This window comes from Rosa chinensis, chromosome 7 (assembly GCF_002994745.2).
Source record: "Rosa chinensis cultivar Old Blush chromosome 7, RchiOBHm-V2, whole genome shotgun sequence".
NCBI lineage: Eukaryota > Viridiplantae > Streptophyta > Magnoliopsida > Rosales > Rosaceae > Rosa > Rosa chinensis.
Window position 1 is genome coordinate 247,947 of NC_037094.1, and position 114,783 is coordinate 362,729.

The 114,783-nt window shown below is 39.4% G+C and overlaps 13 protein-coding genes, 1 non-coding gene and 1 pseudogene across 24 annotated transcripts; 7 read left to right on the top strand and 8 right to left on the bottom strand.

The window, feature by feature from the left end:
- Positions 1 to 9,362: 9,362 nt before the first annotated feature.
- On the bottom strand, positions 9,363 to 17,931 carry LOC112180062. 5 transcript variants are annotated; one of them, XM_040512014.1, is made up of 23 exons: positions 17,513 to 17,930; positions 17,207 to 17,417; positions 17,034 to 17,115; positions 16,603 to 16,891; positions 16,209 to 16,311; positions 15,984 to 16,120; positions 15,561 to 15,719; positions 14,681 to 14,880; positions 14,420 to 14,563; positions 14,239 to 14,327; positions 13,811 to 13,958; positions 13,415 to 13,446; positions 12,872 to 12,927; positions 12,612 to 12,775; positions 11,929 to 12,104; positions 11,377 to 11,434; positions 11,219 to 11,312; positions 10,884 to 10,985; positions 10,654 to 10,750; positions 10,447 to 10,551; positions 10,132 to 10,373; positions 9,881 to 10,021; positions 9,363 to 9,732 (listed from the first exon to the last, which is right to left on the bottom strand). In XM_040512014.1, the coding sequence occupies exons 1-23, from the start codon at positions 17,810 to 17,812 to the stop codon at positions 9,553 to 9,555; spliced, it is 3,309 nt and encodes a 1,102-aa protein (XP_040367948.1). In that variant the 5' UTR covers positions 17,813 to 17,930; the 3' UTR covers positions 9,363 to 9,552. The 5 variants fall into 5 exon arrangements, 4 of the variants coding, with proteins under 4 accessions (XP_040367948.1, XP_024174330.1, XP_024174331.1 ...); XM_024318562.2 differs by having other exon boundaries at positions 9,364 to 9,732; positions 11,929 to 12,119; positions 15,984 to 16,124; positions 16,213 to 16,311; positions 17,513 to 17,929; XM_024318563.2 differs by having other exon boundaries at positions 9,364 to 9,732; positions 11,219 to 11,291; positions 11,929 to 12,119; positions 17,513 to 17,929.
- Positions 17,932 to 20,772: 2,841 nt separating this feature from the next.
- Positions 20,773 to 24,144, bottom strand: LOC112175399 (squalene monooxygenase SE2). Its single transcript, XM_024313074.2, has 9 exons — positions 23,852 to 24,144; positions 23,389 to 23,500; positions 23,006 to 23,180; positions 22,558 to 22,729; positions 22,227 to 22,445; positions 22,045 to 22,141; positions 21,591 to 21,778; positions 21,179 to 21,457; positions 20,773 to 21,083 (listed from the first exon to the last, which is right to left on the bottom strand). Exons 1-9 carry the CDS (start codon positions 24,086 to 24,088, stop codon positions 20,949 to 20,951), a joined length of 1,614 nt encoding a protein of 537 aa, XP_024168842.1. The 5' UTR covers positions 24,089 to 24,144; the 3' UTR covers positions 20,773 to 20,948.
- Positions 24,145 to 29,048: 4,904 nt separating this feature from the next.
- LOC112180475 (squalene monooxygenase SE1-like) lies at positions 29,049 to 29,754 on the bottom strand. The gene is made up of 2 exons (XM_040510500.1): positions 29,542 to 29,754; positions 29,049 to 29,437 (listed from the first exon to the last, which is right to left on the bottom strand). The coding sequence occupies exons 1-2, from the start codon at positions 29,737 to 29,739 to the stop codon at positions 29,333 to 29,335; spliced, it is 303 nt and encodes a 100-aa protein (XP_040366434.1). The 5' UTR covers positions 29,740 to 29,754; the 3' UTR covers positions 29,049 to 29,332.
- Positions 29,755 to 31,537: 1,783 nt separating this feature from the next.
- LOC112179021 lies at positions 31,538 to 35,153 on the bottom strand. Of its 2 annotated transcripts, none has more exons than XR_005803092.1 (4): positions 34,948 to 35,153; positions 32,234 to 32,285; positions 31,965 to 32,154; positions 31,538 to 31,746 (listed from the first exon to the last, which is right to left on the bottom strand). XR_005803092.1 is itself a non-coding variant. In XM_024317320.2 (4 exons), exons 1-4 carry the CDS (start codon positions 35,061 to 35,063, stop codon positions 31,722 to 31,724), a joined length of 354 nt encoding a protein of 117 aa, XP_024173088.1. In that variant the 5' UTR covers positions 35,064 to 35,148; the 3' UTR covers positions 31,538 to 31,721. The 2 variants fall into 2 exon arrangements, 1 of the variants encoding a protein (XP_024173088.1); XM_024317320.2 differs by having other exon boundaries at positions 31,965 to 32,125; positions 34,948 to 35,148.
- Positions 35,154 to 43,127: 7,974 nt separating this feature from the next.
- On the top strand, positions 43,128 to 43,466 carry LOC112176170 (protein phosphatase 1 regulatory subunit INH3). Its single transcript, XM_024313991.1, has one exon. The coding sequence runs from the start codon at positions 43,128 to 43,130 to the stop codon at positions 43,464 to 43,466; it is 339 nt and encodes a 112-aa protein (XP_024169759.1).
- Positions 43,467 to 44,152: 686 nt separating this feature from the next.
- Positions 44,153 to 46,632, bottom strand: LOC112179020. Its single transcript, XM_024317319.2, has 3 exons — positions 46,218 to 46,632; positions 45,961 to 46,079; positions 44,153 to 45,484 (listed from the first exon to the last, which is right to left on the bottom strand). Exons 1-3 carry the CDS (start codon positions 46,341 to 46,343, stop codon positions 44,677 to 44,679), a joined length of 1,053 nt encoding a protein of 350 aa, XP_024173087.1. The 5' UTR covers positions 46,344 to 46,632; the 3' UTR covers positions 44,153 to 44,676.
- Positions 46,633 to 47,915: 1,283 nt separating this feature from the next.
- Positions 47,916 to 52,169, bottom strand: LOC112179019 (E3 ubiquitin-protein ligase RING1). Of its 2 annotated transcripts, none has more exons than XM_040510939.1 (2): positions 50,851 to 52,169; positions 47,916 to 48,867 (listed from the first exon to the last, which is right to left on the bottom strand). In XM_040510939.1, the coding sequence occupies exon 1, from the start codon at positions 51,982 to 51,984 to the stop codon at positions 50,860 to 50,862; it is 1,125 nt and encodes a 374-aa protein (XP_040366873.1). In that variant the 5' UTR covers positions 51,985 to 52,169; the 3' UTR covers positions 47,916 to 48,867; positions 50,851 to 50,859. The 2 variants fall into 2 exon arrangements, with proteins under 2 accessions (XP_040366873.1, XP_024173085.1); XM_024317317.2 differs by lacking the exon at positions 47,916 to 48,867 and adding an exon at positions 48,914 to 49,229 and having other exon boundaries at positions 50,851 to 52,168.
- A 3,921-nt stretch (positions 52,170 to 56,090) lies between these two features.
- Positions 56,091 to 57,092, top strand: LOC112179838 (inactive protein RESTRICTED TEV MOVEMENT 2). Its single transcript, XM_024318324.2, has 2 exons — positions 56,091 to 56,328; positions 56,442 to 57,092. Exons 1-2 carry the CDS (start codon positions 56,214 to 56,216, stop codon positions 56,990 to 56,992), a joined length of 666 nt encoding a protein of 221 aa, XP_024174092.1. The 5' UTR covers positions 56,091 to 56,213; the 3' UTR covers positions 56,993 to 57,092.
- Positions 57,093 to 57,300: 208 nt separating this feature from the next.
- Positions 57,301 to 57,373, top strand: TRNAF-GAA. The gene has a single exon. It is a non-coding gene; the product is annotated as a tRNA-Phe (tRNA).
- Positions 57,374 to 57,428: 55 nt separating this feature from the next.
- Positions 57,429 to 57,965, top strand: LOC112175127 (protein BOLA1, chloroplastic). The gene has a single exon (XM_024312791.2). It carries the CDS (start codon positions 57,517 to 57,519, stop codon positions 57,835 to 57,837), a length of 321 nt encoding a protein of 106 aa, XP_024168559.1. The 5' UTR covers positions 57,429 to 57,516; the 3' UTR covers positions 57,838 to 57,965.
- Positions 57,966 to 58,117: 152 nt separating this feature from the next.
- Positions 58,118 to 61,979, top strand: LOC112175126 (probable ADP-ribosylation factor GTPase-activating protein AGD15). Of its 2 annotated transcripts, none has more exons than XM_040511993.1 (9): positions 58,118 to 58,393; positions 58,482 to 58,540; positions 58,949 to 59,039; positions 59,350 to 59,404; positions 59,769 to 59,859; positions 59,963 to 60,158; positions 60,945 to 61,131; positions 61,342 to 61,564; positions 61,677 to 61,979. In XM_040511993.1, the coding sequence occupies exons 1-8, from the start codon at positions 58,346 to 58,348 to the stop codon at positions 61,374 to 61,376; spliced, it is 762 nt and encodes a 253-aa protein (XP_040367927.1). In that variant the 5' UTR covers positions 58,118 to 58,345; the 3' UTR covers positions 61,377 to 61,564; positions 61,677 to 61,979. The 2 variants fall into 2 exon arrangements, with proteins under 2 accessions (XP_040367927.1, XP_024168556.1); XM_024312788.2 differs by having other exon boundaries at positions 61,362 to 61,564.
- A 19,549-nt stretch (positions 61,980 to 81,528) lies between these two features.
- On the top strand, positions 81,529 to 82,569 carry LOC121050498. The gene is made up of 2 exons (XM_040510588.1): positions 81,529 to 82,270; positions 82,373 to 82,569. The coding sequence occupies exons 1-2, from the start codon at positions 81,529 to 81,531 to the stop codon at positions 82,567 to 82,569; spliced, it is 939 nt and encodes a 312-aa protein (XP_040366522.1).
- A 3,971-nt stretch (positions 82,570 to 86,540) lies between these two features.
- Positions 86,541 to 90,043, top strand: LOC112180945 (kinase-interacting family protein). Of its 4 annotated transcripts, none has more exons than XM_024319530.2 (4): positions 86,541 to 86,788; positions 87,440 to 87,482; positions 87,593 to 87,846; positions 88,830 to 90,043. In XM_024319530.2, the coding sequence occupies exons 3-4, from the start codon at positions 87,672 to 87,674 to the stop codon at positions 89,879 to 89,881; spliced, it is 1,227 nt and encodes a 408-aa protein (XP_024175298.1). In that variant the 5' UTR covers positions 86,541 to 86,788; positions 87,440 to 87,482; positions 87,593 to 87,671; the 3' UTR covers positions 89,882 to 90,043. The 4 variants fall into 4 exon arrangements, with proteins under 4 accessions (XP_024175298.1, XP_024175297.1, XP_040365811.1 ...); XM_024319529.2 differs by having other exon boundaries at positions 87,640 to 87,846; XM_040509877.1 differs by having other exon boundaries at positions 86,541 to 86,748; positions 87,640 to 87,846.
- Positions 90,044 to 90,248: 205 nt separating this feature from the next.
- Positions 90,249 to 92,248, bottom strand: LOC112180947 (tetratricopeptide repeat protein 1). The gene is made up of 5 exons (XM_024319533.2): positions 91,645 to 92,248; positions 91,478 to 91,527; positions 91,253 to 91,340; positions 91,006 to 91,122; positions 90,249 to 90,614 (listed from the first exon to the last, which is right to left on the bottom strand). Exons 1-5 carry the CDS (start codon positions 92,095 to 92,097, stop codon positions 90,570 to 90,572), a joined length of 753 nt encoding a protein of 250 aa, XP_024175301.1. The 5' UTR covers positions 92,098 to 92,248; the 3' UTR covers positions 90,249 to 90,569.
- Positions 92,249 to 97,078: 4,830 nt separating this feature from the next.
- LOC112179114 lies at positions 97,079 to 100,085 on the bottom strand (annotated as a pseudogene).
- Positions 100,086 to 114,783: the final 14,698 nt, after the last annotated feature.

The following is a 114,783-nucleotide window of genomic DNA, read 5'->3' on the forward strand; positions in this document are numbered from 1 at the left end:
AGCCATCATAGTCACAAAGTAATATATATGCTCAGAATCAAAATGGAGTCATAATGAAAAAAACTCAAAATTTTATTCATAAGCCAATGGAGTACATCATTGTCTCTTAACCATTAGGAGAATCTAATCCAAATGCTAGCTAATGCAAAACAAAGGTAGTCGTTTGACTTCTTTTGGTAGCTCCAAAATAAATATGACCAGGTGAGCAGAGAGAGATGTTCGTGGAGCAAAGCTTGCTTAAGTACCACTTATCTCAAAACCTTCCTAGACATCATACTTATGCTGGATGAGCCTATGTGAAGAAAAACTAAACCAACGGCATTTACTACAAAGTATATGGCAATTGTCTATTACATCTCTTGGAAAAAATAGAGACTTAAACAAAATTGGCGATATGTTGATCCCTGCCAGATTTGCAGTCTTCAACCCTTCACTCTAGATCATCTTCTTGATCTTCTTGTTCCACATAGTGAGCATCTCTTTCTTCACAATATGCTTCGTAGGCGGTGACAATTTCTACAAGTGTTGGATCATAATTCACATATATATTTGTGCCCTAAAACATGAAAATTACTTGTTCTAAAGTCCAATTTAATGTTGACTAATCCAATTTCATTATTTTCCTAAATCTTATACTTTACTTAATCTTTGTGTTTACTTATATATATTTATTTTTCTTATCATGTTAGGAAATAATGGAGAAGAGAAAGTGAGCTAGACATTTTCCTACTCCGGCTAGGAGAAAGTGAGCTAGACAAGAAAGGAGAGGTAGCCGCCTGACCAAACGAACTCCGAATGAGTTAAAACTCTTCAGTTTCATCCTAGACATCCCAAGGATCATTTATTATGAAGAGTGCCAGAGCTAGTTTTGAGTGGAAAGCCTTCATAAAACCTCCATATCCACCTCCCAAAATCCAAACTCACAATACTCAATCTACTCCATCTCCTCCATCATCACCACCACAACTACCATCTTCCACCACCATAAACTCCATCACTATCACTCAAAGTTAGCCAAAGGAACATCATATCTTCATCACCATTCCATTCATCATCACCATCAAGAAGTTCATCATCCATCCATTCCACCATCAAGGAGGATTCAAGAAGCATTGAAGGAGAAAAATGAAGGAGAAGCTACCCTTTGATTTGTCAAGCTTCAACTAGTTCTTTCTTCCCCTAACTCTTTAATTTACCTTGATTTACTTTATATATTTGATGCCAATTTGTATGCTTATGAGTGAGTAGTTACTTTGTTGGGGCTAGGGTTGAATGCCCTAGCCAAACTTGTATGAATTGTTGTTTTAATTTACATTTGATATTATTTATGATTTTCATCTTCATATGCTAATTCAAGAAGTGAATGCATTCATTCAAACCTAACTAATTTGAATGTGTTGTGTTTGTCATCTCATGAAAAAATGTTTAGGGAGTAGTTAACCTTGAGCATTGATAGCATGATAGCATCCTCTATGTGCATGTGAAGGTTGTGAGTTAAAATCACCTAGATCTAGGATTGGTTTGCTTGCATGATTATCTAAACTCAAAGCTTTATGCATCTAGGAATAATGAATTGAGACTTAACCGATAATAGAAATTGTTCTTAGGTAGTTAATTCTAGACTTATCCGGTTGGAATTAATAACATTAAAGGAGTTTAAGTCTTTGTAGTCTTATCCGGATGCAAAGAAGGTATTTGGAAAATTAGAATAGCATCACTTGTATTTGAACTTTAATACTTACAAGGGAGGTTAGTGGTAGACAATCCAACCCCTAACTTCATCCATTATTTTACTAGTTTAGTTTATATTTGAGCATTTATTTTAATTTGGTTCACCACTCTATCCAACAAACAATTTCACTACCACCACAATCAGGGCCGGCCCTGTGAGTATAGAGGCTCAAGGCGGGAAAAAATTTGAGGCCCCAAAATAAATGCTCAAACATTACAAAAGAAAAAAATATCCCAATTTCAAAGTATCACTGAAATATGACTCGTCTTGCAATTTTAAATGCAAAGGTACTAATCAAATTTACATAATCAAGTTTTCCAACAATATCTTTTTCAATAGATATCATAGCCAAACCACTCAATCTCTCTTGTGACATAGTAGACCGAAGGTAAGATTTGATCAATTTCAACTTTGAAAAACTTCTTTCTACAGAGGCAACTATAACTGGTATAGTTAGCAAAATCCTATAAGCAATCCAAGCATTTGGATAACAGCCATCAACTTCTTTTATATAATTCAACACATCAATAGCTCTTTTTGTTTCATTGGGTAAATCTTCACTCAAGATTCGTAAGTCATGATATAGATCATCTTCATTAAGATCAGAAATCTCGCCATGCTTCAATAAATTTGTAAGGTTAGCACAAAAACTCTTCAAACTATCTCTATCTGCAGACCTTAACTTGTCCAAATCAAACAAAAGCCCAAAATTCTCTTCAAAAGTCTTAAATTGCTCAAACCTGGTTTAGAAAAAAAGAAGAAGATGAAGTTCAATAAACTATATAAACATGTCACACCTAAAACAACGGCTTCTCTGCTTGGATTCTCTTTGCTATAATCTGCTTAGATATCATTAAGTTGGATAAATCAAGTGGTAGGTACAGAGTTGTTCAATTTGAAGAAACTCACAGCTATGATCTTGTAATACAAGAGTGTGCTCACAGTTACTTGGTCAGTGACATGGTCAGTTACGTGACCAGTTACATGACCAGTTACAATGACATGGTCAGTTACATGGTCAGTTACGTGACCAGTTACTTGGTCAGTGACATGACCAGTTACTTGGTCAGTGACATGATCAGTTACATGGTCAGTTATGTGACCAGTTACAGTTACTTGGTCAGTTACATGGTCAGTTACGTGACCAGTTACATGATCATCAGCTTGCTCAAAACATCATGCTCATTAACTGATTTCATAATTACATGTTTCAAACCAAAATTGAAAAGGAATGGAATACAAGAGGCCAAGAGCATCAAAAACACAAATAGAGAACGAAAAACCAAAATTTCTTCAAAATCGAAAATAAAAACCTTCAAAGATCTTACCTTTTTGCGTTTTTGGAAGATAAAATCAACTCTTCAATCTCTTGAATTTACTTTTTCATCTGATCCTCTCAATCACAATTGGATTTTCGATAGCCACCGAGGAAACCTTCTGAGATGTTCAATCACAATTGGATTTTTGTCTTGGATTGAGAAAGAGCTTAAAAAACTTGAACTTAGAAAGAGGAAAATCATCTCCTTTCTGCTGCTTTGCGTCTCAATCTGATGGAACTATGGAAGTATTGAAAACAGAGGGCCATGTTGCGTGTACGAAGACACAAAGTGGTTTAGATTGATTCTTTTTTTTTTTTTATCTGCAGGCCTACATAATAAAATTTTTTGAGGCCCCTAAAATATGAGGCCCTAGGCTTGGGCTTGCTTCGCCTAGCCTTAGGGCCGGCACTGACCACAATGCACATACTCACCATGAGCCTAGATTTTCTTGTGAATTTAGGTTTATGATTGTACATTTGCATATTCTACCTCTCCTTAGGTTAACATCTTAGCTAGTGAAAGGAATCTAATCCGAGTGTTCGACAACCTTTCTTAAATCCCTATACTATTACTTTTACCCCTTATACTTGAGGGTAGCTATTTGGCTAACAACAAGCTCTACAAATGTGTGCCCAATGACCAGATACTCCACATCGAGAACATATATCTCTTTGCTCAGACTCCATTAATTGAGGTACTTTGAAAGCGTCATTTAGATGGCTCTTAGTGTTGGTGGCGCCACCAACATGGCAAGAGGCATTGGCTCCCTCTCTATTTCCACGTTGACCTCTTCGGTTCCGTGTTTGCCTATTTGGCGATTACCTTCCCAAGTAGAGCGATTATATGGACCAGAACGTCCAGAAGTATCCCTGAGATTAGGGTTTCGCTCTTGGCGCCCTCTTTTAGGGGCTCGACTATAATTGGATTCCGGGATATGCTCTGTTTCCACGGATCTCGAATTATAGTTCTTCACAAGGATGTTGTCATGCTTTTCAGCAACATTCATAGCTCTAATGAGCTCATGAAACCTTGTGATCTGTCCTGCAGTAACATCGATTCGATAGTTTTTAGCAACCATCAATGCAGAGACGGGGAAGGTAGAGAGAGTCTTCTCAATCAAAATCGCATCTGTGATCTCTTTACCACAGAATTCCGTTAAGGATTTAATGCGAAGTGCTTCCGAGTTGTAGTCAAGAACTGACTTGAAATCACAGAAGCGGAGGCTATGTCATCTCACTTCTAGGTCAGGAAGCAGGGATTCACGGACATTGCCAAATCTTTCTTCAAGTGATATCCACAGCCTTCTGGGGTCTTCTTCATTCATACTGGAGTGAATCATCCATATGACGAGTCATTAGGATGATGACTTTCGCCTTATTTGCCTCTAAGGCTACTCTATTTGCTTCCAAAGCTTGAGCTTGCTCAACAGTTAACACGTCCTGGCCATGCTCGAGAATCATGTCTTAGGATTCCATCGGCCCTGAGATTCTAGCAGACATCACGAACCCACTTGTGATATTCAGAGCCAGTTGTTCCCAATGGAGCAAAGTCCAATTTGTTCAGGTTACTCATCCTGAAAGAGAACAAGAAAAAGGATTAGTTTGGGAGCGGAAAAAGCTACCACGAAAACATATAAAATTTCTGAGCGTAATCGCTTCCAAGAAAATTCAATTCCAAGAGGGTATTGGATTAGATTGAAACAATGACGTAAGTGGTCGATCATAAATTCTCTACAAACTCTAAGTTTGGAGATCTCAACAAGCTCCAAGCTTGGAGTGAGCACGAACCCCCACAGTTCGGCTTAATTAGGTCTCCCCTATGATGAAGAAAGGGGGGTACAAGAAGGGAGGTTGCAAGTCCCCAAGAAAAAGAAGAGAAAAACACTAAAAACTTCAAAACAGAAACTAAAGGAATCTTTAAAACATACCTTGAAAAGTGTAGAAAATTGCCGGAATTTGGTCAGAAAAAGTTGCCGGAGCTGACGTGGCAGTGGGGTCCGCTGCTGACTTGATAGTGGGTCCCGGTTGCTAACGTGGCGGTGGGTCCTGTGCTGACGTGCGGTGATAAAGTGGCAGTGGGCCTGTGGGCTTCCAAGCTGCCTTCTTTTCCTTTTTTTTTTAATTTTTTTTCTTTCTTCTGTAGGTTTTTCTGCAGGCTGGTTCAGTAAGTTTTAGACCGGTTTTTAGAGATCTGTTTCCGGTTTCTGGATCCTAGGATCGAGACGCTGTTGGTGGCAAAATTTGGTAGTAATCGGAGGTCCGGAAGCTGGTGAACCGATGCAGGGATCCCTTTTTTTCTTCTTGGAGGGCTGATTCGATACTTCCAGTGGCCGGTTCGGTGGTTTTCCGGTCGGTTCTGGTGGTTTCTCCGCCGGTTCTAGAATCTTGGGATTGAGGGTTTTAATATATGCGGCGGTGGTGGCTAGGGTTTGAAGGCTACGAATTTAGGATTTCAAGGTTAGGGCTTCGTGTTGATAACATGTTTAAGGAAAACCAAAATTGGAAGAGAATTGAGTCGTGCTTTCATTGATAATAAAGGCCTCTTTATATAGAGGATTACAAGACATAGAATCAGAGTTGTATAAGGAAAGATAATCGTACAATTAATCGGATATCTATGAATATCTCTAAGAATATCTCTAATTCGTAACCCTATTACAACTAGGTCACGTAACCTAGAGTTTAGGCCAGACACATTTTGGATTTACTTGAACAGTGTTCTATTGAGAGAATTATTTTTCTAGATAATTCGTTGTCTATAAAAGTCATTTTATTGGTCATTTCAATTAAAATATGAGGAAGATCCGGTCAATAAATTAGGAGGTCTCAATAGAAACTTTAATATATAAAAAAATAAAGACCTGTAAATTTACAAGGTTGAGATGTGGATGCATTTTTGTTGAGTTCACAAGGACCTGTAAATTCTTTCCTTAATTTACATATTATACAATCCGAACAATTAGAATGGACCATACTTATATGATGTGTTCATCGATTGATTTCAAATTAACTCGATAAAAAAATCATTGATTTAACCAAGATATATGTGTTGTTGATGAGAGATCGAGTGAAAGGTAATTTTATTCATAACAAACAAAAATTACAAACGAAGACCAGAGATTGATCTACTCATTATAATAGTTGAGAAAACAAGTGATTAAGCACCAAGATGTGAATCCGACCTGAGGTCCAACTTCAGGTTGCAACCATTTCTCAAGCAATTGGTTTCTTCCCAAGGAAGAGGTCGGTAAGAACTGAGTTTGACTCCATTCATTAATGCCTTCAACCATTTCTCTACCTAAAAATTAAAACAATTATGAAGAATTAACATATGATTAGGCAAAAACGTGCACAAGTGAGGTAAAGAGATATAAGATTGAAGATTTACACCTGATCCATTTCAACATGAACCACCTTCTCTTCCAGGTTATTAAAACCTACTGCCATTGATGCACTTCTTAAGTAAATTCAAATTTGAAAAGACAGACAAAGGTTTGACTCTCAGATCGTCCATTATCATGTATGAAGCAACACCTCTCACATACTCGTCGTCCCTGGCCATCAAACTAGGTTCTCCCGGAGGAGCAACATAGCCGACACCGGTCGACATAGTTGTACTGCACATTGGACAAATGGCTTTAGATTCATCTCACCCATGAGCCGTGTTGCTTCAACTTGAAATTCTCACACATAAAACTTCTTCACATTCGACGGCATAAGTGGTTTAAGGTCCAGTTCGTTGCTCAACACAAGCTGAAGTTTGTTAAATACGGCAACATGTTCCTTGGATCTCAGCATAGTGTTCTTGTTGACATTGGGCAGCATGTACTTGTCACCGAGGGCATCAATGCTCCCATAGATATTGCTTAAACTTCCAACCTTACAAACTCTGGTCGCTTTGAAAAGAGGCAAAGACAGAAGACTGAAGAGGAAATCCACGAACTCTTTGCCAGCTTCAGCAAACACAACCTTATGATACTCTTTGTCGATTAGGATCGGAGCTTCAAACTAACCTTCGGGGGTGGAGTTTTTTGGGACATAGTAGGGGGATTTACGTACTAAGCCTTACGATCGAGGATCCATATCATCCTTCCTAGGATTTTGATCATATGTGAGATCGTTAGAAAAAACCCTAGGATCTTAGTCTCGAGTCATATGATTTTAAGCCGGGTCAGACGTGACACAACTGCTTGTCTAATGTATTTTGCTAGCTCTAGTTGATTCCTAATTCCACGTAGAATTGATGGTTCCCACCAAATTATGAGTGATATTACTTGGTTTTCAATTATGACGCGTGTTAGTATGATTTTCTTTTAATAACATAGTTTTATGCCAATGTGATGACGGTTTGAAGAGAGAGATCTCCTTGTTTTTGTCCTCATGACGGGATTATGTTTCCTCTACTAGGATTACTCTCCTATCCTCTCCCAGTCTCCACGGTCACGCCTTTTCCTCCCCCAAATGGTCCTGTTTGCAATTCACGCCTAGCCAAATCTGATTTCACAGCTTTTGCCTTTCCCTTTCTCAAACCGTTTTTTCATTTTCTAGCTTCTCACCCCAATAGTAGTGTTCACCTGGTCAGTTGGACAGTTGCTGACTAAAGAATTTATGCTCAATAACCCTTATATTTACATCCAAAGGTGAAAAACAAAACAACTCAACTTAATAATAATTCTCTCTGTCATTGGATTTACATTCAAGGGTGGTTGAGCATTATTTTCTTAGTCAATAACTGACCAGTTGAACATTTTCGCTCACTCCAAATTTATCATGGTGACTTCTTCTTCCAACCCTAAAACCTCGGCCCATGAAATTATCCAGTTCCGAGTCACTATCTAAGAGCGGTTGGAGGAACTGCTATCAACCTACCACTAAAGAGATCGCTATACTCGAACTATTAGCTACGATCCTATTTGGAACAGCGTGAGCAAATATCGGCAACGACGACTCCCGATACTCATTTTTGATACTGAGAACCACTAACACATATTACATTTTTTTTAAGGACTAAATACTTGTTACTCCTCAAACTTTGCCCTGAAAAACAGTTTAGTCCCTCTCCTTTTAAATTAAACTGGATAGTCCTTATTCTTTGCAAATCTCACACAACATGTCCAAAATGACATTTATACCCCTCACTTCCTTGATTTATATATATTTTTTGTTTTTCTCTCCCTCAACCTCAACATCTCCTCCGCCCACTTCGGTCGTCTGGTTGAGTTTCTCCACATCGGTGTCTTGAACGACGTCGTTTGCCCAGCGTAGGAGCGCGACAGCCATGTGAGCCTAACGTAGCAGCCAGGCAAGCATAGCAACCCCGCGCACAGCAGGCATGCGTGCACGCAGCACAGCCTCGTCACACCACTCTGCCCAACTCAACCAAACCTCAGAGACCAATTCCACCATCTCCACCCAGCTCCGATCCCATTTCACCAAAAAAGAAAAAAGAAGAAGAAAGAAAATAATTGCTTTGGGCACCCAGAGAAAAGCTCTGGGCACCCGGTTTATCATTCTCCTCTGCCACTAGCTTGAGTCGAGCTCCGGAGAGCTGGGTCGAGCGCCGGAGGTCCTGGGTCGAGCACCAGAGGGAATAGACCAACCGTCCCAAATCATCCGGTCACCAAAATCATCTTCCGGCGATGTGGATCCTCTTCCTCTGTTGCCGGTCACCAAAATCGTCTTCGGGTCCGGAATCGAGGCTGGGCCTTGTTGATCAGAATTGGAGGCGTCGGGTTGAGAAGGATTATAGAGAGAGAGAGAGAGAGAGAGAGAGAGAGAGAGAGGTGGCGTTTGGAGAGAGTCAGGTTGCAGAAGAACGTTGATGTCGCCGGCGCGGAGTCTCGATCTCGTTTTGGGTGGGGTGGGGTCCGATGCCGAGGTTGGAGAGGAGTGCGGCGTTGTTTTGGGTGGAGTGGCCCATCGGAGAATTTGGCGGGGCCGCCGCTGTGGAAGAGAAGAGGAAGAAGAGGCGGGTCACCATTGGTGAGAGAGAGAGAGAGAGAGAGAGAGAGAGAGAGAGAGAGAGAGAGAGAGAGAGAGAAATAATTAAGAAAAAAGAAGTGAGGGGTATAAATGTCATTTTAGACATGTTGTGTGAGATTTGCAAAGAATAAAGACTATCCGGTTTAATTTAAAAAGCGAGGGACTAAACTGTTTTTCAGGATAAAGTTTGAGTAACAAGTATTTAGTCTTTTTTTTAAATACATATTACATTTGAAAGCAAGGGGCAATACACAACTGGTTTGGACAAATGCATTCCATTTTGAGAAAATCAAAACACTTTGCTTAAAATGATTTGATATTAATTCTTAAATTACGAAAATATTAAAATTATTAACAAAAACATCCTACTTTTCCATTGTAACATATTTTGCATTTATGTTTCTAAAGGCAACTACTATCAGCAAATTTGTCAATTCAAATGACCAAAAAGCGGCTGTACATCATATATACACCTACTGAAATGAAAAATAAAGCACAGATTATGATCCTAGTCACCATCTCAAGAAGTTAGGCATGCTAGCAACTTTTTGCTGACTTGACGTAATTCAGGTGAAGGATCTGTCAAAGATATACTCAACAGTACAGATCTTGCTTCTACTAATCCCCCAGATATACTTTGTATGATTGCATCATCACTAGCCATAAGAGACCCCATTAGCTTTGCACCTGCAATCCTTTCCTACAGAACGAATATAGGCCATCAGTTCATGAAGCAGGGGGTCTCTCAAGATGAAATGAAAAGAAAAGAAACAGTTCGGTATAACAATGCTAAGACATAAAGAGAGTAACAGATATATTAAAAATTGTCTGGAATTGGATTCGAATACCTTCTCTGATCCCTTTTGAAGAGCTTTTAATGAGACTTTAAGAAGATCCATGGAGTAAGGAAGAATTGTAGATTTCAGATGGTACACAGCTGAAAAGAGAACTTGAGTACATGCAGCTCTGATCTCTGACTTTGTAATCACCTGCAGTATTTGACCCCATGCGAGAATAAAGTGACATGAAGCATGATCTAATGAGACACAACCTCACATATCGTGACGCAATGACAATCTACTACTACTGTGATAAATACCTCAATGGCGCGAATGAGACGTGGAAGAGATCTTCGAGCAAAAGGTTTCTTGCCAGAGTCTGATATCTTTTGGCAAGCACTGATGAGAACATTAGCCATGCACAGGTAAAATGAGAGTGGAACTGGCACCTCACTCATGCATTTGACATCATCCAAGTTGGACTCTGAAACAGGCAGGTCTTTATCTTGTGTAAGTTGGTTGATCACGTGCACGAGGACAGAGTTTCTCAATGCAGCATCACCTGAATTGTTTTATAATAAAGTAAGATATGTGCAACTCAGAAAAAAATTGCAGATCGAGGACAATACACTAACCAAGATTCTTTTTTGTCCCAACGATGTTAGATGATTCTGGATCTTGCAGCTCAGCACATACCATTAGTGCCATGCAATCGATGCATCCATGCTGTGCTCTGGAAACTGAAAGGAAAGAAACCTTACAGAGTTACAGCCATCAAACTTAAATGATACTAAAATTCTGCTTAGTATTTGAGAAACAGTATTTGTGCAGTTGTTTCATACCTTCATCCCCATCCAGAGAAGGCCATAATAGCATTGTCTCTAATGTTTTTCTAATTTTCAGCATACCAGGATGAGAAAGTGATTCCCGGCCTCTAACCTGTCCAACCATGAGAACCCTATCATTAGAAATGTGATGCCTAGAAACCATGGCAGAAAGATAAAGCCAAAGCAATGAAAGTGAAAGGCAAGAGATCATTTCAACGGAGATATTGACTATGAAGGATAATTACCACAAGGGACGTGCAAACTGAAAACAAACAAGCTTTAATCTTTATTATATCCTGAGAACCAGCAGCATATTCTAACTGGGAGCAGATGATTGGAATTAGCACCTACAAAATCAAAAGGCAGGTAGCTATAATCAGCCACCTAAAGTAGCATTTCTCAAGGTCTTTGTGTGTGAGAATCTATCAATTCTTCTATGAATAAAAGCATGCGTTTCATCACATAACCAAGTTGGAATCTTGATTGAAAAATAAAATGCCCTAAAGGCGAATCAGTGTTTTTGGAAGCTAAATGAAAAATATAGTGATGAAAAAGACTTTGGAAAGTAAGTGTTATATACTTGAGGATGAATACGCCCACAGAGCTCAGCAGCTAGTTTCCGAACATCGTTGAATTCAAACTCACAAAATGTCCTGGAAATAAATATTACCAAACTAAAAAAAAATCAGATTCCATTTGGTTTACTGAATCTTTCTTAAGACAAGGTTATGGATTAACCTTTTCAAAAGAAGAGCGGTAACTGTATGCTGATTGATGGCATTGATATCTTGACAGTCTGAAATCAAACAGAAACCAACATTATATTATAAACTTACAAAAAGAAGTGCCCCCAAAAGAACGAAGTAAAAGATGAAGAAGAAAAAACAACCCTGGAGATTAAACTCAAGAGAAAATCCTTCCACGGTTTAGACAAAGAATCCAAAGTAATATTATGCAAAGTTTATGAATTCAAATAGAGTATTGTTCAGTAATGTACAAAAGCAACCCAACTAAATACACAGAAGTGAAGAGTGGGAGCAAAACTACTTTTAGCTGAATCTACTGAAGGCCACACAAAAACATATGAAATTGATATTTAAAAAAATTTCCTCATTTCAGATCATGTAGGTCCTAACATGCGTTACAAGAGAAACACTCACAGAACATCTATGCAGGCAGATACAAGGTTAAAACTTCACAAAAGAAGCTAATAGAAACATTAGGAATTATAACAACTCCATCAGTGCTTTAATATCAACAGGCAGAAGAAGAGGAGAGAGGAATGTATACCATGAACAATGCCTTGATTGGAAAGTTGACCATACATGATAGTTGAATCGAGATTATTAAATACTCTCAGCGGAAGCATCTTAATTACAAGCAATGGGCAAAGGTGTTCAAAAAGGGTCTGTTGCATTTTTTCGGAGTCCTCACTTTTATCAGTCTGACACTCCAATCTAGAGAAGCTGCTGTCATCCATACTGCAAGAAGACAAGGAAAAAATACATTAAACAAGAAAAACATAAGAGAAGAAAGAAGATCAGAATTCTTAGAAAAGCTGCAAAACAAAAAGAAGGTACACAAGCAGATTATTCTATACTCTGTCAACCACATTACTTTAGGGTGAAAGCTCCTCCATGTGCAAAAGCTAAACAGAAAACACTGAACACCAAGAGTAATTTTATGTGGATAAGAATTGTATTGGGAAGCAAGACTACAGTAATTTTATAGGAATCGTAGCAATTTTCCAATCACCGCCATATTTAGAGAAAACCAACACATAAGGCGCATAGTTTTCACAAGCTCAAGTTTTTCATTTTGAATTTTTTTATTTTCCTATCTTTGCAGAACATCAGCACAACAAGTACATGGACCCAAAATGGCCATACAGGCATAGGATGTGCCAACTTCTAGACCTCTATTGACTCATTTAATTTCAGAAACTAGCACGTTATGTAGCATTATGTACTTACTCTTTACGTCGTTTAGCATGCATTAGAACACAAGAGAGCACCACATCAGCAGCTTCTGCCAAGTGCTCACTTATATGACTCAAAAACCTCACAATGTTTGCGTTGGATGGCTCTGCAAACATCTTGTCAATCAACGGTTCAATCAAGAAGTTCCAGCTTTGGACCTGTGATAAATCATTAGGAAACAAAGATCATCAAGCTGTAACATGTTCTTAAAAGTAAAAAGGAATTGCGCAAAATTTGAGTTTCCATCATCTTACACTTTTAGACCACTCTGGGATTAGCCTAAGCACTCGATCGCTCTCCAATTTTGATCCTGCAAGTTTCAAACAGGAGCCCATATTGGAATAGTACTTAACACTATAGAAGCAATAATCAGAGTATTGGAAGCGAAAAAAATAAAAAAAAGGGAACTAACATTTGCCTGGAGACTGATACCTACTATTATATTCTCCCAAACTTCCAATCCATTTAAAGACAAAATAATATAAAAAAGAAAAAAGGTAATCTGTTGATGGAAGAATATACAACACTAGAAACAGACAAAAGACTTTCCATATAAAAATATATATATATATATATAAAAATTAAAAAAAACACACACACGGACAGTGCTTGATGTAGAAACATAGCATATTCTAAAGCTGCAGAATTTAGACACCTCAAGTTACATACAAATTTCAGTACTTAAATGTTCAGTTTGGTTGTTTTCCAAAGAAATGGATAAGAATATTAAAAACAAGTTTAAATATTTCTCCCTTTAAAACACAATGGCAAGTGGTAACATTAAAACAGTTACATACCTGTGTCTCGATTTACATTTTGGCTGAGGTTGCTGCAAGGAAGAACAAATAAAAATGGGTAAGTTGATCACTGTCTAATACATCCTTTTTTATTTTTATATCCAGAAATCCCCCAAGCCCATTTTGCAAACTCATTCTTAAAACTATGGCCTCCCCCTGAAGTCCTGAACCCTACAATCTTTAGAAGACAAGAAACTCATACGGGGGTTTGACCCCAAACCTGAGACCATAGCGGGGCAAACCAAGATCCTCTAATATTAACTTTAGCAGCTATGACTCTACAGACATTTTTATAACATAAACCCAATATAGTCTCAAAAGATTTTCATAAACAAGACGGAGATATTAAGCTTTGAGAAATGCAGAAAACAACTATGAAATGAAATGGCAAAATACCTAAGACAGTCAAGCAGCATACATATAACTTCAGCATTCTTGCTATGATATTTGAGCACCACAACACAGGCATCACTGGCAGTTGATTGCAATCTTTCATCCCCGGAGTAAATCAGATTAACTAAAGCAGGTAAAACTAATGAAGGGTCTGCAAGAAAAGAGGTATGATTAATTATCCACTACAAGTTCTGAAACTAAATGTGTATCTTTACTGATAATGGTAGTGCTAAAAGAAGTTTCAAACAACATCACTTTTACCCCCAAAACAGTACATGGTTCAAGTATAAAAGATATTTATACTATTCTGGTCCTAAGAATTTTTAATTTTTATTTATTTTATTGTGAAACAACCAAATGTACACAGAAAGCAACTACATTTAAAATGTAAAATAACACAGTATGAATCATAGTTTAAATATTAAACTAACCAATTAATGGAAGCAAACTGGATGCTTGTTCCCGAATTGCAATTTCTCCATCTTCAAGTAGCACAAGCAAGTGCTTTGCTATATCGTGCCTGCAATTATCAGAGAGAGAGAAAAGTAAAGAAAGACACAGTGATGAAAAGCATCATGCTATTACAAAACAATAACAGAACATTCATTGTACCATGATAGCTGGGTATGTACGTTTTTTGAATCTGACGACATATGTATGACTTCTGATATAACATCAACTGCATTCCTCCTCTGTTGGACATTTTCAGAAGCAAGGCGCTCAATAACTTCTTTAAGGCACTGACTGTCTCCGCTCCTGGTGGACCATTTATGCCAAATTGCCAATCAATTACAAGGAAATGAAGGAGATATCACAACTTGATTTATAATTCCAAGTACAACAAGTATAGAAAGAATAGAATAAGAAAACTACATCAAGCAGTATTCTGCTATAAGCAGAACCACAGCTCTAGCTGTGCCATCCCGTTCATCTAGAAGGTGAATCAGCAATGGAAGCACAGCATCCACCTCTCCGGTGTCGGTGAGACTGCTTCCAGGTGATTTTTGCTTAAATATTAATGCTTTGAATATGCACACAACCCCGTCTATAACATCAGCAGCAGCAGAATGAAGCTTCAAGATGAAATTAAACGTCAGCAGGAAGACCAGAAAACAATAGCCTTTAAGAGGTAACTCTAATACTAAGTGCTAGAAATAGTTAATTTGAACAGTACGAAAAGATAACTGATCACGTAATGGTAAAGGATGCAAAGATTGGATTCATTCATAGAATCTATGTCAACTATCCATTAAACTATTACGGTACACTATTTTATCACAACAGGTGACCAACCCAATGTAATTAAACGTCCCAACCAGACCAAGGCAACCTCACAGGACCAATTACATAACCTAGATCTCAATTATAAGGCAGACGTTGTTAGTAAGAAAGTAGAATCATGATCAAACTCGGAAATACTAGCTTCATATATTTCCTTGCCCTAATACATCAGTCTTGGGAAACAGAGCTCAAATTACTGTCCACAATCCAATAACTTTTAAAAATTTGATGTGCACCGAGTGATCTATAGTTGACAAGCATACTAACAAGCTCACATGCAATCAAAGTTCCAGGTAAGTTGCTCCCAATCACAAAAATTTGATAAGACTCTGGGAATTCACGTCTAAAAGCATATCAAGGGAGCGTATATAACAACATGCAAACCACCTAGCAGAATGCAGCAAGGCAAAAGAACATGCAAACCAATTAGACTATAAACCATAGAAATTTTCTTCAAAACCTCGATTATTACCTGTGGTACAAGAACCTGAGATATCCTCATCCCGTATTCTGAGACTACACTCTCAAATTTCTTGCTATCAAATCGCCCCAGTAGAAGGCATAAACAATTCAGGAAAAACTTTATGGTCTCAGAACTCCCATCCTTATTCTCAGTGTGACCTGCATAAAACTGCATATATATATATATATATATATATATATATATATAATCAGAAAGCTGGTGATTCCATCAAGTGAAACTAAATCGAAGTCATGCAAATAAACTGTTGATAAACCCAGAAAGTGGAAGAAATCAAGACCAGATGAGAAACTTAGAGATACAACTTAAGAACAGGGAATTCTAAAGACCTTGCAATCTTAACTAACCAAAATACAATCATAAAATCCTAGATTACATAACATAATAAAACTTATAGTATATAGTATATCTAACCTGTATGCCTGCTAAGTATTGATCCAACAATTCTTTGTAATGCTGGGAAAATTTCTGATCTTCCAAATGCATTAGCATGCCATAATGCTTCCAACAAGAAGACAGTAGCAATATTCCAGTTTTGATAACCTTCGAGCCTGTCTTTCATGTTACAAACAAATCATCGTAACCCACACAAATTAGACACCATAAGATATGTAAAATATATAAAGCTGGGTAAAGGACCTGCCTCAGCTTTCACATTACGATAATGTCCTTTAATCTCGTGCAACCACTTAAGCACTTGCTCCAATCCTTTGGCATGTAAGGGTCGGCTTTTTCTGCTCCACTGCAGTGATTTAGAAACATTAACATGCTATAAATTTCAAGTAGGTCACACAAGAAGTACTAAGTTTCTGGTTTGAAGATCTTGCACCAAAGAATTAGTGAAAACAAGATGAACCGTTACTATAGAAGTATTCTTTCCAAAATTTAAAATTATATAGTTAAACATAATAGCATCATCATCAAATCGAAAATTTGAGAGCTGAGATATATGAATGTAACTAAACCAAAACGGCTACTAAACTCAAAATGCAGAAGATAGGTGAAAAAAAAAATGCAAAAGTATAAAACTTACAGCAAGGAGTTTCTGTACTAGACCAAGAACTTCCTCTAAATGATCCCAAAGTATATAGTCCAATTCCATGTTTGAGGCGTCTAAAGATTCAGGAGCTGGTTTTGCTTTTTTATCACCACCATCAAGGGCCACCAAAGTAACCGGCCGCTTTTGTGCCTTTGAATCTGATAACTTTGCCTTGTTACTTGGAACTTTAGCTTTTCTGATCAACGCTTCCGAGAGAGACAGAAAACAATCAGCAGCACACACGGCAAGGCGAGAGGGCAGTTCATATCCATCCTGCAAGGTGCTACAGAAACAAAAGGGCCGAATATAAGACCAACTAAAACCAACACATAAGCACTCAATGCATCAAGTATAGTAAAAAAATACTTGTGTGCCTCATTTTGTTTGCAGGACAATCAAATATCGCAACGAGTGAGAACAATTACCTTCCTTTGTGCAGAACAACTGAGAGATGCGGAATGCACGGAGCGAGTATCTTCAACAAATCAGGATACCTCTCCTTTATCCCTGTCATTTCAAGCAGCTAAAAATCAAACTCCATCACTAAAAACACACTAATATCAACTTGTTTTTGCTTCGAAAACTTAGGTTTCGTTACCGTTCATGGGAAATTGAGTAACAGAGCTCTCATACTCCAATACAGCACGTACAAAAGTACACCACCCAAGCACAACAAACCGATCATCTTTCATTGAAATCACTCTTACCAGAGCCATGGCAATCGCTTCGAAAACAAAACCGTCCTGAAATAGCCAGTTCAAAACCACCATAGCCTGGCCGCCGTGCTTCGAGTCCTTGTTCTTCAATGACTGAGCTTCGAAAACAATAACAACAATCTAAGAAAAACGAATTTATAGCAGTAATCTGGATTGTGAACAATGCGAAGGGAAATGGAATCGCTTACGTTATCGAGAATAGGGATGAGGATTTCATCGAGAGGCTCGTTTCGCCGAGCGGCGTCGTTTAGGTAGTGGAGGAGGAAGCGGAGGGAGTCGTCGAGGGAGCCTGAGACGGAGGCGTGGCCAGTGGAGGTGAGAGGGAGAGGAGAGAGCCGCGAAACGGCGTCGTGGAGCTTTTTGGGGCGGGCGGAGAGGAGAGAGGAGATTGCTCGGCCGAGAGTGACTGACGTCATGGACTCCGGTGATGAGTCTGATAACTCCGACGAGGCGGAGTGGGGGAGTAGGAAGTGGCTTTGTGGTTCCATTGGATTGAGAATTTGAGATTGCGGGAGGAATTGAAGAGTAGAATTTAAAAAAAGCAACTGAACTGAGAGCGGAGCGCAACCGCCTTCGGGAATTGTTAAAGCTTTGGCCTTTTGTTGGTACTGTTTGTTGGTAAAGCTTTTACACTGGAAACGGGTCGGATCGAGTCGGTTCGGTTTTGAAAATATAATCCGATCCATTGTCTTTGGATCTTAGAGAAAATGAGTAAATATTTAAATATTCAGTCTTAGGGTTTAGGGTTTAAGGTTTTGAGTATTTGCATGTGTGTGGGCTCTATGAGATTTGTGAGTCTTAGGCATGGTTCTACTTTAGTTTTCGGGGATCTCCTCCATCGGTAGCTACAAATGTGATTGTTGCTAGGCTTGTGAGTGCTACCCTGAAGAAGATTCTACTTGATAGACCGGATGAGGAAGTTCATTCAAAGGTTTTACTGTAGTAATCATACAGGTAAGTTTGAGCGAGTTTTAGGATTGATTTATTTTAAGGGTCCTTGACCCAACGCCCCAAAATGAGCAAAAATTATTCCACTTACCCCAGCAACAGATTTTTATTCCCACATACCCAATTTGACACCAAATGACCATTATACCCTCAACTCAATTAAAAAATTACAAACATGCCACTCAACATCAATCTCACATCCCGATCTCTCTCCCCCTCCGGCGCTGTTTCTCTCTCCTCCGCGCTTTCTCTCTAGCCTCCGGCGCCGTTTCTCTCTCTCCTCTGGCGCTGTCTCTCTCTCTCTCTCTCCTCCGCATAAAATCCTCCACTCGATCGAGTGCGAGCTGTGATGCAGATCTCAGTTCCGCGGTTCAAATCGCATTTCTAGGCGCATTGAATCTGGAGAAGGGAGAGAGAGAGAAGATGGGATCGAGCGGCAGTAAAGCCACGTCGTCGTCGTTTCCCGGCGATAGTGGTCGAAGGCGACGATCTCCTCGTATGTGGATGAGGAGGCGATTGATGATGGGGTTGAGGCTGGTGGAGCCGGTGGATCGGAGCTGGTCGGGGACGATGTGGGAGAGTCGGATGTGGATGAGGAGGGGGAGGAGGCCGAGGGTGTTGGGGCCGAGGAAGGAGTAGTCTTGGAGGAGGTTGGAGCCTGACCTTGGTTGGTCGGAGCCTGACCCTGAGTGGTCGGAGGCTGGGTCTGCTGGGTGGTCGGAGGCTGGTTCTTGAATATCAGGAGTACCACTCGATCTTTTTTTTTTTTCTCTTTTTTTTTTCAATTTTTTGCCCGGCCTATGTTCGAACCTTTCGTAGAGTGCTTTAGCTTCCTTCTCCCAGTTTGGAATGTATTTTTTGAGGTATTGGGGAGCATCTGTACAATGATTTTGTTTCTGATTGAGTCTTCTTGCAATATAGTCGAGAACCTAGTGGAGGTTTTACTGTTTCCAATATTGTTTTCACAGGTTATCTTCCGTGCTCTTAGGAGTGTGTTAAGGGTCTATTGGAGGGTAATAGACGTCTATTGGGGGCAATAGACGTCTATTGGGGGGCAATAGATGTTTTGAATTGATGTAATATTCTCATTTTTTTCTTTAATTAAAGTTTTATTTGTCAAAATCTAGGAAGATTAGTTCTTATTCTGGCGACTAAAAGTCCTATGGGGGCAATAGACTTCTATTGGGGGGCAATACATGGCTGATAGTCGTCTATTGGGGGGCAATAGACGGCTATTGGGGGGCAATAGACGTTTTGAATTGATGTAATCTCCTTGTTTTTTTTCTGTAATCAAAGTTTTATTTGTCTAAATTTAGGGAGATTAGTTCCCATTCTGGCAACTGAAAGTCCTATTGGGGGGCAATAGGCTTCTATTGGGGGGCAATACACGGTTGATAGTCGTCTATTGGGGGGCAATACATGGCTGATAGTCGTCTATTGGAGGGTAATAGACGTCTATTGGGGGGCAATAGAGGTTTATTGCCCATCTACTAGGGGGCAATAGATGTCTATTGGGGGCAAAAAAACTTTCCGGTGAGATTTTCAGCAAATTCCGGTGGGTGGGCAGTAGGAGACCAAAATCCGGCGACCGGATTCCGGCGAAAGTTGGCCGGAATCCGGCGAACGTTGGCCGGAATCCGGCGACCGGTGACCGGATTCCGACGGCCGGTGACGGGCTCCGGCGAAGTCTCCCATGGTTTCTCTCTCTTCTATTTTTTCTCTCTCTCTCTCTAAGTAACAAGGGGGTGAGGGTAAAATGGTATTAAAAAAAATTAAAAACAAAAAAAAGGGTATTAGGGAAGACTCCCTTAGAGTGTATTGGGTAAGAGAGAATTAAAAAAACTTAATGGGGTAAGTGGGAAAAAAATCCTTAGAAATGGGGTAAATGGACAAAATCCCTTATTTTAATTTGCTTCTGTGCTCAGTTAATTTTTCTTATGAGTGGCCAGACTTGTGTGTAAGCGTAGTGCTATATGTAGAAAACTTATTTTGATGAGTCAATACATAACAGGTTCTTTTGTAAGGTTGCCACATTATCAATTCTCTAGTTCATGTTAGACGATCTGCCAATCAGGTGGCTCATCTACTTGCACATTTAGCTAGAAATATAGATAGTCAGTCTTTATTTTTAGCAGAAGCTCCTCTAGGTGTGGTTGATGCTATTCAATTTGATTGTATTGATGGTTATGTGTCTATGAATTTCATTCATTTCTCTCAAAAAAATAAAAAAAAATAATGCTATTGTTTCTCTTCTCTACTAAAAAAATTGACAGTTAATCTAACTACAACAAGTGTGTAGTAGATACATGTTGCGGATCTACTTCTGACTTCTGAGCCATACGATACGAGGGGTGAACTCTCTCATTTCACTACCTAATTAACAGCTTGTGGAATGGAATGATTGCTCTTTTGTAAGAGGCATCCAACAGTTTTGGATGGAAAAACGTTGTGCCTCAATGCTCCAATCGTTGCAAATGAAGTATAACATTTGTGCAAGCCCTTTAATGTCACAATGTGAGTAATACATTCAATTTCATCTTTTTCAGTACAATGATTTTTTCATACTCTGGCATGGATTAAAACCAGAAATTGTTACATCGAAGAATCTGTATTCATACAAACTAGCTTATCTTAAAATGTTGAAAGCCGCTCCATGCCATAAATTGTTTTTCTTGTTTATCTTAGTACCTTGTTTTCAACGTCATGTAAATTAACAGGAGGAGCTCTGTGATAAGATGGAACCATTACAGGGAAGAACATTTGTCTTACTCCTTCAGCGCTGATTATCGGGAAAATGATCCCCGAAGCACCCTGCAAAATGAAGAAAAATCAAACATGTATAAGGTCTTGTTAATGGAATGTCTAAATACACCCCAAAAAGTCATAGAGAAGGGAGAGATGCACACCAAAATCAATCTAGCTCCAATCCACATGCGTTTGGGTGAAGGGAATGGAAGTAACAGCCGCCCAACAGCGTAGAGAGCCACAGCAAAGACGTGGAGAATCAAGCTCAATGGATGAGGGTTTAGACCAGAGAGAAGAGCCAGAGGTCCATTGGAAAACATGCCACCAAGACTCAAGTAGTCAAAGCATGCTTCCCTCATTTCTTTCCTTGCTGGATCAGGAGATGCACAGAACACCTTGTATAGAGCACCTGCCAATGTGTTTATGGTAGAAGGCACAGGCTGCAGAAAAACAAGCAGTCTCTTAATACTAAGTTTGAGCTGAAATCAATACCATTTGGCCTCATTAACAAGTTTTCAAAACGATATATCACTATAATGTGTGCTAAAATTATTAGATATTTAGGCTGCTTACCTTACGAAGAGTATAGAACGACTCGAGGTATTTGCAAAGAGCTGATGCATCATTGAGATTGTCCAGAGGTCTTAGAAGATCCCTAACAACCACAATGTCCGATAGAGCCACAGTCATGCCTCCTCCAGTTAAAGGATGGCGCATATTGACTGCATCCCCCATTAGAAATGCACCAGGGGTGGTATCCACTTGAGATCAACTTCTGACAACATCTCGGTTACTTGAGAACGTAGGTGTTCTATCAAGTAGATGATGTCTTCAAGATCGTCAAATGTGGCGACATTTTTTTGTTTGTTCTTATCTAGGCAAAATGATGTGATCAGGTCTAAAAACTCAACCGTCAACTGGTAAATCGTTAAAATGAGAAGGGCATGTGTTCGCCACAAATCCTGCGCCTCATCACCAAAAGCATTTGGTTGAAACAACAAACGTTTTTGAAATTGCGTATTGTAACGTGGATGAGGAGCAGCAGGCATGCTTCTGTTCGGCATTGATTTTATGTTTCCATTATCAATGGCAGCCAAGAAAGCGGCATGCAGCTCAAGTGGAACCTGCAATTGTACAACTTATTAGTCCAAAGAGTTAGATAACAGAAGTAGAAATCAAAACAAACCATGTGAAGCAAACTGCACGTACTTGGGGTGCCACTTTTGTTTTCAAGTAGTGAGCCATATCACCACTGGAAATTGAAGGCACTTTCTGGCCTGGTACATCAACCAGGCAGCGAATCTCGGTGCTGCTGATAGGATAAAACAATATCGGTGAAGGATCTGCTAATATCACATGCCCATGATTTGCGTATGGTAGCTGGCAATTCTCAAGAACTAAACCAACAAAACATGAAGGAATATCAACCTGCAGAAATAATTATAATGACCATGAAGATTTTCTATTCAAAACTTCCAAGTATCAAATCGATCAATCATATCTTCATGTTCTTGTTATTTCATTAACATGTTAGCTTCACCTTCGCATCACAGAGAGAGCGTCGCAAGTTTGAATAGCAACCATCACAGACTATTGTGAGGGGAGCGTGTGCGGTGAGCTCCTGATCACTGCCTTTGGATTTGTATTGGACCCCTTTGACAGTACCCTGTTCTTCAAGCAGAGATGTCACTGTGCCTTGTTCCAATCTTACACTGATATCAAACTTTTAGTTAGGCCAGTAATAAGTTTTTCAATAGAACGTGCAAATCCTCCATAATAGACATATTATGATGGAAATCAGTATCTCAAAAAAAAAACACAAAAAAAAAATTTAATAGTAGTTTGTCATATAACTCAAATTCCCTGAACCATTGTTAATACTTGAAAGAAAAGACTGAAGCAGATTTCTACAACTTTCGATTACAAAACAGAAGGCCATCCTAGTGAAAGCAGAATAGTTTGGAAACATTTAAAGCAAAGGAACATACCTGGGAAGAGATGCAGCTTTTTCACGCATCCTTTGAATGAAACGGCCATGGTGAAAGCTTCTGCCAGCCACATCTGGATGGAAGTTTTCCAAAGGATATGGCAGCTTGGAACTTTTCCCATCCTTGTAAAGCGCATAGCCAAAAACTGTCTGAGCATCAATCTCATTCACACAATCTAATTCAGCAAAACAATCATATCAGCAATTAACATATACGTACCCATGTCTAACTAAAAGAGGAAAAAGAGAAGAAAGCTCAACTATTTAAGACCTGCACAAAATTATACAGAATATATAGTGCAAATAATACAACTTGTAAGTACTCATGTTTATTAACTTCATATCAAGTTTAGTATCTTCATATCAACAAGTATCCTTGCTCACCTTCAAGGCCCAACTCAATCAATCTCAGATATCCCCCAGGCTGTAGCAGTTCACCAACAATTCTATCTGGTTCAGTCAAGTCTCTTTCAATCACATGCACTTGGCGGCCATCCTGCAAATGCACATATTGTAAGAACACTGGCAAACTCAAAGGAAATGAATTTAAGGAACCCGGACATTATATATAGATTTCAGAGATCGTAACACTATGATATAGTTGCTACTATGTATAAGCTAATAACCATTTATGCTAAACTGAGTGGCTAAAGAACTAGAAGGGTTTCCAAATTTACCACAATTCAGTAAATCTGGAAAACCCCAAACAGATTCAATACCCTTCAATATTCCTCAATGAAATGTCCATCTTAAACATTATAGAATGAAAGTTGTATATCAGATCAGCATAGAAAGAGGCATAGAATTAGAGCCCTAGCCTCTTAGAGATTGAATTAGAGAGTGTCACCTTCCCAAGAGTATAAGCAAGTGCCGAACCAACAACTCCAGCACCAACAATGACAATGTCAGGACTTGTACCAATCTTTGCCGGCAAACACATTCCATTTCCAGAGCTCTTCAAAAGTTTCCCATTTTGAGTCTTCATTGAAGCCTTGACATTCTTCCTCTTCCCTCTAAAAGTGTATAAGAAAACAACACTCAACAATGAGGCTATTACTGCTCCTGTTGTATACAGGTAATCCATTTTAGTTCTCTGAGGCACTACGGCAAGTGTTTGGGTTTGTGCTCCAACTAAACTTGGCGCCTTTATATAGACTCAGCCAACTTTCAAAAACTGCTTTTTGGGCAATTGGGGAGTTTATGTGATCAAAACACGGATAAGTCAAGCGCCCACCATTTGGAAAGGTTTGTATATACTCTAAGAGTGTGTTTGGATGAATCATTTTCAATGTTAACAGAAATTTATAAATGACATGAATTACAATTCTATTAATTTAAATTCCATTAATTAATAATTCTATCGTTTGGATGTCTATCATATAGAATTTAAGAAGTTACGTGAATTACAAATTCTTCAGTTTGGATTGGTTAGGGAAATGAAATCAAATTCAAACAAATCCAATACAGATCTGCTGCATAAACCTTTTCCAAAGTATAAATTATAAAGAAGTACAATAGGAAGCTAAACAAATGAGTTGCTCGATTAACATACATATGCCTTACATAATCAAATGCATAGCTTAGAAGTTGCTGGGATTTCATAAACAGCCATCCAAATCAACCTCAACTTGTGATCCATCAAGATATTAACAATATCACCTTCATACAGTAATATTTTAAAGGGTTATTATCACAAATGGTACATGAACTATACCTCAATCTTATCGATAGTACCTGAACTTCAATTTTGATCACAACCAGTACCTGAACTTTTCGATTTCATTTTAAATGGTACCTAAGGCCACATTTGATCACTATTCCGGCAAAAAAAAACCAAATCTAAAATAAATAAAATGTTCAAGGCAAGTCTATTACTAAAAAAATCATCACTATAAATGATCACAACCCTTGAAATCATCAAAGATCATCACTATGATTGCCTTACATGCCATTTTTAGACAGAATAGTGACTGGAGGTGGCTCTAGGTACCATTTAAAATGAAATCGAAAAGTTCGGGTACTGGTTGTGATCGAAATTAAAGTTCAGGTACCATCGATAAGATTGAGGTATAGTTCAGGTACCATTTGTGATAATAACCCTATTTTAAACTATATATATGTAGCCTCAGTACATTCATGACAAACTCAGAAACACAAAAAAGCATCAAACTTTAATCAATTTAGTAAAGCCAGCAAGCTATAGATTCAACTCAGCACACCAAATTTGGAGTGACAAGCTTCCCTATTCCCACAATAGACCCAACGATCACACAAACAAGGCCCATCAGTTCCATTACACATTGCTTTACAAGCTTCGGAACACTCCTCAGAAGATTTGAACTTAAAAACTCTGAACCCCACTTCACAATAGCACCCCATCGCTCCAAATTCCCAACCCCTCTGCAACACCTCCCACACTCTCCCCCTTCTCCCCACTCTGTTCCACCAATGCCATTGACTTGAGCTCGGAAAACGAAGACATTGGGTTTAAGCACCACAGAGAGGAGAGCATAGACCAGACCCAAGAGGAGGATGGAGTAGAGTAATGGGTGGCTTCTGGGTCGTTCTGCCTCCGACTCATTTGAGATTTGGTGGGGAAGAAGGAGACCCGTAAAGAGATTTAGGATCTGTGGAGTAATGGCAAAGGAATTTTGGGGTTGGAAGATTTAAGTTTTGACCTTTGACAAAGATTGATCATGGAGTGAAAAAGGTTGGGAATAAGTTTTGCAGCAAGGTTTTGACGCGATGGAATCGAAAAGTTCCTTCCCAGATGGAATTCAAGAATGACATCTATTTTGGGAGGAATTGAAGTCGGTAATCTTGGCCTCCAATTTCCACCTTTTTTTTCCCACGGCAATTGCTGATTCCATGGACGAGGTTACCAAACACCGGAATTTAAAGGAGAAATTACAAAATCCTCATTTTTATTTAAATTCCACCCCTTTTTTACCTCATCCAAACACACCATAAGAGAAAGGTTGGCAATATAGGATTCTCCATTAAAATATTTGTACTAAGAAAAAGTCTAGTGTCAATATATCACCACAACGAGATGGATCTAACGGACACGAGTAGTTAAGGACAATATCAATCAAACGTGGGAGTCTGGCAAACTGAAAAACAGGACACCCCCAAAAATTACAATCGGTCTTCTTCACCTATTACCAGTTAACTCTCTATAACTCCACAGAGAAATTTGTCATCACTCATCAGTATAATGATTTTAACTGCCTAGAGATGATGTTCATGGTAAGTGATTGAGTAGTACTTGAATGGCTGTCTAAGTATGACTGGATTTTGGTCAGAGATGGGGTTGGTGATATGTGGGAAGTAGTAGATAACATATATTTAGTACAGTTATTGACAATCCAGAGATGCAAGGTCAAAAACAAATTTTCTTTAGTTTTTGAAACCATGGGTGCTAAACAGGGGGTGATCACAACTAGTAGTGATAAATTAAAACAATAAAAGGTAAGAGAGAAGAAAAAATCATTTCTCCAATCATATAAACAAATTACAGCAAATTACAGATTATGTCTGCAGTCTTCTACAATAATCCATCACACAGGTGGGGTGGCTGCTGGGTCAAGTCAGGGTGACAATCGTTTTTAAATTTGAATCTAACTAATGCGTGCACCTGCGTATTATTGGTATATTTACTCATATTTATACACTATTTTTCAACTACAGACAACTGGCGGACGGAAATGGCTGAAGTTTTCTCACTGTATTTGTAAAAAAATATTTCCAGTAATCTTTCTCGTGTCTAAGACTACAATGAGTTTTATTGAGCTATGTGAGCATTCATATAATTGCAGTAAATTTTGTTCACTATTTTCTGGGTAAATTGTATTTTGAGAACCAGAGCCCAGACTACTCACTATTTACAGAAGTAAAGGACCTCAGTGAATACAAGTGAGTCGATATGATTATGGGATGTAAAACTCTGGGAAACTTGAAATGTAAGTGATTGGATGTTAGGTGTTGAGCTATAATATATATATATATATATGTATATATATATATATATATACAGATCCTATCCATAGCGAGGCATCGCTTTGAAATTTCAGAGCGAGGTTAGGGTTTAGGGTCACTTTTCGGTCGCATATCCACATCTCAACCGTTCAGTTTTTAGGTACTAATGTATAGATCATCTCTGCAAAATTTCAACGAAATTGATGGTTTTTAAGGTATCTAACTCGCTTAAACCAATGTACGAACTGAATCTGTCCAACTTGAACCGTACTAGCTTTAAGGCAATTTTCAATGCCTTAACGACCATCAATTTGGCTGAAATTTTGCAAAGATGATCTATACATTAGTACTTAGAAACTGAACGGTTGAGATGTGGATATGCGACCAAAAAGTGACCATAAACCCTAACCTCGCTCTGAAATTTCAGAGCGATGCCTCGCTCTGGATAGGATCTGTATATATATATATATATATATATATATATATATTTTGGGTACACTGGAGCTAGCCTAATACCAACCCAATTCCCCATCCTCCCTCAAATACATTTAATAGTTCTTTCTCCTGACAGTTAATAAATAGTGAATGTCACATATCACCATGTACATTGATATGATTCAATTCATAAATGAAACAGCACACCATAGGGAGGAGGCTGGAATGCGCAAGATGTAGGTTACAGCCATTGACAAATGCTTAGTTGGCAGAAGCAGAACCACATGATCAATCAAATTAGGGGCATTTAGTAATTTCCGAAGCGACGGTCGTTAGGGATTAAAGTGGTGGTCGTTAAGGTAAAAAAATGAGGGAGTGATTGGTCTATTGTCACAAAACGACAGATAAGCCAGCAGCCCACCACGTCTCTTCTTCATCTCATCGATCAAATGGAGCCCCCGTGTTCATCAACCCAGCAGGGACTTTTCCTCTGCAGAAAGCACATCCAGAGTGAAGGAAAGTGGTCGATCAAACATATATCGACGAGGTCTTCGTGAAGATCAGTCCGAAGAATGGTGTAGTGGCCTCCAGTCCGCTTGGGATTCTCTCTCTCATCACTCACATGCATGTATCGCCTCCAGTTCTTCCTCTTTCCTTCCAGCACCATCACCATGTTTTCAAATATATGCAAATGGGGCTTAATTATTAGCTGGTGATGTTTAAAATTAAAAGTCCAAATTAATGGAAGCCAATAGCAGCAATAAATTTAAAAATCCCATTTAAAGATTGATTCTCCCCAGCTTTGTAGTTGATCAATTAATAGTTTTAGTTTCTTCAATTGTACTTGGAAGAGTTTGATTTTGCAACAGAAATTAGGGGAACATAGAGAGAGAAATGATGATACCAGTTCGACTAGACCCAAAACGTTGTAAATTTCTGAGAGTGAGTAAGAAAAGAGATGTGAGAGTAGTTTCAGGAGGAACAAAGAACAATAATACAATCGATCGGGTTCACAATGTCGATCGTAAACAGATTGCCGACCCGTACGGGTCCTAATTCCTAAATCCTTTCTAGAGTTTCTTTGAGTTTCCTCCAGTCTGGAATCCTTCTGGAATTCTTGAGTTTCTTTTCTGACTCTGTCATGTGAGAGGGAGCAAGTGTGGTAAACTTTTTTTAACCTTATTACTGTCCTCTGTCTTTAGCGCTTGGAAATGTCCACATTGTCCCTCCGTTATAACGGTCGTTTGGGTTGTAAGTTGCGGCCGTTGTATTCCAGACTTCCTCCACACGATAGTTGATATTCTGCATTATTAGTGACCCTCAGGCAACACATGAATGAGTATACAATCATGTAGAAGAAGAAAATTACAAAAGGACAAAGAAGAATATGAACCAAGTACAATTATTTCAGCCATTTAATTAACATGGTCCCTTCAAATAATGTGCTTTCACGTCAGAAATAGAGATATGTCATGCATTTAAAACAAGAAAAGAGAGGCAATGGAGACAAAAAAACCAAGGTAGGTGGAAATTTAGAGAATGGGAAAGCCAGCAATAGCTGACTTTGTTCATATTCTTCATGTGTGAAAAGCCAAAGAGAAGATGTAGTTGAAACTTGCAAGAGAGTAGGATACTGACCCAAAATTTATATGTTATTATTTACCAACTGCTATAGTTTCATACAATTACATGTTTCATGGGAAACCTAGCTTCTTGTCTCCACTGCAGAAGAACAAATCCTAAAAGAATTAAGAAAATAGTTTTCTTTCTCTCCTAATTTGAGCATTGAACCCCCATCATGAAATTTATTTTGTGGGAGGAACTAATGCTGTTGATTCGATACAGATTGGGTTTACAATAAAAGAAAGACCCGAGTACCAAAGTTTTCTCTGAGAATATGCTTGTTTTGATTTCTTCATTGAACAGGAGGAGCTCTGTAATATGCTGGTACTGTTGCAGGAAAGAACATCTGTCTAACTCCTTCACCCTTTATAATGGGAAATATGATCCCTGATGCACTCTGAAAATTGAAACCAGAAAGATTTGAATAAGCAGCCATATATGTGTAAGGATATTGTATTTTGTCCATGTAGAGAAAGTAGTGGGAATATTCAGTTAACTTACCAAGATCAATCTAACCCCAAGCCATGTGCGTTGAGGAGAAGGGAATGGAAGCATCAAGCGCCCAACACCATAGATAGCAACGGCAAAGAAATGGAGAAATAGGTGAAGTGGACGAGGGTTAAGACCAGAGAGAAGAGATATTGGTCCATATGAACAGATGCCTCCAAGGCTCAAATAACCAAAACATGCTTCACGCATGTCTTGTCAACTTTTTTATCCAAAGAGAGATTGCAAGTCATACCTTAAGATAAATTTGTGAAAGCATTTTTTTATTTTGTGGCAAAGCCTTTGGGAAAATGTCTAAAAGCCCTTATATTCGTCCATTGAGAATAAAATTGGTCCACAGAGCAATTCTTGAAATTTGTTGAATATGTGGCCGAGAAAAAACAAGAAATTGGTACAAAAACACCATATCATGCCAGGAATTGTTTTAAATAAAAAAATGTAGCCCAATAAAATCGTTAACAAGGCCTCACTGCAAGCCCGAGATTTGTTTTAAACCCCAAACGGTAGGCTCAACTCTTTGGAGGAGGCCCAATAAAGGCTCAATTTATCTTGAAGTTGCAAAAAGGAAAGTCCAAATCAATAAAAATGGCAGCACATTAAATGATGAAACGGCCCAATAAAAGGCTCAGTTCATGTAGGCCCAACTCAAGTTGAAGCAGCCCAATAAAAACCCAATTTGGCAGACCATTAAATGCAAGGCCCGACCCGGTGTAGGAGCATTAAATGTTTGATCCGGCAAGTTTGCGGCCATTTAATGCTTTTTGGCATGAGGGCCCAACTAATGTTTGATGCGGCCCAATTCATGTTGAAGAGGCCCAATGAAAGGCCCAATTTAAGTTGACCCGACCAGGTATAGGTGCATTTAATGCTTGACTGACCAGGTGTCGAGGCATTAAATGCTTGAATCGACCAGATGTCGGCGCATTAAATGCTTCACCCGACAAGTTGTCGGTCGATTACTTGTGTCATGACATGAAGGCCCAATCCACGTTGAAGCAGCCTAAAATATGGCCCAATTCATGTTGAAACGACCCAAAACGAGGCCCAATTCACGTTGACCGACGAGTTAGCGGCGCATTAAATGTTTGATCCGACCAGGTGGCGGCACATTAAATGCTTGACTCGACCAGGTGTCGGCGCATTTAATGCTTTATGTCATGAAGGCCCAACTCACGTTTGAAGCGATCCAATGGAAGGCCCAATTTATGTTGAAGTGGCCCAATACGAGGCCCAATTCATGTTAGATGGTGGCGCATTAAATGTTTGAAACGACCAGGTGTCGGCGCATTAAAAGCTTGATCCGATCCAGGTGTCAGCGCATTTAATGCTTCCTGGACATGAAGGCCCAACACACGTTTGAAGCGGCCCAATAGAAGGCCCAATTCATGTTGACGTGGCCCATTAAAAGGCCCAATTTCAGTTGACCCACCAGGTGGCGGTGCATTAAATGCTTTACCCGACCAGGTTGTACCACTTTAAATGCTTTACCCGACCAAGTGGCGGCGCATTAAATGCTTGACCTGTCCAAGTCGCACCGCTTTTGATGTTTCATTCGACAAGCTTGCGGCCCATTTTCCCATAATTCTTTCAATAGGCCGAACTCATATTTGATGCGGCCGAACAGAGGGCCCAATTGATTTTCGAAGCCTTAAAACGACTGACCAGTGCATTTAATGTTTTAATCTGACCACAGCGCCCCACTGTGTGATATAAATTGGCCCAATTGATGTTTTAGCGGCCCAAAACACCAATTTTTAAACCCCCTTATTGATTTTTCCGTTGTACCGTTTTCCTTTTCTTTTCTCACTCTTTTTGGTTACGGGTTGCCGGTTTACAATCACATTCCTAAAAACAGTTGATAAAGTGAATTAAAAAAAAAATCCCTGAAAAATCATTTTCTTTTCTTTTCCCACTCTTTCCTTATTCTTTTCTTTTCTCACCCTTTCTTTTTCCTTTTCTTTTCTCACTCTTTTTGGTTAAGATTTGCTGGTTTACAGTCACATTCCTAAAAACAGTTGATAAAGTGAATAAAAAAAAAAATATCCCTGAAAAACCATTGACCAGTAGTTTGCAGCACTGCATACAAGTTCGGAGGTCCCATTGCTTTGCCATTTTCCTCACCCTCCTGGAGGTCCCCTCTACAGTTTCACCCTTTGTCCTCACTTTGATCATCATCAACATCCAACTAGCCTTGTTGATCTGCAGCATCCACAAATTTAAACTATCAAGTTCAGAACAATTCGTATGAATACTAAGTTCCAATTATCACTAATTATGCGCCATTAGGCCATATAACAGATATATAATCCAAACAGTAACAGAAGAGACATAGAAGAAACAATATCTATAAAGTTCCCAAGAAATAGAAGTATACACACAAGTAAAGATGCAAACCAAACAATAAGGACAGACAATACCTGAAATCTTGCCACTGTCCGAATGCAAACAAAGCGGCGCAGTGTGGCTTGGGTCTCTCGTCAGAACACTTGGTTAAGCAGATGTCCAATATTGATGTGTACCAGTAGACCTCAGGAGACTTCCCAAGTACACAAACCACTGAATCACTGTGGCTGGTTGACTGGGCAACATGTCAAAAATCCAACGGACCTTTTGATCATAAGTAACTGGATGTCATGTTCATATTATACGAGGAATAGTATAGAACTTTAGCTCAACAAGTGCATACTTCAAACGAGAAAGTAGAAACCCCCACAGCTGGACAGCAAAGTAATGGTATCCTAGAAAAAAGATCGATATGTAAAGGGTAGTCAGTCAGTCTCAACAATGTAACACAACACATTCATAATTATAATCATTATCCAGCCATATCCTGAAATGAATAAGCAGAAAAAGAAGAAAACAGAAAACACTACATTCTACAGGAAAAAAAGCAAGTCTTGGATATCAAACCGTGTTGATGGAAAGTTGATGCAGAACACATAACACAAGTCAAATTCAAATGATTGGTCATAAACTAATAAAAATCATGTCAGTTTATTTGTTTATCTATAATGGGTTAGTCAAGAATCCTTTGTCAGTAATATCCTTTTGAACAGTCTAATTTCTACGTATAGGCCTTATCCATACAGGGAATGAAGAACACAAAACAGCTTTGGAATATTAGTTTTAAGACAAACCAAGTGAAGAAAATGCATCAAACAACCCGACTTGATCAACAAAGAAAAACCATGTAACATAACACATTTACAATTAATTACATTACCCAGCCATATCTAGAAACGAATAGGAAGAGGAGAGGAGAAAGCAGAAAACACTACAGTCTATAGGACAAACAGCAAGTCTTGGATATCAAACAGTGTTAACAGAAAGTTGTGCAGAACAGATAAGACAAGTCAGATCCAATTGATTGACCATAAACTAATAGATGTGTCAAGAGAAACTTATTGACAAAGGATTCTTGACTAACCCATTATAGTTAGAGACAAAGTTACACATGGACGTATTGTTTAAGAAATAGGCCTTATCCATAAAAGAACGAAGAGCACAAAAGCTTTAGAATATTAGTTTCAGGACAAACCTAGATAAAGCATCATATAACCAAACTTGATCAACAAAGAAAACCCACGTTACACGACACATTTACAATTAATTACATTCCCCAGCCATATCTAGAAAGGAATAGGGAGAGGAGAGGAGAGAGCAGAAAACACTACAATCTATAAGAAAAAGAGCAAGTCTTGGATATCAAAGAGTGTTAACAGAAAGTTGTGCAGAACAGATAAGACAAGTCAGAGCCACTTGATTGACCATAAACAAATAGACGTTTCAAAAGAAAATTATTGACAAAGGATTCTTGACTAACCCATTATAGTTAGAGACAAAGTTACACATGGACGTATTGTTTAAGAAATAGGCCTTATCCATAAAAGAACGAAGAGCACAAAAGCTTTAGAATATTAGTTTCAGGACAAACCTAGTGAAGATAAAGCATCATACAACCAAACTTGATCAACAAAGAAAACCCACGTTATACGACACATTTACAATTAATTACATTCCCCAGCCATATCTAGAAAGGAATAGGGAGAGGAGAGGAGAGAGCAGAAAACACTACAGTCTATAAGAAAAAGAGCAAGTCTTGGATATCAAAGAGTGCTAACAGAAAGTTGTGCAGAACAGATAAGACAAGTCAGAGCCACTTGATTGACCATAAACTAATAGACGTTTCAAAAGAAAATTATTGACAAAGGATTGTTCACTAAACCATTAAAGTTGGAGACAAAGAGACAAAGTTACACATGGATGTATTGTTTTAAGGAATAGGCCTTATCCATAAAAGGACGAAGAGCTTGGAATAATAGTTTTGGGACCAACCAAGTGAAGATAATGCATTATATAACCAAACTTGATCAACAAAGAAAACCCATTTATTATTTCAAAAAAAAAAAAAAAACCCATTTATCCTACCTGGTTTCTAGTTTCATTCAAAGTGAGTGGTATAGTCAAAAAATTTAATATTGCCGGTGTAATGCTTAATAATATCCTACCAAATGCAGCACTCAACAATAAATATATTTCAGAGATCGCATTACCTACCAAGTTAAACAGGTAGAAAAGTAAATGTAAATTTTCCATGTATGCTGCTTCGCATAATGTTACTACTTACTAGAGACCATTTCACATATTGTGGTTAGGGGCATACGTGGGAGCCCATGTGTCCCCCCTTGTCCCTGCTCGATTTTTCAGGTATTTGAGTAAAAACTGTGGCGTTATTTAACACAGTCGCCTCCAAAATTTACTTACAGTGTCTCCCCTGTTTCTTTGGATGGAGGTTTTTCTCTCAATTTCAGACCACACCCCTCACCTCTCCATCTTCAGTTTCTGACCTCACACCATGTCTTGGGGTGCCCTACTGATATATTTTTCTGGCAATGGGGAAAAATTATCAAGAACAATGACCACCCCTCCTTTTTGCAAAACTGAGGGTGTAGAGTTAATGCCTCAAATCTGGGTTCCCTATCCTATCGTATTTCAAGAGGCACTTCTCACAAAGATAATGATTAATTTTATCATTGAAGAGGTCTTATCAAAACAAAAATAGTATACAAAAAGGCAACATCCAATGCAACATAAACAGTTATCGCCAATTTTTGTAATAACACATTGAAAGATGAGGAAAAAAAAAACACAGGTAGACGTGCATTCAATAAATAACCAGAGTTTAGAACACATCATTAGAGCAATCAGACAAATTTCATTGCTGTTGAAAGCCAATTACGCTTTTAAGATTGAACGAGACAATTAATATACAACACATCCAATGCATCATAAACAGTTATATCAAGTGAGACAGAGCATTAGCGCAATCAGAGTAATTTCTTTGCTGTTGAAAGTAAAATATTGAAGAAGACGAGGAATTTTGCGTAAAGAAATTTTTACCTGCTCCGTCTCAAGAACCCTAGAATATCGGGGTCAAGAAACTCGACGGCGATCGACGAATCGAGCCACCAACTTTTCCGCCGGACCGAACCTCCCTCTACCGAGTCGATCGCCATCGCCACCGATTCGGGCAAATTGAATTGAACGATTTGCCCTAGTCCCTAGTCTCTCATTTCTGAGACAATCACTTTTGTAGGTAGGTTTTCGGCTACCGGGCTGGGCCTTCACTCAAGTTGTGGCCTTTCTGAGTTTCTTCATATCAGTTAGTGGGCCAGTGGCGGTTCCAATACCCTGATAAACAAAGTGAAACCAACTTCAAACCAAACAAATATAAAATAAACAATTGGAAAATGGAAATTGAAATTTAGCAATATAAAAGAAAAGAACCCCTTATTTCAAAAAAAAAAAAAAAGAACAAGATCAGACAAAATATATATATATATATATATAGAAAATAAATGAAAAAAATTTAGAGGGGTGTTATGATCAAATAATTTTAAACAGTATCGCTACAATTAGCCACCTCTTTAATACATTTGAAAATATAAAATGACATTAACTCGGTTTTAGATACATATCACTCGATGAAATAGGCGGTGATGAATGAGAGGTTGCTGAGGAGGATTTGTTTCAGAGCTGAAGATGATGGCTTGGCGGCGGTGGTTTTCGTAGTGTTTGTTCTGCTGTCGACGTGCTCAAAGATTGGTTTCCCGACATGTTTGGTTGGTATTGGAGACCAACAGGAAATCAATTTGAATTGTGGGGTTTATTTATGCATTGAGAAAATAGTCGAGGTATCTCCATGTTTACACTAACACTCAATCACACACACAAGTGACACAACACTATCAGTATGAATGAGATTTGCTCAAACAGGGCTCACAGTCTCACCCATAAATAGTTAGATAGTAAGACTAGTCACAGAGGAGATTTTCGACCCTGATATGGGCCATTTGCTGCCTAACTTTGAGCCTTCAGTACTTTTATTTTAAGTGGAACTGGTGGCCTGCTCTATTACTCACTCTTTTTTCTTTTCTTTTTTTCCTTTTTCTTTTTGAAAAGATTTTAGGTATTCTTGATATTGATTGAGTTTGGTTGGTGGAATAGGTAAGTTAAAAGGAAAATGCTATCATAATTATTTACGGTTTAGTCTATTTGGTTTAGTTTGGTTGATGGAATAGTCTATTCCGTACGTTAAAAAGGAAATGCTATCATAATTATTTACGGTTTAGTCTATTTGGTTTAGTTTGGTTGATGGAATAGTCTATTCCGTACGTTAAAAAGGAAATGCTATCTGTTAACGTTAGTGATCCGTGGGATCTCTAGTTAGCTTTAAAGAGAGAGAGAGAGAGAGTGACACGAGATGTATAGTGGTTCATCTCCCGCCTTAGCGGGAAACTACGTCCACTTGAATGTGTACTAGTGTGTCGAGCCTTGCGGCCTAACAAGATTACAAGAGATGTAATGGGATTGAATTGTGTTTAAGTGGGAGGAGGCATTCCTTTTATAGGTGAAGGAATGCTTATCCTTTACATTGTTTTCGATGTGGGACAAGCAACCACCATTTATAGTCTAGAAAGCCTATTTGTGAGGGCATGTTGGCAAGGCCGGGAAGGTGGCTTCCCGACGACGGATTTGCGACTTCCGGATACCGTAGCGTAGCTTGAACATAGGGCTACAAGATGCATGTCTCGGTTGGGCCTCACCATGGCTTGTGGGTGTCTCAAAGAGGGTGTTACTTATGCTTGGTGATGTAGTAAATACTCCATATTGTTGGAGGTATGTACAAGTCCCCGAAGTCCCCAAGTAAGAAGAGCTTCTTGGTTGGGGAGTTCAAATCATGAAGTCATCAAGCATAAGTAAGCGGGCGGTATGGAGCCCCTACAAGTCCCCGAACTCCGTAAGCAAGAAGGGACTCGTAAACCTGCACACCAAAGACAAAAAACAGGCATATGTAGAATGCTCGTTGCATTGGGCAACAAATGTGAGTTGCATTGATATGCGTTGGCATATATGAGCGTAATAGTGCGCATATGGTCGTGTGAGCAAATGAATTGCATATGATAAATGCGTGACGCGCGCAAGGAGACGAACGAGGTCGAGTTTGACGGGGTTATGCTCGCGAGATGCAAGTTGCATGAGCGCCGCGGAGGTATGCATTTGTAACTCATGAACGATGATCGCGAGTACGGTTGTGTTTGTTTGGTTGTCCCTCGAATTAATGGAACGCGAAAAGAATTTGATTTGTCGCAATCAGTAAACGACAAATGGTAGAAAAAATTCAATGTTCCATTAACGTGTAGTGTGTCGAGTAGACATGAGTGTAAAGCTCGAGGATTGCCGGGAAGGCATGAGCAGTAAGCTCGGGGGTGCCGGGATGGCATGAGCGGAAAGCTCGGGGGTGCCAGGAAGGCATGAGCGGAAGCTCGGGGGTGCCGGGAAGGCATGAGCGGTAAGCTCGGGGGTGCCGGGAAGGCATGAGCGGAAGCGCGGGGTTGCCGGGAAGGCATGAGCTGTAAGCTCGGGGGTGCCGAAAAGGCATGAGCGGTAAGCTCGGGGGTGCCGGGAAGGCATGAGCGGTAAGCTCGGGGGTGCCGGGAAGGCATGAGCGGAAAGCTCGGGGGTGCCGGGAAGGCATGAGCGGAAAGCTCGGGGGTGCCGGGAAGGCATGAGCGGAAAGCTCGGGGGTGCCGGGAAGGCATGAGCGGAAAGCTCGGGGGTGCCGGGAAGGCATGAGCGGTAAGCTCGGGGGTGCCGGGAAGGCATGAGCGGAAAGCTCGGGGGTGCCGGGAAGGCATGAGCGGTAAGCTCGGGGGTGCCGGGAAGGCATGAGCGGAAAGCTCGGGGGTGCCGGGAAGGCATGAGCGGTAAGCTCGGGGGTGCCGGGAAGGCATGAGCGGTAAGCTCGGGGGTGCCGGGAAGGCATGAGCGGAAAGCTCGGGGGTGCCGGGAAGGCATGAGCGGAAAGCTCGGGGGTGCCGGGAAGGCATGAGCGGAAGCTCGGGGGTGCCGGGAAGGCATGAGCGGAAAGCTCGGGGGTGCCGGGAAGGCATGAGCGGTAAGCTCGGGGGTGCCGGGAAGGCATGAGCGGAAGCTCGGGGGTGCCGGGAAGGCATGAGCGGTAAGCTCGGGGGTGCCGGGAAGGCATGAGCGGTAAGCTCGGGGGTGCCGGGAAGGCATGAGCGGTAAGCTCGGGGGTGCCGGGAAGGCATGAGCGGTAAGCTCGGGGGTGCCGGGAAGGCATGAGCGGTAAGCTCGGGGGTGCCGGGAAGGCATGAGCGGTAAGCTCGGGGGTGCCGGGAAGGCATGAGCGGTAAGCTCGGGGGTGCCGGGAAGGCATGAGCGGAAGCTCGGGGGTGCCGGGAAGGCATGAGCGGAAGCTCGGGGGTGCCGGGAAGGCATGAGCGGAAGCTCGGGGGTGCGGGAAGGCATGAGCGGGAAGCTCGTGAGCGGAAGCTCAAGGGCTGCCGGGAAGGCATGAGCGGAAGCTCGGGGTGCCGGGAAGGCATGAGCGGAAGCTCGGGGTGCCGGGAAGGCATGAGCGGAAGCTCGGGGTGCCGGGAAGGCATGAGCGGAAGCTCGGGGTGCCGGGAAGGCATGAGCGGTAGCTCAGGGTGCCGGGAAGGCATTAACGGGTAGCTCGAAGGTGATGCCCTGAGGCATGAGCGTGACCTTTGCTAATTATGTTGGGCTGTATGTACAAGTCCCCGAAGTCCCCAGTCAAGGAGGGTGTTCTTGCGGGTTGATACCAAAGCGTAGCTTTGTGCCGTATATCAAGCATAATTAGTGCGAGTGCGTCGTCCATCTAGAATTGTTAGAGCGAACGCTTTTGCCCTTTCGGGTGGGCCCCTGCTAGGCCCTGCGAGGAGTCCCCCACTCCTGGCTATAGACCTCCGGATGGTCGGAAAATTGTTTGATGAGGGGAGCTGCGCGGAGCAGAGGGTGTTGGGTAGCGAGCCCAATCTTAGATACCCAAGCGTCGGGGTTAACTGCCGGATCAATGGCTGCCGTGGGCTGTGTTAACTAGTCCCTAGCTGTTTTCTCGAATGAGAAACTTGACTGCAATGCCGCGTAGCGGTCATTGTCATTATGAGGCGTTGCCTTACCGCTTGGCGGTTTGGTTGAAAATGATAAACACATAGGGCAAGTAATAATATTTTGTTCGAGTGTCCCATGTTTATTTAATTTTGCAATTAAAATAGAAGCATGGCATATGTGTATAGCATGTACTTGTAATGTGGATGCTAATATCATTTTTGCATTTTTGTAGATATGCTAATGGATCATTGAGATCGGTATGTGAAGCATGACATATCTAGTACGTGAGATCTAGAAAGTGTTGCCAAATCTACGAAATGTTGTTGGCATGCTTAAAAGTTATGGAAGCATGTAAAGATATATCAAGTGTGATATTCTATAAGCATGCTTAGAAGTAGTAAAAGCATGGTATTGGCATGGCGGTAGCTCAAATTGAAAGAGCGTAAAATGTAAGATATAGTGACTTATCTTATGCCGATTTGGAGGTTAGCGGAGTTGGCCGAGCATGACGGTCCATTGCTTGTGGCGGATAAAGTACTCCGATAATGCCCGTCAACTCGTAGTTGCGGTCGAATGCTTGATAGAAATAGTTGAATTTCCTTCGAACAAAATAGGTGATTAGTGCATGAGTATGTAAAATCAACACTAGTACTTTGCATATGTACTTTGATGAGATTTTGAGCAAAGTGTATATATGCAAAATTGTAGTTGGCAACAAAGTTCATGCTATTTTGAAATGTGAGAGTGCCATTCGGGATGTAGAGCCATATATGCAAGATTGAGGTGAGCTAATCACAGTGCAAATATGTGGGCTTTAGGAAAAAATTTGACAAAGTCTATAATTTAATTAAACATTGGTATGCCCTGCATGCACAGTAGTTTGAAATTTTGACCCGTTTGTTTGTGGCCATGCCTTGTTTAATCAAGGTGGAGCATAATTATATATATATATACGTGCATAACTCATGCACCTCTGCCATATGCATGCAAGATTAAGTCAAAGAAGTTCTGACATAACTCATGGGTGTCTGACATATGTTTACCCATTTGATAATTGGCTCAACAGTAAAGGTGTATGTGTCCATAGTTGATGGAGACGTCGCACGCGGCCAAATATAAACATATATATGCATGAGGTGTAGGTGTGGACAGACGGCAAGTGTGTGTGCTCACAACCTATGATAGAGAGCAGAGGCATGTGGTGTGCAGCTGTGCATATCAATAAAGATAGAATAAGGTACAGAGTGAAGGAAGACTCATCTTTTTGACTGTTCTGACCACCACAGATCGCCGAAGCGCGAAGCCATGATTGAAGGGAGGTGCCCAGATGCCCGCTAATTGACTAATTGAAGGAGAACATAGCTTGATGGCAAAATCAATTTCTCAGGTATCAGAGTGAGCTCCAGAAGGCGAGTTATACAAGTTTAAGTGGGCGGAGATGATGAGTAGATATTGATGAGGGGATGACGGTGAAGACGCAGTCGAGTTCAGTTGACCGTGGTGAACCTGTCAGTTTCAGTTCGCGGTGGCAATCCCGACAAGTTGGCGAACCCGTCAAGTTCGAGCCTCGTGGAGAAGTCGATTGGCGGGCACACCTGGTGGAGCTTTGTTTAGAAGAGGTACCAGGCTTGGCGGAGTTGTGTCAGCGGGGCGGAGCCTTTGGGCGGGTCAGCGGATCAGCGGTACTTGTCCGGCGGAGCCTGGGACATCAGCGGTGACCTTGATGCTCCGTTAAGATTTCGTTAGCGGTGGTACCTAGCTGGAGGTTGATTGATGGGTTGTTCAGTTGATGCTTGATCAAAGCTTCACGGGTAATGACTGAGCTTCGCTCTTCTTGACGCTGATCGAAGAAGCAGATGGAAGCTGTCATGGGTGTCCAAATCAATTCTTGGACTGGGTGTCCGTCGATTGCGTCTGCCGCTAGTGGCAGCGCTGCTGGAGCTACCCACTGACGTTGGTGCAACAGCCTGGTAGTGGCGGAGTCGTACCTGGAGGTTGGCGGGTACTTGCTATGGCAGACTTGGAGCTCGGCGGAGTTGGCTAGCGGGTTGTCCGGCGGAGCGGCTGTTGCTGGCGATACTCTGCTAGCGGTCTCTAGTCCGGTGGAGACTTGGATGGCGGAACTTTTGGCCGACGGAGTCCTTGTCCAGCGGAGCGGAGCTCTTGGGTGGCGGAGTTCCTGGCCGGCGGAGCCTTTGTCGCCGGTGGTTGGCGCTTGCAGTGCCGCTGATGGATGGCTAGCGGCGGAGCTAGCAGGAGGATGGCCAGCGAGGTTTGCTGGCACGTTTGGAGCTTGCTAGCGGAGTGCATTGGTCTGCTGGCGGTGGTGACCAGCGACGGTGCCTAGCGGAAGAAGCTCGGCGGAGCGGAGTTTTGGAGTTCAGCGGAGGCGCTGTTGATTGAAGCTTGCTTCCTAGCGGAGCTTTGGCCACTGAAGAAGTGTGGCGGATACTTGCAGCTTGTTAGCGGTGTACAGTGTACAGTGTGGCGGAGGATTTTCCGTCGGAGGTTGGCTAGCAATCCGTTTCCAGCGGAGGATGGCCTACTGGAGGTAGCAGTCGAGCTTGCTGGCGGTGAAGCCTTGACTGGCGGAGCTCCTTTTGGAGAGTAGGAAGCTAGCGGATGTTGCTTCTGCTGGGAGTAGCTGGCGGGAAATGTACCGCTGATGCATGATTCGAAGAATGAACATGGGTGCCCAGAGAAGTTTTCTGGGTGTCCAGAGCAGTGAGCAGCAAATTTTTTTTTTTTTTTTTTTGGTGTAGCGTTGACTACTTGAGCTGGCGTTGACCAAGCATTGACTGGTCCATGGGCGTTGACTGAGCCTGTGGGTGTTGACCGGAGTTGACCAGCCATGTTGGGCATTGACCGGCCCCGATGGCACAAGTTACCGCTAAGAATTTCGATTATATAACTCAAAGAGAGAAATTATTTTGAGCTCGGTTAAGATGACTTAACTCAATGGTAAGTGACGAAGCCTTTGTGTCGGCTTCCCACAGACGGCGCCAATGTTAACGTTAGTGATCCGTGGGATCTCTAGTTAGCTTTAAAGAGAGAGAGAGAGAGAGAGAGAGTGACACGAGATGTATAGTGGTTTATCTCCCGCCTTAGCGGGAAACTACGTCCACTTGAATGTGTACTAGTGTGTCGAGCCTTGCGGCCTAACAAGATTACAAGAGATGTAATGGGATTGAATTGTGTTTAAGTGGGAGGAGGCATTCCTTTTATAGGTGAAGGAATGCTTATCCTTTACATTGTTTTCGATGTGGGACAAGCAACCACCATTTATAGTCTAGAAAGCCTATTTGTGAGGGCATGTTGGCAAGGCCGGGAAGGTGGCTTCCCGACGACGGATTTGCGACTTCCGGATACCGTAGCGTAGCTTGAACATAGGGCTACAAGATGCATGTCTCGGTTGGGCCTCACCATGGCTTGTGGGTGTCTCAAAGAGGGTGTTACTTATGCTTGGTGATGTAGTAAATACTCCATATTGTTGGAGGTATGTACACTATCGTAATTATTTGGTTTAGCTGCTTGAGTGAGTTAATGTCTTGAATTTTTATCCATATAGAGGTTACAAAGACATCATCCCTATATACAATTTACGAGTTAAAAAAGTTCATCCTCTAACCAAACAAACAGCCTTCAGTTACGAATACTAATACAGACAATTTTATAATATTCGATTGATAAACGATAACTAAACATATTTCCTATTTAGCCACGGCCTACATCAATAATCCCTTGTGATTTCGAGTGAAATAGCCACAAGGACTTGCCACTGTGGGACTTAATGTTGGCTAATTATTGTGCAATGTATTTATTTATTATTAAATAAATATGTGGATGATAATATCAAAAGTGTCAATAAGCTAGATAACTCAATTAACTTGCACCAAAGAAAAGAATCACATATGACGAAAAATTGTAACTGAAGAAAAGTTTGAGATTTGCCACAAACACACATAAAAAAAAAAAAAAAAAAAAGGTAGGAAATTTGGTAAGTGGTTAAGAAGGAGGTCAAAGGAAGTTTGGATGAAATGGAAAAAGAAACAGAAAGGGGAATCGAGCAAAAGCCCCGTGAACTGACCCAATAAAAAGAAGAAAAGCCAAGCCGTGAGGGAATTGCCTGGATTGAAGCAAGCATGAGCGGCGGCGGCGGCAGAGCTCCACCGACGGCGAGCGCGAGCGCGAGCGTGACGACCACCATCACCGTTGAGAATCCGGATGCGTTGTCGTCATCTTCGTCGGGATCCACATCTTCGCCGTTGGTTTTGCGACTGAATCGGAAGAAGAAGCAAGTCACCTGGAAGGAGGGAACCGTCGACAACGAGTTTATGCAGAAGAAGAGCTCCAAAAAGTGCTGCATCTTCCACAAGGATAAGCCGTTTGACGAAGACGATACCGATGATGACGACGATCACCACCACCACCACCACGACGATCCTCCCTCATCTTCTCAAAATCACAGCAGCGTCGTCTGATCTCATCTCATCTCATCTCATCAAGCTTTCTAGTCAATTGATAATTTTGGATGTGCTTGATTTTGTGATTGTTTTTAGTGCTATGCTTGATGTAATATTGTTCATGTTTTTCTTTTTATGCTCTGCTCTGGGTTCGGATGTTGTTGATGTTTAATATGGATTGAACATTGTAGTTTCACCCGAAATGGGAATACATTTGGTTAGATTCATCGTTTTCGTAGCAAATTGAGAATATATGATAGCATTGGCCATTCAATGCAGGAAGGAACTAGTGTGAGCTTTGTTATATACTCGGTTGAATCATTTGCCATTCAATTACCAACATGTATTCTTCATAAAACAAAAGCCCTGGATACGGAGACAATTCTTCCCCAGATAACAAGGCTCTCAGCTCAATCAATCAAAATGCAATTGATATGATGCCAGAGAACGTACACTCGATGCATGCCGCTGTGCTCTTTTCTGAAAGCTCACACAGTTCCGTAGCATTACAGACACCCTGCTCCTATTACAAAACCAACACACAACAAGGCAATTTAACCATTTAGCCAGCCAAGCCTGATCTGACATAATAGAATAAGTACTACAAGTCTACAACCAAACAACACATGCACACCATTCAAAAATGCTGAAAACCAGTGCTGTTCCTTTGGTCTTTCATTATCATATGATAAACGCAGAAAGAATTAACTGGAAGACTATTGTATCATAAATAAAAAATCAATCTACATTGCCAATAAGCAAGGAATGATACAATTGTACTGCAATGCACAGCATCACCTTTCTTGATCCAATTATATAACAGATACGATAAGATCACCATCCTAAATTTCAACTCCCTGTCCATGTGGGGATTTCCACTTTCAATACAAAGGAACACATAACCGAGAACAAAAAAATAGTATATAAGATAAATAATCCCGTCACTTATCTGCTCTGTTGCAGCTTTTCTTAAGCTGTTGCAGGTACGGCTTCAGACTTGAATGTTATTAACATACCAATATTTGGAAACAAGAATCTTATTGCCGTATAATTCTGCTTCTATTGTAATCTCTCAGGTATTTTTCTCCTGTTTGAATTGCACTGCAGCTATATATATGAAGTATGACTATGGCCAAACGTGCAGCTGAGAAATTTCAGCCCATTCCATTGAATCTTACTCTTAGTAAAGAAGCAACTTGATTATATGAAAGTGCAAATGAAAATTCCTCTAATCAAGGGCAGTTTTCCAGCGGCCAGTTATTGGTTTCGGCAAGCCATCAAAGATTGGTCTGGTAATAGATGCTGCATTTGAAAGAGCTTGCAAGTCTGTTTTCAAGCTCCACCTTGAAGTTGGCCAAACTGATGCTGTGCTGTTATTTTCCTCCTCTTTTAAACTTGGTGTGCTTGATGATTTGCGAACAACAGTCACTTCATCAGTGGTCACGATAGACTCTCCCAGTCCCACTGGGATAGAGTTCAACCATCCTGAATCTGACTCAGATTGCAGCACTGCTCGGCTTGCTGATTTCGGCCTCATGGCTAAACCCTTTCCTGTTGAGGCTGAGAAACCACTGCTCCCACCACTTTTTTCCCCTTTTAACATCCTCTCTGGTGTGACATTCCCATTTTCAACTTCAGTTTTCTGACGCCTTCGGACTGACTTATCATCAGATTTCTCACCCTCCCCATCCATGGAGTCTGCAAAGTGCATATAATCAGCCATTGCACCATTCTCAGTCAATTGACCAACAGAAAAACGTCTAGTCATGTTATGGTGACTTTGAGAATCAGAAAATGGTGAGGCCTTTGACAACAACCCATCATCAAAGTCTTCTGAACTTCTACTTCTGTAAACAGCCATCTCCATGCCTTCAGTTGAGCCCCTCCGATTTGGAGGTTTTAGACCATAGTATTTCTGTAAAGTGCTCATTGCTGTAGTGACCTTATCCTTGGGAGCTCTTGAACCTACAGATCGGAATGGTGGTAGCAAATTAGGCTGGCCAAGACCTGAGGATGACTTTTCAGTGTTGTTTTCTCTGCAATAAGACATATATAAGCTTCAACATCCAGTGTATATAAATAGCATACAGACAACAATGCACTTCAACATCCAGCTAGCATATCTAATTTTGGAACTGGAGAAAAGGCCTCGTCTTTTGAACTCCTAGTTACAAACAATAGTCTGATATAGAAACCCTAATTTCAAACAAATAGTCGAATACCATTGTGTGATTAGAATGTAAAGATCTAATCACACAATGGTATTAGCAATATAGAGACATAACAGGAGTAGCAAACAAATAGCGGAGGGCATACTGCAATCAAACTAGCTGCTTTGGTTGACAAATATGTATGGTGCCAGATATAGTAACCATGTAAATATGTGTATGATTCAAATCAGCAGCAGCCAAAACTAGTGAGAAGATTCAAATACATAATAAATTTGGTAAGTGCATGTAACCCACATAGGAAGGAAATGGAAGATGGAAACAAAAAGAAATGAGAAGATTACTGTGGAGAAAGAGAAGCAGTAGATGGTGAATGTCTTCCTGGTAAAGGTATTTTCAAGGTCTTCAAAGCAAACATTTGAAGATCTGTAGCAAAGCCATTCATCCTTTTAATGTCAGCGACCTGATTCATAGATCAATTCACACAATAAGCATTAAATCCCAGTCATGTGTGTGTGTTCCCATTACTACAACTTAGAAGAACAAGCACAAGAAGAAATCAAACAAAACTAGCCCAAAAAGCGTAATAGAGCAACATTACCTCAACGCCGTATTTGATAGCAACGCCGGCGAGAGTGTCCATCTTGGAGACTTGGTGCTCTATGTAATTCTTTCCTCCTCCTCCTGCTCCTCCGTTGCCCACCGACCCTGTATTTGAAGGCGACATTTTGCCCTCTAATCCGATCTCAGTTTTCCAGACCTTGAAGCATCGAATCCAATCAAGATTGCTGCCTGGGCCTCAAGACCAATCTCTCCAAAATTTTTACAGAACAAACAGAAAGGAAAACAGATCGATACAGAAATTCAACTATTAAACTAAATCGAGTCCACAACAAAGTCAAATGCTTGGGTAGGAGAAGAGGCACTATGATTTTATTTGTTTTTTAGGAAAACAAGCAAACGAACTGGTAAAGGTTCAACGAGGTGTGCTTAACAAAAAAAAAAAAAAAAGATTATTATATTCCCCTGACGCGGAACGACACAGGGTGGAGAAGAGAAAGAGAACACCGACTACCGACACATCTCAGCCTTCCTCAGCGCTTCATCTATATTTGATTATATTCAACTCAAGCAATCTAACGACTCACCCTGCTCCTGGACCCACTTTCTGTATATTCCATTCTTCTTTTCCTTCCCTTTTATCCCGTTGCTGTTTTTGTATTTTCATTTTGTGGTCAAGTTCATGCGTGATTATGGATTTTCTTTTAAATTCATTTCGAGAATATGACTAGTAAGCTTTGCAACCACAAAAAAAAAACTTGTGAAACTTGTGCTTTATTTCTTAAAATTGTCATTGCATTCATCTTGGATGTATTCAATAGTGTATATCGTTAACTTGTTCGTAGTTGAAAAGTGTGACACCAGAAACTCTAGTTTTATAGTTGTAGCGTCTCTTGAATCCTTATTAAGTTAACGATTAATGCCAATGGTACCTTCACGAGTAGGTCTCTATGGTTGGCAATGGTCAAGTTGGAATTTTCATCAATAGGTCGCTAGGTTCAGCCTCCTCCAGGTAGATTTCCCTACTCATGCACCTGCACGTGGCAAAGATGCCTAAGCGGGTAGATGAAACCCATAGGGCAATTCCCGATCATGCTATATCAAGGATTGTCGAGTGGATCCTTTTGAGGTTACGATTGAGGACCTGGTGAGGTTTTTCCTTTTGGATAGAGCAATAGTTTTAGGCCTCATTTGGTTAACGGAAATGAAATCAATTCCTTTGGAAAGCTCATGGGAAAGGAAAACTAATTTCTCACTAGCTTTCATTTCCGCTGTTTGGAAACATTCGGAAAGCAACGGAAAGAGATATGTTTATTTCAATTTTAGTGTTTGGTTTGTGTAAGAAAAGGAAACTAAATTATAGTAATATTCCATTTATATCCTCATATATTAAAACACAAATCATAAACTTTCCAAATAAAATTGTCAATAACAATTTTCAACAAAGATATAAATGTATTTTTATCATGTAATTCTGTGAAAGTAGGAGGGAAAATAAATCATTCCTTTTCCAAGCCCTCAATTCTGTGAACCAAACAAGGCCTTAGAGTGGCATAGAGGCAGGAAGTTACTCGGGTTTTCATATTATCCTCTCAAAGGCAAAACAAGTCGCACCTTTTATGCATGCCAGTTCTCTAATTAGGGTGAACGCTAGTGGCTCCATGCGCCATTTTCTCGAGTGATGACTAATATTGAACCTGCCCCAAAATGAATGGAAGTTATTCACTCTTCTACAAACTATGCATCGTAGTCGTAAAATTATCTCTAACAAAGAGGAGTCCCGCCTCTTCGTTTCGTTTTCCTGCAACTAGACTATTGTACACAAGGATAGCATACGAGTAAATGATTGTGTATTGCAATGACAAAAATCCTCTTTGGCTCTTTCTTTTCTTTTGAAAGAATGCTAGAGTTCAGACTTTGTCTAGAACCAAGGAAAAAGAGCAATTATTCTCTTCGGAAGGGTAGGGAGAAAATTGAAGAGGAAAGGTTCCACTTCAAGTATTCTTCCCCATGTATATTTGAGTGGGGAATCACAACCCACAACCCCTAAAGTATTCAACTCAGGTGCATTTTCCTTTAAAGCTTTTCACTGAAGCATACACCAGAAACTAGAGAGGCTGCAACTTGCAAGCAAGCAGATAAACAGCATGATACAAAAACTTGTTTAGATATCCAACTGCACATCCGTAGCACTGAGCCAAACCCAACAAGGGTCGATTGTTACTATATTCCACACTTTCAAGAAACTTTTGCTGTGTAATAAGAAACATTGCATCCACAATAACAAATCTCTCACCATCTCTACCTCCTCAAGACCTAGTGAAACCACAGAATGATACTACCCACATCCATATTTAAAAGAAAAGCTGATACCACTCCTAGGTCATTATCATAGCAAGCAAAATAAATCCACTATGTATTCATTACCAGTAGTGTGAACTGGGATCATGGCTATAACCTCCACGCCTGGCCAAATGTTTGACTCCAAGATGGTCAAATCACCATATGAACATTTCATTCCAACGACATCCAAAACCCACTAGTATCACCACAAGGACTATCGCAAGGTCACAACATCCAATGCTTGGCCTACTGTTTTGATTCCATGATGATCAAATCACAACAGGAACATTTCATTCCACAACATCCAAAACCCACTAATATCACCACACGAACTATTGCAATGCCTCCTTTAAAGAATCGCGTGCAAGTAAGAGATGAATAGAAAGAAGAAAATAAATAGAATCAAAAAAACTTTGAATAAGCAATTGAAGCAACAAGACCGTGTAATACAGACATTCCAAAATTAAGGTGTTACCCACATGAAAACTTTTACAGAATAGAACACTGATAATGCACATAAAATTTGACAAAAATCTTGAATCTGTGAGAAATTCGTAACTTGAACAAAATAAAGGTGGACACTTTACCTATTCTTATCACATCCAAATATAGAAAAGAAAAAAAAAAAAAAACAACTGTTACTAACTGTTAATGTGCAAGATCTTTCTTTGTTCAACATTTGGTTGCAGATTTAAACTGCTATTCATACCTGCCGAAAAGAGACAGATAACCTTTCAGTGGAAAATTTAACAACTCATAAACATCAAACAATATAAAGCGGCCAAAAAAAGAAACAAAACAACTTAAAGGAGATGAATCACCCACTGTAGGTAAAACAATTAAGCATGACAAACTAAACAACCAAATGCACATAAACTCTGAACAGTTTGCTTCAAGGAATCTGTCGGTATGTTCCAATAAGAAACAAAACAGAGTTTAAAACTTCTCTAGACAAAAAAAAAAAAAAGGATTGGAACTTCCATAGTCATTCAGTTCCAATTTGACAGTCATGAACAAATCGGGCCAAATAAACCCCCAAGACATTTAGACATATTTGTAGAAAGCATCACAACCGAAGAATACATTTTAACAATGAAAGAGAAAAGAAAAATGGGTAAGGTCCTGGTCTTGCATAGTCCTCTGTGATCATTAACAGAGTTGTATGAAAAAGAAAAAACATTCAGTGGTCCAACTCTTTTGAAAGGAACACCAGACAAAACCTGATCAGCACAGAATTCAGGTATTTTGACAGCAAGAACAGAATTTAGTAGAGAACTTTAAATAATGCACCTATCAAGATTTAGTGATCCTCTTGGAATCCGATGTATCAAAAATTCAAAATACGGAGATAGTCAATGAATCTAACAAAAAGAAATCATAACTGACTGGTACATAAACAGAAATAGCTACTTTCTCACTAGCTTAATAAGAACGGTCAAAAAGCCAGGGAAGAAGATAAATCATGTCCAAAAAACTAACGACAGAGGCTGTGTCCATAGGCATTCTATAGGGGCACTCGGAATACAAAGGAGAAATAGCATTAAAAATTGCAAACCTCATTTACCAATTCTCTAGGAAAAAAAGAATCCTTGTATCCTTACATCTATGAAGTTGCACTCCTACCTACCTATATGGCTATATGGCATCTTTCCATGTTTTGAAAACGATATTACACTGACACCTGGGCTTGATCTTGTCATGGAAATCAGGAAGGATAAGCCACATATTCTCAAACCTGAAGGGACTATAGTTCATATTCATATAGAAGATGCAGATATGACATATACCAAGAACCTTTTTCTTTTTCTTTTTTTGCGTATCAAAAGTGCCATTCATAACTATTGAGACATAGTGATATGATTTGTATCATTGGATCATTGAACATGTATCCTAATTCCTTAAACACTTGTATGTTTCTATAATTCTCCTGAATGAATTATATACTTTGGTTCAATAGTTAGAAGATGTCTAATATGTCTAATGTATGTCCATGTTGTTATCAACCTGTTCCTGATTTCTAAGCAACTTATACACACCTTGTATCTTTTCACCTAAACTTATTATCCAAAAGATTTCTACCACCTAAACAATACATGTCATTCTTCATGCATTGGGAAGACACAAGATTTGAGATTTAAACTTAAAGTTTGGAACTCAAGTATATTTATCATTACTAGTCCATTCAAATAAAACCCAACTATAACAACAATTTTTTGTCTGCATGATTAAGCTATTAAGCTGATTGATGATTGCTGCTCTTGTCAAATCAAACCAAAGAAACACAATCCATAAAGAAAGGGCATGAATTTGAATGGCAAAAGATGCAATACCAATTGTCCTCAATCAAGATCTTCTTGTCTGGGCTCAGATTCCGAGTTATGGCTTCCCCTATTCCCTGAGTTAGGCCCATCATTGTTTCCACTTGCACTCCCAGTATTACTAGTCTCGGGTGCACCACCAAATACCCTAAAAATGCGAGGCAAGGAAATGGTGAACCTCCGCTCAACTGTACGTGGTGCCTGACTCTGAATGTCAACAGCTGGCCCCCTACTCCCACCAACACCACTGGAATTGTTGGCAGCAGCAGAAGATTGAGTTGTATTTGCATTGGCTGCATCGCCGCCACGAATCCTCTGCTCATACTCTGAATCATCGGTTGGCAACTCGTGGCGACAAACAGGGCATGAGTTATGCAATTCCAACCAGGGAAGAATACAATCAGAATGGTATAAGTGCTTGCAGGGCATCTGCTTGGCCTCCTCCCCAAGCTCAAACGAGTCCTTACACACTGCGCACTGAGAAGAATCAGAATCCAAGAGTTCCTTTGAGATTTTCACAACTGGCAAGGCCTCGATGGCAGACTTTGAAGCCGGTGGCGTGCCGTAGCGGTTTGGATCATTCTCGGCAAGCTGCTGGATGAGTTGCTCGAGGCCTGGGCCGAAGAAGTAATCTCCAAAATTAAGATTGGTGGGAACACGGAAGGCTGAAGGATCCCCTACTCCTCCTCCTCCTCCTCCGCCGCTGTTATCAATCACAAACTGAACATTGGCACCATTGGCCCTTAGGGTTTGCAAATAGTTCTGGAGGAACACAAAGGGGTCGAAGGCGTCGGGGTCCTGAAAGGGGGACGAGCGGGAGGAAGGCGCGCCACCACCGAGGAAGGCGGAGAGTTCGTCGCCAAGATTTCCCGGACCACCGGCGGCGGGGCCTGCTGGGGTGCTGAAGAGAAAGGAGGGAAAACCGCTGGAGGAGGCGAAGGGAGGGGCGTCGGAGGGGAAGGAGAAGAAGGGATTGGGGGAAGGGTTAGGGTTAGAGGTTTCCATCTCTTCGAGGAAGCCGTCACTGCAAATAGGGCAATTGAGATCGGAGGTAGGGGAAGGGTTGAGGGAAACGGTGCGATCGCACTGGTGGCAAAAGTACAGCTGAGAGGGGGCGATGCCGGAGTTGCCGCCCGAGGACGACATGTCGTTTGATTGGTTGATTTGAGGGAGGAGAGGAGAGAAGAGAGGTTTGACGGAGAGGAAGGGCGATTAAGATGGAGGACGAAACGATGAAGACCTCAGCAGCCTCTGAAACCTCAAGGAGTTTTTAGAGAGAGAGAGAGTTGAAACGAACGGTATTTAGGCGTTAGTAAATGCACGCCGATATACGAGTATGTATGCGACGACCGATGAGCGTGACGGTGACGCGGAGCGGACTCATTGCCCTAATAAAGACTCGTCATTCCTTTTTCTTTTCCAAATTACATTCCAATTATCCAAAAAGAACTAAACGGGCCTGTTTGGAGAGGGATTATCTGTTAGGAAGTTATTGGACCAAGCCTTAACTTCCTAACATGCCATCTATAGGGCTGGGCTGACCCGTTAATGAACCAAACCGATAAATTGAAGACTAACAAAGCGAACTGAACCAAACCGATAAAAATTAACTGAAATTGAACCAAATTGATGCTTGTAATGTAGTTTTCAATTAGTCCATGATAAATCAATAAATATCGAAACCGACGAAACAATATAAATTTATTAGTTAATGTCTAATCAATAAGAAAATGTCATGAAGAGGATGACCTAAACAAAGAAGTTCCGATAAGAAGAACAAAACTGAAACTTAAACCTAGGTTTCGCAAGCAGTGCGGCGGCACTTTGGCTCCGATCTGCAACAGGGCGCTCCGGCGTTGTAAGAGGTAAGAGGATAAGGCTTCATCTCCTTTGTGCGTAGCGAAGGCTGTTTTGGCCGAAGGAAAGAGGCGAAGTACAGACTTTGTTATGGGTTTGCAAACGAGACTGGCGTTTTGCTTTGGTGGCATCAAGTTTGACGAGGAGGAGTTCGGCATCACAGTTTAGGGATTAGAGGTTTAGGAAAATTTCTGCTATCGGCATTCAGTTTGTCGGCTGAGGCTTATGGTTCGTGCTTGAAGAACTAGCCTAGTGCAACAAGTGCGGTCACCAGCACAGGCTTTGGTGGGCAGCGAGATGGCTGTCGTGGTCTCCTACCTGGGGAGGCCCCTAGACTGATTAGGCGGTGGTGGGCAGCTTCTCGGAAGGGCCAGATTCGGCGGTTGGGTGTGAGGGGCATAGGGTGTGGGCAGTGGGCCTTGGGCCTCTGTCTTCCTAGGCTGCAGAGATGCAATCTAGAGAATTGGGCCTTGGTTAGCCCAATTCCCCTATTTTTCTCACACTTGGGTTGAGTTTGGGCTCTTTGGGGGGTCGTTTGTCCTGCTCTTTTGTCCTCCATCTGCTCCTATAATGTTGCTGTGGGTGTGTTGAATGTTGTGACGTACACCAAAAGGGTCTTAGGAGTCAAGATATTCAGGACATTGGTTCCATTTTAGGGCAGTGTAGGATTAGGGAGTTTTAAATTCTGCATTTTCTTTTTCAGCAGTTCCTTTAGGATTTTAGTTTTGTCGAAGTATGGAATTTAGTTTTTTGGATTTTTTTTTGATTTAGTACTCTTTGTGAGCTTGCATTGTAATATGAGGAGTGTTATGTACCCTTCATGGTTGACCGAGTGAGGTCAGATGATTTATCATCAATGGATTAGTCTTTTGTTGCCCTAAATATATATATATATATATATATATATATATAAATTTATTAGTTAACATTTATATTTATTTAGAAGAGATTTATTCTTGGATCGTCATCACTCTAGCTATATTTTAATTCTTATATATGTATGATTTTTTATTGTCAATTTTAATTTCTTTGAGTTGTAACTTAATTTAATTGTAGTTAATTTTATTTGCTTATATATATATATATATATATATATCTTATAGCTTTAAACTATAGATATATAAGTCATAATATATATTCATATCTATTGTCTTGTCAATCTTTCGATGTGCTTATTCCATTTACATTAAAATTGCCGTTATTGGTGTTATTTGGATAATTACTATATATACAATTACAATTGAGAAAGTATAATTTTTCATAAAATAATAAGGATCAATCAATAGTATCAATGTGGTTGAAATTGACCAAATCAAATTGATATATTAGACAACTGATTCAGTCAATCGACTGAATTGTTGAACAATTTTAGTTGGTATCAAAAAACCGAATAGATACATCGAATCAAACCCACCATCATCAAATGTAGAAAGCCTAAAACAAAAGATTAATCATATACAGTATATCGGATTCATTTTTAATGTGACAACATAGTGGGAAATCTCTGTGGTCTTTGTAATGATGCTTATTCGTTATAGAACGAATGAAGTAGCCAGTAGAGCACTCTTCGCTAGTTAGTGATTGGTAGAATACATTGTTTTATTCTCTTAATTTTACTTAATGAATATACAGGAGGTGGAACTCTTGGAGCTCTGAGATTACAGGGAAGACTTTAGGGTTTGGAAATCATAAAGAAAAGCTTGCTGCCAGTCAGGCTGCGTCCCTGCGTTGACTGTGGGTTTCGGCCTCATCGACGAGTGGTGGGTGTTGTCGGACGGGATCTTTAGGGCTCGGGGCTTTGCATCTGGATTCTGCTTCGTCCTTCCGGGTCATGTACGACGTTTCTTTCTTCTCGGGCGGCAGCGCAGGCGTGCAGGATGGGTGACTGGTATTCGACGCAGGCTTGGAGCTGGTGGCCGGAGGCCATATCGTGGCGGCGGTATGCCATGGATTGTATGGCGCTGGCTATCTCTCTGAGATGGGTCAATAGGCGGATCAAGCTGACTGACAAGGCCGGGCGGTAAGGCAAGGCGAGTTTCGTACCGGATCTCGGTGTGGACTCGTCAGGATCTGGGTTTAATTATGGGTTCAGCCGATAACAGATGAGGTCGGCGTGGCTTGCTGTGTGGACTGCATCTTTCCGGCGTTGCGAGTTTAACGGGGCTGTGTTATGGAGGTGGATTGTCGGCAGGCCACATGAGGAGAAGGAAGACGATTGGTGGGGCTGGTTTATGTTTTTATTTTTGTGTTTGTTTAAAGTTATGGTTTTGGTTAGGTTTTCTTGGTCATTAGTTTGTCCCTACTCCGTTGAGATAGGGGTGGGTCAATTTGAGGTGCCATGGATGTGGTGTCATTCCTGGGGATGAATTGGTTTACTTTCGGTGTTATCTTATGGTCAATGTACTGACGAGCGATCTTTGCACGTGGTCTGGTATCTGTGGGACATGGTGTGGAAGAGGGCGTTGGTTTTTCTGGAGATTGTCCATGAGGTGGTATCAAGATACTCGGGATTCCTTGTAGCCCGAGAGGTTGGGCGTTATAGGTGGTTAGGGGTTGGGCCCTTTCGGCTCATGGAGATCATTCATGATGACGGACCCGTAACTGGTTTAGGTTTTAGGGATGAGAGTGGGGAATTCATGTCCACCACCGGTCATTCCCGTATGATGTAATTTGTTTTATTATCAATAAAGGTTTCTTATTCTCAAAAAAAAAAAAAAAAATTGTTTTAGTTGAGACTCTTGTTATTATCTCATGAAGTTCTCTTAAAGTTTATTATATATAATCAAGAGTTTAGGTACTATGTCCCCCCATGTATTATGCGGTTTCATTAATTCAGAGTTCAGGGCAGTCACACTAGCCCTTATCCAAAAATAAATAAAATAATTAAAACATGATGACCCCTAGAACGGTGCAGGCGTGCAGCTTATTCCCTTACAAGCCCGTGGTCCTAGAACGGACTTGCTCTTGACAAAGCATCCGCAAGACTATAATGATCGAATTTATAATTTTATATTGTACCTATTTTGATCGAATATTCTTATTCTAGGCTAACATTTCTAACACGCATTGCATGCAGATCTTGCCTGAAGGTTAAGTAAAAGGAATGGCGCATGTGAACACGATCAATTAAGGAAGACGCTCGACCATTTCTTCCTTGCTTCACCTGCAAGATATATATATATATATATATATATATATATATGCATGCGGAGATGATGGAAGAAGAAAGCAAAACAGGAGGTACACATATAAAGCAATGGAGAATCAAACCCAAGGGAATTGAAAAAGAATGATTCCGGTACGTACCAAGCTAGCTAGCTTGCATGTTCATATATGCCTTCATTGGGCCATGCCATAAAATTAGTATAAATAGAGACCTGCATGGTTGACATTCCTCAAATCGATCTTTCCTTCCATATATATTATCTCCATTAATTCCTGTTCTATATTAATTCCTGTTCTCCATTAATTCCTTCCATATATATTATCTCCATTCACGTTCTTAGAGTTTCATTTCCATGGATCAAAGCAAGGTAGCCGGAGCTGATCATCAGGCCAAACGTACTTACGAGGACTTTGAACCCTTCTGCAAATGGCATAACCGCGACAATGTTGTTGAGGTCCATATTCAAGGTATGCATGTAATTAAATATGTACGTATCCTAATGATTGCACCGAGTTCATTTTTGTCTAACACTCTAACATATACAATCGATATCATTAATTACTGTGCTCCGATGGATCAGGTTTCAGAAAGGAACACCTAAGTGTCCGTACCACTCAGACGGGGATGCTTACAATCCATGGAGAACGTCCATTGGACCAAACTAAATCTACATGGAGCCGTTTCCACAAAGAAATTAAGCTTCCAAACAACTGCGACACAAATAAAGTTGCGGCAAAGTTTGCTGCAGGAGTTCTTACAATAACAATGCCTCCCAAAATTGCACCACCTCAACCTCAATCTCCAGAACATCAGAAACAACAGCTTAGCAATCATGAAAAGTTACCAGAACCAAGCAACAATGATACTCAAACAAATAATGATAAAGCGATAGCTAAACTCATTAAACAAAATCCGGACAAGCAGCCAACCACCGATGAAAATGCTGCATTGCTTGATGAAGAGGTTAAGCCAGGAAGCTGCTGCGAATTGGGGCAAAAGAGTACTTTAGCTTCCAAGAATTGGAAGGTGAAACTCGTGTTGGTGGTTGCCGTGGTGGTCGCTTTTGGTTTCGGGGCATATATCAGATACAAACACGGCCATTACTCATACAGCTGGGAGCAGACAGACTAGATCTTATTCATCCTATTGTGTCACAATATCCAAGCTTGTATTAAACATTTCCTTTTAATTTGTAACCCGTTAATAATGTAAGATTAGTATTTCAAAAAAATAATGTAAGATTATTGAAATTAAATTTCTTCTAATTTTACACTTTGAAAATTTTACTATGCACGCATGTATACATACAAAGATCTGACGGGCAATGATGATGAGAGAGGGAGACACTTATGACTTGCACATTATTTGCTCTATATGTATAGTTGAATTTTGCTTTATAGTTTAGCGGAATGACACAACGACCAAAACACCAATCAATTGCGGGGATAGCTCAGTTGGGAGAGCGTCAGACTGAAGATCTGAAGGTCGCGTGTTCGATCCACGCTCACCGCACAAATTTTCTTTTTAATCTGGTTTTTTTGTATTTGTTTTATTATTATTATTATTATTGCAGAGTTATATGGTGGAGTGAGAGAGACAGAGCACGCAGCAGCGGCTGAGCAGCTGGAAAAAGAGAAGAGAAGAGAAGAGAAGAGATGGGTTCTAGAGGAGGAGCGACGGTTTTGCAGCAGCTAAGTCGGGCAAGCCGAATGAGAACGAAACTGCAGACGGCGTTGGAAGCCAGCGCTCTGGACATAGAAGACGTGTCACATCAGCACGCCGGACACGCCGCCATGAGGGATAACAACGCCGGCGAGACTCATTTCAACCTGAAGATCGTGTCCCCCAAATTCGAGGGGCAGAGCCTCGTTAAACGACACCGCATGGTGTATGATGCCTTGGCCGACGAGCTCCAGTCCGGTCTTCATGCGCTCTCCATTGTCGCCAAGACTCCCCAAGAAACCGGCCCCAAGTGACAATTTTCCTTCCCTATTATTATGTATGATCATGATTTTGAATTTTTGATCCTGATATATATTTATGTATCAGTGTATTCTTGTTCATCGGATTTGAAAGCTTTTATATTATTTCGTGTTGAAATTTATGCGCTTTGCTTGTAATCTCTAATAAAGATAAACTTGCTGTAAAGTATAACATTGCAATCCATGGAGAGAGAAAGATGAGAGAATTTGAGGTGGTCAAAGCAGCCTCAAATAGTAGTGTTGGATTGGATAATGGAAATTGCTAAGACAGTTTTTTGTGGAATGCCAACCGTTCCTTCCCCTAGGAATTAGTGGAGCCTCTAGTCTCATTCCAGAGGGACACAGAGAGAGAGAGAGAGAGTGGTGGAATTACTCACTCTCTCTGTTGGCCCCAAGGCCTTGTTGTTTCGTCGCCTCTCTGGTGTTGTATGAATTGTTCTTTCAGATAACACATCAACCAAAGCAGGAAGAGAGGGAAGCACACACAATTAAGTAATTGACAATGAGCAAGGCCTCCATTTCCAAGGAGCTCAACGACAAGCACACCAAGGTTTGCTCTCTCCTTCCTTTTTATGCAATTATTTTCCAATGTGTAACATTCAATTGCTAATACAATTGTGCTCTACTTTTATGTCCAGATTTTAGAAGGTCTTCTTAAGCTGCCAGAAAACCGGGAATGTGCTGATTGTCGGAGCAAGTAAACATTTCAGAACCCATGTCTTCTTATGTTTAGCAGATTTCCACTACTCTAGGGTCTAGACTTAATTCGATTAATGTCAGTTCCAAAGGTCTGGTCTTACCTCTAAAGCCAAAATCTGATTATGTGATGGTCATTTCTTTTTCTTGATGCTAAGTTTAATCCAATGGAGAGTTTTTTCTTCCTTCCTCTCTTCCTTGTTGTGTATACAACCATCTCATGTTCATTTTATTTGCTGCTCTTCACCATCTGATGTCTGATTTGGGAAAACATCATCTAATTTGAATCTAGTGTTCAGTCACCCTATCTTGGACCCTTGGTATTTTCATAGGTGGCCCATATTATGAATTTTTTTTTTTTTTAATATTCAGTTAATGTGATTTTCTGCTTTCAATATATTTGTTTCAGAGCCCCACGATGGGCAAGTGTGAATCTGGGAATATTTATTTGCATGCAATGTTCAGGAATTCATCGGAGCCTTGGAGTGCACATTTCAAAGGTTTGTTTGTCCACCTCTCATTTCTTTAAGTCAGTAGACCCTTTTTCTTGTCTCTTTTTTATCAGTAATCATAAAATTTGTCAAGGAATTTTTATTAAATCACTGAAGCAATAATACAGCTATGGGATTATAAGTTATGTCAATGACAATAGTATTACATACATCTGCTATTAATTGCTGATGTTATTTCGGTTTACTAGTCTTCCTAAGATCAGTTATTGGTTGTCAACTTTTTTCAATAACATGTGCTTGCAATACATATCAACATTATGTTCTGATGATTGCATAGCCTGGATGATTTTGGAAATAGGTCCGGTCTACTACTTTGGATACATGGCTGCCAGAGCAGATTGCTTTTATGGAATGTAAGAGCTCGCTTTAGCCTCCCTCCCTCTCTCTCTCGTCTCTTTCTCTATCTACCGTATGTGCGCGCTACTCATACCCATATGTGTTGCTAAATTGTATAGGTACCATCTTATAGCATCTTGTTAACATGCCTCTCAGAATGACTAGCATTCCTGAGGCAACTAGATACAATGCATTGCTATCCTTTCATTGAAGTCATGGTCCTTTTTTTCCTCCTATCCCCCATAAGTTTACTGAAAGTGGTTCATATTAGAAAACATCACTTCACATGTTTTGCTCGGGAGGACTTTATTCAATGTCCAGTGAGTATCATATTCAAATTCATTAGCATGTTAATCGACATTTTTGTGTTTCACTGTGTAGCTTTGGGTAATGAGAAGGCAAACAATTATTGGGAAAAAAAGTTGCCACTAAATGCAGACAGAAGTGCGATCGAGAAGTTTATTCGTGCCAAGTAATTGTCTGATGAAGATAATTTTGATCTTTCATGCGGAACTTGGATAGTTAGTTAATATTTTTTCCTTCCTTCTGTTCTGAACTATTTTAGGAACTTTCAGGTATGAGGGAAAAAAGTGGGTTGCAAAGGATGCAAAACAGCCCGCTCCTGAACCAGTTGAAATGGGCACCAGTTCCAACAAGTTGGTTGAAGGTGGAGCCACCAGTGGCAAGAAACTAAGGAGGCATTCTCTTGAGGAAGCAATACTTCCTACACATCTTTCAGAAGATGCTCCTCCAGTAGCAAGACCCCGCACGGTAATTATTCATATTTAATTGTTGTAAGTAATGAAATTGTTTGTTTGAGTTCCATAAGTCAGGACAGATAGTTCTTGCTCCTTCATCATACTTTGTGTTCTTAATAAAGCTGTCATGTAGATTTCATTAACTCTGGAACTTCTATCACTTTTTCTGTTTTCCAAGTGTGGAATATTTTCTGCGACTTAGAGTGCTTTATGTTTGTTTCTTATTTTTGACAGAGTTCTTAGGGTTCATGGTCATTCTTCAATTGATGTTTATTTCTTGTTTTTGCTAGAGTTCATAGGGTTCGTGGTCATTCTCTGATCGATGAGGGAGCTATTGGAACTTGGTGGTTTCTAAAGTTGATTTCAGTAACTTTGTTGCAAATGATCCTTCTTTTGAGTTCATAAAAATTTTAAGTATCTATTTTGCTCTACCCCTTTATCTCTTCCATAGAGTTGCTGGATCAAAATCTAATAACATTCAAAGGTTCAACAAAAGAGAAAATGCACTGCTCCTTTGAATCTGCATCTGCGATTTGATTTATGCATACCAACTTTTTTACTGCTTGTCTTGCTGCTGCAATTCCAATTAACCTGAGCTTCTAGGAATTCTTGATATTCTCTTGATGAACTCTCACTCCGAACTTTACCAAAGAGCTACTGTACTGTTTCATGCTTCTCTACTTGCTTCATCAAATGTGTTTGCATTGCTCCTTTTTGTTGTAGTTCAATTGTATGGTACATTTGGACAGGTTTGATGGGTTTACATATTTATAATTAATGATTACTGTGGTTCGTGCAGGGTTCTTTAGATTTGAATCACATTTATACTAATTCACCTCTACCAAAGGGGTCAGCACCGATGACAGATTGCGATACGGCAACAAGAAAGAACAACAGTGCAACAGATCTCTTCAATTTGCTTTCTGTCCATGATGCAAAACAGGAATGTCATACTGTACCTCCTGCACGCTGGGCAACTTTTGATTGTAAGAACAATAAGATATTTCTATTTCATTTTTATTTTTAAGCTGGTTTTAGGAACTTTCAAGTTGGAGTTATTCTTCTAAGAAATAAAAAGTCGTTGAAGCCAAAAAGATGTGGTTCTGCCAATAGACAGCTGCTTTTGATTTGATTGCCTGCTAAAAGATGTGGTTAAATCATTAGTAAATGGACCTAAGCCAATTAACTCCTCTCAGATCCAAATTGTTGTTTGCAGGACAGGACTCTTTGACTTAAGCCCCTGGAATTAATGTTTGGCCAGCTGCTGACATTAAAGTCAGAGTGGTAGCTGAAGTGTGGGCAATGTTTGTTCCTAGCAGGAAATGTGGGATTGGACAGCACATATAACTCTTCATCAAGATTTGTTGCTGTTTCAACTTGATATTGGCATATTTTGCAATTCCTTTCAAATTTCGGCAAGTAAACCATAAATTGTTTACTTTTCTTTTCTCAGTCGATTGCAAATTCAACTGTCAAATTAATTTGTTGTCCTCTTGACTCAACGATTCCTTCTTTCCACCTTCCAATGCAGGATCTCAGTCAAGAAATACATTGTCACACATCCTTCATGGTGCTGAGATATGGTAATTTTGTTTCTAGTTTTTAGTCTGGATTCATATATGAAAGAAGAGAGGGTGAAGGGTATGTACACATCACAGAAGGCTATCTATAATAGTAGCAGGAGAAGGGATGTAATTAAGCCTTATTGTTCTTTTTTTGTTTAATTAAAAAGAAAAAAACAAGTGTATCATTTTTACAAGATTTCATAGGTCATACTAAGTAAGAGCAGGTGGCTAAGATTAATGTCATGATGATATCCAACAATATTATCACAGTTTTGATTCTTTGTTGTTTTTAAAAGGTTGAGATCCTATCTTGTTTCCTTGTTAAGCAGCTTTTCTGTAATAAATGGGTTTGCGAATGCAAATTTTTGTAGCTGATTGTAGAAAAAGAGAATGAAGAGACACATTTGTTTGTTTGAAAAATACTAGGAGCATTTTCACCGTTGAATCCAGAACAAGAGCACAAAGAGTGCTAGAAAACTCGGAATGCTAACTGGCAAGAGTACTGGATTTGGAAAGCTAATAACTAAAGGAAGTTGGGGCTCGATTTTCCAGCTCAATCGATAGTTTTAAACTGTGTTGCAGCACCAAGTTGTTCATGTAAAGGAGGCACTTGGTCACTCATTTGGCTAAAGTAGAGCAACAAATATAAAACCGTTGAATGAGTGAGTTGTGTATTTTTCACTACAGGGAAGACTACTGGCTGCAACCCAAGAAAGAGACTAATAATGGATTTGACTATGAGCGTCAGAAATAGGGATGGCATTAAAACCCACAGGCCGCGGGTAATTTTTCCTTTTGGGTATCTGTTAATGGGTAATACCCATAGCTTATGGGTATGGGTAATTATAAAAGGATTAATGCTCATACACCCCAAATCCGAGAAAATACTTCTCATACACCCCAGTGTCTTATTTTTGTTCCCCCTTACACAAACTTTTCTCATTTTCTTTCCTACCTACCCATCTTTTCAAAATCCCTACCATTAGTACCCTTTCTTCCTTCCTCTAGCGATTTTCTTTGCTATCTTTGTTTGTCAGAGTCTGCATATGCATTATAATAATTAGTTGTTGTTTTGCTGTCTATTTCATTGTTTATATAGAGGTTTTAGAAACGTGGTGGGCCCATCAGAGTTTTATTTGAATATATATGCAGAGTTAACAGTCATCCTCTAATCTCAAAGGTAAACAGTACGATTTACTATTCATAATTTCGATTGTAGACAGACTTGAGTTGATTGCTATCTGCAAAATTACTAGCAAAGAATTGCAAAAAGAGAGAGAAAAATTGAGAAAACTGAAAGCCTATAGAGATAGTCTCAACAGAGAATCCCCCAACTATTGGGATATCATTTATAGACTTCAGACTAGAATCTATAAAATAGAACAAGAGATTGATAATCTCTTATATGTTCTGGAAGAGGAACAAAAACCTCTTGATTATTTGAGCATTGGTTAGATCCGCACATCACTAGTATCAGAGCTTGTAAAATAGCTCAAAGGAGAACCCCTCCTTAATGGGGACAATGTCAAAATTGTTATTAGAGAAAATAAATTCTCTACTGAAATCTTCTAATGAGAAAAATCAAAAGCTGTTACTAGAATTATCTAGATGTCAAACTCATCTAGAAAAATTACCTGCTATAATCCACCAATTGGAAAGATTGGAAAACAAAATGGATTATATCAAGGAACTTCCAAAAACGGAAGAAGAAAAGCTGACAGTCGTCAGTAGAAAAATCAATGAACAGCAAAAAACGCTGGAATCTATGAAAAATATACTGAAGGACAAGAAAGTGCCTACAGTAAAAAATAAAACTAATGGGTTCAAACCATTAGAGAAACCAGATTCAAATCTTGTTCCAAACATGATTTTTCTGGAACCATCTACTAGTCAAACTAGTATCCGGTATGAAAACCCGGAGAAAAGAGATATCAAGATGTTAAGCATCTTTGGGAAAAAGAAAGGAGTACAACTCCTAAATGCTGAAGAGTTTGAATTCAACGAAATCGAACAAGAGGTAAAAAACTCCTCAATCCCAAAATTAGATTTTAAACAAATCTACAAGAGGGGAAAGTTTGATTTAATGGATAGCCATTATTTTAAACTACTGGAGATTACAACCCCCGCTACAGCAGGAGGAGAGACTAATCTTCTACTGATCACTCCTTCAGAAGTTGCCAGAGCTCAAGCAAAAAAATATCAATTTATGCATATTGGAGCAGTCCAAGTAGGCATAAATCTGCTTGCTCGCAAAGGCATAAACTGTTCAGTCCAATGTGTTCTACAGGACAACAGGTTAACAGACTTCCAAGCTAGTCTGTTGGGAACACTTGAAGCATCCTTATGTGATCAAGTAGCATATTTCAACTGCTTCCCAAACTTCACCACCAGCTTGAAAGATGCAGCTCACTGTCTACGGCTGAGAGTCAAGACAGATGGCATATCCATGAAAGAAGATATGCAAGAACTTGCAATAGTATATAGAATATACTATAAATTGATGAGTACTACAGTAGCCCCCAAGACAAGGATAACAAATATCCCAGGTCTTACTACTGGATTCCTCACCAATCAGAAGAACCATTCACAACATATCCATAAAGTTACTTGGAATGAAGTGACTTTTCCTCTTGAATGGAAGTTATCCGGTCCAAAACAGCAATCGGAAAGAGCAAAAGCAAAAATCTACGAGAGTAGAAGAACTGGAGAAATCAGCCTCAATTTTGACAATCACAGAAAAAGTGATGTCTGTCCTGAGAACCTCAGGATAAACAAGAATCTTCTCAGAAGAAGCTACAGCAGTAGAGAAGCTAGTGTCAGTGGTACAAAACCCACCATTGAAGAGCCAATATCAGAAGAAGATCTGGAAGCTGATCTAAACAGGCCAGTCAATATGTTCAGAGCTGAGAGGCTCTATGATCTTTATGAAGAAGTTGAGAATTGTGAAAATCCTGAACGATTAGAAAAACTAATCGAAGAAATGAAAGAATTCAAAATCATAAAGACGAGAAAAGTCTTTCCTTATCAAGATACTGAAATGGAAGATGGAGAAAGCTCCAGAACTTTCATAAGCAGAGAAAAAAGGGAAACAAAACTCCCATTTCAGAAAGCCCCCACGGGTAAAAAAGGGGAAAGAAATTCCCAAAGATTTGTCCCAGAGGACAATCTGCCTAGAGTTCCTATCACGAACTATGGCATTTGGTTAAATCTAGACAAGAGTCTAGACAAAAGAAAAACCATTGACCAATGGGTAGATAGCCTGATGATGGCTTCTGCACTTACCCTTGGTACATTTGGTTAAATCTAGACAAGAGTCTAGACAAAAGAAAAACCATTGACCAATGGGTAGATAGCCTGATGATGGCTTCTGCACTTACCCTTGGTAAATTTGAAGCACCAGATTTGCAGGGGTACTATGAAACTACTCTTACCGGAGTAGCAAAAAAGTATTACCTATCTTTCAAAGAAACTGCCAGAGGAAGAGACTGGCTTGAAGAAATCAAAAATTCAAAGTCTCCGTATGATTTTGCAGTACCCTTGTACGATCAGTTCTGTGGAGATCTCTCAAATCTGAGTGAAAAAGCCAAAGAAACGGCAAAATCGAATATCTATGCTCTCAAAATCTGTGACATGAGATATTTCGAAGAATACTTGAATGAGTTTCAAGAATATTACTGTACAATTGGTGAACTAGAGAATACTGATCTAGTTAATCTGTTGCACAGAAAACTCCCTGAACCATGGAGAACAGCTGTGAGAGAAAGCATAGCTGAAAAACCAATTAAAAGATTTTCAGTTGGAAGAATTGCCGACAGAATCCGACAATTACTGAAAGAGCAATGCAAAGCCAATCTTAGAGCTAAGATGGCTAAGAAACAACTCAAAGGAGTTGAAAATTTATGTTATGGAATACTGGATATGCCCACAAACTGGGGATGTCATGAATCCAAATTCCACAGAAAGAAGAAAAAAAATTATTACTCTAAAAAATTCAAAAAGAGTAATCAGAAAAGGGATTGGAAATTCAAGAGAAGTTCCAATTACAAGAAACAACAGGATGAAGATCCTAAAAAGAAATTCTTCAAGAAAAAGAAGAATACTCATCAGCATAAGCAACCTAGCAAGAAAGCTTGCAGATGTTGGTTATGTAAAGCTGAAGGGCACTATGCCAATGAATGCCCGGAAAAGGGTAAAAGATCTACTAAAGCTCTCTTTGAAGAATATGAGCAAATAGTAGAAGTAGCAAACATGAAAGGCTACGAAATAGCCTATTCTGATGATGAAGAAGACGACAGGTCAGTATACTCTGCCTGGTCTGGAGAAGAAGGTTCATCATCTGAGTCTGAGATAGATTCTGAAGTAGAGTACTTCGAATCCAGAAAAATGAATGTGCTAAGAATCAAAAATTGGGAAGAAAGCAAGACAGAATCTTTAATGTCTTCTTATCAGGTGAACCCTGGTACATTCGTTTGTGACTACTGCCTATGTCACGAAAAGAATGGTCTCCCAATGTTTTGTGAAGAGTCTAAGAAGACTTATCACAAAGAATGCTTCATAGTTGAAGCAAGAAGGAAAACCAAAAATGGCCTTGTCAGCCAATTGGTTGAACAAGAATATGAAGAGTATTTCGCTGAGCAAAAAGCGAAAGAAGTTGAAACTCTGTTCCAAGAAATCGTGGAACCATCTTCCTCAGAAATAAAGGAAGAAATCATCGGTGAAGAAAAAATCGATGAAGATATTGAACTGGTTGAAACACCAGAAATTGTTCCAGAAGAATGTAAACCATTCATTCCACAGGAACAAGCTCAAGAAAATGAGCTTCAACAATCGAAAGTCATCTCTACTAGTAGATACAGCAACTACATAAAGATTGGACTAAAATTCCCTGATCACAAAAAATATCATCTACATGCCTTTGTGGATAATGGATCTGGATTTACTGTTGCAAAGGGATTTGCAATTCCAGATGAACTCTGGAAAGAAGATAAGAAAAAAATCTGCTACTGGTGTTACATTTGATGGAAGCCATCTCACCATGAAAAAAGTAGCAAAAAATGTTCATATCACCATTGGTGGAGGAACATTTATCATCCAGAATGTTTGGCAGTCTGAAGGCCAAGGATCTGATTTCTTGTTGGGAAATGATTTTATTCTCCAACAAAGATTCATTCAGGATGAAGAAGCGATAGGCTTCAGAAAAGGCGAACGGGTGTTCTGGGCAGACTGACTCACACAAGCAAAAAGTGTAGTAGGTCCTGGTTTTACTACTCAATATAAGAGATCGCAACAGAATAATGGTGATCTTACCCCCTACAAACCAAAATTTGAACCCATACTCCAAATCAAACAACAAGAAGAATTACTTGTTGAAGAATCTTCTGAAGAAGAAGAAGAAGAAACTAGTGAAGAAGAAGAAGCTAGTTTCATCCATGAGCATAACCTCAAGCACTTTCAGAACAAGCTTGAGTCTCAGAAAATTCCCACTCTTGAAAAAATCAAGAAACTACTCGAACAGAATATCGATGTAGATCCTCAAAAGTTTTGGGAAAAAGACCCAGTGGTCTGTGAATTGAGATTGCATGACATGAATGCCATCTGTCATGTCAAAACCATTCCTCAGTACAAAGAGGAAGATCAAAAAGAATTCAGAAATGATATTGAAGATCTCCTGAACAAGAGATTAATTCAACCTTCCACTAGCCCTCATCATGCTCCAGCATTCTACGTGAGAAATCATGCAGAAAATCTACGAGGAAAAGCTAGAATGGTGATTGACTATAGAGATGTCAATAAGAAGACTGTCAAAGACGGTTATCAAATTGCTCAAGTAAGAGTATTGATTAACCAGCTCAGAGGAGCCAAAGTCTTTTCGAAATTCGATGCAAAGTCGGGTTTCTGGCAAATCAAGATGCATCCTGAGAGCATACCTCTCACTGCATTTGGAACACCACAAGGTCATTACGAATGGCTGGTAATGCCTTTTGGTCTAAAGCAAGCTCCCTCAATCTTCCAGAGAAAGATGGACAACATCTTCAAACATGTTGCGGAGTTCTGCGTCGTCTACATAGATGACATTCTTGTCTTCTCCAAAAACAGAGAAGAACACATGAAACACCTCCATGGTTGTAAAGCTGATAGTCAGCATGGAATCATCCTAGGTGAAAAGAAAATCTTCTTTATCCTCGATGAAGTTGATTTCCTAGGAATAAACATCAAGAATGGGGTGATAAAACTCCAACCTCACATTCTTGAGAAAATCTGGAAGTTCCCAGATAGAATTCCTGATGCTAAGAGTCTAGAAAGATTCCTTGGTGTCATAAATTATGGGAGAGATTTCATCCCTAAAATCTCAGGGTTAACAGCAATGTTATCTCCTAAGACAAGTTCCAAAAGAAAATGGAACTTCACAGAAGATGATGAGAAGATTGTAAAGCAGATAAAAAATCTCTGCAAAAACCTCCCTCCTCTTCAACAACCAGAAGAGAATGATGAAATTATCCTCCAGACAGATGCGAGTGATAATTACTGGTCTGGTGTAGTTCTAGCGAAAGCGCCTGAAACTAACATTGAAAAGATATGCAAATTTTGTAGTGGCAAGTTCAGCCCTGCAGAACTGAATTATCCCACAGGGGAAAAAGAACTTTTGGCTGTCAAGAAAACGATTTTAAATTCTCAAGCTTTTCTTGGAAAACCCTTTACTGTCCGCACCGATTGTGCTAGAGTAAAGAATTTCAAAAATTTCAAACTTGATAAAGCTGCCGATAGAGGAAGATTAGCAAACTGGCAATTATTTCTTAACCAATATGATTATACTGTTGAATTAATTGCAGGAAACAAGAACTATCTTCCAGACGCATTGACCAGAGAAATGGCAATGTTCAGCCAAAGAGAAGACGACGAAGGTCGTAATCCCAGAAGCAGAAGAACTGGGAAAGAACCTGAACCGGAAGAGGATCCCAAAGAAAAAATCCTTAAAAGGTTTCTGCTAAGCTCGAAAGGCTTGGCCTCAACTGATCAATCCCAGGGTAAAGGATTGGCTAACCCGTCTCAAACGGCAGACGGTAAAGGCTCATCAAGACCGTTGATGGGTGCTGCTTTGCCAAAAAGCAGACCAACTCCAACTGGAGTTATAAATGTTCATTAATTATGAATTAAGAACTTTTGATACTCCTGTGTTCAGAACTGGCAGGAGATTAGCATATCATCAGAAGGCAATTCTAGATAATTTTTATTCGCCTTTCAAGAAAGAAGTAGTGGTCTGATGTTCCCAGCTCTCTTTGCATTAGCTGAAGAACTCTATGAGAATGGTAGGCCACAGATTGAAGAACTTCATACACAGCAGAGTGCTGTCAGAAAAGAGAAAATTCACTTCTTTGAAAATCCTGAAAGTGCTAGGGTCCCTATCATGGCACTTAATGAATCAGACTGGCATGAATTCCATAGTCTGATAGGAAGTCATAATTCAGAAGATCGAGTTCCCCCAACTCTCTTTATCATTGCAGGACCTTATGTTGGGAGATACTTAGTCAATGTTCAGAGTGAACATCCTCAAGAACACAAGCTCTGGCTTGTTGAAAATGGTTTTGTCCATAATCTGTGGACTAAAACAAATGATGATCTGAAGGGTTTGCCGCCTATTATTGTCAACACAGTCAAAAACATTAGAAATAATGACTGTATGCTTCGTCTGAAGTTCAGATCCACTCCTCCAGAATGGGTCCAGAAGGCAAACGGTGAAGTTGAATATATTCCTCCATATCATTATGTGAGAATTATTCAAAGGAAATATCTTCAACCAGCCTGTGTTGGGTACAATGGTCAACCAAATTCAAGCATCCCTTGGATGAAGGCCATGGCCCTGGAATACATTAAGAAGATCATCTCTGAAGATGTCAACAATACCCTTCTGGCAGCAGGAGAGAAAACTATTATCACTGCTTACGATCATCCTGACGTAGTCAGCAGTGACCTATTTCTATCTCTCACCAGAAAAGAGATAGACTCGACAATGAAATGCATGCAATGGGTGGAAAGACTTGAAAATGACAACCACTACAAAATGTATGTTGATACAGACGTCGAGGACAATGCAACAACAACTCGCATGGCCCAGGCAGACAACAACTCCTTTGTCTTTGGCCACCATTCTGAAACGGACGAGAACATGTGAAGCTACAGGTGAAGAATCAGCACCCAAATAGCAACTGTAGACTTTTAGACTTTTCTAAAGCTACTTTTGCTTTTTCCTTTTCAAAAAGGAAAAGGACAAGTAAAAAACACTTCACTTCTCACCTAACTTGCTTTTTGCTTTTCCCCATACGACCTCCACCAGCAGGAGCACTCAGAAAAGCAGAGAGTCACAGAGTTGTTCTGTACATTTTTATATTTTGAATTCTAGTTTGAGTTCCGCTCCCTATATAAGGAGTTTTAGCTTCTCTTAGAAGGCATTCGAAGAAGGACTAAGCAGTTCAAAATTTGAAATACAAAAAATCAGTTAGAATTGAGTAGAAGAGTCTTATCTCAAATAGTATAGCAGTGTGCTTCCCTTCCTGTCTAGGTGTGAAGTAGTGTGCTTTCATCACAAGTAAGTACCTGTTCTCATTTTTATGGATAGCTAAACAGCTTTTGCTGTTTACCTGAGAATGAGGCTCTGAATGTTTTACATGTATGTATATTTGAATCAATAAATTCAGATGGTTGCTCACCCACTTCTTTAACCGATATAGTTATTATCAGTTCATTTCTATCATAATAAATGTCATTCATAGTTTACTATTTAAAATGCATGCATCCCATGGAAATCTAAGGTTCTAAAACTTTACTGTTCACCTGAAAGAATCAGTTTTAAAACAGAAAAAATTAGGACAAGCAGCAGTGATTCCTCCTGTTAAAGTAACTATTAGGTGAAAAACTTGGGCATGTTGAAGGCTAGTCTTGTTTTTGTTTTGACGTTTTAAATACTGCTCCTCTTTGTTGAATAGAACTGTAGAAGAATCCAAAGGTCAACATAGGATACAAAAGGCATTTGTTTGAAAAAACCATCCCTGTTAGTCTTTTTCTATCAACAACAGTGTAATACCAAAGTGTTGGGCAGTTGGGAAAAATACCAAGGCTTTTTGGGTATACGGGAAAAGACCCATTATAAAATATCCGTATAAAAATGGGTGGGATATGGGTATATCCGTGGGTACTCAAATTTTACCCAAATACCCATATAAAATTGTAAACCACACCCAAGTTTTTTTTTAATTGAGAACTATTATTTTTCAACCAACATATGGGCTATTTTTATAATTTTCTTATTCTAAAAAAAAAAAATTAAAAAAACCTATACGGGGTATCTCTCTTTCCCACCCAGAATACATCTTCAAGTCTTCAACGAGACGAGCCGCCATGATTGGAGGTGTTGTGCAGCCAAAACTCCGAGACCCAAAATGTAATGATCGAGATTTTTGGTATTAATTCTTGTTTGGCGTAAATTTAATAAAGTCTCAATTGTTACAAAATGTAGTTTCGATATATTGGCGTAAATGAGTTTTGATCCGTGAGGATGACTTGTAGATTTGATATATTGATCGTAGAAGTGTTCCGATGACTTTGTGTGGTCTCGGATGAGGATCTGACCGTTGGATCATCGTATAATTGTGAAAAGATGGTTCAAAAGGCTATCCATGAGGATCCAACCGTTGGATCTTCGTATAATTTTGAGAGGATGATCTTAAGGGCGATCCGTGAGGATTCGACTGTTGGATCATCGTATAATTGTGAAAAGATGGTTCAAAAGGCGATCCATGAGGATCCGACAGTTGGATCTTCATATAATTTTGAGAGGATTCGTAAGGATCTGACCGTTGGATCATAGTATAATTGTGAAAAGATGATTCAAATAGCGATCCGTGAGGATTTGACCGTTGGATCATCGTATAATTGTGAAAAGACCATTCAGAAGGCAATCGTGATGATCCAATCGTTGGATCATCGTATAATTGTGAAAATACGATTCAAAAGGAAATCCATGAGGATCCGACCGTTGGATCATCGAATAATTGTGAAAGGACGATTCAGAAAGCGATCCGTGAGGATCCGACCGTTGGATCATTGTATAATTGTGAAAAGACGATTCAAAATGTAATCTGTGAGGATGGTTCATTTACAAACCGAAATTTATTATTTTACATTTAATCGCCAAGTTGTGAAAACTGTTTTACATAAATAAATATTTGGTTTAAACGTATTGCTTCCTCGTGACTAAACCAACAATTTCTTTCTTAAACACTGACTCAAGTATTTGAAATACTCGATCGACTATTTGAAAATATCTCCAGATGGGGAATGGGGGAGCTTAAATAGTGAGTAATTAAAAAAAAAAAATCTCAGCCTTTAATTAAAGGCCTTAAATTAAATAAATAAAAAATTGCCCATATTGAAAACAGGTAAATTGGTGGGTATGAGTTTACCCGCATAGAAATGAGTTGGGTAAATACTCATACCTGCGAATTATTTAATAGGTATTACCTATTAGGTGTTACTCACAAACTATTATTGAGTGGGTATTACCCAATGGATATGAATGCCAACTCCAGTCAGAAAAGGTTATGACTAGTGTTCGAAATCAGACCAACAGCCGAAAGAAGCTTAGAGTCGAACAACAGACTTGACTCTATTCCATGGGACAAGTCCGATCAATCGGAATCTTTCATACACAGGTAGCTCCTGTATACGTGGCTTGAAAGAAACTTGCATGATTCTAATTCCCACAATTGAAGGAATAGTTCTGAAATACATTAGTATGTGCCAACACGTGTTACTGAATGCTGAAAGCCTCTACTATATTCAACGAACGATGTGGATGTCGAAGGCGTTTACAGAATTTTCCCATCTTTCTTGATCAGAAATGTCCAGAATATATAATTTTGAAAACAAATCAGGTGTGTTTGGCCCCTCGCATTGGCATTGGGGTTTCAATTTTAAACTAGAGAAATAATAAGTGTGTATATGTTATTCATATTCCACTTGTACGTAGTTAGTAGTATTGTTAACAAAAATGTAGTCTAAAGGGAAAGGTTTGACCCATTCCATGCATGGATGACTCTCAAGTCTCGAGTGCCGGCAGCGGAGTAATAATTCCTCACATTATTCAATTTCAAGTGAATCCACCAACAGGCAACAAAGAAATGACATCTCAACTGCATGTACCTACCTTCTTCCGCCTTCCTCCTCCTTCCTTGCTCGATCTATAAGATACATATTGGATCATTTGGTTTTGAATCTCTTGAATTCTTGATACATGCATAGTACAGGTGCGTACGTAGGTTCATTGAAGAACACCACAAATTAATCTTCAAGATCGATAATGGCGTATAACATTCAATTATTATGTGCATGGGATCGAGTTGTACGTCCGTAACGAAAGGTACCGTCAATTGTAGTCTAGGCCAGAAAGGTTAGGGTACATGGACATCCAGCACAGAAGATTAACTATGATAAACCATTTTTATGAGATTAATTAATGGCATATGGGGTCTTCGTCAAACCAACAGAATCATGTACGTGCACATGGCTTGAGTCATTAATCAGACGAAATTAAATTAAATCAAATTATTAAGTTTTATTAACTATTAATATAATTATATACTGATACCTGTCCAGTCTCATGTTTCATTGTGATAGAGATGCTTTTGCATTCCCTTCATTCAAATTAAGTTCCGCTCGAGCTGTCGAGCATGCATATATATATATATATATATATATAATTAGTAACAACCAACCAACCGCGCCATGATATGATATGATATAAGTCCTTCCTTTACTTTATATTGCTCCTTTTGGAACCAATCGTGGGGCCCCTTTATAGATGATCTCCCTAATCGTGGGGCAGCTAATCAGCTATGCAAACAAACATCAACACTTGGCAGTGATGTTTCTTTCTTTCTTTTACCAAAGATTTTATTTTGCAAAAGATATACAAGTAAAAGACTAAAACTCTAAACGGTCGAATATTAAGTTGACTAGGAAGTAAGCGGGAGGGGTTAAGTTGAATATTTAATGATTAATTAAGATAGTTAAAAATAAAAATAGAGACAATACATGTTAATTTGCTACCTGCCGACTAGAAAGATATCCATTCAGATAAACACGTAATTAACTAGCTTGCTGATAGGTACTGTGGATCAAACATTTATCCCACACTGAGGTGAAAATTCATGGTACTAATTTAAGAGGCTATTTTTTGGTTCAGCTTGTCGTTATTTTTAGACATGACTGATGGACTTTTTGGTCTAACAGCGAGCAAGCGATCATCTCCTGGATAAAGAAAGTACGGAAACTATAGCTCCATTACGAACTGTCAAAAATTAATAAATACATCTGTCCGATCCATATATATGTATATACATATTATATATGCATGCTAGTGCCTTAGCAAAAATTTTAACATGGTCCAAGGTGTAGGTGGACCTTAGGCAAAATGGAGGGTAAAATGGAGCATTTGGGTGGTAAAATAGCTGATTTTTTGCCTTTGTGCAAGTGGACCTTGGTCCATAGAAGACTCTTTTGTGTCTTAGTTTTATCTTGTCGAGAATTAACATCCATTTCCTATATGAATGGCCTATTTGGCTACTGGCACCAATGAGATATAATTATTTTCATACCAAATATTAGATTTAGAAAGTAACCATATTCATGATTTGATAGCAAAATATTGCAATAGACTAGGGCAGTATCCAAAAGCAATAATATTGCTTTGCTTAAGCGTAGCTTGGCAGCAAAGATAGATATATGGATGGCTAGGATGAATATATATAGCTAAAATGGAGCTGGAGCTGGTAGCAGGTGCCGCCCAGCAAATTGGTGGCGTTGTCTTCCAGCACAAGCGATATATGAAAGCAAGGGCGCATTAAGCACGCTTGATTTCCACCTGCACTTGCGGCCACTACTAAAATCTATACCATTCTCAGTAGTCTTCTTTCCATTTCTTCATGTCTTGCTCTACTAGTTAGTATATCCCTAGGACTGGGATGGGGACCCCATATATATATATTAAGAACAAAGGGGATTCCATATTCATTTCTTAATGGTTTAGATAGATTGGATGTAGCCATCTCCATATCTATGGATCAAATGTCAAAATAACCTTTCCTTCCAGTATGTCTCAGAAATCATAATAATTGATTGCAAGGCATGGCCAGTTGGCAATTAGTGATGAGGGCCGGGAAAAAGATAAAGGCTAAACTAAAGCGATCCAAAATATATTTAGGGCGCCGCTTGGTGGAGAGTGGAGACCCATCAATCCCTCTCTCTCTCTCTCTCTCTCTCTCGTCATGAAGTCTGTACTCTGTACTCTGTAGTGGATACAAATTAGTAGTCCATCGATCTAGCTAATTGCTACTTAGCTAGCTTGCTTCCTTGCTCTAGTTAATTAATTATCTGAAGAGAAAATGGATCGTGACTTGAGTTTTTAATAATCATCTTAGGTCACTAATAGCCAGGTCCAGGTGATTAATTACATTTTAATTAACTAAGTCGAGAAGCAAGAACAATATATATATATATATATATATATATATGATTAAATTATATTTAGTCCCTGGAATTTGCCTCCACTATCATTTCGGTCCATGACATTTTAATTTAATCTATAAAATCTCTGATCTCACAATTTCCTTTCAATTAGTCCACTCCATCCAATTGTTCCATTAATTAGCTGACGTGGCACTAATTTAAACGCCAACTCAGCGCCACGTAAGCACAGTGGATGGTAAAATGTCAAGAATAGCCCTCCCCTTTTAACTTTTTAATTTTTTTTTATTCTACTCTATTTTATTCTTGTTGCAACATGTTCTTCCTCACACCGAATCCAAGGGAGCTTTCTGAGCTTAGAGAGAGGGAGCAGCGCTGTCGCCATGGTCAAATTTTTGAAGCCAAACAAGGTCGTGATCCTCCTTCAGGGTCCTTACGGCAGTCGCAAGGGTCGTGATCCTCCTTCAAGGTCCCTACGGCGGTCGCAAGGGTCGTGATCCTTTGCCACGCTCTACACTCTCAACGTGGATCTCGAGGTCGTCACCCCGACGTGCTCACCAGCAAGGAAAAGAAAGTCACCGCCTTGAAGGAGACCAAGAAGAGGTTTGAGGAGAGGTTCAATATTGGAAAGAACAGTGGTCTGAATGTGGATTTGACCGGAAGGAGGTTTGAGGTGACCTTGCAGTTGAGGATAGAGATTCCAGTGTTTTGGTTGGGGTCCTCGCGGCCACCGAAGATTTCAATTTTTGAATCAATTTTACATTCAGAGGTCAATTTCTCAATCAATTTCACATTTGGTTCAGCTTTGGTTCCCAATTTCTTCGATTTCTCAAAAATAGGGGGCGTTTCATTGCTCTAATTCGTCCGATTCTGCTCCAAATCTTCATAAAGCTTGGGTATTTTAGCTACTATTCAGCTTCTGTAAGTAAAATTCTTGATAAATTTTGAACCTTCTAGTTGTTTTTTGTATTTCTGTGAGTGAAATAAGCATTCAATTTGTTGTTGTGGTGTGATTTTGGGTCTGTTTGTGTGATTGTTAGTATAGTTTGGTTTTGTTTGTTTGTTTTATTAAGATGATGAAAGTATTGTAAAGAGTGATGGATGATTCATCTGATCATAATTCAAGAACAATCGCTTCTGGGTATTCAATTTTCAGTCTTCAATCGCCTCGAACTCAAGCCGGTGAAGTAGCAAAGCATAGACATCCTCAAGGCTTATGAAGATTTCTAAGTTCGATTTCAGCTTTCGACTTTTCGATTTTGGATTCTTCAAGCTTGGTCAGTTGCTGCCTTGCGCCCTTGGTTCGATTTCTAGGTTCTACTTTCTTCAAGCTTGGTTCGAATTGCATCTGTTTTGCCTTGTATATGAGATGAAAATTATATATGAAATTTGTTTTGCCTTTGTCTTATATCTTTTTTGCAAAGTGTGTTAATTTGCATATGTTTTGCAGAGTGTGTTAATTTGTTCAGTCTTGTCTTGTCATTACTATATGTGTGTTTGTATCAGTTGGCTTCAGTAGTTGCTTTGAAATGATGAAATCATAGTTGCATTCAAGCATCTGTTTTGGTATGCTAGCCTGCAGTTGGGAGTTTGGAGTGAAAAATTGAATCACTTTGGAGTTATTTTTTGGTGAAGAATGGGGAAAAATGCATGGGGGATATATTGGACAATTTACAGGTCAAGTGGCATGCAAACTGCTGAGGTGGTGTGGCTTGGAGTGCCACATCAGCAAGTTAACGGCCCGAATTGACGGAGTGTACCGATCAGACGAAAATTGTAACGTTAGAGACTTTTCAGATTAATTGAGAATGTCAGGGACTGAAACGAAAAAAGGGTCATAGTGCAGGGACTAAACATAATTTATATATATATATATATATATATATATATATATATATACAGATCCTATCCAGAGCGGAGCTCCGCTTTGAAAATTAACGTGTGAAGTTTGAGTTTTAGGTCACTTTTCGGTCGCATATCCACATCTCGACCGTTCAGTTTTTATGTACTAGTGTATAGATCATCTCTGCAAATTTTCAGCCAAATTGATGATCGTTAAGGTATCTAACTCGCTTAAACCAATGGACGGACTGAATCTGTGAACCTGAACCGTACTAGCTTTAAGGAAGTTATCAATGCCTTAACGATCATCAATTTGGCTGAAAATTTGCAGAGATGATCTATACACTAGTAACTAAAAACTGAACGGTCGAGATGTGGATATGCGACAGAAAAGTGATCCAAAACTTGAACTTCACACGTTAATTTCAAAGCGGAGCTCTCTGCAAATTTTCAGCCAAATTGATGATCGTTAAGGCATTGATAACTTCCTTAAAGCTAGTACGGTTCAGGTTCACAGATTCAGTCCGTCCATTGGTTTAAGCGAGTTAGATACCTTAACGATCATCAATTTGGCTGAAAATTTGCAGAGATGATCTATACACTAGTACATAAAAACTGAACGGTCGAGATGTGGATATGCGACCGAAAAGTGACCTAAAACTCAAACTTCACACGTTAATTTCAAAGCGGAGCTCCGCTCTGGATATGATCTGTATATATATATATATATATATATATATATATATATATATATATATATATATATATATATATATATATAGAGGATCAAGAGATGACGTATTTAAATTCTTATAGTGAGAATGTTTTTATTTTTAAGATGTATTTTAATAATCACAACCACTCATTCTTTAGTTACATACACATATATAAATTCTACAAAAAATTAGCTAAATTGAAAAATTTGGTAAATGAAAAAACAGCTAGTGTTGATGATTAAAGACATGAGTAGTACTGATGCTCTTTGGACGTACGTAAAGAGTAAGCTACGTAAAATTGGTCAATCTCTTTATTATAAATACATTGCTGATCACTCTCCATCTTTAAATTGCTAGCTAGCTAGGTAGCATATATATATAGTTCGTTCGATTAATGTAGCTAGCTAGTACGTTAATGGAACTTAATTGTTTAACTAATCATGCTGATGATCGATCGGCTGATCGATAGAGACAAGATTCAGTGAAAGTGAAAGTGGAGCTATCTTGATTTTCTATGCCGAAACCATTTTTAATGAACGGCACCACATTACATAGCTAGCTAGCTAGTCAGCAAGAGGATGATGATAATGAATCAATGATAAGTGGTAATTACTACGAATTTATAAATTTAAACTATGCTTTCGAAAGATTTTCACCTATCAAGCATTCAAGCTCAGATACACTGCCTATTAATAATCCTTACATACATGTACCTGAATTTATTGTTTATAATATGGAAAAGGCATGGTATAGATAATGTTTATGAATTGTTTATATGTAAACCCTTTGACTATATATCCTTGCAAACTCGCTCTTTGAACTGTTCCATATTTGCATACTATGTCTCCGGTTAGTTTAATATCATGATCGAGCTTAATACAAATAAGCAGATTCTTTAATCATCCACGCTGCCTATATATATATATGTTTTCATTACTCTAAAAATCGAAGAATGCGGAATTGATGACCAGATATGTATCATATGCATGACCGTACATGACGTATAATATGTTAAGCTAGCTGCCTAGCTCCCAGTACCTATAGTATGAGACCGGGGAGTACCGGCATGGCCGGCCGGCCAGGATATGGGAGCCAACCAACTAGCAGCTATAGCAATCCATGTTGAGCTAGGTAGTTAGGTCCCCGCTCCAGGCTTCTAGTTAACTAGAGTATTCGAACAGATATTTCGTCATATGCTGCATATATAGTTTCAACGTCGACAAATTAATCCACCAATGGCTAGCTTACTGAACTTTCGCTATTTCTCTTTTGCAAGTTTGGCCGGGAAGAAACCAATAGTAATACCACTGTTGTTGCGAGTATAAATCCAATGCATGTGTAACTGTAGTGGCGATCAATCAATGCGCTGTAGCTCATATCCTAGTGACGTTATTCGGATAGTTAAGTTTTGGTCTTACGCACCAGGGCACTTGCTTGTTCGCTCTCTCCTCCTGAATTTACTAGGTAGCTAATACTAATCTGATCGATATAGGATCCGTTGAACCCCAAATTACTTGTGTCCCACAATTCACACATGATCTGCATCCACGAATCAGTCCTCACTCCTCACTGACCACTCGTGGGATAGCTAGCTAGTTCTGCGGCATTTTGATTGGCATACACGGCCGGCCTATGCCACTTTTGATCGATAATGAGGACAACCTAGCTAGCTCAATGATTAACTTACTCCCATCCATTCACTACTGCATGCCAAACTAAATTCCAACACCAAGGATTAATCTAACCAGAAAGCACAGAGTTTACTGATCGATCAATCGAGTTCGCGGGAAAATTCTACGACATTCAAGACACTGTGACCATTAATTATAGAAGAGATCAAGAACAAACTACTGGTCTATGTTTCTCATCGACGTGTGTATATTTGAAGTTCAAAATTAGAATATATCATTCCTCGCTCAATAAAGATAAAAGAAAATAAGTAAAAGACAGAGAATAAGAGAGCTAGGTTGATTAAAAATTTGTTGGAACTTGGCAAGCAGGCTGTGTTTTGAAACGTAGTGAGTAGCCAGTGAGCCATCAGCTTCAAGAATTAGGAATAAGAACAAGAAGGTAGCGAGCCAACCAAGGGTGTGTGGGTGGGTGAGTGAGGTGGCTGGCTAGCGCACACCAGTATTGCATGTCATGGTTCCCGGGGGTCAGACAACTCACACAAGTAAGAGACCCCATCTCTAGCTAGCTTGCTTATCGATCGGAGGAGGAGTTGGCCACTTCTTTCCATCACTACAAACTACAAAACGACCCCACATTACATAGAGATATTTGTAAAATCAGTACCACCTAATATTCATTATCCAAGCTAGCTAAGATGTTTAGTCAAGTAAATTGAGTTGTTGTATAGGGGTTAAGAGAATCTAAATGATACCATGCATGTAGAGTTATATTAAAGACTAGCGGTTATAATGATTGATGATTTGATGTTGGTATACATAACAGCAAAGGAAGGCCAGATGTTCGGTAAGCGCTTTCTGTATAAATTAATATAGGTGTTGTTTAAAGGGTAATGATCGGCGGCTCCACTCCAGTCTCCACTAGTATGATAAAATACAAATAGGGCCGGACTAATCGACAGGACCGCGGATGAAAGCGGCGTTTTAATGGAAGGTCAGGTTTGGTTAAATTGCATAAATAATTAAATATGCCATTTTTTTAACATGCTTTTGATGGGACATCAGCCATGAGTCCATGACCATAATTGACAAAAACAAGAGAAAAGGGTAAAATTAATATCTTAAACGTCGAACAGTTCAGCAGAAAATTTGAACATTGGACGGCAGAGATCTCATCGAGGTTGAAGTAGAGTTGTGTGGAGGTTAAGCGAGTCTCGCCCACATAAAGGACAGCCCTCCGCCTCTACCCCATGGCATGTATATATTGCTACATAGTGTCTGCTTTGCTTTATATGCTTCAATTCCTTCATTAATTAACCAAGCAAAGCTCGCTTTTTTCCCATCTCTTTCTTCTCTTCTCCCAGGCCTCCCCTGGTATTGGTTTCCTTGCCGTACGGACCAATATCGATCAATCAGAGATCGAGATGCAAGTTAGTCGACCTTGTGCAAACTACTACTGCATCTTTGCTTTACTACTTCCTGGCCATTCGTACCTCTTTATGAACGTCGGAGTCAGTCAGTCATTCTCTCTTTGAATGTTCCTTCTCTTGTTCCTCTTATGTGATCTCCTAGCATAGCTACTGGCTGGCTAGCTTCACTTTCAACTTCATGTTTTTGTAGTAATTAATTATGCATTCGTGGGAATTAATGATCCAACTTTTTATGTGATCGATCCTTAATTAGTTGTTAATTACACCTTCATCACTCCACCGATCTGCTCGCGGCGGGATTTTCATCAACTGGCCGGAGAGTAGCTAGTGATTTGTTTGAGGTACTGATTACGTATAATTAACAGCTAATTTGTTCTATTTGCTGATGATGATGGATTTAATTACTTTCAAGGTCCCTGATTGAAATGGCAGTTTTAGATGCTATTTTGGGTCGTCTCCTTTCATTTATATATCTTTCCTCATTTTAAGAGATCCAGTTTGCCTTTCATTTCATGTAGAAGATTGATCGTTTTTGACACATCTTCTTACTTAATTTTTAGCTAATCCAGCCAGCTAGCTTCTTCAGTTCATACGTTAACATCCAGTATTCCAGCTAGCTAAAGCTTGAACCTTTTTTTTTTTTTGGTTTTGTTTTTTTTCGAAAAACCAAGTTGATCCAAAATGATGGGGGATGTTTTGAAAAGAGCAAGATTGGAAACAGCAGTCTGGGCTGGAAAGCTGATACTGCTCTGTGTAGGAATAGTGTCCACAATGGTATTTTTCAAAGTGGTAATCATTCCTTACCTCCTTAATCTCACTCTTTCCACTCTTCCCCACCTCTGGACCTCAATCAGAAGCTACTGCCTATCTCCACTCTACATCTACATCATTCTCAATTTTATCATCATAATCATCGCTGCCTCCTCCACATTCCAAAATCAAAAGCAAAAGCACCCCTCATCTGTGCCCTCCTCCTACACCTCCATTAATAACCTAAACAATGCCAAGACCACTAGTACTGATCATGAAGATGACTGTTGTACTGTTATTGATGGTACGGCAGAGTACAACAGCAACAATATCGAAAGTAGTAGTCATTCCGAAAATGCAACTACTTCTCCTCTACCGTCTCTGCTTACTCATCAATTTTCAAATGAAATGATCAGCTGGCATGACATCCACATAGTACAACAAGCTTCCACAGAAGAAGAAGAATCCATTCGTACCAACCCTTCACCGGAGGAACCCTCCTCCTCGGAGGACTCTTGCTTGACGGAGAAGCCGGTCACCGAGGAAGAGGTGGAAGACAACACATTGGACACCACATGGAATGCCATTATGGAAAGGCAAGGCAAACCGATATGCAAGCATCTAAAAAAGAGTGAGACTTGGGACACGCCGCCTCGGACGACTGGCTTGGTGAGAAGTAGCATTGTTCCAGCCAGGGAGCTAGTTGAGGAGGATCAGTTACATGATCATCATCATGAGAACATCAACAACAACAATAATAATGTTGTTGATGATCGAGTGGCATGGGCTCGGAAAGAGTTGAAGAAGTCGGACACTTTTAGCGACAGGGTGTCCATGATAAGGGAGAAGTCCATGACTCAGGACGAATTGAACCAGAGGGCGGAGGCCTTCATCAACAAGATCAATAATCAGATAAGGCTTCAGAGGCTAGAATCTGATCAGCGTTTCAGGGACATGGTTAACCGTGGTCTCTAGTCACCTACTTCAATAATTAATTAGTTAGTTAGCTTTTTTAATCTGAATTGTTCTTAGTTGTATTATATATATATCTGCTTGTTTATATGCAAGTGTCATTCAGTCAGTGTGTGTTGGATTATAATTAGTTGCAAGAAAGAACACAGAAGCTAGGGAGTTTATTAAAAGTGGATCGATCGAGATTCTGCACTTAGTTCTCTCTTGTTTGTTAATACATATATATAGCAGTCGGTAGCTAAACCGCGCCCATTTTAAATTTCTTGAGGTACTCTAATTTATGGTGCTTGTTGGAACTCGATCTATAATCTATGTGTTATGGAATCTTTCTGTTAAGAGTTTGTTTTCTTTAGATTATATATGTATTAGACAATGATCCAACAACAACCACCTCCTTTTGCTGATTTGTAAATTAACATCACTTAGCTATCTAGCTAGCTTAATTTGCTTAATTTCCACGACCACGGGTTGCTGGTCAGACAGGTATTAAACCATATTGAGTCCATATGTAAATGCAAAGGTCCGTGAATGCTGAAAAAACAATCACAATTTTTGGCGACACTGTCTCGCTCTCGTCTCATATACTTTATATTAATTGCGGATCCATGTCTGTAGCAGACTTTAGAAATATATCTAATTACTCAGGCAGATGTGTGTTGTGGAGCTTAAAACGGGACCTTAGTAGCAAGCCCAATCAGGTATTTTAAGTCTAACTGTAGAACAGGCCGGACAAAGGTCATATAGGATTGAACGGTTTTTACTTTTAATGAATGAAAAAAGTGATCGAAAGTTCTAACTTCTACGGTGCTCAAATTAGGGAGTGTTGTCAGGCTCTTCAAGTTTATTTACTGGATAGAGGCTAGACATTCTAAATGGACCAAGTCACCGAAGCATTATAACTGGACCCATGCCAGATAGCAATGGGAAAAGCTAAAGAGGGTCAGAAAAAGTTGAGGAGCTAGCGTGTTGGATTTTTATCATAGAATTACAGATTTACAGGCACTGCCTTCTTGAATTTTTGTCATATATAATTTTACTATAAGAAGCCCCAACACAGGAATAAGAAAAAAGGAAAGGCTTTTAGACGCAAAACTTAAACGAAGAATGGTGATTTTTTTTTTTTTGGGGAGAATAATTATTCCAGGCTTATAGGATTTTTAATAATGGGCTTTACTGCATCTATTTGTGGCATCAATTAAGCCTGGAATCCTTTAAGCCCAGCCCAGTAGTCTAAAAGAATATCCATGACACTTGGCCCATTTCTATAGTCTGGGATAGGCTCTTGGGTGTTAATTACTACGTAGCTAGTGTTTCCGACTCATGAAGAAGGGAGTTGCTCTCTCCTCTCTTTGTTATAGGGGGTTGTTGTATTTCTTCAGACTTCAGCTGCTTCATTTCTTTTTAAAATTTGGATTTGCAGGAAGCGGAGATCTGATATTCGAAAGAGGAATTGAAGAAGAAGAAGGAGGAGGGATTGGGATGGATCGATCGAGTGGTTGATCGATACGAGATGTTGTTCCAGAGAATCATGGCCACGTATCACTTATTCAACTCAGTTAGCTCTGTTTCTTTGGCTACGTAGAATAAACGTATACTTACTTAATCAGCTTGGATCTTATGGCACTGCTTGCAAGTGGTTGTCTCTATACGTACTAACTAACATGTTAATACTTGCAGGATAAATAATTGTTACTACTACGTCCATCAAGTTTGCATTTTCCATTTTTCGTTTCTTTTGGGTGGAATGCACGTAATCTATTACCCTGTTTAATCTCCAAGGTAAAGAAAAGTTAGGCCTGGGCATAACCGATTGCAGTTAGGTTTTCCGACCGTTTCGAACCGAAAAAAATGAGTCGGTTTCCGAACCGAAGTAAGAAAGACAAAACCCCAGAATTTCCGAACCGAAACCGACTGTATGGGGGTCGGAATTGGTGTTGGAGGTTTTTCCGACCGTTTTAAAACCGACCCGACCGATTTTCATAATATATATAAATATATAATTTATATTACGTGTCAGCATTTGATTAGTTTTATTTTACTTTCAATACACCTTACCGCACTTAATCTAAATGAAAAAAGAAAACCCTAACACCTTACCCCACACAGCACAACCCGATCTCTCTTTTGAGTCATTTCAATTTCATTGAGACTCAGCCTCTCTCTTTCAAAAAACGCAGCTGCCATTCTCTCAGAACGAAGACCAGCGATCTCCAGCCTCTATCTTCGGGTCTCCGGCCTTTCTCAGCCATCTCCGAGTCTCTCTCGCCTCCAGGCTCCGGTATGTGATGAAATTACTCAAATTACTCAAATTGGGGATTTAGATTTAGGGTCTTCTACTTTGATTTCTGATGGGTTATTGTGGTGAATACATATGAAGGAATACACATCCATCCCACTGAGATTTCTGATGAAACCTTTGAGCAGATCTTAAGCCATATGAGGAAGACAATCAAAGATGGCATAAATTGACTAAAACACTTGATGATATGTATCCGATCCATTTCGAACATGGAAGATGAGAAAATTGTGGTGACTACATAAAAAGTTTGGGCCCATCATACAACCGAAACCGACCCGCCCCGATTCAAGAAGTCGGCCCACCGAAAATTCGGCCCAAGTCAGCAAGAATACGGTGTTCGGTTCTAGAAATAGGATTTTCGATTATTTCGGTTGGTGTTCAGTTTGGGCCTGTAACCAACCCGGCAAGATTATGCCCAGGCCTAAGAAAAGTAAGAAAATCTCCAAGGTAACAAAAGTTAAAGCGATGCAAGTAATTGATGTCTTATTAATTCATGAAATTTTTAAATAGTTACCAAATGAAGTGTAGAGGAAAGATAAAAAGAGAAAATTTGAAAACAACATTTGAAAAAGGAATACGAGAGAAAACCTAGAGAGCGAGAAAAACCTCAAGGTCGGCGGCGCGGCCGAATTCGACCGTGAGATCGCTTCTCGTCCGGTGGCGACTTGGGCCTCTAGGCTGGCCTTTGGCCTGGCCGATGCCGTGCGGTTTGCTACTGGACGGGGATGAACGGCTAACTTTCGGGGCGCTTCTTTGAGGGGTATTGCTTGGGGCTTTGCAAGTTGGTCTTGGCTTCAGGTTAGGTGTGACATCTCTATGATGCGGTGGCTATGACAGATCGGGACTCGCTTTGTTGCTTCCTGGATCGACGACCTTCGGGGAACGTTATCTTTCTGCGGCGGCGTGGATCACAGGTGCTGGACTGGAACGAGATGTGGTGATGCTTGGTGTGGCGGCACTGCTCCGGGGGTGATCGGGTCGTGGCGGTTGAATCGTGGCGGCGGATCATGGCGGTGCAGGAGCGGCATGGTCGGCGGAGCAAAGCTGGAACTGGTGACGCTGGTTAGCGTGTTTGGAGAGAAGGCTGGGCCTGAACCCTGTCGGGCCTGTTGGGCTTTGGGTGGGCTTATCTTTGGATTTGCCTTGCACTGATTATGGTGGGCTAGGGTTTTTACCCAGGCCCATCTCTATGTTAATTTTGTCGAAGTACAATAATTTTCTGTAGGCCTTTTCTGGGGCAGTCTGGTGGATTTTTTCCAATCTAGCTAGTTTAGTATCGGATCTTGGTTTTGTCGACTTAAGTCTCAGTGTCTCTAGTTGTACACTAATTGAGGTCTTTAATCGACTAGATTTACTGATTCAGAGTTAGGTTGGGGAGGCCGGATCTTTCTAGTTTTTTCTAGCGCCTCCAACATAGTACTAAAGGGGGATCCCGCTACGCCTACGATGTATTCAATGTCAAATGAGTGACCTAGTTTCTATGTACCACTGTGGGTACTAACACATCTTCTTGTCTATCTTAGATGACAGCGGAAGGGTATGTAAAGACCATTCTAACTTTTGATCAACATATTGGCTTTGCCTTCTTTTCAAAAAAACATTTGAAAAAGGAATATAAGACACGTACTTGTGAGTGACTCAAATTCAAAAACAAAATTTGTACAAAAGGAGTCGTTGCGGAATTTTGGTTGAGATTGATTTTGTGTGTTTGTTTCCTTAGCAGTAGAGAAGCGTGGCCATGGCAACTCTTTACCTTTAATTTGCTTCTCAAAGACTCTTACAGAGTCAAAGCCACACGTACTGAATTAACTTGCATACATACGTTACCAGTAGCTGGCTTGGCGTAGCATTTCAATCAGAAATCGTGTTCATCCAACCAGTAGTTGAGTATTGAAGCTTGCTCGTCTTTCAAATTTCATTTCGGTAATTAGTTAATAATTACTATACTCCTCCATCTCTTTCTTTTTCATCATCAAAATCATCTCAAGTCCATCTCTGTCGTCAGACACTCAGATTTTTCGATTTATATGCTCGTCTAAGTTTTCTCTGCTTCATGCTTTCATTCATATAATTAGTAGAATTTGTATGCACGTTTCTTTGGATCTCTTTTCGTTTTTTTGTTGCTGCTGCTGCTGCTGTTGTTCTATGCTTGCAAGATCAGCTTAAATTTCTGAATTAAGACATCCTAGCCTCGCCTCCTCTGAAACTCTGCAGGCTGATCGAGATTCTGAGAATTTTGATCGAAGTCTCAAAGCTAAGATTAGTTGGTTAGTTAATCTGGTTAAGCATTACTGGTGGTGGTGGAAGAAGAAAAGAAATAAAGAGAAATGATGGTTCTTTTTTATTGGAATTAATATATATATATATATATATATATATATATATATGGGGAATTGAGCAATGTGATGTTATTGATTTGATTGAAAATGACCATACATGCATAGTTTGGAAGACTAGCTTGCTGATGTTTCTGTTTTCACTTTTCACTTGCGTGCTATTAGTATTTTGTGATTTTGCTTCTCGAGATCTGCGCTGGGCGCATTATTGATGTTTTTCGTCCTTCTTCATTTGCAGACGGCAAAGGGCTCCCTTTCCTCACAACAGAATTCATATCATTGTACGTAGGATGCTCTCTTCGTTTCCATTTTCTTCTTTTCTCCCTCTCCTGTCTTCGCCATCCTTTTTTTTCAACTTCGTATTCAGTTTTGCCTTTTTTATTCTTTTGAGATTCGAGAGCATGCAAATTTGAAACTTGAAACGGTTGTGTCTGTTAGTAACGTCGACGTGGTGGGTTTTAAAGTTGACAATGGAGAAACCGACGACACCACCACCACCATCATCAGCTTCTTCTGTTCAAATTCATCAGGAGTCAGTTCCGACTAGTCCAACCTTGTCAAGCACAAGGAAGATGAGCTTAAGCACCGCCCCGACCACCATGGCCACCACCGCCAAACCGACCTGGCTCCTCTCCAACCTCGCCGGTACGTACCTAGCTCCATTATTTCCTTCATTTACTATCTATCTATCTACCACTTACCACCCTCATAATTATATTTCTGTCTTCAATTTCTTCCCTTATTTGTTTTCTGGTCTGCTCTGCATTATTATCCATTATCAGCATGCCTAATTTAATTCTTCTTCTTTCTGCTTTACTTTTGTCTACAAATCAAATTTTGAATTTTGAAACTCTGAATTTCAAAAACAAGAGACAGAGCTTCTGAGTCTAGTATATGTAAAGTTGTAAACTGTAAAAAGTGAAAGAAGCCTTGGCCTTGTACCAGGTATACAATTGATTTTGTTGATTTGGGAGACATTGACCTTTCCGTCTATGCGTCTCTTTCAGAGCACATTTCTCCAGGAGGACCCCCAAGCGAGCTTTGGCTTGGCCCTCTTATTTATTGTGAACGAATAACATTTTTCATCTTTAACTCTTTTGGAAATTCAAATTTTTGGGGCCTAGCTTGTTTGTTTCTTCTACATGGTTGACGGATCCTTCATTTCAAATTCATCGTGGGGTTAGATTTAGATTTACCAGTAATGCTTCTGAAACTGTTTCAAATATACTGTGCCGCTTTTTTGGTCAAATATATTCTGTGTTCCATAGCTGATTCTTTTGGGGCCTAACCCATCCTTCCTTCCAAGTGGTAATCTGGATAAAGACCAAAGAGAAGTGTGACACGTGCTACTGTCAATCAAAGGGCGCAAATGGAAACGGGCCGGCCTTGTTCATTTTGTTGTTTTCTGGTTGGATTCGGCTCCATGACCCTGACCTTACTTTACAGACAAGACCAACTCGATCAATACTAGGGTTATAGCGAGCCTCTTTTGTAATATCCCAGGCTTTACTATCCATAATTTCAAATTCTCCAGTCACTCTATATTCCCGTCAAACTCAAAACTTGATATGTGTAGGTTATTTGTTTGTTTCCTTTTATCATCTGATTCTATTTTGTTTTCATGTCAGATGTGGAAGAGAGGATGAAGATGCTAGCGTTTAACAGTAAAACTCCTCAAGATCAAGACAATGGGGACACCTTCGCGGAGCGAGCTGAAGCTTACTACAAAACACGCCCTCAGCTGCTATCCCTACTTCAAGACTTGTACAATTCCTATCTCACTCTCTCTGACCGTTACATTCAAACAATCACCAAAACTACTAGTCTGAGTCAGAGTCAGATTTTTCATCCTCCTCGTCGACAATCTTCTCAAACCTCAACCATTGAATACTATGATTACTATGAGCAGCAAGATCAATATGAGACTAGCCAGAATGATTCAGATGTGGAGAGCTCCCTCTCGTATCAGCAATTTCCCACATCACTACTTGCTCAAGATGATGATGATGATGCCACCATGGTGTCAAGTTTTGACGCAATTGTCGCGGAGATTGTGATAAAAAATGTGGAATGCGATATCCTACTTCATGAGGTCAATGCATCGGAGAGGCAACAAAATGAATCATCGAGGAAGATAGAGTTGCAGAAGAGCTTGCTTGAGGTTTTGGAGTCTGAAAGGCTCATACTACTGAATGAGAATGCTAAATTGGGTTACAGAGTGGGTGCATTGATGGAAGAGAACAAAGCGCTTGCCTCCGAGTCTCTGTTCATGAGGAGGAAGGCCGGTGAGCTAGCTAGGTGTTTGCTCCAAATGAGGGAGGACCGCAGGGTCAGCATGCTCAGCCGTAAGATAGAGGACCTTCAGGGACAGATTTATGGGTTGGAGAAGCGGAACAAGGAGTACTACCAGCAACTTGTCAACAATGATCACTCACAACTAGGATCACTTGAAGAAGAGAAGAATAGTAGCAACAACAAGAAGAAGACTCGTGGTAGAAGTAGTAATGAGGTGGATTTGCACGTTTGCTTTCAAATAGGAAAGATGAAGAGGAGAGGTGGTACTGGGACGAGGACTGGTACGAGGGGTACTGGCACTGACAAGAAAGGTTCTAGTTGGTGGGGAAAGGTCAAGAACATAGACTTGTTTCTATGTGGACTTAACCCAACTACTACTGCTTGAATGCTTGATGATGGTGTCTGATTGCTTCAGAAACTTGAACCTATGGACTGGAATTAGAGAATAACTATCTAATGATCGATCTCTTTATATTTAGTTATCGTTTGTAAGGATGAACTCCGTGGTGTACCCTCTACACTTCATTGATATTATGCCTTAAAATTATGTTTGAGTTGAAGACATGTATGCTTATAGCTAGTGGCTATTCAATAGTACGTCTGAATACTTTGAGTTCTCCCACCTGTATGCTTATTGCTAGAGGCCATTCAAGATACTTTATTTCTCAAAGAGACATCTATCTTACCAATTAATCAGTGCTACATAAGGTGCAAATTACAGTTCCCAGTGAAAGGGGAGCTAAACAGCGTTCTAAACAACATTGAGCAGTCAATTCCGATCTCAATCTAAATATTATTGTCAAATCTTGACCATCTCATATATACTACAGAGGTACAAAAGAGACTAGTATCTGCTTCTTCTTCTATAAATTCTTTTATTGTCACTATAATTATTGTGTATGAATGTTGAACTTATCATGCATGTAGAGTTGTAGACCTATAATATGAACTCCTGCATGCATAAAATGAATGACACAGACAAACCTGCAAAGAGTCTGAACATTATGACTTTTATCAGCACAGTTCTGTAATTGATGTATACAAGACTTCAGAGACATTGGAGATCTTAAGACTTAATCAGGTACAGCAGTGAGTTTTTCGAGGTTTGCAATCCGAGCCTGCATAGCAGCATAAGTAGTTGAGAAAATATGATTGCAGATCTTAATAGATTATTTGAGGATATAGCTGAGCAGAGATCATAAAATTAAATGAGGAAAACAAACAAACGAGTGCAGGCAATTTTGCAAAAGATTCCATGAAGAAATTAGAAATGTTATATGAACACACTTGCGAGGAGATCGCTACAATTAATTTCAACCCGAAAACAACAATACATGAGTAGTTGGTCATTTAAATATGGCCAGGAGGTCCCCTGCCTCTTTCAAGCTGATGCATCTTCAAGTTAAAGTTCTTGTAACCAAAACTAACTTCAAAGCTTCATTATGAACCAAGATGATCTTTAATCTCTGTCCGTCCTAACATCATGGATATACGGGTCTTATAATATACCTTGAAAGATTTGGAGCGTCGAATAGAAGGATCTATCTGTAGAGCTGTCAAATATGACTTCTGAGCTGAATCAAAATGACTCATTGCCAAGAATGCATCACCTTGGCAAATATAAGCCTGCAACATGCAATTCATAGCGAACTTTTAAGCGAAATAAAAAGACTTTGTATAGATTTATTCAACAATATATATGGTCAGAAGAAGAGTATGCGATTATGTAACTAGGTAGCTAAGCTAAAAGAAGCACCTCCGGATAAAGAGGATTTAATGCCAAAGCTTGTGCGGCATCTTCAAGAGCCCCAGAATGATTTCCCAGTGCTAATCTTGCAATAGACCTGTATGTGATTATTGAAGGAATGAAGCACTGAAGGAAATTAATCAAGATATATACTTGATAGGACAGGGGAAGGTAAAACATCAAAATAATTAAGCTAATTAACTGATAGCGCCCTAACACAAGTTAATTAATTACCTGTCCTTGTATGTAATATGGATGCCACCAATTGGCCTTAATTCTATAGCCTGCAACAAGCCACGTACCACCAGAAATTCAAGAAACTGAAATTGAAATTGTAACTAGACATTCATCCCAATTAGTACTTGGTAATTAGTAACTAGAAATTACAAGTAATTAAGGACCTGTGAGAGGAAGAGCTCAGCCTGAGAGAAATTGTTGTTGTTGTTGAGCTCAATCTCAGCTTTATTCCTCAACGCAAGCGCTTCCAAACTCTTGTCAGCAGCGTCGGAATCCCAAGCTCCTCCGCAGAGTGCCACGAGGACCTCGGCGGCTCGAGCCCTGGTTCCGCAATGACCGACCAGAGTGCCGGCTGGAAGCGCGACGAGGTTGGGGCCGTTGCCGCAGCGGCTCAAACAGCCGCAGGACTTGACGGCGACTGTGGGGGGAGCGAGGGCCGTGACGGTCTCAAGGGTCTGCATGGAACCTTGTCTACGGCAACTCCGGTTAGTGCACACCCGGATTTCCTGGATTTCGGAGATGATGATACTACCGCGCTGTCTTGCTGTGGGCTTGGAATTAATAAAGATGGGGAGAGAATTGTTAGACGTTGTAAGTGGAGGAAACACAACCTCCATTTCTAGCTCGATCCGGTGGTCTGGTCTTGTGTTGTACCACTGAGTTTGGTCACTTGAGTTAAACACAAGCTAGACTATATCGGGAGACGCTGCAACCTGAAACTTTCTATATATTGTACGAGATAACAAATTGATTGACCAAAGAAAAACATTACGGAAATGACAAAATTTCTCTCGTAGGACAAACTAATAGTATTATTGTTCAAGTGCTTTGGGCTAGTTTTTTTTATTTCTTTTCTTTTAAAAAAGAGGATCAAAGAATTTCACTCTTACCCTCATAGTGACTCGAACCCATGACTTCGTCATTAGGTAGTGGGTGCCAAAAAGAAAAAATAGTGTAGCAGTGCTTAGGGCTAGTTTGAAGTTGCTGTGACTTTAAAAAAAAAAAACTGTTATTGCTGTGTTATGAGACTAATCAGCTGTGAATTAAAACATTTTCATGTTTGATAAATAATATTTTTAAAAATACTGTTAGTACATAAAACAACTTCAAAATGTGTTTTGATCCACAACAGCTTCTAAAAACAACTTTTACACTGCTTTTAAAATCTGCTGTCAGTGACCTATAACTTTTAATTAAAGCTGTTTTTTATTTATTTACCAAACACAATAAAATCTAAAATTTTAAACAAAAACGGATTTTTTTTAAAAGCGAAGCAATCCTAAACGGAGCCTAATTCTATTATATTCACTTTCAGAAGCTTATACAACCGATTATCAAAAGGTTTAATCGGTTGTAGTTGCAAAATTGGGTCGGGGGGCTGGAAACGGCCCACATGAAGGCTTGGTCTGTTGGGCCTGAATACTGCCTGAAGGCCGGTTTGCTCTTTTGAGCATGTTGGGTCAATATTTAGTTATTTTTATTTCTAATAATTCCCTTTTATTTTGGGATCTATGCTTGTTAGTTTTTAGTAAGCGGCAAGGAGTCTTAGTTACTTCACCTATTTACTATGTTGTGGTTTTAACATAGTTTATAGACTTCTTTTTTTAGTGAGCATGAAACTGTTAAATGAGTGGACCTAATCTATGTATCGTTGTGGCACAACCACAAATTATTTATCTACAACATGATGGAAGAGCAAGGATATGTAATAACTCATTCTAGCTTTAGATGAATGATATACTCTTGATTTAGGTTTAATTCAAAAAACAACCATTATAAAAAATTATTCGTAGTGCTGAAATTTAGTGGCATATCCAAAAATTTTAATAGCCACAATTACATTATATGTTAAATAATTATCGAATAATTAATACTTCATTTAGTTACAATTATCCACCGCTTCAATTTCAAAGATAAATACATTACACTGAATTGATTTATCCCAAAAAAATTTTGGGATGCCCAGTAAAATTACAAGAGAAAGAATAGTCCAATGTGTAATTGTACTCTGTCTATTGACCAAGTTGGTCTTGAACTCTTGATGCAAAAAGACAAATATATTAAAATATATGAAACTGATCCTAAGAAAGTGGACCAGACCAATTGGCCGACCTTCTCACAGAAGGTCAGCTAATCTAAATCCAAAATCTCAGCCAATCAGTTTTAGTTTTATATGAAAGAAGCTTAAATCTCAGCCAATCAGGAACACTTCCCAAAAGTTGAGAGGGGTCAGCTGATCCTTCTCGCCCTATGTTGGCTCTTGCTTAAATTGATTGATTTCATGGATTTATCTATAACACAAAAAAGTCTAGCTGATCATTTTCCATTATTCTGTGTGTTATAACTCATTTTCCATTTTTTGTTCAAAGCTTCTTGAATAGGTACAAGTCTCGTGGGAATTCTCTTTTGGATACAGACTTTTTGAATTCTATTGATCCTATTATCTCGGATTCAGATAATCTTTGTTTGCTTAGACCTGTCTTTGAAGAAGAAATTCACCGGGCTGCCTTCACTATTGGAGGCTTAAAAGCCCCTGGTCCTGATGGACTTAATGCCTGCTTCTTCTACAAAAATTGGGATATTATTAAGAATAAAGTTTGTGATTTAGTTTCCGATTTTTTCAATAATGTGTCTTCTCTAGAATTAATTAATCATACCAACATTGCTTTGATCCCGAAAGTTGAGAAACCTGAGTTAGTAAATCATTTTAGACCCATTAGTCTTTGTAATGTCGTTTACAAGATCATTTCTAAAATTTTAGTTTTTCGCCTTAAACCTTTACTTTCAAAATGTATTTCCAAGAATCAAGGAGCTTTTGCGCCAGGACGCTCGATTACAGATAACATTCTGATAGCTCACGAAATCTTTTCTTCTTTTAATAAAATGAAGGCTAGACATGGTGCAATGGCAGTCAAACTCGATCTGGAGAAAGCCTATGACTTTCTTGATTGGAATTACATTCGTTGTGTTTTATCTAAGTTCGGTTTTAATTCTAAATGGATTGATCTGATTATGGAATGTGTTTCCTCAGTCTCTTTTTGAATTCTTATTAATGGTAAGGCTGAAGGAAACTTTAAACCCTCGAGGGGTCTTAGGCAAGGAGATCCAATCTCTCCTTACATTTTTATTCTTTGTATGGAACCTTTAATTCACAGCCTTAATGCAGCTTCTACTGCTTCTAAGCACCATGTTGGTTTACTGTCTTCGCCGAATGGTGTTCGAGTGTCTAACCTTCTTTATGCGGATGATTGTCTGATTTTTGGTAGGGGTTCGCCTAAAGCTGCTCGGAATATCACAAGGATTCTTTCTAGGTTTGCTGCTTGCTCTGGGCAGCACATTAATTCAGATAAGTCCTCTGTCTATTTCTCCTCTAACTTAAATGCTTCAACTAAACTTCAGATTGCTAATATTTTGGGTATTCAACATAGAACTACTATAGGCAAATATCTAGGTGTTCATAACATTATTTTTTGGAAAGATCCTCTAAATGCTAAAGAGTTGCTTGTTAGAATTTCAAAAAAGCTAAGTGGTTGGAAGAGTTCCACACTGTCTAGGGCTGGGCGTCTCACTCTTCTAAAGTCGAGCGCTTCTGCGGTGCCTAACCATGTTCTTTCTTGCTTTAAATGCCCTACTTCTGTTTCAAAGTCTATCGATAAGGAAATGAGGAATTTCTTTTGGGGTGGCTCTGGTTCTCCTCCGGTGGCTTGGGAGCAAGTTTGCTTGCCGAAGTCTAAGGGAGGGCTTGGTATTAGACCGGTTTCTTGTTTTAATAAAGCTGCCTTGGCCAAGCTAGGTTGGAAAGTTATTACAGACCAAACTAATTGGTGGGTGAAGATTGTTAGGAAAAAATACCTTCGTAGGTTATCCTTTTTTGAGGTTCCTAAGCAATCTCATAAGTCGCTTGCTTGGAAGGGTATTTTAGACTCTAAAGAGATTATTCTGAAAGGAATGAGATGGATTATTGGGAAGGGTCATAATATAAAATTTTGGACCTTTAATTGGATCTATGATTTCCCCTTGATTCACCTGGTTGATGACACTAGTAGAGCCTCTATAGATCTAGACGAGTCTGTTTCAGATTATTTAGTTAATGGGGTGTGGAATATTGAGAAACTCTCTCATTATTTAGAGTCTTCGATTGTTCGAGATATCTCTTCTGTTAATCTTCCATTTTCTGACAGGGATGATGAGTTTGTTTGGGAACCGACTTCTTATGGGAAATTTTCCATCAAATCAGCCACCTGGTTTCAATGCAATCAGAATGTTCACCCTAAGACTAATTTGCTGAACAAAATTTGGAAGCTCAATATTCCCCCCAAAGCAAAAATTTTTGCTTGGCTCCTTGTTAGAGATAGACTAAAAACAAGAGCAAGACTTGCTCGCTTCAATGCTAGTATCAATCCTATTTGTGGCCTGTGTAATAATGATGTGAAAAATTTGGATCATATTTTTCGATCGTGCCCAAAAGTTTGGGATGTTTGGTCTATGGCTAATCTGAATCAGAGCCCTACTACCTTTAATTGTTTTGATGATTGGATTGTTTACATGTTTCAGAATGCTCCAATGGATGCTTTGGAAAAATGTTTGCTTCTTTGTTGGCAAATATGGAAACAGCGTAATGATGTTTTGTTTAGGGACTTGGGGTTTAGTCCGGCTTCTGTGGTGCATGCTTCAGCCTCCTTTTGTGCTGCCTACAGGACCCATAACCCCTGTTCTGTTACGACTTCCAATAGCTTAAGTGAAGTCATTAAATGGCACCCGCCGCCTGAAAACTTTGTCAAGCTCAACTTTGATGGGTCTGTTTCTTCTTCCAACCTTGCTGCTGCGGGCTTTGTTATTAGAAACCACTTTGGTGACCCCATTGTTGCTGGTTCGAGGTCAATTGGATCTTCAACGGTTCCTTTGGCTGAATGTACAGCTCTAAAGGATGGCCTGTTAGCGGCTAAGCGGTTCAACTTGGACCATATTTTAGTGGAGGGTGACTCGTCCCTAATCATCAACTGTGTCAAGCTCAAGTGTGAAGCTCCCTGGATGTTAAAATCTCTACTCCAAGACATAGCTTCTATTGCTAATTCCTTCGACAACATCTCCTTCTCTCATGTTTTTCGGGAAGCGAACTTTTTAGCTGATGCTGTTACGACTACGGGATTAGGCTTGTCTCCTAGAGTTTGGTTGCAGTGTCTCCCTGTTTTGGCACTCCCTGCCCTTTACTGGGACAAGTTTAGCTTTTGTTGCCCGAGGGGCTTTTCGTTGTAATTTTCTTCTTTCTACTAAAAAAAAAAACTTATAACACACGAGTTTTTTTTACTATTTTAACACACGTGATGAAAATTGAATTGAAGTTGCACGTAAAGAGCAAAACTATGAATAGAAATGGAAAGTTGTACACAATATTGCGCTTCAATATATAGTTAGTACGCTGTATGCATGCATATACTGTGCCATATATCCATCAAAATTATTCAGATCCATCCCACGTCGAAGGAATAAGGGTCTTGTACATATTAATTCCCTTCATATACATAAATATTACAAACTAGTTGAAGTAGCTAGCTATTTGTATTAAACCAACCACTGCTTACATTGATATTTGGTGTGCGTGCATAGTGGCAGTGTGTGAGTCCACGTTGTCGTCCGTTTGGCTCACAGTGATGATGTTGATGGATGAGGATAAAGGCGAACTGGAAGTCCTTTGGTAGGAAGAAGAAATGGGGTCATCACCATTTTCTCTTTAGGAAAAACCTTCTCCCACCTGAATCTGGTGACCAAGTTATGCATGAAAACCAAAATCGTAAAGCGAGCATATTCTCTTCCAGGGCACATCCGAGGTCCTCCTCCAAATGGGACGTACGAAAAAGGAGCTGGTCCTCCTCCGTCGAACCTTGATGGGTCGAACTTTTTCGGATCTGGGAAGTACCCTCTGGGTTTTTATGTGTCGAAAACACACTCCAGTATAACTGCATGCATAAATAGTTCATTTCATGAGTGTAAACTTTTAATCATAGCTAGAGAAACCAACACACACATATTATTATATATTATGAATGTATTATACATGTACAAACCTTCATTCCTTTAGGAATCAGATATCCTTCATAGACAAAGTCTGTCATGGCCTCTCTAAAAGTTCCAGGATTTGGCGGCTCCAATCTCAACACTTCACATGCGACATTCCATGTGTACTTCATTTTTTGTATGTCCTCCCAGTTGAGCAACTCTCCTTCTGCTTTTGAATCTGCTATCTCCATTTGCTCTGATAAGAGAGATTCATTTCTACGTTTTAGTATTACTGTAATTAGTTGACTGATAAACCAAATATGAGAGTGGTCACTTGCTTTGTGGCGGGCAGGCCGGGCCAGTAAGTACTTGATTATATATTGAATTGAACCAGTGCTCGATATAATGTTATATGTATAGATGTCTTTATATAGGTCTCTATATAGCTAATTAACTACTAGGTGAAAACATACTTCGGTCAAAAATTAATTGAGAGAGGAGAGATCCAGATATAAATTTGATTAGGAGATAGATCGTTAAGAATGTAATGTTGTACAAGTACACATATTCACATAGTAGACATCGTAATTTTATTCAGCCGGAGATATATCAGTTTGGAAATTGAAATAGGAGGATAGATGTATAATAGATATGATGGATAGAGGATTAAATTATGCTTGAAATATGTAGCTAGATTGTCCAAAAAACAAAAACGATGCTTTAATCTGTAAGTACCTTTAAGGACGGCATCATAAACTGTAGGAAGCTCCGATAGATACATGATGATAGAACACAAGGTGATGAATACATTGTCATAAGCAGCAATGAGTAGACCATTTAACTTGTTGGCGATGTCGGTTTCCTTCATTTGTTGGCCGTCGCTATATCTCTCCAGCAGCAACTTAGACATCAAATCATGATTATTATTATCTTCATCTGCTGCCACAGACAGATCTAAATCTATTCTCCTCTGTTTAACCATATTTTCAAGGTCCTTCCTGACCTGCTTGGATGCTTGGATGGCTCGGTTGAATGCTGTGCCAGGCAGATTTATGGGCAATGAAATGAAGCCTGCTGCAATATGCTGAATTGGCTCCTCTAGTTTGGCAATCACTGCTAGATCCTCCACGTTTAAGAAGATTTTACACACCAATGTGAAGGTGTGCATCTTTGTTAGGGCTAGAACTTTGACTTGTTTTTGATCCGACCAGAACAGGTCCAGATGACGTTTGGTGACAGTATCCATAGTCCCTACGTACTTTCGGAGAGAATCGGGGCTGAGAAACGGAGACAGAACTTTGCGGTGACGAATGGACTCCTCGGCGGTGTTTGTTTTGTTGGAGCTGGCAAAGACGGTGTCGATCAGGGACGTAGCTACGTAGATGGCTACTTGGGCTGTAGCCCAAGGGAGATTTTGAGCTAAAAGTGGCTAATTATAGGTATCGCCCAAATAAAAAAAAATAAAAAAAATTATACTAAGTGTCTAAGTCCATCAGAGACTAGGTCTCGACACAGACAGACAGCAGCCGCTGCGAGCCCTCGACTCCCTCTGACTCTCTAAGGCTCAGACGCTTAGTCCCAGCACCGAGCCACCTCCACCGCTCCACGCGGCCACGCCTGACGCCTCCTGTTTCTAGAGCTCCTGAATATACCTTGGGCTTAGTCTTTTAGAGGAATTGAATACATTAATTGAAGTAAGGGTCAATTAGAATTTCTGTTCGCTTAGGTTTTAATCGATTCTGTTTGTATATGATGCATTGATGTTTGTATCATCCAAGTTCAATTTCCTTAGTAGCCATGGCTTCCTACACGGTTTCATTTGGGTTATAAATTTATAATCAAAGTCTGTTTGTATGATGCACAAATTATTGTCTGTTTGTATCCTAGTTGATGAATACGATTCCTAGTTGATGCGCATGCATGTTAGAATACATAATTGTTATCCATAAAAGTAATCAGGTTAGTCTGTTTGTATGACCGTAATAGTCGCATCTGGCCGTAATTGTTTGTATCCAAATTGTTTGATGAAATCAAGTTTTTAGGTTTGAATACATTAATTGTTTGTTTCCATAGCTCCTCTGTTGCTGTATATAACCAATTAGAATATCTTCCTTTTGTAGCTAAAATTAGCCCAACCCAAACTCAATTCCTGGCTACGTCCCTGGTGTCGATGTTAGCAGGCCACCATGACTTGACGAGTTTGTTCTCGTTCGAAAACAGGAACTTGTTTCCAGCGGCAGTACATAGCACCGCCATGGATTCACGCAGCAACGATGTGGTGAACACCTTGCAGCTGCTGCTGCTGCTTTTGGAATCTGATGATGAGTACTTGATCCTCCTTTCTCCTATGAACTTCTCCGGTACACCCCTTTTGGCTGTTATCAAAAAAGCAAGGCCTTCCCCAATGATGGGCCAACCTGAGCTTCCTGGTGGGAGCTGAAGCTGATGATTATGATGATGAACTTCATTTTTGCTAGCATTTCTATTCAACATACGAAAAAGATAGTAGAGAGAAACAAAGAGAACTAGCACAGAAAGGATAAGCATCTCCATTTCCATCTCAAAACTCTGAGATCTAGCTTGATAATTTTGCGGTATATATAGCTACTCCTCTAGGTGTATATAAATCCCGTTTGTGGAAAATCACACCCACCTTGGCTTTCGATACTAATTTGGAAATTTAGGAACCTTAATTATCAGTGGAGGACGTGGCGCATATATATATATATATATATATATATATCATACAACTCCAATAGCTTTCTTATATTTTGATTTTTCTCTATTTTAGAGAAAAATAAGTCTCTTTTGCTCCAATAAACTCCCTATAAGAGCAACTCCAACAGCTTCCCCATATTTTGATTTTTCTCTACTTTAGGGAAAAATGAGCCTCTTTTGCTCCAACAGATTCCCTATAATTATCCCTATTTTAGAGAAAGTGAGGAAAGAGAAAATCAAATTCCCTATATTTACAGCAATCTCTAAAATTTAAGGAAGAATATGGAGATTTTAGAGATTGCTGTAAAATAGAGAATCTGTTGGAGTTGGAAAAGAAAAAGATGTTAAAACTTTGACTTTTGCTTCCCTATTATACAGAAATTATAGCGAAGCTGTTGGAGTTGCTCTAACTATCCATATTTTAGAGAAAGTGAGGAAAAAGAAAACCAAATTTCCTAAATTTACAACAAATCTCTAAAATTATAAGGAAAAATTATAGAGATTTTAGTGATTATTGTAAAATAAGAAATTTGAGTTGGAGAAGAAAAATAAGCTAAAGTTTTGACTTTTAATCTCCTATACAGAAATTATAAAGTTAGAGTTGCTGTTAGTCTGATCCGTGTGAATTGAATAACATCCGAATTAATTTATTACAAAATCGTTCAACAACATCCAGCTGACTAGTTTATATGTAGCTGTGGGACTCGTTCGTCCATGGCACAATGCTATTAATTAAACTTAAAGCAAGCAAATCGATCTGAGATAGATCGCAGATAATAGTAAATAAAAGCTGCTCCAAAGTAATCAGCGTTATATATAATCACAGACGTACGTCTTCGTGGGAATACACACCCAACTTATAATAAGCCAAATAATTAATGATAAAAACCGTGCACATGTAAGGTAAACTTAATCATGCTTAAGGTTCTTGCTGCGAAGCTAGGCTTAAATTCATATATACCTTTAAATCTTTAATTATGGAGCGCACCAACCATTAACAACTAACTTGGATCCATGTGCGTAACAGATAGATCCAAGTATAGTATTCTAGAGCCAACCACAGATGGAAATTATAGTTATTTTACACGTATTACATATGTAATACGCAGCTGCAACCTAGTTGAAATACAAATACAAAGTTGTCATGCAACCAATTAACCTACGCTTACGAATAATTTTGCTAAATTTAAAAAAAAAAAAATTTATTTTAACGTGCATCAATTAGTAAGGGTTACAACATTAATAACTCCATTTACTTTACAATAAAAGTGACATATCGGAAATATGATACCCATAAAGAGCAATTAGACACTTAAAACAGTTTTCTCACTGTGTTACCGACCGGATTCACTACCAGTGACATTTTGTTTCATCATGCTAATAGGAGGTGATTACATGTATTTCTATGCATATAATTATATCTAAAACATTCTAATTAAGTTAGTCCTCAAGTCAATTATTACACATAATAATTATTTTTATTTATTTATTGGTAATAAGCGGAGTTACGGAAATTAAGGAAAAATTATATGACATTGGAATAAATAAAAATTTTCAGCAAAGAGACAAAATTATCGACGCAATCTATTGTGTTCAACGACAAAAAGAAAATATAAGTTGTGTTAATTAATCATTTGATTTAATTTATTAATTAAATCATTTGATTGATTAATCATGTTAACAGCCACCCACGTGCTCGTCTTTCATTTTCATTTAGCTTTTCTTTTAATTTTTTTCTCTCTAGCTACTAGTATGCTGCCACATGGCAGTTTATTATTTATCCCTTTCCTCTTTCTCACGAAAGAGAAGATCCCAGCCAAGGAACTAGACCTGTAAATGGATCGGATTTTGATCCGGACCCGCTCCAGATCCGTAGTTATTAAACGGGTTTGGATCGAACATTTTGATCCGTTGATCCGTTAATGATCCGAATCCGTTAACCCGTTTAATAAACGGATCGGATTTGGATTTAGGTCGATCCGATCCGTTAATGATCCGACCCGTTTTAGTAATAAAAAATATTATTTTTTATTAATATATTATTATTTTTAAAAAATATAAAATATAAAATATAAAATATAAAATATTAAAGATTTCTAATATTACTTTTTTGCAGAAATCTAAGAGGCAGTCTTCGTAATTTTATTTTTGGTGATACTCTTCATGTAGATCATGTTATTTTAATATTTTATTAATATCTTATGAGATATTATGATATAAATTTAATATTACTATTTAAAATTTAAAAATATTTGAAATTATAAACGGATCGGATTAGCGGATCGGGTATCCGTTAATCCGACGGATACGGATTTGGATCGAGGTATCAATGATCCGCCGGGTTAACGGAGCGGGTTTGGATCGAATTTTTTTTTTAGTAAACGGATTTGGATTTAGGTCGATCCGATCCAAACCCGGTCCATTTACAGGCCTACAAGGAACTCATCTCTCTCTCCCTCTCTCTCTTGTAACCTCATGTCCGCAACCACCCCATCAATCATCTTACCCATTCTACCCTTATGGCTCTATCGCGCACACACCAGCCTATGGGTCATCATGGCTGGGCTTGGGCCAGCCCTACCTTAAATTTTAGGGCTTAGGGTTAGGCAGGACCGGGCTTTGACCAAGTCGGGCTGGACCGTGGCTTCAATATGTAAACCCTTACCCACCTTTAAGGCCCATTTCGCAAGGGTCAAAAGGGCCGGGCATGGCGGACCCTTCCGAATAGGTTTGGGCTGGGCCTTTCTCTGTTTAACACTTTTTAACTCAAACTCTCAAGTGAAATAAATATAAACAAGGAATAACATCAAATTTGAATAACTGAAATCACTGAATGTCTTCAATATTGTGGTCTGAAATCTCCATATCATTAATTACAATATGACTGAAGACAAAATCTCCATATCATCAATTACAATATTACATAAACTAAAGTTACTAAATGATATAGCCTACATCAGTCCAAGAAAAAAAAAATAGTAGGAAAGGTGTCATTCTTGAAGACTTCCGTAGTCAAGATCCAATAATCCTCTCTTCCCATGAGTCTGTTAAAACACTATACAAAAATATGTTAAAAAACAATACATTAAACCATCTACAACATCTAACGTAATCATTACTTATGCACATAAACCCATCTAAAGTAAATCATGCACGGTAGACAATATATATCATGATTCATGAGTTGTTCAACATCATTCATGAAAATAAGCCTCTTATTTGACTGTCCCTTCATATGGAGTTCATATGGGTAGTTCATGACAACATATTATTCCCACAATATTCAGTTCATGATAGCACATTATTCTGACAGCAGATGAACACCACAAGTCCACAACCATACAATGCAGCAAACAACCACACAATGCAGCAAGAAATTTCAGTTGCATGCAAGAACAAAAAAGCATAGTTATAAGAACCGTAATGTGCAGTTCAAAACAATACACCAACATTTACTCAATATTTGTGATTGACTCGTTCGCAGCTGAGTTTGATTGAGCACGTTCAGGGGCAAGCATCCATTCCGATCTTGCTAACTGTGCATTTTGTATCTCTTTAGCTCGCTGCTCATCTTGCTCCCCGTCTTGTTGTCTTGCTTCTGCCAGCCTCCAATCTTTTACACAAAATCAATGCTTCAATTGTGTTTGGGCACTTGCTCTCTTCTCCGATACGACCCTCCCCCCCCCCCCCCCCCCGGCCACCCCGCATTAAAAGCTGATTTTGATGCTCTCGTTGAAGCTAGAATGGACAGTAGGTCACGAGCTATCACATATAGGATAGGCTACACTTCTTCATGAGATCTCCACCAACTAAAAAGGTTAAATTCCTGTCCATCAACAATTTCAAGTGGAGGATATCAATATAATATTGTAAATCAGAATTTGATGAAGAGCTGGAAGTAGAACTTGTTGTCTTAGCCTTTTTTAAGACCTCCTCAGCAAAGTCCTCATCTTCATCATTAGGTAAAATCAGAAAATCAGAAGAAGATACAGGTAATTGAGAGGTTATACTAGAGGTTGGAACCGAAGGCACTATATTTTCCTTGTACAGATCATGTAATTCAACTAATTGATGCTTTAGAGAAGATATAGTAGTTTCGATTTTCCAATCCTCAACATTCATACTTTTCATCCATTGACCAATTGCAAAAAACTTATACCTAGGATCCATAGCAGCAGCAAGACAAAATACAGTAGGAAATGTTTTCCAATACTTAGCAAATTTTGCCTTCATGGCAGTCAAAGCAGCAACAATTACAGCATATCGAGAATATTTATTAAAGCTGCATTAATACTTACTAAGCAAGGAATAACACGATTAAAGCTGCATTAATACTTACTAAGCTGCATTAATACTTACTAAGCAAGGAATAACACACCACACAAGTTTTTTGTTGAAGAATAATTTTTTTTTTTAAAACAACACACAATTGTAGCTATTAACCAATCTTCATAAGTGGGAGGTACTAAAGTGGAATGATGAGTAGATTGGTTTAGCTTTTGAACATATCGATTCAAAACTAACTTATACCTTTCAGCTAATTGCAACAGATCATATGTGGAATTCCACCTATGAGGAACATCATTATCGATATTCCTCTTTGGCATATTCAAGTCATTACAACAATTAACCCATAACTCATGCTTCTTAATAGATGAATTCATGCTATGAACAATATTTGTGATTTTTTCAATTGATGGAGATAACAAAGTCAAACCATCTTGAACAATTAAATTTAAAATATGAGGACTACATCACACATGAAATATCTTCTTAAAGGCAAAATTTAGCATAAGAAACTCAGGGAGTAATTTAGCGACAACATCATTATTGGTGGCATTATCTAAAGATATTGAAAGAATTTTTCTATGAATGCGCCAACATATTTATCAATAAAATGGGCAGTAAGACACATATATCCCATCTTTTGACGCGACAACCAGCAATCAGAAGTCAAACAAATTTTTCCTTGAAAACTTTCAAACAATTTCAGCAACTCTTTTTTTCCTTCAACAAAAAACTTCATGACATTCCTTTTGCAAGTAGAAGTTGACGTTCCCACAATTTGAGGACAAAATGCTCTTTGTATCAGTCCCTTAAAATCATGTTTGTCTATAAATTAAAAGGTTGTGACATAGTCTACAACTTCCTTTCTAGCAACATCCTTGTCATAAGACCAATTAAACACATTCCCACTAGAATATGATCCTAATTGCATTTGAGTCCTAATATCAATTGATTGACTACTAATATGACCCTCCCAATGCCTACGTAAATGGCTAGTGCCATAACTTCCTCCACGTACTAACAATTGAGAGCAAATACTACATTTAGCATATTTCACAGGAAGATTACCCTCAGTGACTGCAACCTTTTCATAGAAGTTCCATACAATTTCCTTTTTATCTATTTGCTTTCTATGTAAAGGAGGTTTTTCAGAAGTTTGTTGATTAGGTAAAGGAGGTTGTGAATTTGTTGGGTCTATGGAAGCAACAATCATAGGACTAGTTACTGATTTAGCCATTTCCTCCATCACACTCGAGAGGAAAACGACACTAAGTGGAACAACAATACAACTAGACGTCTAGACTCACACACAATAACACACAATACAGCAACAAGTGCACTGAACTATAGAAAGGTTTAGAGTTTACTGGAAGCTTTTATAACAAATTGAAGAGACACTCGAAAGCTTGAACAGAATACACAAAGCCCTCCCCCTCCTCCTTGCAAGTCTGCTAGTGCTCTATATGTTCCACTGTAAAACACACACACACACATAAAACTTGATAAGGATACTAAATACTAAATTTTAATCAAGAGAAAAATAGGTTAATTGAAAATACTGATACTCTTACCAGTAGTTCAGAGCTGGATACTAAATTGATGTTTATGTTTGGAATATCAAAATAGGTTGACATTTATGTTTATTTATAGAGATCAGACAAGAAAAAGAGGATTGCAACGGCCATATTCTGTCTAATGGTAACTTAATATATATATATATATATTTTAGAATAACGGTAACTTAATATTTGGGGATGTGTGAACAACGGTAAAAAAAATCTCTATATAGACTAACCCACTATCCCACTCCATACAAATTGGCTATTAATTCATTTTTCAACCACCAAATATAAAGAAATTTGCACGGAACAGAAAAAAGAATAAATGCTAAACTCACCATATTAGTCTTATTCCGTTGCCGGCATCTGAGAGCTAAACCCAGCCACAGAGTCTTCTTCTTAAAATATGGGAGTCTTCTTCTTACGGCTCTCTCTCTCTCTCAACCCAAACAGAAAACCAGAAAACACCAACAAGTAGGTCATCAAATTTGAACTGTAACCAGAAAAATTCTCTGTAAAACCAAAGGAAATGTTAAATTGAGTAGCTAATTGGCGTACCTAGACAAACAATCAGGTTATTTCACTACCCACAGTTGTGAAACTCGAAAGCTTCAGTCTTTATTCTCCAATCTCCATCATCATGCTACCCAGAAGCAAAAACTTTAGTCTTTATTCTCGAATGCCTGCGTTTAATATTGGTAAAGGCGTCGGGGAAGGGAGGCGACTGGGTCTCGGGATCTACGGAAGGAGGTGACTGGGCCTCGGAGTCGGCAAAGGGTTGTGACGGGTTGGACTGCAAGCGGAGGAGGATAGCCTTAGGGGTCGGGGAAGGAGGATGGGTCTCGAGGTCTGCGACGGGCAGCGATGGGTTGAACTGCAGGTGGAGGAGGAAGGGTTTACGGATCAGAGAAGGAGGATGGGTCTCGGGGTATGTGACGAATTGGACTGCAGGCGAAGGAAGAGGGCTTTATGGATCGGAGAAGGAGGATGGGTGGCCAGATCGGCAAAGGGCGGCGACGGGGTCTCAGGGTCGGCGAACGCAGGCGACGGATCGGATTGCAGTGTCGCCTACCTCTCTCTCTCTCTCTCTCAAATGGATAAGATATGGCTGATGCTTGATATGCGAATAGGAAGTGTTTAGGACTTTAGGTCGAGTGACTCTAGTCAATGACCTAGTTGACAAGACTTTGGGCTTTGGATTCAGTCTAGGCAAAACGGGCCTCATAAATTAATTGGGTTTGCCATTTAGGACAGAAGACAAAATATTACCCATTCTCTAAAATAGAAGATTTCTTATTTCCTTTCTATGTAAATATGTAATATATAAAATAAATATAAATAAAATATAAATTTTATGGTTGGGTCGGGCCAGGCCGCAGGGTAGGGCCGGGCTTCATTTGCATAACTCATACCTTACTCTATTTAAAAAAGGGTTGGGCCGGCCTGCCCCAATGCAAGGGTCGGGTCGGGCTTTGGCCCTACGGGCCGGGTGGGCTTAGGGTAGGTTTAGGGCCGAAGGGCCAAATGGTGAGGCTTACACCAGCCACATATATATTCATCTCTTACTTGCACACAGAGAGAGAAAGAAACCTACCAAAGCCGCACAACAGTATTGGGGAGGGCTGTTGCCCTTCCGCTCCTCCCCTTCTATTTTTCTTATTTCTTTACTCTTGTTTTTTTTTAATACAAGAAGGACTCACTCAAAGCTTCAAGAGAATCATTGCTAAGAGCACCACACCTTCGTTTTAGGTAGTTGGGTGTAGACCTGTAAATGAACCAGATCGACCTAAATCCAAATCCAATTACTTAAAAAAAAATTTCAATCCAAACCCGCTTCGTTAACCCGACAGATCATTGATAGCAAGATCCAAATCCGTATCCACCGGGTTAACGGATACTCGATCCGCTAATCCGATCCGTTATAATTTCAAATATTTTAAAATTTTAAATAGTAATATTAAATTTTTATCATGATACCTCATAAGATATTAATAAAATATTAAAACAACATGAAAAGTATCACCAAAAGTAGAATTACATTATCAAAATTCTTAATGCTTCTTGGAATCTTGGGTGATAAACTGTCCCTTAGATTTCTGCAAAAAAATTGTATTAGAAATTCTTCATATTTTATATTTTATATTTTTAAAAAATAATAAGATATTAATAAAAAAATAATATTCTATTATTACAAAAACGGGTCGGATCATTAACGGATCAGATCGACCTAGATCCGTATTTGATCCGTTAAATAAACGGGTTAACGGATTCGGATCATTAACGGATCAACGGATCAAAACTTTTAATCCAAACCCATCCAATAGTCACGGATGTAGAGCGGGTCCGGATCAAAATCTGGTCCATTTACAGGTCTAGTTGGGTGAAAAAATTGCTTAGCTCATTCTAGCGCATAGACCAAGCTAACTCTCCCATCTCTTACTTATTATCTATTCCTTAATTTTATTTGCTATTGATGATGTATTTGACTATGGATAGTGAGTAATTCAATTTTGGGAGTTAGGGTTGAGTTAGTAATTCACATCTTGTATAAATATTGATGCTTTACTTTTAATAAATGAAATTTCCATTATGTATGCTTTAAATCCGAGTGTATTGGTTCTTAGAAGCATGTTTCCAGGCTTTGTCAACCTTTGAAATTATGTTGTGAGCAATTGTGATAAATAAATTGATAAATTGACAACTTATTAGTCTATGACATCTAGGATTTAAGTGTGGTAACCATTAGCTAGCTTAATTGTAGCTAAACTTAAGCTTGCTTGGGTCTCTATTATCTTGCTCTCTAGATTTCTAATTTTAGATATTGCGGCCTTAACCAGAGTAATGCCTAAGTTAGAGAGTTGATTGTGGCCCTAACTTGCATAGTCAATATACCGAAAGGATAATTGGTTTAGTAGCCTTAACCGGTACTAGATACGGGACTCGACACATATAAGAAATGCATGCATTTTTGAAATTGGCATTGATATTTACATGATAGTTAGTGTGAATCACCTGACACACCCATGTTCCTATTAATTTGAAAACGCAAATTTAATTTTCTAGTTCGTTAATTAGTTGTTTAGTTTACTTTTCGGTTGCAATTAATTTAGTTGATTCCCAATTCAAAACCCCCTACAAATTTCGACTCATTTGTGCATATCCACCACTAGGCTTTTAGTTTTGATTAGGCTTTGGTGAAAACCAAAGCCGAGCATTGCTAAGGCTTGGTGCCTTAGATTAGCCTTTTTATTTGTTTTATTTTCCTTCATTTGCTTAGTTACTTTAGTTCTGACTACCCAAAGATTGTGAGTTAGCCACTAATCCATGTGGTATGATAATTTTGGGCTTAATACTTCCCTATCTTGACAATAATACGTACGCTTGCGTAAATTTGTATCAAGTCAGGAGGTTACATCCATTTGGTGACGATCTGCCACCTCGCTAGGTCAGATAAGGCACACTGAGCCAAAGCCCACACATCCATACCCCAAGTTGGTAGGAGTTTATTTTAAGCAAAATTACTTTTGAGTTATATTTTGCTTATAATGAGCAATTTTACTATATAACTTTGTCGTAGAGAGAAGAAAATTAAGAGTGCAAAGAAAGCATGAACGTAATAGTCTTCATTTCCTAGCTATGAGCTTTGAGGATGATCAAGGAGGACGTTGTTGAAGTCAAGACAAGCTAACTAAGCTAATTCATATAGTCTCATATTAGTAGGGCTGGGATTTTAGCCCGAAAACCCGAAAACCGGCCCGGATCCGGCCCGGGACCGGCCCGAACGGTCCGGGCCCTTTAAAAAAATTTGTCAGTTTTATAAAACCCGGCCCGAAATAATTATATAACGGGCCGGGCTCGGGCCTTAAAATTAGAAGAAAAAAAAAGCCCGAAGGCCCGATTCATGTATAATTGCTTTGACTATTTTATTCTTTTTGTTTTTTCTGTAACAACTATTTTATTATTCTCTCTCTTCTTTGTTCTCCATTCACACGTTCTCCACTTCTTTCTCTTCTTTCAACATATTCCTGTCTCTTCTTGTCCCTTTTCTCCCTTTTATTAATTTTTTCCTTCTCTCTTCTTCTCTTCTTCGTCTTCTTCCCAGTTCCCTCCTTTCTCTTTTCTTTTTCTTTCTCTTTCTCTTCTTCTTCGTCTCCTTCCCAGTTCCCCTTTCTCTTTCTTCTTATCTTCTTCTTTCCAGTTCCCTCCTTTCTCTTTTCTTTTTCTTTCTCTTTCTCTTCTTCTTCGTCTTCTTCCCAGTTCCCCTTTCTCTTTCTTCTTATCTTTTTCGTCTTCTTCTTCCCATTTCCCTCCTTTCTCTTTTCTTTTTCTTTCTCTTTCTCTTCCTTGTCCTCCTTCCCATCAGATCAATTGTAGATTTTTAGAGAGATTCTTTCTCTTTCATCCATGTCTCTTCTTGCTCGCAGCTTTTGGTTTCTCCTCCTTGAGTAGTCTCAGAACCCTTGTTCACATCAAGCTATAAACTGATTATTTTGTATACTGATTAGTGATCAGTACAGATAAACCCAGACTTTGGATGGTGGTTGTTAGGCGGCTTTGGGGGGCTGACGAATTTGGGTTTGGAGCATTGTTTTTTTTTTTTTTTTTTTTTCAAAACCTTTTGGGCCCGAAAAGCCCGAAAACCCGGCCACAAAAAAACGGTTCGGGCCCAACTCGGTCCCAAAACTGAAAAAATGTTATTTAGGCCCGGCCCGAAAATTCCGGTCCGGGTCCGGGCCCTATAAATTTTACACGGGCCGGGCCCAATCCCAGCCCTACATATTAGGGTCCTTGACCTAAAGCACCAAAATGAGCAAAAATGATCTCATTTATCCCAGCAACAAATTTTTGTTTTCATCTACACAATTTAACAGCAAATGATCATTTTTCCCTAAGCCTAATTAATAAACTACAACATTGCCTCTCTCTCTCTCTCTCTCTCTCTCTCTCTCTCTCTCTCTCTCTCTCTCTCTCTCTCTCTCTCTCTCTCTCTCTCTCTCTCTCTCTCTCTCTCTCTCTCTCTCTCTCTCTCTCTCTCTCTCCAGCAGGAAGCCCACAATGTCGTCTTTCTCCCAGTCGACACTTGGCTCTGCCGCCATCACCATCGCTGCGCCGAGACTCGTTATTGTACTCTCCATGGCCAGGCTTGACGCCAAGCCGACCTTTTGAAAGAATCGAACTCAGTCTCGATGCAGAGAGTCGACGAGACGATCGTCGGCAGTGAAGCCGGTAACAGGTTGGTGTAGACTACTACTGCTCTTCTTCTGCTGCTCTTTCGTAATCCCCTCCACTATTTATGCTACAGGTCCCGAGCTGCAACTGTTGAAGCCGAAGATGTGGGTGCCAGAACATTTTTTGGGTCCCCAAATCATTTTTTTTTTTGGTAAAATGGGGGAAGGCCCAGAAAGAAAGGAAAAAAGAAAAAAAAAAGTTTTATTGGGGGGGGGGGGGGGGGGGGGGGGGGGAGGGGGAGTAAAGGTCTATTGAGGGGTAATAGACTTTTTGAATTGATGTAATCTTTTCTTTTTTTCCTTAATCAAAGTTTTATTTGTCTAATTTTAGATAGATGAGTTCCCATTCCGGCGACCGAAATGTCTATTGGGGGCAATAAATATTTATTGAGGGGGGAGATAATAAACCTCTCCGGCCTCATATAAGATTTACGACAACCTCTTTGGGGACTTCTAGCGCAGTTTCATAAACCTCTATTTTTCCCTCAATAAAGGTCTATTGGGGGTAATCAATCTTTCTGGCGACCTATGAGATCTCTGATGATCTCTTTGGAGACCTCTGACGAGGTTTTTAGGGAAGTCTGGTGGGTGGCGGCCAGTGGCCAGATTCTTGCAACTGGTGACGGAGCTCCGGCGAAGTCTCCTATGGTTTCTTTCTCTTCCATTATCTCTCTCTCTCTCTCTATATATATATATATATATATATGTAACAAAGGGGTGAGGGTAAAATAGTTTTAAAAAAAAAAACATAATTAGGTATTAGGGAAGACCTTGTTAGAGTCTTCATGGGTAAGGGGGAATTAAAAAATTTAATGGCGTAAGTGACATAAATGACCCTAGAATTAGGGTAAATTGGCAAAAACCCTTCATATTATATGAAATTTGAGTATTTGACCAGTCCATTACTTAGTTAATCACAAAATTTAACACACTAAAAATGCTTTGCATGCCTAGCCTTGTGGGGAAAAAGGCGAATTGGAAGTCCTCTGGTAGGAGTAAAAACAAGTCCCTGATCATTTTCTCATTTGCAAAAACCATCTTCCACTTAAACCTAGTGACACGTTATGGCTTCTCTTGGTAGATAATGCAATTTTTATTTTTTCTCGCATTGTTTTAATTGCTTTGCAAGCTATTTAATTATCTGGAAGTTGGGGAGATTTTAGGTTCTGCTTCAATTTTTTCACTTCCTTTTGTCTTTCTAGCTTTTTGGGTAAGGTTCATGTCCCCTTTTCTTTAGGTTGTATTTTCTTTTTATGTTATTAATAAATTTAAAATAGGGAGACATGCAGTGGGTTCCCAGGGTGTGGCAAACTCCTCTCATTCGGGATAAAGGGTGAGACTTGTTCCCTACATCGTTTACCTCCGAGGAGCTAACATTGTCTAATCCCTTATTTAAAAAAAAAAAAAATCAAGCATACTCTTTTCCAGGGCACATTCTAAAAGATTTGAATGAAATGTTGTCAAGCCCACCAAGAATTATGGCTGACGATTGTATATATATTGATAAGTAACTTACAAGTACAATTGTATTAGGAATGTGAGACTCTACATATAGGAAAGATAAGAGTAGCAAACAGAAACGTATCTACTTATACGTCTAGGAGAAGAGAAGATAATTACAATGGTGAGTATTAGACAACAGAAGATAAGTCATGCAGCTTGATCAATTAATCATTGGTTTATCACTCCCCCGCAAGCTGAGTGGTCTAGGAAGAACAGGAAGCTTGGAGACAAGAAAATGAAACCTGGAGGATGACAGATCTTTTGTAAAGATGTCGGCTACCTAATCTGTAGTAGACACAAACAAGACTTGAAGTTCCTTATTGACAACTTTTTCCCGAACATAATGGTAATCGACCTCAACATGCTTTGTGCGAGCATGAAAGACGGGATTCGAAGCTATAGCAATCGCGGAGAGATTATCACACTAAATGGTAGGACATTGGAGAAATAAACTAAGATCACATAACATTGAACGAAGCCATGAAATCTTAGCTGCAGTAAATGCTAGTTGGCGGTACTCTGCTTCGGCACTTGATCAAGAAACAGTTTTATTAGTCTTTGAACTCCATGAAATCAAATTTAGACACAAATAAACACAATAACCACCTGTAAATTGTCGATTATCTAGATCACCTACATAAATAGTTAAGAAAATTATGAGATGTATGTTCACCATCTTCATCAGATTGAAACATTTTAATTTTCCTTGAGAATAAATTTTCAATAGATGTACGAAATTCTGCAAGTAAGGAGTGTCAGTTTTGAGAGTAGATGAACCAATATGAGAAATAGATAAACCTGTGGTGTTATCTATATACCATTAATATGATCAGAACCATGATATTCCTTAGGACTTTGCAAGTTGCTCAAACTCGAGGTGATATGAGCGTTGGCACCACTGTCCAGAAGCCAAGTAGGTGAGGATGGAGAAGATGTAGAAGCTGCCATAGCACTAAGCTTCTTTGTTGAAACACATCCTTTGAATGAGAGGTTCAGATGATTATAACAGTCAAGGGCAGAGTGACCCATACAATTACAAATCTGACATGTAGGATGACCTTGAAGAGATGAAGTTTTTGAGGAGGGATGAGGTCCTAAAATAGATGAGCCACCAGAGAATCCACGATGAGGGCCAGCAAAGGAATGAGATCCACGAGGATTAGAGACACAACGCCCAAATAGAGATGGAGATTTTAGGGTGCCAAAAGGGGACATAGAAGACCAACCACGACCACGTCTGTGGTTAGAGATTTGAGAAGACCGACCACGACCACATCGGTGGTTAGAGATTTGTGTAGCATGGAAAGCAGTGGTCATAGAGCTTACATAAAGAGCAGCTTGTTGTTGATCTTGGAGTCTTCGCTTAGTAGAAAGTAAGAGGGCCTCAAGAGAGTCATATGTGATAGGGGTATCCCTTGCCTGAGCAGAACTAACAGTAGTCTCGTACATTGGACCAACATTATTCATAATTATTGATACCAAATCATTATCATTCATTAGACTGCCAGCAAGTATAGGTTATCCGCAATAGAGTTGATTTTATCCAAAAAATCTGAAATACTCATATTACCGCTCATAGTACGAAGAAGATCACCTCGAAGCTGCAAAATTCTATTATGTGACTGAGAAGCAAACCCCTTGGCCAAGGAAGACCACGTGAAGAAAGAGGTAGTAGAGCGAGCAACGATAGCAAGCAAGGCTGGTGTGAGTGAGTTGTTAGTCCAACCAAGCACCATGTGGTCTTGTGCCATCCAAAGATCATAGACAGGGTTGATTTTATCTGTGAATTGACCTGCAACATCAGTTTTAAAGGAAGAGGGACAACGAGAAGTGCCATCGACATATCCCATCAATTTTCTACCCTTGAGATTGGGCAGAATTTGAGCCAACCAGAGTGCATAATTGGTACGATCCAATTTAATGGACAGAAAATTGGTAACAAAGGGAGAGGTCTTAGGTGATGATGTGGTTGACATGGTGGAGGTTTGAGTGGAGGTGGAAATGGTGGAAG

What these genes read in the sequence shown, in the direction of transcription:
- LOC112175126 (XM_040511993.1), top strand. Translation starts at nt 58,346, where the DNA reads ATGAGCAAGGCCTCCATTTCCAAGGAGCTCAACGACAAGCACACCAAG. An exon ending in GAGAAGTTTATTCGTGCCAA is followed by an intron (nt 59,860 to 59,962) that starts GTAATTGTCTGA and finishes AGGAACTTTCAG; the next exon opens with GTATGAGGGAAAAAAGTGGG. An exon ending in ACGCTGGGCAACTTTTGATT is followed by an intron (nt 61,132 to 61,341) that starts GTAAGAACAATA and finishes AACTCCTCTCAG; the next exon opens with ATCCAAATTGTTGTTTGCAG.
- LOC112180945 (XM_024319530.2), top strand. Translation starts at nt 87,672, where the DNA reads ATGGAGAAACCGACGACACCACCACCACCATCATCAGCTTCTTCTGTT. An exon ending in GCTCCTCTCCAACCTCGCCG is followed by an intron (nt 87,847 to 88,829) that starts GTACGTACCTAG and finishes TTTTCATGTCAG; the next exon opens with ATGTGGAAGAGAGGATGAAG.
- LOC112179019 (XM_040510939.1), bottom strand. Translation starts at nt 51,984, where the DNA reads ATGTCGTCCTCGGGCGGCAACTCCGGCATCGCCCCCTCTCAGCTGTAC.
- LOC112180475 (XM_040510500.1), bottom strand. Translation starts at nt 29,739, where the DNA reads ATGCGTGAAGCATGTTTTGGTTATTTGAGCCTTGGAGGCATCTGTTCA. An exon ending in TTGGGGTTAGATTGATCTTG is followed by an intron (nt 29,438 to 29,541) that starts GTAAGTTAACTG and finishes TTCAATTTTCAG; the next exon opens with AGTGCATCAGGGATCATATT.
- LOC112179838 (XM_024318324.2), top strand. Translation starts at nt 56,214, where the DNA reads ATGGATCAAAGCAAGGTAGCCGGAGCTGATCATCAGGCCAAACGTACT. An exon ending in TGTTGAGGTCCATATTCAAG is followed by an intron (nt 56,329 to 56,441) that starts GTATGCATGTAA and finishes CCGATGGATCAG; the next exon opens with GTTTCAGAAAGGAACACCTA.
- LOC112180947 (XM_024319533.2), bottom strand. Translation starts at nt 92,097, where the DNA reads ATGGAGGTTGTGTTTCCTCCACTTACAACGTCTAACAATTCTCTCCCC. An exon ending in TAAATCCTCTTTATCCGGAG is followed by an intron (nt 91,123 to 91,252) that starts GTGCTTCTTTTA and finishes TGCATGTTGCAG; the next exon opens with GCTTATATTTGCCAAGGTGA. An exon ending in GACGCTCCAAATCTTTCAAG is followed by an intron (nt 90,615 to 91,005) that starts GTATATTATAAG and finishes GCTGCTATGCAG; the next exon opens with GCTCGGATTGCAAACCTCGA.
- LOC112179021 (XM_024317320.2), bottom strand. Translation starts at nt 35,063, where the DNA reads ATGGCGATCGACTCGGTAGAGGGAGGTTCGGTCCGGCGGAAAAGTTGG. An exon ending in GGGTTCTTGAGACGGAGCAG is followed by an intron (nt 32,286 to 34,947) that starts GTAAAAATTTCT and finishes TCTTTTTTCTAG; the next exon opens with GATACCATTACTTTGCTGTC. An exon ending in TTTCTACTTTCTCGTTTGAA is followed by an intron (nt 32,126 to 32,233) that starts GTATGCACTTGT and finishes CATGTTGCCCAG; the next exon opens with TCAACCAGCCACAGTGATTC.
- LOC112175399 (XM_024313074.2), bottom strand. Translation starts at nt 24,088, where the DNA reads ATGGATTACCTGTATACAACAGGAGCAGTAATAGCCTCATTGTTGAGT. An exon ending in TTGCTTATACTCTTGGGAAG is followed by an intron (nt 23,501 to 23,851) that starts GTGACACTCTCT and finishes GTGCATTTGCAG; the next exon opens with GATGGCCGCCAAGTGCATGT. An exon ending in AAACAAAAGTGGCACCCCAA is followed by an intron (nt 22,142 to 22,226) that starts GTACGTGCAGTT and finishes GTACAATTGCAG; the next exon opens with GTTCCACTTGAGCTGCATGC.
- LOC112175127 (XM_024312791.2), top strand. Translation starts at nt 57,517, where the DNA reads ATGGGTTCTAGAGGAGGAGCGACGGTTTTGCAGCAGCTAAGTCGGGCA.
- LOC112176170 (XM_024313991.1), top strand. Translation starts at nt 43,128, where the DNA reads ATGAGCGGCGGCGGCGGCAGAGCTCCACCGACGGCGAGCGCGAGCGCG.
- LOC121050498 (XM_040510588.1), top strand. Translation starts at nt 81,529, where the DNA reads ATGGGGGATGTTTTGAAAAGAGCAAGATTGGAAACAGCAGTCTGGGCT. An exon ending in GACGACTGGCTTGGTGAGAA is followed by an intron (nt 82,271 to 82,372) that starts GTAGCATTGTTC and finishes TTGATGATCGAG; the next exon opens with TGGCATGGGCTCGGAAAGAG.
- LOC112180062 (XM_024318562.2), bottom strand. Translation starts at nt 17,812, where the DNA reads ATGGAACCACAAAGCCACTTCCTACTCCCCCACTCCGCCTCGTCGGAG. An exon ending in CTCAGGTTCTTGTACCACAG is followed by an intron (nt 14,881 to 15,560) that starts GTAATAATCGAG and finishes TTCATCTTGAAG; the next exon opens with CTTCATTCTGCTGCTGCTGA. An exon ending in ATAGCAGAATACTGCTTGAT is followed by an intron (nt 14,564 to 14,680) that starts GTAGTTTTCTTA and finishes ATGGTCCACCAG; the next exon opens with GAGCGGAGACAGTCAGTGCC.
- LOC112179020 (XM_024317319.2), bottom strand. Translation starts at nt 46,343, where the DNA reads ATGTCGCCTTCAAATACAGGGTCGGTGGGCAACGGAGGAGCAGGAGGA. An exon ending in CTATCAAATACGGCGTTGAG is followed by an intron (nt 46,080 to 46,217) that starts GTAATGTTGCTC and finishes TCTATGAATCAG; the next exon opens with GTCGCTGACATTAAAAGGAT. An exon ending in ACTGCTTCTCTTTCTCCACA is followed by an intron (nt 45,485 to 45,960) that starts GTAATCTTCTCA and finishes GTCTTATTGCAG; the next exon opens with AGAAAACAACACTGAAAAGT.